Source organism: Mytilus edulis, chromosome 8, assembly GCF_963676685.1.
Source record: "Mytilus edulis chromosome 8, xbMytEdul2.2, whole genome shotgun sequence".
Taxonomy (NCBI): Eukaryota; Metazoa; Mollusca; class Bivalvia; order Mytilida; family Mytilidae; genus Mytilus; species Mytilus edulis.
This window is the reverse complement of record NC_092351.1, coordinates 66321419-66465597: the sequence shown is the minus strand read 5'-3', so window position 1 is coordinate 66465597 and position 144179 is coordinate 66321419. Positions and strand designations below refer to the sequence as shown.

General features: G+C 32.2%; 1 protein-coding gene across 2 annotated transcripts; it reads left to right on the top strand.

Annotated features, from left to right (window-relative positions):
- The first annotated feature begins 31038 nt into the window (after window positions 1-31038).
- On the top strand, window positions 31039-92386 carry LOC139486823 (circadian locomoter output cycles protein kaput-like). Of its 2 annotated transcripts, XM_071271817.1 has the most exons (15): window positions 31039-31268; window positions 43396-43449; window positions 59244-59395; window positions 60209-60300; window positions 61972-62061; window positions 65333-65435; window positions 72370-72477; window positions 73679-73865; window positions 74964-75070; window positions 76155-76302; window positions 76771-76934; window positions 78101-78273; window positions 80909-80974; window positions 81857-82040; window positions 84883-92386. In XM_071271817.1, the coding sequence occupies exons 1-15, from the start codon at window positions 31207-31209 to the stop codon at window positions 85056-85058; spliced, it is 1866 nt and encodes a 621-aa protein (XP_071127918.1). In that variant the 5' UTR covers window positions 31039-31206; the 3' UTR covers window positions 85059-92386. The 2 variants fall into 2 exon arrangements, with proteins under 2 accessions (XP_071127918.1, XP_071127919.1); XM_071271818.1 differs by lacking the exons at window positions 31039-31268; window positions 43396-43449; window positions 59244-59395; ... (1 more) ...; window positions 61972-62061; window positions 65333-65435 and adding an exon at window positions 65836-66122.
- The last annotated feature ends 51793 nt before the right edge of the window (window positions 92387-144179 follow it).

The following is a 144179-nucleotide window of genomic DNA, read 5'->3' as shown; positions in this document are numbered from 1 at the left end:
GATATTTTGTTGATATCAAAGCTTTACAGGCTTACAAATATACAAAATGACTTACTTATCAAACATTATTAAATATATGCCATTAATTCCGTTCATAAGTCGTCGTTGCGTCCCGCTATTCGACTTTGTACGAAAAGGTTTTTTTCACCCATATTATCCTAAATACATTCATATATCGTTATACTATAACGACTGTTGTCTTATTTGTTGTTAGAGTGCAATTTTGTAAGTTCAATAAAATAAACCGCCCATTCATCTTTTGTTGGTGCTAGTTTTTTTGTTTTTTTTATAGATAAAACCAGGCAGTGGAGATGTGGTATGATAGCAAATAAGATAACTATCCATCAGGATCAAATAAAGTGTATGTAAGCAATTATATGCTATCGTACGACCTTCAAAAACGAAAACTCGTACCTTATAGTCGGCTTTAAAAAGCACCGACCGAAAAATGTGGAAGGATTCAACAAGAAAACTAACGTCATAACAAAACAATTTATGAAAAACAACAAATTTGATAAAGATGAACCAACGACAACGTGCACCGAACCACAGGATCGATAATTTGGACAGACACATAAAGTATGTGCTGGGTTAAATACACTGTTTGATTATTTAATTTCTGAAATGATTCATTTGTAAAAGTAAGGATCGAGAAATAAATCGTGAATTGCATTCGAATTAATTTTCTTGTCAGTTTCTTTTTGAAAATATATAATGTGTATACATCTTAAATGCTGTCAAGCGAATGGTATTTCTATCTTATGCATAATTATATTGGGGGGAGGGGGGGTGGGGCGCAATAGGGGGTCCGTTAACATGTTAACAACACCTCGATTTTGGTAAAAACAGTTAACAACAAATTTTAAATACTGATAACAGTTAACAGCAACTTTAATTTACCCTTTTTTCCAAACGAACCCAAAAGCAATGAAAAGGGGAAGTTCACTAGCGGATCCAGAAATGTTCATAAGTGAGGGCCCACTGACTGCCTAAGAGGGGGGCCCGCTCCAGTCACGCTTCAGTGATTCGCTATATAAGCAACCCGGGCCCCCTGCCCCCTCCCCCCTAAATCCGCCTCTGAAGTGCATATCTTCAATGTATTCAAAAGTTTGAATACCACTGTACAAAGTCGCAGAAATGCCAAGCTTTATAAGGAATCTTTGACTAATTTTCAGAATACACACGCAAGTACCATATTTTTTTATTGACATATGGACAGACAATTGAACGGATGGAAAAGCAGACGGAGTGATTGACTCCAAGAAAAATGACTTTATCATGAATAATCGAAAATGCTTCAAACAGCCAAAGGCCCGGGAGGCTTCTTCTGGTTATGTGTATTGTTGAGTAAATGTTTTATGTCAATCAGTCGTAGCAAACTTGGGTTATCGTCATGACGTAGGAAAGTGTAACAAACAAAAAGAATGAGTGAATACTATAGAGCGCGAACATTATTTTTTTTATGGCTGGGGCTCTCATAAATTATGGTAACATCTCAGGGTATTCATACGACTCTTTGCTTACATGATTTTATTGAAAGGAATTACGAAAGTTTACTGATTTTTAATTTAAATCATCAAAACCAGTGTATAAATCAGAAAGTAACATGTAAGGTGTCACAAGTTGAAGCACTCTTTCATCTCCAAGTCCCCATTATGAACTCTGAGGTGATATAAAAAAAGCCTTGGTCCATCTTTACATTTTCGAAGTCTTAGACTAGCAAATTTGACATCAATTTGAGAACCAAGTCCTCATTTTTCGGCCTCTTCTACCAGGCCACACTGTTCAGTTATTTTACGGATTGCAAATTGAAAAGGTACTTCATTTTTCACCATTCCATATACATCTGAATTATTTTCATCATAGGGCTGACCAGGGTTTTAGCTGGGTAAGAAGTGACCCTTCCTTTTAAAGTTTTGGATACATTACAAATAGAAACCAGAAATAATTTCATTGGTTAGACGTATAGGGGGGGGGGGGGGGCTTGAGATATCCCAAAACATGTTTAACACTGCCGCATTTGTTGCACCTGTCCCAACTTGAGTCCGTAACCTCTGCTATATAGTCTTGTTTGTATTTAATTTTTAAATTTTGGTTCATTTATATGTTTCAGGAAACAAACATTGAACTTCTACCCCCTTTTTGTAGTTAAATGATTGCTCACTTAGGAGACAGCTTCATGCATACCAATACACAGTTACAAGTTAAGTTTCGTATTATGGCCATGGTGAATTTTCTAAATATGAAAGTTTTTGTACAATTAAATTGATTTTTAGATAGTTGAACTTAGTATAATATAGACTTCCTAGTGGGTTTATATGATATTTGGTTTGTTTGTAGCATGTTTTATAAGCCATTTTTCAGTTTGACAGACCATATTTTCCAATCCGTACAGCCATAGATTTAGAAATTTTGTATTGTTTTTCAACAAAGATTTGACGCTCGATCTTTTTAATTTAATTTTATGAAAAACCAGCGGAAATGCATATGATCTTTTTTTACCTCTTGATAGATATACATGTCTATGGTTTCAGGAAAGGTATCACTCTAATTGATTGAAATTTTCCTTTGGACCAAATTTTTGAGACCTTTGTGTGACATGTTCAACCCCCTATTTTGCAATATTTGGTATTAAATAATGCTGATTGTTGCCATGGTTACACGAAAACAAAGAGATTATATTTCACCATTATAACTATTGGAAATCAAATCTATAGACGATTCTCTTTCCATAAATATACACATGCATAACTCAAATATTAAGCATTATTTGTTAGGAAAGAAGGGAAAGAGGGTGTTTAAAAATTATGAGTTTCAATTTTTAGTTTTTTTCCTACATGTATTGCCACCCCACCCTAGTGCACAATTTTCTCTCTGCGTTGGGTTGTTTTCTTCTATTTGGTCGGGCTTCTGATTCTTTAACATTTTCCTCATTTCTATTCTCAATTTTATCAAGGATTTACTATACTCAAAGACTTTTAAAGACAGTTACATATATGCTGTTTATGTCTTTCCTTTGCGGTAGCAACGTAAAGAAAGAGATGGACAGCAAATTTTAATGTGATTCTTGTAAATAACAGTTAAGATCAGTTTACAGAGAAAATGATGTCAAAAACAGTGAACACTTTAAGCATGTTAAGTATTAAGTAACAGATAACAGAAATCCCAATTTCAAATAAACAGTTAACAACATTGCAAATTTTAACAGAACAGATTACAGACAGTGGGTCGAAAACAGTCTCAAATAACAGTTTTAAACAAAACCTTGAAAAGGACAAAAACAGTTTAACATAAAAAGGTAAATCCCCTCACCTTAGATATTTGAACTTAATACTTTATTTTCTTTGAAAGGACGGTAAATGAATATTCTAAAATTAGCAAGTTGCCATACAGTTGAAAACAAGTTGCCATACAGTAAATTTGTCAACACGAGCAAGTTGCCGTACCCTAGACTTTATTTTTTATGGTCTATATTCTTTAAAATACGCCTTTTTGACAACAAATTTCAGTAAATATGATGCCACACTATAATAATCTAAAAACGTGTCTAGAAAAATAATGAAAAACAGTTCAATATCTTGAGAATGGGGCGATAGAGGACGATCGAACTCGAAATTTTCCGGTACTAAGTGGCAAGTTTTGGAGTATTACACAAAATCTTGTATTAATTTTGTACTTATCGGCCTAATAATTTAAAGAATTATATATTCGAAAACCATTTCTTAAGCGGCACCCTCATCAAATGAGTGGAAATGCTTTAAATTGAATAAATTCTTAACTTGTTTACTTTTTTTTCTATTTCTCTCCGCTTCGTTAGTACCCAATTTCCGGTGGCGATGATACACAGTGGTATTATGTCCCTTTAAAATGGACTGTTGTAAAATTAACATTTAATTACTATTGTTAATATGAATTATTGATAAACAATGTTGTTTAACATGTCAATATATTTAGTTACGTTATTGTGCTATAATTCATTGAATTTATTCTCAGATTTTGTTGAATTTGCAACTTATAATTTAGTTATAGAGTGTTTATATTTGAATAGTATTTGTTAAATGATTGCTGATTTAATAATTTACCCTAAGCTGCAATCCAATCCAATTCAGTCACGTCTCAGTCAAACAATAAAGATAAAAAAAAAAAACACGTCTCAGTCATTGCAATAAAGATTAAAAAAAAAAAAAAAAAAAAAAAAAAACAACGTCTCAGTCATTACAGCTGAACGGATGTGCTCAGCTCTCCTTTACCCGCTATAATCATGAGGGTTTACAGTTAGATGATTAACGAATTACTACTTAAGATGACAGAAACCAATCCAAGCCGTACAGTAGACGTAGTAGTTGGCGTACCCGCGTTAACATGCACTCCAAAACCATTGTATCACGATGGGGTGTGTTATGCCGATTAACGTCCGAGGGCTGTATCCTAGGTGTTAGGTGATTGACCTTCATTTCACTGCCTCGCGGCTTTGGTCCTGATAACGCTTCTTATCGGACCACAGATGAATTACACGTTGTGATTGGTTAAACGCCGTCACGTGGTGACCCCTATGAGACCGTATATATGGGGTTAGTAAGTTTCTCATGACGCGTTAATGGCGACGTCATCTTTTAATGTTGTTGTGTTTCATTCAGTCGGACAACCGGAAGTCCCTTTTAGGGCAAAATGTGATCCGTCTCTAATCAGTGACCTTCCGCCGTTTCAGATCTATTTCGTGCACTTTGTAAGGAAAAGAAGGTAGCCGCGAAAAGTAACCTTTTATCTTTTTGTTACGACTGGAGGCTACTCATGTCGTTATTTGCAGAGAAAATTAAAATGACCAATATTTATATTCTCAATAATCTCCTCGTTGCACAAAAGCATAAACAAAATAAAATAAATTATTTTCCAGAGCATTTTTTTGCCGAGGATATGAAATAAAAATGTGACTATAGGCGGTTCCATGTTCAATGCGCGAAATAGGTACAAAAAAATGTTATCTTATGAAACTCTATGACAATACACATATAGAAACTACAGAATCTGGTAGTCCAAATAATTATGACGTCTTGAAAGGCTATTATAATTTTTTTCTTTGACGCCTTACATCGGTTTGGACTACAGAATCTGGGCGATAATTTAAGATATGTTTCTATGTGTCTCTTGCATGAACAAAAAAGTGTACCTGTTTTTTTATTGGGGGTGAAATATGTGTTGACATTTTACGCAGATGACTCGCATCTTTTCCGATTTTATTTCCTTCGTTATTTTCTTATTTGAAAACTTTTTGTTGTGAATTTTTAATGCCTATTAAATCTTGATTTACAGATTGGGATTTTATAACGTTTTATCAAAATATTTTGAAAAAAAATAACAAAAAAACATATTTTCTGAAGACGATGACCATCAGCCATTGCGTTCTTTTCTTCCGGGGCGGGCTCAGCGTACAGACGTACATCCCATTTCTGCAGTGAAATCAAGAAAATTTGAAGGAAATATAAGTTTAAATAGTACAGAATTGTATAAAAATTGAATAACTTGTCACATTTTCAAATATCTTCTACTTTTTAGGGCTATTTTGTCGATTATTTCCCCGGGTATTAAATTTTGATCGAAGAAGATTCCAGAAAAATATAACTGCTTCACTTTATAAATAATTCATAATGTCAGTGTTCAAGTATGAAGAAGAATTTCCACTGCTATCAAGCCCAAGGGGGGGCCTTGAAATAAAACAGTTGTTGAGTAGGCCGTCGCTTCAACAACATCTAAACATTTCAGGTTTGAAAAAGCCATCTGACATGTCTGAGCAAGTGAGTAGTGAGGCCTCTCAAGTGTCTCATTGCAGACCCCTGGGTAATACATACAAGGACAAAAGTTCACACAAAAAGGATTCTACACCTCTTACAAGCCCCTTGGTACATAATGGTAGCATCTCCTGCAAGAAATCAGTGTATACAGGCAAACAAGTCTCAAATAACATGGCACACCTCAGTACAAACATGTTTTCAGTATTGGCTAACTTGGACAAGACATCTTGTAGAAAAAAACACAATAAAAAGCAAGACACAGCTATGCCATCAAACAAAGGTTTACAAGAAGAATGCACAAGTAAACAATGTAAAAATGATGAGATTTTACCACTCCTAAAAGTTCATATACATGTTTTTGGTAAGTCATTTACTTTTATTTCTAAAACAATGCAGGTTAAAGTAAAAGAACTAAAACAGTTTATTGAAAAGGTTTCAGGTATTAAACAGAATATGCAGTATTTACAGACCAGAGCTGGAACATGTTTGTCAACCAATGATGTGATAGAATGTACAGATAATGATATCCTGAAATTGTACCAACCAGGCCTAGGAGGTGTAAGAGAAAGCCCAGTTCATCCTGGTGATTATTGTGGACCATGTTCTCTCTGCAAAAAAGGACAGTAATTATGGTTACTTACACCTAGGTTCTAAATCTTATCAATTAGAATTTGTTGACTTTGTTAAATCTAAACACAAAATAAGTGAAAAAGACTGCATATGCAAGTCATGTATGTTAAAACTCAATAGGAATTTTTCACATAAAGCTCTGGCAGAGGAAAGCTTACAGACTGCCAAAAAACCAAAACTGGAATGTGCACTTGCTCTGTGCAACTCCTGTACAAATACATCTGTAACAAGAAATTCACCATTAGATACTGATGAATTAAACACTTGCTTTTCAGTCAGTCTTCAGGAAGCTCAAATTGAATCCATATTTCTTTGTGATGGCCATTACTTAAAAGCATACAATTATTATAAAAGTTGTAAAGCTAAATGTAAAATGTGCAATTTATCATTATTTAAGAAATATTATGCTAATTTTGACCAAATTTATTTGCAGCAATATATGTATGAACAAGGCACAACTGACAAAATATTGACAAGAGGTGATGTAATATGCAAAAAATGTCATTCAATTCTTTACAGATATACAGGCCAACAGCAACATGATAAAAAGGTAGAATGTGTTAGTCCTAGAGAGTATGTATCATTAATTTTGAAGCAAGCAGTAAGTGGTACTTTAGATATTGATATACCAGCTATCAATAAACTTGCTTTAAATGAACTTATCAAATTTGTGTGTACTGAATTATTGCAGGACAAAGCTTTGCTTCTTTCAGAAATTGTTGACATGTTTCAAAAGTTTGGAGGTTGTTTTTCATCAAATCTGAGACAAAACCAGACCAGATTTATACTTGACAAACTACAGTTAATTTTCAGTTCGAACATTGACACAGACAAAATCGATAAAATTGGTACTATGGTGAAACTGCATGGAGTTGAGGACCGCAGATGCTTAGTCTTGGCACTTCAAGGGCACCAAAAAGAGAAGTTATGTAATACAAAGTCAGAAGTTGTCAGTTATCAGTCTAAACAGGGAAATGATAATACACTTGAAAAAGCCTGTGTAATTCTTAAACAAATGATTAAAGACTGCATAAAAAATTTGAATTTTGACTTTAAAACTGTAGATGATGCTAAATTGGTTGACATTGTTAAAAATAGTTGTCCTCCTGATCTTTGGGAATTTATTACATCTCTTACATCATCTAATAAATTTAAATCTGCTGCAGAAGTAGATAAAACTTTTGAAAATATTGATTTTAAACTAATTAACATATTGTTTTCATTACTGTTCAAGTTTGATACAAAATGCAATACTTTCCAATTAATCATTTCAGATATAATTGATAAGTTCACCACATCTTCCAGTGATTGCATTAATATTCTTAACAAATTTGGTATCTGTGTTTCAAAACAAACTTTGGAACGCAATCAAACAATGGTAGTTGAAAATAAGGTAAATAAGCCTGTTGACAAAATACCATCAACACTTACAATTGCTTCAATTGATAATGTCAATAAAAGATCTAGTTATGCTGCAGTAAAGTCTACTGATGTGCACCGTGGATTTGATGGGACATCAGTTCAGCTAGTAGAGCCGAAACCACAAAGTATTTCCTTAAATCTAGACGAAAGACTTGTTGTCCTACCAGGTGAGACTTTTACTTATGGTAATACTGACTATACATGTATAAACCATAAAACATCACAAAAAGTTACATCTTTTTTCCAGTCTTTTGTAATTTCTTCTAACTTAAACTTACTAAACGCTCCCAGGGATACCTCTGGAAAGTGCTGTGATGAGATCAAAGATAGCCTTGAGACTGACTTCACTCAAAATGTAATTCATGAATGTTTTACAGCAGTTTTAAATGACTCACAGTTTCTTGAAGAAAAGAGATTTTCACAAATGACAGACTATAACATTGATGAACATGTCAACCATGAGCTTTACTTATATGATTTAAATCGTGTAGTAAATTACTTAGATATGACTGCTTTGGTTTATGTCACTGGAAGTGCAGTTAATATTTTTGAGGAACATGACAACTCTATAAAACCTATTGTTCAATTAAGAGCAAATCCTGATAGCAACCATTCGATAAATCTGTTAAATAAAAATGGACTTTACTTTCCTCTTATTTCTCGCCAAGATTATTTTGATGGTGTTTTGTTTCAAGAATCAATTGATATAAAGGATACAATAACATTGAGATCTGTTAATAACTTCAACCAAAAGCTTTCTAGCATTGTAGATATATACAGCTCATTAAACAGTGGTCAGGCATCTGTAAAATACCGTAGAAGGACAACAAAATTGCCACACTATGCTATACACAACAGTAAGATTTGTACAGATTTAGTTGATGACATGATAAAAGACAGTGCTGCATGTTTGTCAAAGAATGTTGAAAAGGTATCTTTTGATTTGATTGATTTTGAAAGCACAGTGCCAGAAAAAAGGGCTGCAGATTCTGTAAGTACAGTATTATTTGAATTCTGTTATAACAATTTACTCAGCTTGAATGGTTCAAACAATTTAGGCAAGACCAATTTGCAAACATTTATAAGCGAAAAAAATAGTAACATACCCGTAGAAACAGCCAATGTGAAATATCACTCTTTACTTAATGAACAAGCTGACAGTAAAGAAACATTGAAAACTATTTTAGATACACTACACCAGGACTTTAAAATTGGTAGAGAATTAAAGCATTTGGTGGTGGTGGGTGATGGGAAGACTTATGATCTTTTGGTTAAATTGAAGCTTGAGTTGAAGGATGATTTAAGTTGGGTTTTACCTTTTCCTGGGGATTGGCATATCCTTAAAAATTATCAACGTATGATAATGAAATTATATTTAGATGCAGGACTAAAGGAACTTATTGAACTCTTTCATCATGGTGCAGTTGGTGCTTCTGTGATGCAGGCAACAAACTTTGACAAAACTCATCACTTTTTGATGCAGGTGTGGGAAGCATTTTATTTACAACAAATTACTGCTATTCTTAAATATGCAGAAGAAAATGACTTAAATGATCAATCAGAAGAAAATTACATTAAAAAGGTTTCTTTCATTTTACAAAATCAAGAACTAAGTCAGGATGAGAAGATTCAGCAGCATCTTGCTTTAATGTCGCATTTTTCATTGCAGTTTAAAAATTTATGTTGCAGATTGAGTGAACAGAATGAAAATTGGAAATTTTGGCATGACTTCATTCACTACCACGGATTCATTTATGTCTCTTACTTTTTATCCATTAGAAGTGGTAACTGGCATTTAAGGAACTACTGTTTAAAACATGTTGCAAAAACCACTCAAATAACAGATTGTAAATTTTATTCAAGACTTCTACCATTTCATATTGCAGATTTAAAATCTTTTCCTAAATCAACAATTGAACATTTTGAGAAAGGTGGATGGGTTGTTAATATTTTGGGAAGAAACATCATAGATGCCAACCATTACGATTTTTCCGTAGTTTTTCCGATTTTGCGATAAAAACTACGCTATTACGGTTAAAGTCGAATAGTTACGGATTCCCAATCATCGACGTTCAATTTTGTAAAACGCGGATTTTTATCATTACTTTTCCGTCCTGGCCCAGTATTTAGGAAACGCCAATGTAATGCTTCCGGTTTCTCGGGAGTTATCAACCTATTGTTGGGTAACTAACTGACTTCCGAAGAGGCAAACTTGCATTTTATTAAGTAGCTTTCCCGCTTTCTCTACTTCTCCTTGACAAAACAAAAATGTTTGAGTCGAGAACATCTGAACAATTAATGAATGGAATACATACTACAGACAACATGTTAAATGACAAATTTTAGTGTACATCACTTTGCAACCACTCGTCAGTAATTTTTATTGGTAAATGCACGTTTATGAATGATTACTGAAAACTTTTCAAAAATACGGAAAATTTGATAGTTTGTTACTGATTGTGTCAAAAGGGGGTTGGCATCTATGAAACATGCATTCTCAGGGCTTAGACGAGGCTCATGAAAGTTGTATTAACAGAGAAGTTAAAAATGCAATGTCTAATTTTTTCACCTTATCTGCTTTGACAAAGTTAGTTCATTACATTCCATTTCGAGCAAAAGTGTTGGGTAACATAAAAGATCAATTAGAATGTAAGCGAAAAGATTTCAATAATTCTGTAAACCGTCCATCTTTTGAAATACAAAATATTACATCATATAGAGAAAGCATTGAATCTGGATTATTTTTTAGATATGAAAATGGACAACTGAAGCATGCATTCAACAGCAAAGTTGTATTGACAGATATGCAGAGATCAGACTTATTAAATCTGCAGAAAATTGCTTGGGAACATCTAGGAAAATATATCAAGATTTGTCAGTCAGATGGTATTTTTAGATATAATAAGACCAGAAAAATAGCAACTTTCTCTACAAAAACACATAGCATATCAAAAGTAAAAAGAGAACTGAAAGATCAAAGGACTGAGAATTCACTTTTAAGAAAACAAATAGCATGGTCTAAAGAACAAAACACACCAATATCAGATTTGCAACAATTTATTTCATTGCCACGTGCAATTGTTGACCATGACGGCTTACCATACAAAGGTGATAAATCAAAAACTTTAGGCATATACCATTCTCGTTACCCTGAGGCATTTGAAAACAAACTACATTTTAAACCAGACTGTGTCATCATAGATGGCATGTTTATTCTGAACTCTAAACCCCTAAAATCTTCAAATTGCTTATTTGCTCATTTCTTAGTTTCATTATTCAATCGCTGGATAATTCCTTACATCCAACTCAACACAAAAGAAATACACATTGTATTTGATGATCAATCACCTCAGTTATCACCGAAAGACATTGAGCGTAAACGAAGAGATGAAAAAGCAGAAACATCAGCTAAAATATTAATTTCAGAGACCACAAAAATACCATCAGATTGGCAAGCATTTTTACATAACAGAGAAAACAAGAAGCAGCTTGTCCAATTAGTCAGTGAAAATTTTTTGCATTTCGCAAAAATAGCTTTGAATTCTGGTCAGAGCTTTGTAATTGGTGGTGGCTTTGAAAATGCTTCCATAACAAAAGTTGTTGAAGAAAATACTGAAAAGATTGCCACAAACTTGCAGACAAATATTTCTGAAGGTGATAGTCGAGTATGGTTTCATGCTTATAATTCACAATGTAAAAATATTTTAATTTATTCTCTAGATAATGATACATACCACATTGGATTACCCATTATGCAAAAATGCAGTGACAAAAATATAGCAGTTCAGTTGTCTTATAAAAATGACTTAATATTTTTTAGCATGAACAGATTTATCAGGTGCCTTGAATCTGATCCAGATCTTCACAGCATTGAAAAAGATGACCTTCCTCTCATCATACAAAATTTATTTATATTAACTGGTTGCGATTATGTTTCATTTTTCAAAGATCATGGTAAAACATCATTTTTTAAAACATTCTTCAAATACACAGAATTTATTATAAGTTCAGTTGAAAATAATGTGATAGGCAAATTATCTCTCACAAACTCTGATGACATTTCTAGTTTTCTATCATTTATTCGTTTAATTGGATGTGAATACTGGAGGAAGTGTTCTTCAGCTTTTCTAAGAGAAAAATTAGAGACCCCAGAGCAGTTATATAGAACAGTTTATAGTTCTAACCTATCACCTCAAGAGAATCATATTGCTTGGATTTCAAAAATAAGAGAGGCCCTTTATAGTAGAGTTCCATCAGAAGAATTTTATTTGCCATCTTTTGATGCATTATTTCTTCATTGGAAAAGATCTTATTGGGTGAGTAGGGTATGGATCCAAGCATACCGTGAGAATGTTCAGTATCCATCATTGACAGACTTTGGTTGGAAATTAGAAATTGATGGACAGTTGGATGTCATTTGGGATTCTCCGGAAAATTTGCAAAAAGTAATCAATAATATAAAGCTTTGGACTGCAGGCTGCAACTGTTTAAAATCAGACTGTAATAGCAAAATATGTGGTTGTAAGAAAATTAATATGACATGTGGTCCAGGTTGTAAGTGTGGTGGTTCCTGTAAAAATAAGAATGTTAATTCACAGGTGTGCAATACAGAGGAAACAGAAGAAAATACTGCTGAGGCTGTTGCCTCTACTCAAGTGCTTTACAATTCAGAATCTGATGGGAGTGACTTTGGTGATGATACAATGGATGGTTCGGTTTTCTTTGAGTTGCAAAATGTAAACGATGATGATCTCGAAAATATTATATTTAATTTTCAGTATCAACAATTAGCATAAATATTTTTCTGATTTCAATTTTTTTTTGTATTATTTGAATCAAATGAAACATTTTTATATATTTTATTTCTAAGTATTTCAAATAATTGATATTTTATTTATTTTGCAATTTTGTACTTGTGCTGTAATACTGTTGAAAATTAAATGGCTCATTTTAGAAAGAAATCCTACAAACAATATCATGATAGGTTGTCCATAGGGTTGGTCATGTGATCTACTATGATATTGGTAGTTTATTAATTTATTTTCAAATTCAAAATTCTTTACTTTTAATCTGCACACAGTATCCTGATATGTTGTCCATAGGGTTGGACATTTGACTGTTCATGATATCTGTAGCATCATTTAAGCAACAGACAAGTAATTAATTATTTCAAACACAAATTTTTCAGGCAATTGTTAATTAGAAAGATCAATAAAAAAATAAATTAAAAGTACTATTTTTTAAATATTTGATGTCTCCAGGAAGATTTATTATTTTTAAACTTAATTTACAAAGATAATCTGTTTTGAAATTTATTTTTATCATTTTTGAAAGTAGTTATATGATCTTTTATGAAATTGAGTTTTTCCTAATTCCTTTAATACTACAAAACACATTTTAGAAAGTAGTGTTTAAGAACAAGTACATGTCGTCAAAACATTTATTGCATATATTATAAGGTTAACCGCATATGAAGATTTTAATATTTTTAATTTGTCAACTTTTTGGTTAGTTTTTTAACACTTTAAAAAAAAAAAACTTTGAACTAATTAAGATTTCAAACAATGTACCTTTTTAAGAGCTAAAATTTCACTTTATATAGGTAATGTGCATGATTTTGTTTCTTAAGTTTATTTAAGTGCTCTTCCTAGTCTGGCTTTTTGGGTAGATTGTACTTTTGAAGCTTGTTTATATTTTTATTTTTAAGCCAGGGGCAAAACTCTGTGAAAGTCCAGTGCACACATTTAAAATGCTTATACAGTGTATGTATATCTCCATGTACAAACAAATACTAAAATAAGATAAATTACCCCTAAATTTATTTGAAAGGGAAAAAAAATTTCATGGCAATGTATGAAAAAATTCAAAAGTAACATGTATTTGCCAAATCAGGATATAGCATAAGGTTGTTGCATGATTTACTCTAATTTATTTAATAAGTAATATATTTTGTAAAAACAAAACATTTAAATGTACTGGTTTAATATTTTAAGAACCAATAAATAAAAAAACATAAAAAAACTTCCCAATATCCAAGCTAAATTTCTAAAATAGAATTTTTGTGAAAAGAAACTTGTTTTCTTCCTCTTTTATTGGGGGGGGGGGGGGGGGGGGGAGGGGGTCTAACACTGGGTAACACGAGTTCTGCTCAAGAGTCATTACGAGTATGGAAAATAATTACAACAGAGCTTTTGATAAATTGAATATATTTGATCATGAAGTTTTAAATTATATGCTCGTGGTGGGTCGCTAGAGGGCGCTGTACATGAATGTTCAGTGAATTCACCAATAAAACCGGTGGACGTGTTTCATTTAAAATCCCAAAAAGAGGTTTTAATGCAGACACATTAACAATAATAGAAGTTATTCAATTTAAAACTTCATAGTTTTTAATTCTAACTCATAAACCACATAATCCAAATACTGGAAAAATAGCTTGAAATTGTAATAAAAAAATCTTAGTGACAGCATTTACAAAAGTTACAGCATTTACAAAAGTTTTACTGAAATGCTAATAAACCCTTTATAGGAGTTGTTGCCCTTTAAATGATAAATTAGAATAGTTGATGTAAAGGAGAGGTAAAAGACTGAAACCATCTATAATTATGATGTATTTACTATTCTTTTTTTACCTAAAAATGTAAAAGTGCACAAATCCATTTTACTTCTGTACTGTAGAATTTATTTTCCTTTAAATGTTTTTTTCTCTCACAAATTTGGGCATTTTTTTTAGATTAAAGTATTAAAATTGATTGAAATTTTAAGCATGAAAAAAAATCACCCGAACAATAATTGATGTAAAATATTGTAAAATATTATTATTTCCTCTAAATCAACACAGAAAAACATTTTTCTCAAGATGAGTTTAATATACAGAATGCTTTTTAGTTCATAAGAAGGACAAACTTTTGGCTTGTACATTTTCAAACAATTTCTTCTCAAAGTAAAGCTTCTGTTTGGAAGATCACACACTTTATTTTAAAATCAAATTAAATTGTTTAGATTCAGAAAATCAATATAAAATTTTACGGCCTATAAATAAGTTGTTGGTGTATCAGGGTTCGATTCCCTGCCTAGGCTTAAATTGTGCGGCTGGTTGCCAAAGTGGGTAAATTGCCTAGTGGCCCCGCACCAACTCTTATTTGTAAGTCAACAGAATTTTTTATCATTAATAAAATTTGTGAAAATCTTCCAATGGATAAAATAAAAAAGTAAAATCTTATATTTTAAGGCCTATAAATAAGTTGTTTAATTCTTGAAATTATTTTTTTTAAATTGACAGATATTGATACACTTGACAAAATAAAGATTTATTAATTGTACTGAGCTCAGTCTGTTCTCAGTCCTGAGTCCTACATCTTCAGAAATATATGAATAAATATACTTGTACATATTTGTGTAGTACTAGTTAGAACCCCCAGTGTCCAGAGTGCTTGGAGGGACTGGTTAGAGATCCATATGTTATAAAGCACTGTACAACATCCACCATGCAGTTATGTTATAAACTAACTAGCATACTACAGGGGGTGGTTAAGGATCAGAAGGTGCATATACTAAAGAAAAGCATAATAAATATATTGCAGATTTAGGAAAGCAAGCTAATGTGTAAACATCAAAATAGAATGCAGAATTAGTAAAGCAAGCTAATGTGTAAATGTCAAAATAGAATGCAGATTTAGGAAAGCAAGCTAATGTGTAAATATCAGAATATAATGCAGATTTAGGAAAGTAAATAATGTATAAATATCAAAATAAAATGCAGATTTAGGAAAGCAAATAATGTATAAATATCAAAATAGATTGCAGATTTAGGAAAGCAAGCTAATGTGTAAATATCAGAATAGAATGCAGATTTAGAAAAGCAAATAATGTATAAATATCAGAATAGAATGCAGAATTAGTAAAGCAAATAATGTGTAAATATCAAAATAGAATGCAGAATTAGTAAAGCAAATAATGTGTAAATATCAAAATAAAATGCAGATTTAGGAAAGCAAGCTAATGTGTAAATATCAGAATAGAATGCAGATTTAGGAAAGCAAATAATGTATAAATATCAGAATAGAATGCAGAATTAGTAAAGCAAATAATGTGTAAATATCAAAATAGAATGCAGATTTAGGAAAGCAAGCAAATGTGTAAATATCAAAATAAAATGCAGAATAAGGAAAGTAAGTTAATGTGTATATGTCAAAATAGAATGCAGAATTAGTAAAGCAAGCAAATGTGTAAATATCAAAATAAAATGCAGAATAAGGAAAGTAAGTTATTGTGTATATGTCAAAATAGAATGCAGATTTAGGAAAGCAAGCTATTGTGTACATGTATGTCAAAAATGGAATACAGATTAATGAAAGCAAGCTATTGTGTATATGTCAAAAATTGAATACAGATTTAGGTAAAGCAAGCTTATTAATTACTGCTGCAAAGAAAAAAATATATTAAATGCATACATGCATGCTGTATCAGATAAATGCATTATTAAAATGTGCTGGTTAATGTATAGAAGTTTAGCAAAACAAATGAGATAAGTACATAATACAAACATAGATTGAAGTTGAGAAATAACAGTCTTGTCAGGATACCCGTTGAATATTTGTTAAAACTTGAAAGATTGGTATTTATCATGTGTTGATTGAAGACTTGGAAAGGGCAAATCAATAATATTTGTAAGCAGGCAACAACATAGCTTCATTATTTTTATACATGCATGTGCAGATGTATTTTTGATAACAATTTAATTGTTAATGGTTAAAACTTCATGTTTATGGTCATAACTATCATGACTTTATTGGCACTCATACTACATCTTCTTATTTATAGAACTATAAACTAGAATTTTGTCCATATTAAATTTTCAAACTCTACTTAATGCAAACTTTCGGTAAATTTATTTCAGTTGCATATTTTGAAATGAGTTACAATGAGTCAACAAAGCTATAATGCTCTCCATTTAAGCAATTATAGGTTACATTACAGCCTTCCACATGGAACATAGTCATATCAGATAGCTAGCTATAAAAGTTCTTAAACCGACTGGTTTAAATTTGAATTTATTATGGAGTTGATGAAAAATGTAAAATGTCTGTTATAAATGAGCTTTTTACTTAAAAAAAGACTTCTGACAGATTTATATGGCAACAATCAACATATTCATGATATTAGGCTAAATGAAAAAATATGTGTGTTTTCTATTTCTCTCATTATAGCTTAGAAATAGCCTACCTTAAAGTGTTTATTTTTTTTGTCATTTTTCAATAAGCACTGTTAAAGTCAGAATTTCTTTCTCATAGACTCAATGTAAAAGAAAAGGTAAAAGAAAAAAGATATGATAGGAAACACATATTATTTTATTTGGCCTTATTCTACACCCATATAACCCTCCTGTTGCAGAGAGTACCACGTCCTGTGCATGTTTAAGATCCCTCTCAACAAGCTTAATTTGAGTGGTCCATATAAAGTGGTCGGTTTTTATATTATCATACTACATGTATGTTGTATTGTTACCCCAATGTCTCGGGCTTGGATGAAGGTTAGCACCAGTTAAAGCAGCAAACCAACTGCATTTATTACATGCACCTGAGCCTGTTGTTCAGTGGTTGTCATTTGTTGGTTTCTTGCTCAGATTTTTCTAGTTTAGCAAATAGATTAAACCGTTGATTTTCCTGTTTAAATTGTGTATGTTTACAATGGTAATTTTGGGGCCATTTATAGCTTACTGTTCGGTGTGAGCTAATGCTCCGTGTTGAAGGCCGTACTTTTTTATACATTGTGATTTGGATGGAGAGTTTGTCTCATTGACACTCATACCACATCTTCTTATTTATGTGTAGGCGAGTTTTGTTTTGTCAGGAACCGATGACTACTCTTATATGAATGAAGAAGCAGTGAAGAAGAGGTGGCATTTTCTAAATATGTTCGTTCTACATGTTCTAAGTATTTTTAGCATCTTACTTGCTCATGGGTCAATTTATGATGACTTTTAAATATCAGTTTATCTGGCTGCTGGTTTCATTTTGTGTTAATTTTTTTGCATTGAAAATCATCAAAGTTTATAACCATGCAGGGACCTTACACTAGGTCCTTACTGATATCGTGATAGTTATATATAGTGTTAAGCCAACAATCTGCCAAGTTAGTGCATATATTTGTTTGACCACAGCCACAGGGTTTAAGCTTGTTATTGTTTGCCTTGAAGTTGTTTACTATCGATATGAAGCCCATGGTTTGACAGACTATTCATGTATTACAAATCAAATTATGCGAGTAATTTAATAGTAACACGTTCGGGTGATACTCTAGTCCACTCTGTTTAGTATCACCGACACGTTTAACATTAAATTTTTTCTACTAGTGACGAGTTTAAGAGTTGAAACCACTTAGTGATGCTATGTAAACTTGAATTGTCCGGTGAAAAAACAAGGGACATAATAAAGGAAACGATGAATTATGTGTAAGCAAAAAACGCTTTCAGGGTAAAAATCCGGGTTTCCGAGCAAATAACCCGATCTTCAAAATAGGTACAAAAAAATGTTCATTTACCGATTTTCACAAATGAGGGCACATTTTAAAGCGGAAACATTCAGTTTTAAGAATATAGCAATCTTAAGGTGTCTCTCGTAACTTTCTCGCTTCGATTTTTCACATAAAGGAAAAAATGACAATTTTTGAGCTTGAAAATTTACACTGAAAAAGTTGATTATTGTCGTATTATTCAATCGATCTGCCCTTTTTTATCAAATAAATTAAAGAACAGCAATAACTTGTATTGAATACCATCTGAAAACTTAAATAAATTTGAAATTTATCATTGAAATTTAATGAAAACGGTCTTTCAAAAATAACACCAAAATTGGCGGCCATTACAACTTGTCTGACGGACACTTATGATTAAGATATTCCTACTCAGAGGCTTCCGGTTGTCCGACTGATTGTTTATTTTTCAACAAAACGCCGCAGAAAAAGTCCAGCGTCCGATAAATTCGTTATACGGTTAACTATAGACCCCTACGGATCCATAGAGGGTGAATAAAATTCATAGGGGACTCGGCCTCCGGCCTCACCCCCTATGGATTTTACTAACCCTCTATGGATCCGTATGGGGTCAGTAGCGAACCATATAACTTATACTGTCATCTTTAGAACTACGTCCACGACTCATCTACCAGTACTCAGTCATCATCGAGGTTAGCGGGCTGCCAAGCTGACCAAACTGGCCCTGAAAGCAGCCGTTGTGAAGTAAACCAACATCAAAATAGTTAACAAAAAACCCACGGCATCAAAATATGATAAAGCTCACCAAACGCCTTCTGGCACTGAGCCGACCGTGCGAGGGCTGTATATAGCCAGTCAAGGTCGTTAACACTTCCATATATATACTGGGCTTGTTTTCATAAGCCACTTTGGTTTATATATCAACTTCTTACTTTAATTAACTTTTTTTAAGAGCTTTACTGGTCTTGCAGACCTCACTGTCTAACTGGTTTTGCACAGACCACAGTCACTGTCTACACGAAAGGTCTAGCACAGAGTTCACTGTCTAGCTGGTCTTGCACATACCTCAGTCACTGTCTACACGAAAGGTCTAACACAGACTTCACTGTCTAACTGGTCTTGCACAGACCTCAGTCACTGTCTACACGAAAGGTCTAGCACATACTTCACTGACTAACTGGTCTTGCACAGACCTCACGCACAGACCTCACTCACAGTCTACACGAAAGGTGTAATGCATTTCACTGCATCTAGACACAATGTCGCTATTGTGTTTAGCATTATAATTAGTGTTGTCAAATCGTACACTTTTGTGTAACCGGTTACTCGGATAATCGTTCGACCGATAAACCGGTTAACCGGTAGTTTATGTTTATGTTTGAAGGCCTTATTTATAGTACCCTACACATCTATATAAAAGATGTGGTATGAGTGTTAATGTGTCAACCTTCCATAAAATTAAAGTAATACACTTACGTTTTAATAATACGCTGAATTAAAGTTCATTGTCTTTTGGTATTATAAGGCTTGTTTGTGAAGATTCCTGGCGAAGTTTGACTTTTAATAATCAAATACACCGTATCAACTATTGCGTTTGTACTAAATTCAGGTTGAAAATTAAAAAAAAAACCTTCTTGATCTCGTAGAATTTGATATGTCTGAAACCGATGATTTTTTTCATTTTCTCTTGTTGTCTCCGAAAATAATGTGGAGTGTTTCAATTTGAAATGATTAAGCCAAAGCTTGTAACTCGTACTATCAAGTATACACTGATTACATTCACATAGGTTTGCAATTCACCATTTTTTAGTTTGCATTTCGTTTAAAGTATGACAAAGCCTTGTACGACGGAGATTGCACCTTCAGATGTGATGTACGTAAAATAAATTATTATTATTATTATTTATTGTTAACAAAACATAAATTATATACTAATTATGTTTCCTTAAGATCTTGCCCCGAGCTGAGAGACAAGTTCTAATTAATTATATAATTTTTGATTAACAATAGCAATCAATTTACTGGATAATTGATCTGTCAAATTAATTACCACGTCGACATTTAAAAAAAAACCACAGAACTATTTAATGAATACAATACAAATTTATATCAAATTTATCAAAATTGAAAAAAAAGTCCGGTTAACCGGTTAGCGTTTTTGGTATTCGGTATTCGGTCCGGTCCAAACGGTTAACCGTTGACAACACTAATTATAATGCATCTAGACAAAGGTTAAAATAACAGATGGAACTATGTCAATTTTATGTGAATTTTAATTAGCTTTTCATATTCATGTTTCATGTTTTTATCTTTACAAATTGTTGATATTTGTTGAATTATGTAATTTGCTAATAAACTATGAAAACTTGCTAGTGTTAAGTTTTGCAAAGCCAAATATGAAGGATCACAGACTCAGGATTCCGATACATACTCTTTACACGGTCTGGGGTAAACATGCAGTTGGTTAAAATGTGTCTACAATGACACGGGAAATACACATTGTAGAAACCCCTCCGGTTACAGCTGACTATGCAGTATGAGCTTTACTCCGCCGCATTGTTGATGGCCGTACGGTGATGATTTTTAAGTGTTAACTTTTGTGATATTTTTGACTTATTTTTATAATAAATTGTTCAAATAAGGCTTTAAAAATCATAGTGGAATTAATTACTTTTGGAGTGTCAAAAATTCGTTGGAAGTACTTGATAAATTACATGTTTATTTTGGTGACTTCGAATCTGTTTAAACTTAAAAGTTTTTCTTTTTCTATCCTATATACCACCTTGCCACATAATCTTATTAAAGACAAATCCTTCTATTCAGGTCTACCAATAACATCATGGCTCCTTTAAATTCTATCTACACTTTGGCCTATATAAAAGTTTCATATTGAAATAAACGAACAACAAAAATGAGGTCACCGACTTCGTTTTCGATTTAGAACGCCATCTTTTTTGAAGAACTTGAAGGAAATCGTGACTTGTAGTTCCTTGTGCCATGTAAAATTTTATAAAAAGTCCGAATCACTTGAAAATTGCTTCTTTTGTTAACCTTATTGTTTGCAGAAACTACATTATTCGTATTCTTATTTTCTGAAGGACAAGAGATATCGATAATTTGCTATAACAATTTTCCCGCCTTTTTATGATGCAATGTTGAGGTTAAATATAGTAATCTAAAAAAAAATGACCAATGTTCTTTTCATAAAAATTCAACACAATATTCATTTTTATCTATTAAACAAAATAAAAAAATAAAAAAGTAGGGTCACCGTACTCTAAAAAAAGATATTCAGAAATATTGTAAAAGAAAATTGAAATGGCGGGAACAATTGCGCCAATTCTGAAAGCAGTGTTGTTTTAACAGTTATTTGTTGTTATTGATATGGTTTTACACACAGCATTAAGTTTTCTCCACAGAAGTGTTTAAAAGATATATATTATGTGATGAACTAATACCTCAATGACAGTTTTTTTTCTGTATTTTTTTGGGTGTTTTGTGCTGATCTGAAGAGTCGTCTTTTTCAACAGACTGATTTTCCAGTTTGATATTTTTGTGTACTTTGACTTTGACATCACTTTCTACGTGAATGGGATGACCACAGCTTGTATGTGCCTGTCGTAATTGTTGCCGGTTGTTATTTTGTAATATATGTGATGAACTAATATATCATGACTGGAGGTTTATTTTTTTGGTAATAATTATTTTGTTGCTTTGTGCCGATCTTAAAGTCGTCTTTTTTAACTGATTTTTCCAGTTATTTTTTGGGGTGTGCTACAACACTACTTTGTCTAAAATTATAGTTTACTGTACGGTATGGGTGTTTGCTCATTGTTGAATGCTGTATGCATGGTATGGTGACCTCAAATTATAACACTTCAGTAAATTATCAGAAATGTATTTATCTCATCGGTAATCATATACCGCATCTTCTTATTTTATATCAGTCATGTGCATTTTGAGGTGCTGTAAATAACCACTACAATTTGGGTGCGTTTATCCTTCAGCTGTCAAAACCACAAGGAGGTGATACAACTTGAATTAGATGGAAGTCAGTTAAGGAAGTCATACAGCACAGATGAAAATCTAGTATTACAACAACCAGAAAGACCATATAAAATATACTAGTACCAACGCTCAGGAGTCATTTAATTTTTGTTAACGATCGGCCTTGATCATGAAAAAAGTAAACAAATAAGTAATTTTGAATGAATGAAAGAAATGCTGCCTTTTTTTAGTGAAACAGACAAAATTTGAAAGATAATGAATAGTTTTATTAATTCAGATAATCTGAAATCTTTGTAGCTACTCTTTTGCAAGTAGTAACACGAGGTTATCCGTGTGTATTCTTCTCAGCCAGCACTAGTCTAATACCATTGTCCGTATCTCTCCTTTTAGCCAATTGCAGTTGAAATAAATCCAGACCACTATCCGATATATTTTTTGCCATTGCTGTCGAGATCACGCTTCTCTCTGTTAAAGGCTTTAAGGTAACCAGTCTTGCCTTTGATACCATGTTTTGTTTTAAGCATAGAGCACACGAAGTGGTGGTCAATGAGTATGGACTCAGTGATGCTACATTTGGTAAATTGAACTAATTCTTTCAGCATTTGCACATCAGCGGATGCATTATGGGCACTGTAATTCTTTTTTAAGAAGGCAGAAACAAGCACTTCTTGTTTATGCGATTTCAATTCTGGATACTGATTTTCGGAAAAAAGGGTGTGTGTCAATGAACCCAAGAACTTTTTCCTCAAACAATGAGTAGAGTTGAAATTTCTGTAAACAGAGAACTTATCAGGTCATTTTTTAGTAACAACAAACAAAAGAAATATGTCAATTGGACCTGCTTTAATATACTATAACTGCCCCTTGAATTTTTACTAGATAACACTTTTGTCCGCTTTTGAGATTCCGTATATCTTCAGGTTGTCGGAATTCCCATGGGGACTAACTGTGCACCACTTATTGCGAACCTTTTTCTGTACTGTTATGCGTTACAATTTATGACTAACATCAGCAAAGATCCATCGAAACAACATCTTATCCAAAAATTTAATAACACTTTTTGATATTTGGATGATATCAATGACGACTTGTACACTATGTATACACTAAAGAGATTTATCCTGCCAAACTGACATTAAATAAAGCTAATAGTAACAATGAACACGGCCCTTTCCTGGATCTTGATATTTATATCTTTAATGGGAAGCTTTACACCAAATTTATGATAAAAGAGATAATTTTTCGTTTCCTATGGTTAATTATCAATTTTTAGATGGTGACATTCCTTTGACGCCATCTTATGGTACATATGTATGACATATATCTAAACTTGTTCGATTCGCTCGTGTATGTAACAAACGTTAACGTAATTGATTTCAGAGAAAGAAATCTCCGTATTACTGACAAATTATTACACCAGGGTTTTTCGATATCAGAAACATTTATTATCATCGGCACAAGGACATCATTCGTAAATATAAATCAACATGCAGACATCTTATACGTTCAGGTATTTCACATCCAATATGTTATGGTAATATTCTTTACAAAGCACACACATGTCGGCATTCACCTCGAAATCTAAAAAGACTTATTCGGAAGTGATATAGTTACAATACTGTTTTCAGGTCATGAAGAATTGCATATTTTGGTATTAATAATATTGATTCACTCATAGGGTCTTTGCATCGGAAATAAACACATTTCAGTATTCTAAAACCAGTTGCTGGCATGAAACGGGTTATGTTCTTCTCATAATTTTTATGATGATTTGATACTAAACCCGTAACGAGATGGATTGTACTTGATTTTCATATGATGAAGACACAATCTTTCAATCAGTTTAGTTAAGGACTTGAGCTGGCATGTCAGTAACTGCTAGTAGTCCTTTGTTAATTTATGTATCATTATCATGATTTTACTAAGTTTCTTTTGTTACCTATTCTGACATCTATATTGGATTTGATTTGACATCGGACTCGAATTTCTTTTAAACTGAGTTTAGTTGTGCGTATGCATGGCTATGTGTTTCTTTATTCTTCATTGGCTCGAGGCATTTCCCAAGTCGGGAGCCTGTAATTCAGAGGTTGTCGTTTGTTGATGTGTGACATATTTGTTTTTTCGTTAATTTTTTTTTCATAATTTAGGTCGTTAGTTTTCTCGTTTGAATTGTTTTACATTGTTATTGTGGTCTTTTATAACTGACTATGCGGTATGGGCTTATTAAGAAGGGATATAGTTACGATACTGTTGTCAGGTCATTAAAGATTGCATATTTTGGCTTTAATATTGATTCACTTATAGGGTATTTGCATCCGAACTAAACACATTTATCTAGAAACCAGTTGTTGACATGACACGGGTTGTGTTCTTCTCATATGTTATGTGGTATGATACTAAACCCCTAACGCGGGGGGATTGTGCCTGATATTCATATGATGAATGCTATACTCTTTCAATCAGTTTAATTGAGGTCTGGAGCTGGCATGTCAGTTAACTGCTAGTAGTCTGTTGTTATTTATGTATTATTGTCATTTTATTTATTTTCTTTTGTTACATCTTTTGACATCTATCGGACTCGGACTTCTGTTGAACTGAATTTTAATGTGCGTTTTGTTATGCGTTTACTTTTCTACATTGGCTAGAGGTATAGGGGAAGGGTTGAGATCTCATAAACATGTTTAACCCCGCCGCAATTTTGCGCCTGTCCCAAGTCAGGAGCCTCTGGCCTTTGTTAGTCTTGTATATTTTTAATTTCAGTTTCTTGTGTATAATTCGGAGTTTAGTATGACGTCCATTATCACTGTACTAGTATATATATACATATGTTTAGGGGCCAGCTGAAGGACACCTACGGGTGCGGGAATTCTCGCTTCATTGAAGACCCGTTGGTGGCCTTCGGCTGTTGTCTGCTCTATGGTCGGGTTGTTGTCGCTTTAGCACATTCCCCATTTCCTTTCTCAATTTTACTATTTACTTATTGTCGAAGGCCGTACGATGACATATAGTTGTTAATTTCTGTGTCATTTGGTCTCTTGTGGAGATTTGTTTCATTGACAATTATACCACATCTTTTTTATATGTCATTTTGGAGGAAGTGATAATTACAAATTTGAAATAATTTTCCAAGAAACAATATCGACATTTGTAGTACCGTCAATAAATTACAATTATTTACTAATAATACTTCTGCTCGACGAAATAGAAGTCATGGTCACAGAAAATATATACCACCTGCTGTACACACCGTGACAATTGATAGTCTTTAAAACGTCTGTTCAAAAACCTTTAGGAATTCATCATATTAGAACTAAATTATACTCCATTCCATTGTCATAACTTTCTTTACGATTTCAAGAAGCACAAAATACTTCCGTTACTGATACTCGTTCTGTATTGTATAGATTAGTTGCAATAATCATGGACATTGCTAACCATAGACTATTCAAACCCGTATCGACTACATCCAATAGTGAGGAAAAACGTTATTTTTTTAAGGTAGAATTTGCCAATAAAGGTTTAGATGCTGTAAATATTAGCAATATTTTCCATCAAAAATCTGTACAAAAAACTATACCCGATTACTTCAAAAATAAAGCTACACCTATTATTTCCTATACATACACCAAGTCTATAGCATCCAAGATTTTCAACCACAACAGAGTTTTAGAGGCTTTTAACCTCAAAGATACAAAATCCAAGCCTCCGGATTGCTCATGTGAATCGTCACAATACAATTATAGTCCAACTGGTCATGTAATTACTGGTGACCTTGGCATCGTTACCAATGAACAACTAAGAGAGTTGTTAGCAAAGGGACCAAAATATAGAATCCCCCAGCCCATCAACTGGAAAAAGTTGGATGCAGTTGAGGACTATGCAAGAAAATGGATAAAGCACGAACCAGACGAACCAGAACTGGACACTTTGTCTGAATGGATCAAAGCTATTCGATCATGCATTCAGAGGCGCATACAAAAACTACGATGTAAGATGAGTACAAGAGTTACTAACCCTTTCCAGAATCCGGATGTTGTGGATGCTTTATCCTCTTTGCATGACAAATATGTCGTTGGTCCAGATAAAGCCTCCAATAATATTGTCTTCATATGTAAAAAAACATTTCAATGTCTCACAACAGAGCTTGGAATAAATCAAACTACTGGTAACCCTACATATTCTTTAACATCATTTACCAAGGACGAAATTTTACAAAATCATAAATCTGTCCTTCTTTCTTTTGGTATCAACATCAAAGAAAACGAAGAAAACTTACCTTCATTATACTGGATACCTAAATTACACAAAACTCCATATAAAGAACGATACATAGCTGGGTCTTCAAAATGTTCGACTAAACATCTTTCTAAAGTACTGACTACTATTCTTTCTACAGTTAAAGATAGGCTTAAAAAATATTGTGATGAGATATATTCTACCAGAGGGATAACCAGATGTGGGTTCTCAAAAATTCGAAAGATCTACTGCTTAATCTTCGATCACAAGCAGCAACATAAAAACTTTTGATTTTTCTACGCTATATACTACTATTCCCCATGCTCAGTTGAAAGATCGACTTCACCATCTCATAAAACAGAGCTTTTTCTATAAAAATGGGAATCGTAGATACAAATTTCTTGTTTTGGGTTACAATAATTCATATTTTGTGAAGAATCACACTGAATCTACTAGAAAATATACTGAAGATGATATTATCAAAATGCTGGACTTTTTGATCGACAATATATTTGTTGAGTTTGGAGGATTTATATTTCAACAGACATGCAGTCGGTATTCCAATGGGTACTAATTGTGCACCCCTGCTGGCCGATTTGTTTTTGTACTCGTATAAAGCAGAATTCAATCTGAACCTTCTAAAAGACAAAAAGAAAAAGCACCTTGCGAAATTTTACTTTCCGATATATTGATGATGTTATATAAATAACCCATATTTCAGCCAATACTTGCATCTCATATATCCCGGTGAACTTGAAATTAAGAATACTACTGATACTAGAAGATCTGCTTCATACCTTGATCTTTTCCTCAATATTGACACAGATGGACGACTTCACACGAAAATCTATGATAAACGGGACGATTTCAACTTCCCGATTATCAATTTCCCATTTCTCAGCGGTAACATACCCTCTGTCCCTTCGTATGGTGTTTACATATATCACAATTGATACGGTATTCTCGTGCTTGTTCACACTATACGGACTTCATATACAGAAGTGTGCTCCTTATGCAGAAACTACTCTAGCAAAGTTATGAGGAGGACAGATTAAAATTGACACTCCGTAAATTTTATGGACACCATCACGAATTGGTGGATCCATACGATGTGTCTTTGACCAAACTAGCTAGGGACATTTTTACCACATGGTAGATTGTGGTTTGTCATTACGTCGTCTAATCTTTTAATTACCAAACGCGACTTATTACCGATTGTGACTGTTTTGCTGAGTGTGAATTCGCATAACTATAAGACGTGTTACGGTACTTATCTATCCCAAAATCATGTATTTAGTTTAAATGTTTAATGTTATATTTGTAATTCTCATCGGATTTTGTCAAATGTGTTCACGTCTTTTTTATTATATTCATGTGTTATGGTAAAGAAAATTAATCACCGCCTTCATTAATTAGATTTCATTTTGTTCAACGTAATCTGTACGATGGTTTACGTTTGAAGTTAGATTCAAAACAAACCGAACATATATTATAGTTAATTGCTACCTTAGTTTGCTATTAATAAGTATTGAAATGTGCATTGTTATTAAATGTAATATCAGTATTTATAGTTCAAATATAATCTTAAATTAATCCTTATTCTATCTTACTCATTCAAATGTGACGTCATTTTTCATTTTTTGATGATCTCTTTTACAAATTCAAATGTGTGACGTAATTTTTTTTGTCATTTTTTACAATTTCAAATATGACGTCACTTGGCGTTGAGGTTTAAACTTATTCGGATGTGCTGCATTTCGTCGGGTTATGTAGTGTATTTCGGTTGTTTCCTGAAATTAGTTAATACTTCAGTTTTATCATATATCTTTTGTATAACGTTAGTCATTTTATAAAATTTACTGTTTGGCATAGGGATGTTCTGGTACCTAACAGAAAACCCTGGCCGTTTTTGGTACAACTTTTTTGAACTTTTGGTCCTCGATGCTGTTGCACTTGTTTCGGCTTTCAAACTTTTGTATCTGGGCGTCACTAGTAAGTCTTGTGTGGACAAAATGCACTTCTGGCGTATTAAAATTTTAAACTTGTTACCTTTTGTTAGCTATTATTCGTGTGTTTCTTTGTCAATTATGTTCTCCTATTTATTTATATTGTAGTCCTGTAATGTTGTGTTGTCATTTTAATGTTATATTTCACATGGCCATAAAAGAGAGTGGTTTGGAATGCCACAAAACCAGGTTCAACCCACCATTTTTTCCTTTAAAAATGTCCTGTACCAAGTCAGGAATATGGCCATTGTTATATTATAGTTCGTTTCTGTGTATGTTACATTTCAACGTTGAGTTTCCGTTGTGTCGTTTGTTTTCTCTTATTTTTTAGTGTGAATTCACATCACTATAAGACGTGTCACGGTACTTATCTATCCCAAATTCATGTATTTGGTTTTGATGTTATATTTGTTATTCTCATAGGATTTTGTCTATTAATGCTTAGTCCGTTTCTGTGTGTGTTACATTTCAATGTTGTGTTGTTGTTCTCCTCTTATATTTAATGCGTTTCCCTCAGTTTCAGTTTGTTACCCCGATTTTGTTTTATGTCCATGGATTTATGAGTTTTGAATAGCGGTATACTACTGTTGCCTTTATTTATTAAACAAAATCGATTACTAATGATACCAAGGATTTGTATAGTTTTACTACACAAATCCTTGATGATACTGGGAAGATCCTTAGATAATTCACAATTATTATGGACAAACCCAAGCTGCACATGATCATCACAAAGGAACATAATGTGTATGTGCCTGTCCCAAGTCAGCAGCCTTTAATTCAGTGGTTGCCGTTTGTTTATGTCTTAGGTCGTTAGTTTTATCGTTTGAATTGTTTTACATTGTTGTTTCGGGATCTGTTATAGCTGACTTTGTGGTACGGGATTTGCTCGTTGTTGACCTTTAGTTGTTAATTTCTGTTTCATTTGGTCTCTTGTGGAAAGTTGTCTTATTAGCAATCTTGCCAAATCTTTTCAGTTGTTTATAAATAGAACCATACAAATAATGCATGCATGCAGATTCTCAAATAACATCTTGCATATTAAAATAACTTCTTAAAAAATGCACATAATGTGTAGCTGTCATGATTTTGAGTTTTTGCTGGTATCCCGGCAAAATCAAAGTTATGGAAGATATTTTATAATCCTATGTTCCAAGCAATTCAGTAGTGCCTCTTCCATGACAGACCTGAGTGGTGAATCCAAGAAAAAGGGTGGGGGCTCGGGGGGGGGGGGGGTGCACTTCAAACTTTTTTTGGTAGGGGTGAGCAGCTGATACATCAAGGCCCTCATCAAGTACCCCACCCTTTTCATATATTTTGTTTATCAAAAATATATACCTGGTCATATATCATTTAACAAAAAAACAAACCTATTGATATATTTAGATATTTACAAAAAAAAAAAACACTTTTAATTTCAAAAGACAGTTAAATATTTTTGGTCAGATAAGTGTAGTAACACTCCAGGTAGAAACAATTAAAAACTGATCAAAAGTTACACTGCCGTTCCCTCTCATAGGTGACACTTTATATGTAATTTCTTTAAATAATTGTTATCATGTTTCATGTAAACAAACCTTTGAATTTTAATTAGGTGCAAATGTCAAAATGATGAGATTTATAGCACCTATAACAGCATCAGTGGAAATAGAGTTTAATTGGTTTGACAAATAGCTGATGCCGATTTACGACTGTGGTTTAACCCCATCACAAGAAAATAAGGACATCTGATTAGTTTCAGGTTCTTATGATATAATCAAGCAAGTAAAAATATCAACCTATTGATATATTTAATCTGAATTTCTCACCCTTTTCATATATCATGGACTGCATGAAAAAGTTACCTATTCCAGAGACATATATACACATATGTGTATATATGTCTCTGCCTATTCCAGCGGCTCATCCCTACAATTTATTACATAGTAAGTGGCTCGGTGGGGTGGGGTGGAGGAGTTCCAGTTTTTGACGATCAATGCATTTGAACTTGACTGGACATTTGGCCGATGAAACCTCCCATCCCCCATTATACTGAGTATAACGACTCCCTTTTGAAATTGGCTCGATCCGCTCCTTGTCGGCATTAATCATTAAATAAACAACGCTTAAGACAGTGTTTGGTACTGTGCAAATAGTTAAATATCGAAAAAAATGGAGAACTATTTTGTCAGAAAACATTAGCAGAAAACACTGTCAACCATTCAAACATACTATCCACACTGATCTGTGTCCACACTTGTTGCAAATTTGAAAAAAAAACACCCATTTAATCAATTAAGTTACCAGTGATTATGTATAATCCCTAATTTTACACATTTACTGTTGAGATTTCACTTAATTCGTTTGCGCAATTTCATTGGTTGAACCTGTTTGATTATATACAGTCGTTATTTACCTCATTGACGAGAATGACCGAGCAGGTACGATTGTGCTTAATTAATGTACTGGTTCCCTGTATAGAGACATAGACGCTTCTACTTCAGATATACCACCAAAGGTTCAGGTTATTTACTACCGAATGTCGATATGTGATCCCAAAACAGTGTGAAAATGACCACTATGAGTAACCTGACATCATGTAGATCACCCTTAAAGAAGACTTTCGTGTATAATTCATCACCATGAGTTTTGGAAAACGTATATGTACAACATCATCGAGAGGATCCCGTCTAACTCTTGATAGGTACGTAACGTTATAATGAAAACCACTTAAGGTTCATCATAACAAATGGACAAATATGGCCGTATTTTCACCTCAAAAACTACTCTGTGTACAGACTTACCTGTGCTGTTTGGAAAGTTTTAATGCCTAGCATCCACTAGATATATAAAAGTTAAATGGATTTAATGATGGTGTTAAAGAAAGATAAAATCTATTTTGGTTTTTGCTGGGCATTTTTTTTCCCTTTCTGCAGAAGGTGTAAAAATAAACAAACGCCTGAATTATTTTGATACTGTCCACTCACTGACTCAGATGAACTCTTGAACTCACCTGTAGTTGGGAAGATACCTCTTGTCCATGTCAATTAAGGACAATCAAAACAACACAGACCGTTTTTTTTACCTGAGGGAGCATCTCATTGTTGTACCACAACTTAGTTAATTTTCAGACCTTTTGCATGAAGGGAAAAAAATGCCCATCAAAATCCAAAAGAGATTTTATCTTTCTGAAACACAAAATGCATTTAACTTTATTATATCTAGTGGATGCCAGGCATTAAAACTTTTCCAACTCCACAGGTAGGTCTGTACTCAGAGTAATTTTTGGCATATAAATACAGCCATATTTGTCCGTTCACACGGTTTGTTATGATGATTTTTGACCTGCACCTGTCATGTCAACATATTTTGACCCATGTTTAGGATAGATCGTTATCATGTCTTCTACCTTTCCAGAAGAATTGGATATTTCTAGAATTATTTCCGTACAGTATTCATTTTAGTGTTGTCAGACACTGTTTTACAGTAAATATTATGAATTTATGTGAAACCTGTAATTGTAAATGAAAATATAGATTAAAAACTTAAATGATGTACATGTAGGAGGGTGTTTATGGGGGACTTTCATGACCAATCATGGTAAAAATTCTTGTCAAATGAGATAACAGTAATTTTTGGTGCATGATGATCAAATGACCTCCGACAAATCACGATAAGGATATTTTGACGGATCATGGTAAAATTTTAATCAATGATGCTTACAGTAGCTGATAATGGCCGTTTGAGGCTGGCGGTAAAGGGCATTTCTACCCTCATGTACATTGTTGTAGGACACATATTGATAACATTACCATGATTACATTTTGCCACCAAAACTTTTCTTCACATAGTTCATTTCGGTATCATGACAAAGTAACACCTGAATTTTATAGATGCTGTTTTGGTTTGATATATAAATCCATTATTCCAACGCATAGATGAGGTTGGAAAGTAGAAATCTGGCCAGTATCACAGTAGTACTTGTTCCTAACATTCCCTAAAAATGACAAAAAATGCAGAATGCTAGACATACATTTGGATGTTTGGGCTGTGCAGTATACACAGTTGAACTATTTGTACAAAGTTTTATATATAACAGGCTTTAATTATATAAACTTTGTATACAGATGGGTTTATCGGGTTATGTTATTATGTATACAAAGTTTCTGTCTGTCATATGTCCATTGTCCTTGACCTCATTTCATGATATTAAGACTGCCATATAAATTCACCAAATTCCGCCACTATTATATCATCTATCATGTCTATAATCATGATAATCCATTCAAATTATTTTATATGTTTCAACATAAATATATCATAATATTAAAATTGAGAATGGAAATGGGGAATGTGTCAAAGAGACAACAACCCGACCAAATAAAAAAACAACAGCAGAGGGTCACCAACTGGTCTTCAATGTAGCGAGAAATTCCCGCACCCGGAGGCGTCCTTCAGCTGGCCCCTAAACAAATATATACTAGTCCAGTGATAATGAACGCCATACTAATTTCCAAATTACATGGTTGGACAGAAGTTTAATTGAAAAGGTTTTTATTTAACAAAAAGTACTTTTGTCATTTAATGTGCATCTGCATTGAAACATGAGGACACAAGATGATACGAATACATGTTAGTTTGATATCATCCCTGATTTGTACAAAATGTACTTCATGTACACATACACCATTGGACACAAATAGTAGACGAAACGTGCGTCTGGCGTATATACAAAATTTAGTCCTGGTACAATGTATCTATGATGAGTTTAATTATACACAACTAGAACACACCCGTGATATCGCGGATCCGTGACTGAATTAAAGTATATAACTATGTGTAAGCCTTATTTTAGTATTGGTTTTGTCATCTGCTAAAGTCATGCCGATTATAAGATGCACAGTTTTCTCTGCTTTCAAACTCTGTGTGAACCCGTCGAAATGAAACTTATTGGTAATATTAATTATTTGGAAAACAAAAGGTCCTGGAATGGAGTACTTTTTAATCAACAGCATTGTCCTATATTAGTTATAATATAGTTGAATTCTTTGATCCACTGTTTTACGTCATGCCCGCTAACAAATTGAAAACAGTACCTATGATACGCCTTATTTTAAGTCCAGATTTTTAGTATTCGTATTGTTAACTTAGACAGTCTTACTGATTAAAATACTACAATAGGGAACAATTTGACAATGATTGAATTTAGTAGTGTCAACCCTGTAATTATGACCCGTGCATACACCAAAATCCTAAATACACCGTTTGGTGGTGCGCCTGTCAGATGCGGAACGTATAGATAAGATAATAGGTAACAGGTGAATAAACTATTAGTATCGGTATCGGATTCGACCTGAAACTTGTTAATTATTGGCAATATTAATTATGTGGAAAACAAAAGGGTCTGGAGTGGTCTAATTTTTAATCTACACCATTGTCCTAATTAGCTATATATAACGTTGAATTCCTTGATTTGTTGTTTTTACCTGATGACGGCTGACAAATTGGACCTCGTTATTTTAGTATTATAGATTAGCTAGATTTTTAACTAGGTAGTTAGCAAGATAAAAGTCGGCAGGAAAACATATTACCTTACCCAGCACATTATTCTGACTTATCTTTGCTGTTACTCAACTATTCTAACTATCATTTTGCCACAATAAGGATAATTTTTACATCACAATTTTAAATGTTTTTCATCTCCAAATGTGATGATGGCGACTGCCAGCTGAAACCTGCTTATTTTTCAATGGTTTGTAAATATTCTTATCTATTTTTTTCAACAATTTTAAAATGCACACAGTGTTCTCCCCGTGATTTGGGCTAGCACTGTGGTCAACGCATTATTTTCGACAATTCTCAGTAAGGGAGCTACCATTTGATTTTTATGGGGGGGCTAGGATGAAAAATTTTGTCCTGCATTTTTTTTTAGTTGTAATCTCTGTCCTGCCTTTTTATTTTTCACTCTATTCAGTCCTGCCTTTTTTTTTATTAGTTTATCCTGACTTTTTTTACCTAAATTGTCATCCTGCCTTTTTTTTTTGCAAAGTGTCTCATCCTGCCTTTTTTTTTTACTCAAAACTCCTGTCCTGCCTATTTTTTTCAAATTTCATCCTACCCCCCATAAAAATCAAATGGTAGCTCCCTAACTTTGTCGCGGTGCACGGTTTGTTTGTATTTGATTTGATATGTGTTTTTCTTATATTATGCTATTGATGTTTTCTCTTGTAATGATGTCCTCATCAAAATCATGGAAGTTACCCTTTTGTTTGTTAATGTTATTGTCTGGATTTAGAAGAAGAGTCTTTTTTTCTCTATTGTAAATTCATATTTAATCCTCATATTATCTGTGTATATAACCGAAGGAGTAGTCTTTTTGATGGGTCTATACCAGACTGCCTATATGTGAAGATTTCTTAGCACTAAGTTCTAACAGGTGATATTGTAGAACATGCGGAACCAACAATAAAGTCATTGTCAGCTTCTGTGTTTGGTTTTGTAATTACCTAGTGTAGCAGTGTACTGTTATCATTAAGACATTTGACAGGAATTGACATTTTTTAGTATAATGATTTCTCATTTTCCTGACCTTAACGTTTTATATTGTATTCAAATGGCTTCATCCAAGCTGGACATCGAGAAAGTGAATTTCTCAAGTCTTATCAGCCTGGGGTTTGTTTTTCTAATCATATCCTCTCAATTGTTTTCAAATGGTAAAGTTCATTACTGTAGAAATGCTGACTAAACAATAATATTAGCTCCAATAAGTGATAATTGATACTTCAAAGACTTGCTTATTTTTAGAAAAAATATAGCAATGCTCTTGTGTTGGATAGCCCTGCGGTCAGTGCAATAGAACAGCGGGAAATTGTGATAGTGATGAAAAGCGTAGCTCTAAAACGGCCTGGGGGAGAACACTGGCCACAATAAGAAATTTCATGTGCTATTAAGATAGCTTTTTCTTTTTATACAATCCCTTCTTTTTATCAAATCCTCACTGAAACACTGAAAATGGTATAATATATATATGGCTGTTATTTATCGGTTATTTATTTTAGTATAGAAGCATGATCAAATATACTAGTTATTAGTTAGTTGTTATTATCTCTAGTAATGACACATACATGTACCTGTAGCTATTAAGAGGCATCTAATTTAACTGTCTAACATCCGTTATTTACTCTATTGATGCCACATTACAAAGAGGCATCTAATTTACATGTACCTGTCTAACATCAGTTATTTACTCGAGTGATGCCACATAGCAAAGAGGCATCTAATCTACCTGTCAGCTATAACCTCAGTTGTTATTAACAATATAAGTATGCCACATTTAAATTTGTAACAAAGAGCGGTGTTTTACGTTTCCGCATTTTGGCACTACGTTTCTGCATTAAAATTCCTACGTTTCCGCATTTTCATAGAATTTCTTTTCCGCAATGTTTTTACATTGATTTTGTTAATGTTATTTACGTTTCTGCATTATAATTTGTAATGTATGCCAGGTAAACCTGTTGCTCCCTGATCACTAACGCGAAGGTGAAAATAGGACTTCAAGCAGGATAAGTCTTTATGATTAAAATGAATCTATCAACTTAAAATGATTAAGAAATAATTCATTGGGGATGGAATATATCGGGATTTTACCATGGGTTGGCCCTTTATGACAAATATTTTACCCTGAACGATAGCTAGGGGTAAAATATTGGCATAAAGGGATTCTAATAGGACAAATATGGCTATTGTTTTGGATTGAATCGCTTTAGATGGAGGCAAATATTTCCCGTTCCCATAAATAAACGCACTATTAAATTGGCATAAAATAACAGAGCAAACTGAATTAGTGACATGCTTAAAGTTTTTACAATAACATACATTTTTGTATTTAGATAGTTTTTGGTGAATTTAAATTATAATTTACTTGTAATGTCCTATATGTTATCGGCTTATACAAAATGTACCACATTTAGCATCCTTTGTTTACGTTTCCCTGTTGTGATGATTTTTGTTTTGGCAAGAATGCTCATATTCTTACGTCATCTTTCTATGACTTCGGGTATCTCATTCATAAAACAGCATATGATGTGGGAGTACGATTGGAACAGCCCTGACAATATATTTATATTTTACCACGGGTGTGCACTCAAAGCGTTTGAAGGACGTCATGTTAGAATGAAATATAATTCATGGGTACTTGAATATATCGTGATATTACCACGAGTTGGAACCTAATATGCAAATCACTTTACCCCTGAGCAATAGAGAGGGGTAAAATATCGGCATAAAGGGACAACCAATGGTAAAATCACGATATATTCCAGCCCCCATGAATTATTACGATTCTAATAGGACAAATACGGCAATTCTTTTGGATCGAAGTGCTCAATGTGACAGCATTATTTGCCGTTCCCATAAATAAACGCACTAATAATTTGACGTAAAAGAACCGAGCAAACTGAATGAGTGACATGCTTAAACTATTTACAATAAAGTATTTAGATTATGACATGGGAGTACAATCGGAACAGCCCAAGCAATATATATTCATATTTTACCACAGGTGTGTACTCAAAGCGTTTGAAGGAATTCATGTTAGAATAAAAATTATACATGGTCATATATCAATTAAAAGGGTACGTACTGAAACCCGGACCGGACCGGACTCCGGACCCGGACTTTGGTATGAAACCCGGACCCGGACTGGCCGCTGGACCCGGACTGAATGCCGGACCCGGACTGGGTAATAATTATGAATTTTCTTAGAATCACCTTTTCTTTTTTTAATCAGGAGAAGGAAGATATTTTTTCAAATGTCCCGTCAATATACTTTACGACAATAAACAGTTTACATACAGTTAGTCGTCGTAATGCAATACACGCAGGTATAGTAAACTTCAAGCTAGTCCGGGGTCATGTCAGGTCACAGTCCGGACTCACCTGTTCAAGAATGTGTATTACATTGTTGAACGCCGCTTAAGTGTCGTTTATTGATTTTTCCGATGACAATCGAATAACTAAAGAAATAGAGAAATGAATGAAGGAAAAGTAAAAAGCAAAAAGGGAAAAAAAATCTTTCAATTAAACAAATAATTTAGTATATTTATATACAATCCGTATACTCCTGGTCCGGGGTTATATCAGGTCACAGTCCGGACTCGCCTAATTTTAATTTGTTGATTCTCGGGTACACGTCTTTTATTAATTTTTCCGCCGACAATCCAATAAGGAAAAAGTTGAATGAATAAAAAGGAATAAGTTCGTCTCATCAAATAATTTGTGAAGTTTTTATATCTCTATCGATGTCTATAGTTTGCGAATACACCTAGTCCGGGGTTACTTCAGGTCACCATCCGGACTCGCCTATTACAATTATATTTTTCGTTAAATGTCGGATAAATATCTTATAAATTTCTTATGTATTACATGCTTGATCAAATGTCCCGTCAATATACTTTACGACAATAAACAGTTTACATACAGTTAGTCGTCGTAATGCAATACACGCAGGTATAGTAAACTTCAAGCTAGTCCGGGGTCATGTCAGGTCACAGTCCGGACTCACCTGTTCAAGAATGTGTATTACATTGTTGAACGCCGCTTAAGTGTCGTTTATTGATTTTTCCGATGACAATCGAATAACTAAAGAAATAGAGAAATGAATGAAGGAAAAGTAAAAAGCAAAAAGGGAAAAAAAATCTTTCAATTAAACAAATAATTTAGTATATTTATATACAATCCGTATACTCCTGGTCCGGGGTTATATCAGGTCACAGTCCGGACTCGCCTAATTTTAATTTGTTGATTCTCGGGTACACGTCTTTTATTAATTTTTCCGCCGACAATCCAATAAGGAAAAAGTTGAATGAATAAAAAGGAATAAGTTCGTCTCATCAAATAATTTGTGAAGTTTTTATATCTCTATCGATGTCTATAGTTTGCGAATACACCTAGTCCGGGGTTACTTCAGGTCACCATCCGGACTCGCCTATTACAATTATATTTTTCGTTAAATGTCGGATAAATATCTTATAAATTTCTTATGTATTACATGCTTGATCAAATGTCCCGTCAATATACTTTACGACAATAAACAGTTTACATACAGTTAGTCGTCGTAATGCAATACACGCAGGTATAGTAAACTTCAAGCTAGTCCGGGGTCATGTCAGGTCACAGTCCGGACTCACCTGTTCAAGAATGTGTATTACATTGTTGAACGCCGCTTAAGTGTCGTTTATTGATTTTTCCGATGACAATCGAATAACTAAAGAAATAGAGAAATGAATGAAGGAAAAGTAAAAAGCAAAAAGGGAAAAAAAATCTTTCAATTAAACAAATAATTTAGTATATTTATATACAATCCGTATACTCCTGGTCCGGGGTTATATCAGGTCACAGTCCGGACTCGCCTAATTTTAATTTGTTGATTCTCGGGTACACGTCTTTTATTAATTTTTCCGCCGACAATCCAATAAGGAAAAAGTTGAATGAATAAAAAGGAATAAGTTCGTCTCATCAAATAATTTGTGAAGTTTTTATATCTCTATCGATGTCTATAGTTTGCGAATACACCTAGTCCGGGGTTACTTCAGGTCACCATCCGGACTCGCCTATTACAATTATATTTTTCGTTAAATGTCAGATAAATATCTTATAAATTTCTTATGTATTACATGCTTGATCAAATGTCCCGTCAATATACTTTACGACAATAAACAGTTTACATACAGTTAGTCGTCGTAATGCAATACACGCAGGTATAGTAAACTTCAAGCTAGTCCGGGGTCATGTCAGGTCACAGTCCGGACTCACCTGTTCAAGAATGTGTATTACATTGTTGAACGCCGCTTAAGTGTCGTTTATTGATTTTTCCGATGACAATCGAATAACTAAAGAAATAGAGAAATGAATGAAGGAAAAGTAAAAAGCAAAAAGGGAAAAAAAATCTTTCAATTAAACAAATAATTTAGTATATTTATATACAATCCGTATACTCCTGGTCCGGGGTTATATCAGGTCACAGTCCGGACTCGCCTAATTTTAATTTGTTGATTCTCGGGTACACGTCTTTTATTAATTTTTCCGCCGACAATCCAATAAGGAAAAAGTTGAATGAATAAAAAGGAATAAGTTCGTCTCATCAAATAATTTGTGAAGTTTTTATATCTCTATCGATGTCTATAGTTTGCGAATACACCTAGTCCGGGGTTACTTCAGGTCACCATCCGGACTCGCCTATTACAATTATATTTTTCGTTAAATGTCGGATAAATATCTTATAAATTTCTTATGTATTACATGCTTGATCAAATGTCCCGTCAATATACTTTACGACAATAAACAGTTTACATACAGTTAGTCGTCGTAATGCAATACACGCAGGTATAGTAAACTTCAAGCTAGTCCGGGGTCATGTCAGGTCACAGTCCGGACTCACCTGTTCAAGAATGTGTATTACATTGTTGAACGCCGCTTAAGTGTCGTTTATTGATTTTTCCGATGACAATCGAATAACTAAAGAAATAGAGAAATGAATGAAGGAAAAGTAAAAAGCAAAAAGGGAAAAAAAATCTTTCAATTAAACAAATAATTTAGTATATTTATATACAATCCGTATACTCCTGGTCCGGGGTTATATCAGGTCACAGTCCGGACTCGCCTAATTTTAATTTGTTGATTCTCGGGTACACGTCTTTTATTAATTTTTCCGCCGACAATCCAATAAGGAAAAAGTTGAATGAATAAAAAGGAATAAGTTCGTCTCATCAAATAATTTGTGAAGTTTTTATATCTCTATCGATGTCTATAGTTTGCGAATACACCTAGTCCGGGGTTACTTCAGGTCACCATCCGGACTCGCCTATTACAATTATATTTTTCGTTAAATGTCGGATAAATATCTTATAAATTTCTTATGTATTACATGCTTGATCAAATGTCCCGTCAATATACTTTACGACAATAAACAGTTTACATACAGTTAGTCGTCGTAATGCAATACACGCAGGTATAGTAAACTTCAAGCTAGTCCGGGGTCATGTCAGGTCACAGTCCGGACTCACCTGTTCAAGATTGTGTATTACATGGATGATCGATCGCTGCTTAAATTTTATTTGAGCAATTCCAACTTTGTATCATCCAATCAGAAGCCGCAGAAGATTTTATTCAGAGTACCATCTTGGGGTAAAAAATATCCCGGTTAACGTGTAACACAAGATTATTTCTGTATTTCTTACCAAAGGAATACTACTGATACGGAGATTACGAGTGAATAATTCATAAGCGATGTATCTTAGTTTATTTTGACAATGGCTGCTAAAATAAAATTATTTCACTATATTGAACATTTTTATTTATTATTTCATTATATCTCGGAGCTAATGCCCCTTTAAATCTGACTTCTATACATGCTTGATTATGATTGATAGTGTAGTCTTTGACACCTTTTGCGTGAAACATTGGATTGTTGAATTATTTTAATAGACTTTGTGATGACAATCAAATAAGAAAGTAAATCTTTTTTTTATTATTTTATTTATAAATACCATGTTATCGACAAGTGACGCGTTATTTGCGATGTTGATATAAGAATAAGAATGATGTGATGTGATGTGATTGCCAATGAGACAGCTGACAAAGAAGACCAAATGACACAGACATTTACAACTATAGGTCACCGTGCGACACCGACTACAGATAGGAGAATACTCGCAGTTACTGATCACAGCTAGTACAAAAAAGCAATCCATCATAGTTTTTACTTTGGTTATTAAAACACTGAATTACCAATAGCCTTAATGTATTTTGTAAGTAATTTCTGGTTGTGTCTTCTTTTTTCTTTTTCTTTCAATTAAACCAATATCCTAAAGCGAGTGTAAACCTTTGTCAATAATTCATTCTGAGGAACAGTATTAGAGAAAAATTTAGAGAAACAATTAAAACTCATAAGAATTCGGAGAAACCATATAAGTCTTAGAAATTATAATAACTCGGAGGAACAATAAAAAGTCATAAGGCTTCTGAGGAACAGCAAGAGATCATAAGAATTCGGAGGAACAATTAAAAGGCATAAGAATTCGGAGGAACAATACAAGAGTAAGAGCAAAATTTGATTATCTTATTATTATAATGTACTGTGATACAGTTCATAAAAAATTATCTTCCTTCTCCTGAGTAAAAAAAGAAAAGGTGATTCTAAGAAAATTCATAATTATTACCCAGTCCGGGTCCGGCATTCAGTCCAGGTCCGGCGGCCAGTCCGGGTCCGGGTCCGGGTTTCATACCAAAGTCCGGGTCCGGAGTCCGGTCCGGTCCGGGTTTCAGTGCGTACCAATTAAAAGTCAATGTTCAGCACTAAATTTTATATATAAGACAGTAAACGTCAGTATACTATTAAACAGTACATGTAGCACAGTTTACATATTTGTCAAAGCAGAAAACTTGTAGCCAACTGACTTTATGAAGTCTAACCTCGTAATCTCTTTTCTACCATACTTGACAAACTGTTTGGATACTAATTCCAATTGTTCGCGGTCATTTTTACGAACTGGTGCTATTACCGATAAAGACCGAATTTTGATATAAGTTGTTGTTTGGATCTTCGGCAAAACGTCCATAAAAATATGGTTCCGGCCCATGTGTGATTCATTTGGCTTCTGGGTCAGGAGGAGATGCCCATAATAACATAATAAAATACATATTAAGAAAAAATACTATAATAAAATCAAGTCTTATATATCCTTATTACCATGTTTTACAGGTGAAATACAGGTAAAAATTTCCGAAATGTAATGCACTAAAATGCAGAAAGGTGAAAATGGATTTTTGCGAAAAATACGGAAACGTAATACGCCCACAAAGAGGCATCTAATCTACCTGTCAGTTATAAACTCAGTTGATTTTTGTCGAGCCTTCGACTTAAGTCGAAAAAGCGAGACTAAGCGATCCTACATTCCGTCGGCGTCGTCGGCGGCGTCAACAAATATTCACTCTGTGGTTAAAGTTTTTGAAATTTTAATAACTTTCTTAAACTATACTGTATTTCTACCAAACTTTGACAGAAGCTTGTTTATGATCATAAGATAGTATCCAGAAGTAAATTTTGTAAAAATAAAATTCCATTTTTTCCGTATTTTACTATAAATGGACTTAGTTTTTTCTGCGGGGAAACAAAACATTCACTCTGTGGTTAAAGTTTTTAGAATTTTAATAACTTTCTTAAACTATCCTGGGTTTGTACCAAACTTGGACAGAAGCTTGTTTATGGTCATAAGATAGTATCCAGAAGTAAATTTTGTAAATAATTAAATCCATTTTTTCCATATTTTACTTTTAAATGGACTTAGTTTTTCTGCCGAGAACCATTACATTCACTCTGCGGTTAAAGTTTTTAAAATTTTAATAACTTTCTTAAACTATTCTGGGTTTGTACCAAACTTGGACAGAAGCTTATTTATGATCATTAGATTGTATCCAGAAGTAAATTTTGTAAAAAGATTACTCCGTTTTTTCTGTAATTTACTTCTAAATGGACTTAGATTTTCTTACAATCATAAAATAGTAACAAGAGGAATATTTTGATTTTTTTCCTCATTGTTGTTGAGCCTGCGATTTACAGCAAAAATAGGCGAGACACTGGGTTCCGCGGAACCCTTACAAATTTTTACAATAGTGATGCCACATAGAAAGGAGGCATCTAATCTACCGTACTCCTATTATTTATTAGTTATTTACTCAAGTGATGCCACATCACTTATTAAAGAGCCATCTAATTTACATGTCAATTTTTTAATTTCACTGATCTTTTAATTATCAATTGTTATTTATTTCAGTGATGCCACATCACAAGGTGATGAATGTGAAGATGGAAAAAGTAACCACAAGAGGTAAACTTTAATATTTAAAGGGAGATAACTTCTATTTTCTCAACAACAAAAAACATATTTTAACCTTTTATTTAAAAGGAAAAGAGTCACTTGTTATGATTCTCCAGTATAATGTAAATACATGTATATGAGGTTGTAGATGATGTTTTGATTCTCCAGTATAATGTAAATACATGTATATGAGGTTGTGGATGATGTTTTCAGAATAGAGAATTTATATAATGGCCAAAAAATTAAAGAATAGAAAATAGTAGGGTTCTAAATCACAAAGAAAACTGCAAAAATTTAAGAATTTGGTAAAAAAAATTACTAATTACAGAAAAGAGCAATGTACAGAATGCAGTTGAATAGCCATAAACACAAAAGGAAGGTTGGGATTGATTTTGGGTGTTGAGGTCCCAACAGTTTAGAAATTAGGGGCCAAGAAAGGGCCCAAATAAGCATTATTCTTGGTTTTCGCACAATAACTTAAGTATAAGTAAATAGAAATCAATGAAATTTAAACACAAGGTTTATGAACACAAAAGGAAGGTTGGGATTGATTTTGGGAGTTTTGGTCCCAACAGTTTATGAATTAGGGGCCAAAAAGGGCCCAAATAAGCATTATTCTTGGTTTTAGCACTATAACTTAAGTATAAGTAAATAGAAATCTATGAAATTTAAACACAAGGTCTATGACCAGAAAAGGAAGGTTGGGATTGATTTTGGGAGTTTTGGTCTCAACAGTATCGGAATAAGGGGCCAAAAAGGAGCCCAAATAAGCATTTTTCTTGGTTTTCGCACCATAACTTTAGTATAAGTATATAGAAATCTATGAAATTTTGACACAAGGTTTATGAACACAAAAGGAAGGTTGGGATTGATTTTTGGACTTTTGGTCCTAACAGTTTAGGAATTAGGGGCCAAAAAGGGCCCAAATAAGCATTTTCTTGGTTTTCACACTATAACTTAAGTATAAGTAAATAGAAATCAATGAAATTTAAACACAAGGTTTATGAACACAAAAAAAAAGTTGGGATTGATTTTGGGTGTTGAGGTCCCAACAGTTTAGGAATAAGGGGCCAAAAAGGAGCCCAAATAAGCATTTTTCTTTGTTTTCGCACCATAACTTTAGTATTAGTAAATAGAAATCTATGAAATTTTGACACAAGGTTTATGAACACAAAAGGAAGGTTGGGATTGATTTTGGGAGTTTTGGTCCCAACAGTTTAGGAATTAGGGGCCAAAAAGGGCCCAAATAAGCATTATTCTTGGTTTTAGCACTATAACTTAAGTATAAGTAAATAGAAATCAATGAAATTTAAACACAAGGTCTATGACCAGAAAAGGAAGGTTGGGATTGATTTTGGGAGTTTTGGTCTCAACAGTATAGGAATAAGGGGCCAAAAAGGAGCCCAAATAAGCATTTTTCTTGGTTTTCGCACCATAACTTTAGTATAAGTATATAGAAATCTATGAAATTTTGACACAAGGTTTATGAACACAAAAGGAAGGTTGGGATTGATTTTTGGACTTTTGGTCCTAACAGTTTAGGAATTAGGGGCCAAAAAGGGCCCAAATAAGCATTTTCTTGGTTTTCACACTATAACTTAAGTATAAGTAAATAGAAATCAATGAAATTTAAACACAAGGTTTATGAACACAAAAGAAAAGTTGGGATTGATTTTGGGTGTTGAGGTCCCAACAGTTTAGGAATAAGGGGCCAAAAAGGAGCCCAAATAAGCATTTTTCTTTGTTTTCGCACCATAACTTTAGTATTAGTAAATAGAAATCTATGAAATTTTGACACAAGGTTTATGAACACAAAAGGAAGGTTGGGATTGATTTTGGGAGTTTTGGTCCCAACAGTTTAGGAATTAGGGGCCAAAAAGGGCCCAAATAAGCATTATTCTTGGTTTTAGCACTATAACTTAAGTATAAGTAAATAGAAATCAATGAAATTTAAACACAAGGTCTATGACCAGAGAAGGAAGGTTGGGATTGATTTTGGGAGTTTTGGTCTCAACAGTATAGGAATAAGGGGCCAAAAAGGAGCCCAAATAAGCATTTTTCTTGGTTTTCGCACCATAACTTTAGTATAAGTATATAGAAATCTATGAAATTTTGACACAAGGTTTATGAACACAAAAGGAAGGTTGGGATTGATTTTTGGACTTTTGGTCCTAACAGTTTAGGAATTAGGGGCCAAAAAGGGCCCAAATAAGCATTTTCTTGGTTTTCACACTATAACTTAAGTATAAGTAAATAGAAATCAATGAAATTTAAACACAAGGTTTATGAACACAAAAGAAAAGTTGGGATTGATTTTGGGTGTTGAGGTCCCAACAGTTTAGGAATAAGGGGCCAAAAAGGAGCCCAAATAAGCATTTTTCTTTGTTTTCGCACCATAACTTTAGTATTAGTAAATAGAAATCTATGAAATTTTGACACAAGGTTTATGAACACAAAAGGAAGGTTGGGATTGATTTTGGGAGTTTTGGTCCCAACAGTTTAGGAATTAGGGGCCAAAAAGGGCCCAAATAAGCATTATTCTTGGTTTTAGCACTATAACTTAAGTATAAGTAAATAGAAATCAATGAAATTTAAACACAAGGTCTATGACCAGAAAAGGAAGGTTGGGATTGATTTTGGGAGTTTTGGTCTCAACAGTATAGGAATAAGGGGCCAAAAAGGAGCCCAAATAAGCATTTTTCTTGGTTTTCGCACCATAACTTTAGTATAAGTATATAGAAATCTATGAAATTTTGACACAAGGTTTATGAACACAAAAGGAAGGTTGGGATTGATTTTTTGACTTTTGGTCTTAACAGTTTAGGAATTAGGGGCCAAAAAGGGCCCAAATAAGCATTTTCTTGGTTTTCACACTATAACTTAAGTATAAGTAAATAGAAATCAATGAAATTTAAACACAAGGTTTATGAACACAAAAGAAAAGTTGGGATTGATTTTGGGTGTTGAGGTCCCAACAGTTTAGGAATAAGGGGCCAAAAAGGAGCCCAAATAAGCATTTTTCTTTGTTTTCGCACCATAACTTTAGTATTAGTAAATAGAAATCTATGAAATTTTGACACAAGGTTTATGAACACAAAAGGAAGGTTGGGATTGATTTTGGGAGTTTTGGTCCCAACAGTTTAGGAATTAGGGGCCAAAAAGGGCCCAAATAAGCATTATTCTTGGTTTTAGCACTATAACTTAAGTATAAGTAAATAGAAATCAATGAAATTTAAACACAAGGTCTATGACCAGAGAAGGAAGGTTGGGATTGATTTTGGGAGTTTTGGTCTCAACAGTATAGGAATAAGGGGCCAAAAAGGAGCCCAAATAAGCATTTTTCTTGGTTTTCGCACCATAACTTTAGTATAAGTATATAGAAATCTATGAAATTTTGACACAAGGTTTATGAACACAAAAGGAAGGTTGTGATTGATTTTTGGACTTTTGGTCCTAACAGTTTAGGAATTAGGGGCCAAAAAGGGCCCAAATAAGCATTTTCTTGGTTTTCACACTATAACTTAAGTATAAGTAAATAGAAATCAATGAAATTTAAACACAAGGTTTATGAACACAAAAGAAAAGTTGGGATTGATTTTGGGTGTTGAGGTCCCAACAGTTTAGGAATAAGGGGCCAAAAAGGAGCCCAAATAAGCATTTTTCTTTGTTTTCGCACCATAACTTTAGTATTAGTAAATAGAAATCTATGAAATTTTGACACAAGGTTTATGAACACAAAAGGAAGGTTGGGATTGATTTTGGGAGTTTTGGTCCCAACAGTTTAGGAATTAGGGGCCAAAAAGGGCCCAAATAAGCATTATTCTTGGTTTTAGCACTATAACTTAAGTATAAGTAAATAGAAATCAATGAAATTTAAACACAAGGTCTATGACCAGAAAAGGAAGGTTGGGATTGATTTTGGGAGTTTTGGTCTCAACAGTATAGGAATAAGGGGCCAAAAAGGAGCCCAAATAAGCATTTTTCTTGGTTTTCGCACCATAACTTTAGTATAAGTATATAGAAATCTATGAAATTTTGACACAAGGTTTATGAACACAAAAGGAAGGTTGGGATTGATTTTTGGACTTTTGGTCCTAACAGTTTAGGAATTAGGGGCCAAAAAGGGCCCAAATAAGCATTTTCTTGGTTTTCACACTATAACTTAAGTATAAGTAAATAGAAATCAATGAAATTTAAACACAAGGTTTATGAACACAAAAGGAAGGTTGGGATTGATTTTGGGTGTTGAGGTCCCAACAGGTTAGGAATAAGGGGCCAAAAAGGAGCCCAAATAAGCATTTTTCTTGGTTTTCGCACCATAATTTTAGTTTAAGTGAATAGAAATCTATGAAATTTTGACACAAGGTTTATGAACACAAAAGGAAGGTTGGGATTGATTTTGGGAGTTTTGGTTCCAACAGTTTAGGAGTAAGCTTAAGGGGCCCAAAGGGTCCAAAATTAAACTTTGTTTGATTTCATCAAAAATTGAATATATGGGGTTCTTTGATATGCCGAATCTAACTGTGTATGTAGATTCTTAATTTTTGGTTTTTAACAAAAATCGGTTCCTTGGGATTATTTGATATGCTTAATCTAAACATGTACTGAGATTTTTGATTATGAGCCCAGTTTTCAAGTTGGTCCAAATCGGGGTCCAAAATTAAACTTTGTTTGATATCAACAAAAATTGAATCCTTGGGGTTCTTTGATATGCTGAATCTAAACATGTATTTAGATTTTTGATTATAGGCCCAGTTTTCAAGTTGGTCCAAATTAGGGTCAAAAATTAAACTTTGTTTGATTTCAACAAAAATTGTATATATGGGGTTCTTTGATATATGCTTAATCTAACCATGTATTTAGATTTTTGATGTTTTGGCCCGGTTATCAAATTGGTCCACATTGAGGTCTAAAGGGTCCAAAATTGAACTTTATTGATTTCATTAAAAATTGAATTCTTCGGGTTCTTTGATATGCTGAATCTAACCATGTATTTAGATTTTGGATATTGGACCATAATAAGTAATGTCCAATTTAAAATTTAAAGTTTTTAAGTTTAAGTTCTTAGACCACATTCATAATGTGTGACTGTGTCAGAAACCTGTGTTGTGTCAACTATTTAATCACAATCCAAATTCAGAGCTGTATCAAGCTTGAATGTTGTGTCCATACTTGCCCCAATGTTCAGGGTTCGAACTCTGCGGTTGTATAAAGCTGCGCCCTGCGCCAGAGCATCTGGTTAATTCTTTCTTTTTTTTAAATTTAGAAATAGAGTCGATACTGCGAACTTTTGGATCAAGTTTGTTCCGTTCACGTATTGTAGATGGAACAAACGATTCAGTAGTAAGGGAAAGTCTACAAAATGGAACAATAATATCATGACCATTTCTACATTGTTTGTTATATTTCATTGTATTTCATGAGAGCCTCAGGGAAGATTAGCTTTATAGATAACTGTGTAACCCTCTTTAAATAAAGAATTATTATTATTATGATTATTACATCAGTTGCATATAAACAAAAATATTGATAATTTTAATGAAATCAAGACAAAATGGATATGGGGTATCCATCCATGACACAAAATCAGTATATGCACAGCAAAAAACACACTTAAAAAAACAGGTTAAAACTTTTACTTAGTCTATCACATGAATAAGATTGTAATGAATGGGAGTCACAATAGTGGCAGGACAATGACATTTGGTATGCTGAGTTGTATTAGCATTGATACATCTTACTTCCATGGAGATAGTTTTGCCATGATCTTCAGTCATGGTTCATTGACTATGAATATCGTGCATAACTTAATTGTTAATGTTTTAATATTTTGTTTTCAACATTTGGATTTTACTATCAAAATAAGGAAAAGGTTAGACATATCTCTGAGTTAACAGTTTATTATAGTTTGTTCTTGTCTTGTGTGGGTTGGGGAAGGTGGGTGCTTAGAAAAATATGTTTAGCTAGCCACATTCTGTGTGTGCCTATCCCAAGTCAAGAGCCTATAGGTTAATGGTTGTTGTTTCATACTGTGCGTCATATTCGATTATGTTTGTTGTTTTTTGAACTTGGTTTCAATTTCTGCAACTTTACTTTACTGTCATTCCCATTTGTACCAGGACTGTCATCTACTGTAAATTTAGAAATTATTGCAATGTTTTTATTATTGCTAAAAATGCGACAGGGTTGAATCGCAAAAATTTAGACTCATATTTTGAACTATTTTTATATGAATTAAACAGGATTTTGTTTCATGTCGCAAAAAATTAAATCGCATTATAGTCTAAAATGATAAAATCTTTTGAATTTACAGTCTATCAATGAAATAAATTCATGTTAAAATAGATTACCAAATTTGGGGTTCTTAGGGGTTGAATGATGCATCTAAACAGGTTATCATGAGTCCAGAACTCATGTACTTCCTGTAATGAAAACCCTGAAAATGTTTTGGAATAAAATTTAAGGTCAAGTAACAGACCTTAAATGAACGCCGTCTAGCGGATTTCGCAAAATGTTGCGACGTTTTGTACGAGTTACGTCCCTTTGACTAGATTTAGCATTGTTGCAACCGGCGACTTTCTGACGGGACAACGGCACATTTGATGAGAGTATTTAACTTCTAGGAGAACTAAATTGTTTGCTAAAATTTAAGAATTTACAGGATTTTTTAAAATGAATATGAAAAAAGTCATGAAGACGATCTATAGTATATAATGAAAATCGGGAAGTTGACTGCTTATGCACAGGCATCAAGGACATGGAGTGGTAGAGCTTAGATATCTCGGCGACCAGTCAAAAGAGTGTAAAAACTGTAGCTAACCACTATTTGATTTTCTACATAATTTTGATGAGGAAAAACAATGCTATCTTTTAAGTATTCTCTATGTTGTTCTATCTAATCAACATGGTTGTAAAATCAGAACTTTGCATCCAATTATGATCAATTATCAGTCCAGTGAGTTTGAAACACCTGTAGAGTTTTGTCAATTGTCACTTCATATTATAAGATAATAAAAATTTCACACATAGCGGGATGCATAGCGGGTATGATAAACGCATGGCGGCCGAAATTTTATGCGTAGCGGTACCACAATGCATATTAAAATTGCCTAGGGAAAACACTGCACAGTAGTTTGTCAAAACTGTCCCTACAAAAACCCGGCCTATATTGATCCGGCTATATTCACTGGGAAAAGACATCGTCCAGCAGAAAATAAAAATTAATACTATTAAACTTAGTCTTGTTAAAACATCCCCTATTTTGAAAATTACCACACCAGTCGAAACAGGAAAAAAATGTTTTCAAATTTAAGAAATGGAAGTCACATAGAAATCTCAGCTGCGTCAGTCAGTCTCAAGTTGAAACAGATGACACAATGTTTTTATATGCACATTAACCTTCTTCATGGTTGCAAAAATCATTTAAAATGTATTGGATGGAGGGTTGTCTCATTGGCACTCACACCACATCTTCCTATTTCTACATCATAAGTTTTTAAACTATAACAAATAAATCATTAACAAAAATGATGTTTACAATCATTCAGATCTATCGCTCGCTTACAGTAACAGTTTGTTTTCTAACGTTTTTGTAATGATGCTTTCTTTCACGTCCGCAATTTTGTTGAAAAATTTCGATGCTAAAAATAAAACAAAAATTTTTATATAGATGTTTGTATAAATAGTATAGGCCTTTGGTTTAAAGAGTATGGTATAATCTCCTAATACAAGAACATTCAGTGGATCCTTAAAATAATTTTCTTAGTATTAATTTGTATGGTTGTCGCCTCAAATGAAATTGCTATACATACGGTTAAAAAATTAAACGAATAAAAAAGAAAATGTGTTCACTGGCACTTGCATATCAAAAATAGAATAGAACTGATCTCAATTATAATTTACTTATATATAACACTTGAAGGTTGAGAACGAGATTCAATCAATCATGCCGATATCATACTAATACTATATATCTACTAAAATAAAATATGTACACATACTTTCAGTGCATAAAGTAGAATGAAAATCCCGTAGGTAGTCAGAACTTCATAAGACAGCAACCAGACAACAACACAAGGCCACACAAAGTGGTAAAAGAAACAATATCTGATGATAAGCATTTGTGCAGATGGACTTCGACAAAAGTCAAAATTTCCAGTCTTGTCTCTTCCTGTGTGTGTTTGTTTTTTGTTGTTGTTTTTTTTTTTGGATGGGGGATTATCTCTAGTAGGCATATTAAACATATTTATGTACATCTGGTTTATGTCATGTCTCAACCTCCGTATGTTAACTAATAGCTCTAAAATGATATGAGAAAAAGAAGTGGCAATGAGCAAGAACGTAAAATATATCATTATGAATTAATGTTACACAATCTACAAAACGAAATATAACACTGATGCTAATAAAAAGCAATCGCTCACACATAAGGGATAATAGTTATAATCTAAAAGCATATTTTCAAACGTTTTACAAAGTAAAGTGGTCAGATGCATATCCAGCCATTATTAAAGTGGATGCCCCGACCCAGGATAAAAAGAGGGTGTTCCAACTATATGTCCCCATTCAAAATGCATTTATTGTCCAAAAATAGGGATTACAATCCACAGAACCCTTCTGGATCAGCCACTGATAATGATTACATGATTTACAAAATATGTACTTTTACAAAATGGATGGGGTGAACACTTGCATATAGGGCATTTGAGCAGGGAATGCAAAAAGGGGAACTTGAGCGCCTCAATCACTGGACATTTGAGCGCTGCAGTATTAGCCGCACCTGGATTTTCAAATACTAGTAGGACATTTTGACGAAATTTTCTGTGTTACAACCGAGAAATTAGACCTGCACTAATATAGTAGTAATTGTTGTGTAGTCCTGGGTTGATCTCTTCCTACCAATCTGAGTAAGCGCAAAACGTAAAGCCATTGATTGAATAGCTCAACGTCCTTCGAAAATTAATCCATAAAGAAATTGATGTGGCAAACATAAAAAAAAATTAAAGGCATTAGCAGCGTTTTAACACCTATGTATAGAAAAAGACATAAATCTCACCCTTCACTTGGAAAATCTTAAGGGGAAACACACGAATCGGTAACAGTAGGAATTTGCGAGGGACTGATATGTAAATAATGCCATTGCCCAGTTTTAATTTTATGACTTTGTTTTTTTATTACAAAACAGAAGATGTGATATGATAGACAATGAGATATACAAGAGACCAAATGATACAGATATAAACAACTAAAGGTAACCGTACGACCTTCAACAATTAGCAAAACCCATACCACATAGTCAGCTCATTTTTATATTCGCTCAAATGTCCTTAATATCGGCGCTGACCAATTTCATGGTCCACTGAACATAATGGGGCGTCTGTGTTCTATGGACACATTATTATTAATTTTTTTTAATTTTTTTTTTTTTATCTAAATTGCAGCAGCATATTCACAGAACACGTTTTGTCTTTATTAGTACCAACACAAGCTATTACATTTTCCTCTGCTAAAGTTACCGGTTTTTCAAAAAGTGGCCAAATCTTATATCGGAACGGAGAAATAATGCAAACAGATGACCTGCAAGTTAGTCTAAGAGAGTTTATAAATTGATTACCTGACAACTGTATATTACATGCGCATAAAGCTAAGCTTTTTGGTTCAAGAGTTATATAGCATATGACCGTGAGGGGTCGGATGGGTTTGCCAATCTCCTATCAGAACATTTCTTTTGAAAAACCAGAGTCACAAAAGAGAGAAAAATTAAAGCTTCATTTACATCTTATATTGAGTCAAGAAATTAGGTCAATTTCTATTTTGATGTTATTATCATTTTTGCGTTCATGTATTTACAAAGTATTTTCGTCTGAATTAGGAATTGTTTAGAACATGTATACTTTTAATGAAAATATCGTATTTTTTACAACTTCTAATTTCATTTTAAATACTTGTCCATAAAAGAGAGTCTAATTGTGGTTTGAGGAATATAAAATAATGGACAAAAAATTGCGGAACGAAAGGCAAAAAAAATATAGAGAATAATGTGGTGCTAAAATATAAATAATAAAGAATACTGGTAATACAAAATAAAAATTTATAAATGATGGATCTTTTATCCAGTAAGTAAGTAAGTAAGTAAATTTTATTTATAGTCTGGCATGATATGTACAATTCAACAAGGTAAACATGAGCTCATTAGAGCTCTTAACCCACTTGATATTTAAAACAAATAACAAATTATCAGCACATTTGACAGACAACAGATACAAATAAAACACATGCATAATAAAATAGCTAAGCAAACATGCATAAATCAGACGCTAATTATGATAAAAAGAAACTATCAATACAAACACATAATCATCATGCAAATAGAACGTTGGAAATTCATTGCATGACAACTTGACGTTACAAGTAATAAAATGACTAAAATGACGACGTCAAGATTTTTTATGTTTTTTTTTGCCAAATTGTTGAGGTTGTGTTGCTTTTACAGGGAAAACATAGTCCATGACCATATCTTTTTTTTACATCATCTAATTCGTAAGAAAATAAGGAAACAAAATATTAATTTAAAAAAAAATTCTATGGAGTGGTTCACATGATTTATACAGGAAACCGAAAATTGTAGAAGAAAATTAAGGATTTTCCCTATATATTCAATGTAACTCGGACCATTAAAAAAATGGCTTTTTCTCGAAAACGAAGTCGGTGACCTATACATTTTTTTACATTTTCCAATGTATATTTTCAATATCTAATTAAGTTCTCAATTTAAAAGAAATCTATGGACTAGTTCATTTACTGATCCTTGACCTTAAAATAAACAAAAACGAAATTGAAACAAAACAAATTTATAGAACAATTTATGTAGGTTCCTTTCTATAAAAAGTATAATTGAATTTCTTAAACAACAATTCACTAATATCAGCTGCTAATGGCTATTTTTAGCCCACAGCCTCGGCAGTGGATGTGTTATAATATCTGTTTACAAATCAATGATATTTATCACATATTTGTTATGAATACCTTAGGTTTTGCATATGCAATAACCACAAAATTGCCCGGGGCAAAAAAGAGATATTGATATTGTGCCCTGTTCCTAATAGTCCAGTCAAACTAAGATTTAACCTCAAACTAATTGCAACAGAAAATGTTTCAGTTCTAATCTATAGTATTATGCCCTTTATAAACACAGAAAAAAGTCCCTTAAAATTTAACTTGAGGAAAACTCAAAATCAGCATTTTAGATTTTCAATGGAAATTAACATTGGGAAGGGAGATAACTCTTGCAAAAATTAGTCTTTTTTTGGTCAGTTTTTGGTTGTTTTTCTTGAAATTTATGTATAGTATGATACTTTGATGGGGTTATAAGTTTGTTTTTGACTAAATTACATAATCTTCATCTCATGAAATGTACAAAACCGAAGTGTTATGGGTAGTTTTATTTTTTTCGCACATTTTTCTTTCAAGAAATTGCAAATTTGAAGCTTTGTAACCATTTTGAAAAAATAATGTGAAAATTTGGTATTGTTTATATCTGTATATTATATTTTTTCAGCAACTTACTTATCTTAAGAAACTTTAAACCACAAAAAGAAGAATACATGCTTAATCATTTTTATTAAATTTGAGATTCTTCACCTTGACATGTTGAAAAATTCAATAAATGGTCAACTAACAAATTACGAAATCTAGATTATAGCTTGATAAAATATATGAAAACACCTTTAGAGTTGTTTGTTATACTCTAAAGACCGCTAAAAAAAACAAGAATCAATACATTCTGATGAATAGAAGCGGTAAAGTTTTAATTTTATATCAATTTTTATTGATATTTCTGCCTTTTTTGCAAGAGTTATTTCCCTTTTCAATGCAAATCTCCATAGGAATTTTAAATGGTGATTTTTTTAGTCTTCCTCAAGTTAGATTTTATGGGACTTTTTTCTGTGTATATTTGGGGTATAATGCTAAAGATTAAAACTCAAAAATCTTCTGTTGCAATTACTTTCAGGTTAGGGTCAAATTTATGCTAGATTGACTGGACTATAATGACGTGATGTCATTCAGGGCCGTTACTAGCCTCTTTTAATAGTGAGGCAAAATATATTTGCGAGGGGTCTGAAGCTCTGAGAAAAATAACGCAAAATCGTGCATTCTGAGCGTTTCCCGGCCTTTTTTTTTTTTACATTGAAACGCAATTAATTTTTAGCTATTTTTTCAACAATATTCTGGTCTCAAAGCTAAAACATAGATTAATTGTAATTTAAGACTTTTAGGTTTCTCAGGGACAACATTAAAAGTAGACCGATATGTAGGATAAAGCAAAAATCGTAAATCTCATAATCTCATAATCATTAAAACCGGATCTGTCTGTCGATCTGTTGTTGTCTTGTATAGTGCTTAGACTTTTTTTATTATTTTTTTTACTAGATTTTTAAAATATAGTGACAGTGCAGTATTATAATTATACTAGTACCGAAAAGTCGTCACTAAGGACCATCTTGACCTTGTTTTACAGTATTAATGATTCTTTTATTGTTGAAGACCCTCCAGTAACTATCAAGATGAAGAACAAGAATAAAAACTTTGACCATTGATCATTGTATTTGTTTCTATGCATTGACTTTGTGTGAGATTAGGTTCCGTGCACGTTTACTCCATGTTCCTTTATTTTCTGTTAAAGGGTCTGAACTTAATGCAAGTTTAACCCTTCAATGTAAAAGGTCATATTGCAATGCATTGATGTTTTTATAATTTATATAGATGACTTGATACGGGGAAATCAGAGGTATTACTTTAATTTAATCCATGTCAGCTATCTTTCTACAAAAAAGAGCCAGTTTTCTTTGATATCAAGTTCAATTCTCCATGCTGTGTCCAGTATAGCATTGTATATTCTTAAAATATTTTCTCACACAATGTCTGGACATCGGTGGACATGCACTTTTGCAAAACCAAACGCTTACAAATGAAAATCAACACTCAGACTATAGTCATTAAGTAGGACAATAAATGAACAAAAGACAAACCCGAGACACGGAAGTACAAACAAAAGAAAAACCCGGGACACAGAAGTACAAACAATAGACTATCTACTCTGAAAACTAAAAGTAAAATAGAAACATGGATCACGAAAACATGCAGGGGCAACAACAGATAGTAAAGAAAACGTGCTTTTTGCAAGAGACTTTCAGTGAACACAATTTGATATGAAGACAATGTTGTTTTTTTTAAATTTCCAACATGAGGCATTTGCCTCATTTGCCTCAATGTAGTTACGGCCCTGTCATTGCATCCACGTTTGTGATAAATTGCTTAAGATTTTACCTGTTATGTATCATTAAATTGTTATAATTGACCTTTTTTTCTCTTTTCTGCAGCATTTAAACATGTGATAAAAATATTATAACATGTCTTTTCCATATTGGCCCGGGTATCATCCCTCGACCCATATCGGCCCTCGGCTAAAGCCTCGAGGCCGATATGGGAGTCTCGGGATGATACCAGGGCCAATATGGAAAAGGGCATGTTATAATCTATACATATTTGACAGACAACACATACAAATAAAACACATGCATAATTAATTAGCTAAGCAAACATGCATAAATCAGACACTTATGATAAAAAGAAACTATCAATACAAACACATAATCATCATGCAAATAGAACGTTGGAAATTCATAGCATGACAACTTGAGGTTGCATCGTTTCTACAGGGAAAACATACTCGGTGACCATATCTTTTTTTTACATCATCTAATTCGTAAGAAAATAAGGAACAAATTATTAATTTTTAAAAAAATTCTATGGAGTGGTTCACGTGATTTATACCGGAAACCTAAAATTGTAGAAGAAAATTAAGGATTTTCCCTATATATTCAAATTAAATTGGTACACACTCGGACCATTAAAAAAATGGCTTTTTCCCGAAAAACGAAGTCGGGGACCTATACTTTTTGTTACATTTTCCAATGTATATTTTCAATATCTAATTAAGTTCTTAGTTTAAAAAAAATCTATGGACTAGTTCATTTACTGATCCTTGACCTTAAAATAAACTAAGACAAAATTAAAACAAAACAATTTTTTATAGAACAATTTACGTAGGTTCCTTTCTATAAAGTATAATTGAATTTCTTAAACAACAATTCACTAATATCAGCTGCTAATGGCCTGGGCAGTTGATGTGTTATAATATCTGTTTACAAATAAATGATATATATGGTTTGAAGGTTAACACTTATATGTTAGGAAAGTTTTCATTTAAATTTGAGGGATGATATATTTAGAAGTTTAGCGAGAACAAAAAAGGCAGGAAATTTTTATGCCCCACCTACGATATTATGCCCGACCTACGATAGTAGAGGGGCATTATGTTTTCTGGTCTGTGGCTCCATTCGTTCGTCTGTCTGTGCGTCCGTTCAGGTTAAAGTTTTTGGTCAAGGTAGTTTTTGATGAAGCTGAAGTCCAATTAACTTGAAACTTAGTACACTTGTTGCTTATGATATGATCTTTCTAATTTTAAAGCCAAATTAGATAATGTTTTCTTGTCTGTGGCTCCGTTCGTTCGTCTGTTCAGGTTAAAGTTTTTGGTCAAGGTAGTTTTTGATGAAGCTGAAGTCCAATCAACTTGACACTTAGTACACCTGTTGCTTGTGATATGATCTTTCTAATTTTAAAGCCAAATTAGACTTTTGACCCCAATTTCACGGTCCACTGAACATAGAAAATGAAGTGGGAGTTTCAGGTTTAAGTTTTTGGTCAAGGTAGTTTTTGATGAAATTGAAGTCCAATCATCTTGAAACTTAGTACATATGTTCCCTATAGTATAATCTTTTTAATTTTAATGCCAAATTAGATTATTACCCAATTTCACGGTCCATGGAACATGGAAAAGGATAGTGCGAGTGGGGCATCCATGTTTCTTTGGACACATTCTTGTTATTTTTACTCTAAAAATCAGATTTGTGTTTGCATATCTATGTCCATGATGTACATGTATATGTATATGTAAAAAGTAAAATCACCAAAATACTGAACTCTGAGGAAATTGAAAACGAAAAGTTCCTAATCAAATGTAAATATTAAAAGCTGCATGACAAATGCATCAAACGAATGGATAACAACTGCCATATTCCTGTCTTGGTACAGGCATTTTCTTATGTAGAAAATGGCGGATTGAACCTGATTTTATAGTAACCAACAAATGGAGTCAAAAAGCGAGACATAGTTATGCTGTTTCCAGCGGTGGCAGCGGCGACAGCGTCAACAATGTATTAGTTTGTGATTAGGTCTAGTTTATGGTGAACCACAAGTGGTAGGTCAATCATATTTGGTATGCAGTTGCATAAGTATTGGCACATCTTATTTCCATGGAGATTTTTCGGCCCTGCCCCCTCAGTCATGGTCTATTGACTTTGAAACTTTTGCTTATTATACATGTATTAGTTTGTGATTAGGTCAGTTTATGGGGAACCACAAGTGGAAGGTCAATGATATTTGGTATGCAGTTGAATAAGCATTGGCATATCTTATTTCCATGGAGATAATTTGGCTACGCCCCCTTAGTCATGGTCTATTAACTTTAATAATTTTTCTTAGTTATCATGTATTAGTTTGTGATTAGGTCATTTCAAGGGGACCCATTAGTGGTAGGCCAATGTTGATTGGAGATTGTTTAGCAATTATGAAAATTACAAAAAGGTGAGACATATCTCTGTGATAACAGTTTATTCTTGTAACATTCTTATTTCTAATGATACATGAGATTATATTGACAGATTTTCTGTTATTTGTTTTAGGGTTAACCGTAATCTCAGTGAGAAGAAGAGGAGAGACCAGTTCAATATGTTGGTCCATGAACTTTGTTCAATGGTATCAGCAACTAATTCTAAGAAAATGGACAAGTCTACGGTTCTTAAATCAACGATATCATATCTCAGGAACTATCAAGGTATTGCAAAGATATATTTTTGCATTGTTCTAGAATTATTTTTCAATCTCAGAGCTAGTTAAATATGATTTTGAGACTTTCTAGTGTTGCATTATGGGATAGGACAACACATTTCTGCTGTTGCCAAGGAAATAATCAATAACATGACATCATAAAGTATAAGCCACTAATCAGATAAATTGAATTTAAGGAAAAGTTGAAAACCCTTATTTTATTTATTTAGATTATTCAAAATATTGACTGTGATAGAACAATATTGATGCTAATGACTCTGACCATCAACCTAGAAGTGGCAGCAGAGGTTATCCAATCAAAAGTAACTTTACAGACCATATTACAATATAATCATTAGTTTACTGCATTAGTTAATTAAGGTGGTACCCAACACTTTCTCTAAAATTAATTTGGCTCGTTTTATTTTCATAAAATTTTGGCAAAGTATTTACTTTATACCTTTAACAAAAATATAAAAATTTCAAAAATTTTGAACCAACCATTTTAGCAGAAAAATCACACCGGTTATATAGCAGTTTGACAAACACCAATTTTGATCACTGAGAAGCTTGATATTCCATTTACAACACAACGTAATTAAAACGTTTAGCTGACTTTACAGAGTTATTTCCCTGTAGTGTTAGGTACCACCTTAAGCCAAGTGTTACTAAGATTATTTTATACCCATGATACCACCTTGCTGAGCATTGTACAAAAAAAGCCATCAAGATTTTAAAATGTCTTCAACACTATAGTATGTATAGAATGAAAGGAAATTCAAAGAATTAGTATTAAAACAGCCATTGTATTACTTTGTAGAGACGGCAGTACAGGCTAAGACCCATGAAATCAAAGAGAATTGGAAACCATCATTTCTATCTAATGATGAATTCATGCACCTTATGCTAGAGGTAATATATTAAGACCTATTAATATTAAAGGAAATGGTCCAATATGAATAGTATTTCTTACTGTCAGGGGCGGATCCAGACAACAAGAGGGGGGTTCAAACCCAGGATCAAAGGGGGGAGGGGTCCCAAACTTGAATCTGCCTCTGTTCTTGTTTATGTAGTTGTTTGCTTTATTTGCTGTAGACTTTTTTTAAATTATGACATGCACAACCATTGGACTGTCCTTTCATATGTAGTGATGTATTGTTTAAGGATGCAAGCACAAGCAAGGAACAAACCACATATTTAAATGCTCAGTCTTCAAGCTCAAACTAATGACTACATCTGATGCCAGAACAACTTGATTAATGAAAATAAATTTTAAAGATAACATATATACTCTCTACTTCCCCAAGTTACTGCTTTGATTTCTGCCTGTTTTTAATTTTGTAAGAAAAACATGTTTTATTTAAATTTGTAAGTTGTGACTGTTTACAAGTTATCCAGATCTAGGTACATGAAGGTAAAAGTAGATATTTGTGTGCACTTCAAACTTCACATAATTGTGTAGTCAGGCTCTAGATCCATTTGAAGTAGATATAGATGTGGAAAGGGGGAATTTGTAACCTCGTTAAACTGCTTAAATCTCATCACATTTCATGCCTGTACAAATCAGATTATCTGGACCCTGTGTTGTGTGTTATTTTGCCCACACCATGGCAAGTTTCTGTTCTCTAACTTAAGTTTGCCTCATCCAAATATCATAAAACTTATACACAATGCATTATATTACCACAAAACACAGATGAAGTACACATTTGGATAGCATCACTTTAACTGTTCTCTAGTTTGGTCCCTTTATAAGCTATATGCAAGCGGGGGCATTATCTGTGTCCAATGGACATATTCCCAATTTATTTATATATTTGTTTGCATATGGTCACATGGTTAATATGAAAGGTTTTTTTCTGTGATTACCTTTGTGAACTTTTATATTTTTTCCAATTGTGTTATGTTCGGAATTCTTTTTTACTTTCCATTTTTATTTGGCTAATTGAAAAGTAGAAATTCCCTTTTACAAGGAATATTTAGACATTATTGAATAACTGACTTACAAATGTCTTACATGTTTGATTTCCTCCCTGATTGACATTTAATCTATTAACACACTATGCATTTCCTAACTTGAACTATCTATGAAGAATATATATAAGAATATAATGTAAATCTTGACAGGTGTTTCTATCAAAGACTGTCCAGGAAATGCATAGTGTGCTAATGGGAAAAAATGTTTTTTAAAAGAGCACTTTAGCATGAAAACTGTACTATATAAAAAAGAAGATATGGTACGATTGCCAATGAGACAACTGTCCACAAGAGTATATATATATGTGTTTAGGGGCCAGCTGAAGGACACCTCCGGATGCGAGAATTTCTCGTTACATTGAAGACCTGTTGGTGACCTTCTGCTGTTGTCTTTTCTATGGCCGGGTTGTTGTCTTTTTGACACATTCCCCATTTCCATTCTCAATTTTATTTATTTGGAAAAAGGGAATTTATCATTGATTGAATGTGAAAGGTAGTTGCTCCTGGTTACTTTGGTATCTTTTTTACAACTTAATTTAACTAATTAATGCAAGCTAAGTGAAAGATTAAGAAATAGGTTTTGCTTTCATATGTAATTTTTTTCAGGCACAAGACAGTTGTCTGTTAGTATTTAATCAGCAAGGAAACATTGTTTATGCATCAGAAAGTATAACATCTTTACTGGGACATCTACCTGTAAGTATATTATTTATACCACCTGACAAAGTCATAAAAAAACAATTGAGACCACCTGACAAAATCATGACAAAACATTTGAGACCACCTGACAAAGTCACGAAAAAACATTTGTAACCACCTGACAAAGTCATGAAAAAAACATTTGAGACCACCTGAAAAAGTCATGAAAAAACATTTAAGACCACCTGACAAAGTCATGAAAAAATATTTAGAACTCCTGACAAAGTCATGAAAAAATATTAAGAACACCTGACAAAGTCATGAAAAAATATTTTAGACCACCTGATGACAAAGTCATGAAAACACATTTAAGATCACCTGACAAAGTCATGAAAAAATTTATATCAAATGTCAAGTGCCTAAAAAACCATTTTGACCACCTGAAAAGTTCCTAAAAAATTATTTAGACCACTCCATAAAGTCATGGAGAAAACATTTAAGACCACCTGACAAGTGCCTTAAAAAACAATAGGTAGACCACCGTACAAAGTAATGAAAAAATTTGAATACCACCAAAAGCAGTGCATTATGTTAGTGTGAATTAGCATTACATTTGCGGGGTAAATCATTACTTTTGCACTCATTCATATGACAGGTACACTCAGGTAAACTCATGTAAATGCATGTAATAACACTTATTTATTTATTTATTATTAAACAATATTCAGACCGCATAACAAATTTCTAGAAAAACATTTAGACCACCCGACAAGTTCCTAAAATAAAAACAATATTTAGACCACCTAACAAGTTCTTTGTTAAACATTTAGACCACCTGGAAATTTCCTAATATAAAAATTATTTGCAGACCAACTGAAAAGTTCCTAAAATAAATCAATTTATTCCATATTACTCAAACTTTAGTAGGTTTTTCTATATGAATGGGATTTTGAAAAAATAAGCATATTCACCACAAAAACATTGCATGCTTTTATGTGTATAATTTGGTAAAAAAACGTTTGATGTACAATTGCTTTTGATAAATATTTTCCATTACATACATTTCTCTCGGAATATGCAACAAAACAATTACTGTCTTTTGATGAAGTAAATGTGTGGTTTTATTGACTTTTGAAAAACTGATATTCACTGAGGCCAATGTATAATATAACAACCTAACAAGTTCCTTGAATAAATCACCATACAAGGTCGTAAAATAAAATAATATTAAGACCACTTAACAAGTTCCTGAAATAAAAACTATTTAAACCACCTGGATAATATAAAAAAGAAGATGTGACAAGTTCCTTGATTAACATTTAGTAGACCAACTGACAATTTCCTAAAATAAAACAATATTAACACCATCTAACAAGTTCCTACATAAATCCTAAAATAGTCAGATTGAATTACTATAAAAGGCCAACAATTCAATGTTAATTAAGTGTTTAAAGAGTTTTAATCAAATTTACATCTGCTAAATTGATATATAAGTTTCTGATATGAAAGAGACAATAACAATTTGATTCATTCAATTTATCTTGTTTTGCAAAAAAAATATTTTATAAAATTTGATTGTATTTCTTATTTAAATTTATTTGAAGAAAAGTTAAATTTTATTAAGAAAATTAGTATTGGAGCTGATTATGGATTTATGTTTAGATATATCAGTAAACTATGATGAAATTTTCTTTTATTATCCAGGTTTGCTCACCTCTATAAATTCTTAAAAGTGCTTTTTGAAAAATAACTAAAATTGAAAATAAAAGTAGAAATTCAAAGCTTTAAAAAAAAAGAATTGTCTAGAGGTTTGATTAGTATTGAAAATTAAGGACAAATTGCTTACTGAATTTCAAAAAGCACTTTCACAATTTCATTATTTTGATCGATCATCATGCAAACATTAATGTCAATATAGCAGATGAAAATTTGATTTAAAATCTTTTAACACTTAATTAACATTTTATAAAAAAATTGACCTACTGTTTATTAGATTATTTTCATGTCTGGTTTTTGGTTCACAGTTTAGGCGAGTGACATTTTCAGAGAAGACCCTTAGTTAGTGACTTTAATGCACCAACCTAACACACAGCTGAATTTTTTATATGTTATAGTATAATATCTAAACTTCCTTTTTTGGTCAGTCATAAAAAAATCGTACGGTGCAAATTTTGTAAAAATTGAATTAAAATCGAGAAATAATTTCAAATTGAAAAATGACCAACAGTGTTAAAGCGTGAAAAATTAACATGTAGCTTTATTTTCTGTTGTCAAATGCAAAAATTGTGTACGTTTAACATGTCAATGTATAAAAAAATACTTTTCAAAAATATAAGAAGTAATTTTTGCAAAAAAAAAAAATTTTTTGTTACACTACCTTTGCCTTGACCATTATCCTAGCTTCTTTGACTGCTACATTACCTTTGCCTTGACCATTATCCTAGCTTCTTTGACTGCTACACTACCTTTGCCTTGACCATTAACCTAGCTTCTTTGACTGCTACACTACCTTTGCCTTGACCATTAACCTAGCTTCTTTGACTGCTACGCTACCTTTGCCTTGACCATTAACCTAGCTTCTTTGACTGCTACACTACCTTTGCCTTGACCATTAACTTAGCTTTTTTGACTGCTACACTACCTTTGCCTTGACCATTATCCTAGCTTCTTTGACTGTTACACTACCTTTGCCTTGACCATTAACTTAGCTTTTTTGACTGCTACACTACCTTTGCCTTGACCATTATCCTAGCTTCTTTGACTGCTACACTACCTTTGCCTTGACCATTAACCTAGCTTCTTTGACTGTTACACTATCTTTGCCTTGACCATTAACTTAGCTTTTTTGACTGCTACACTACCTTTGCCTTGACCATTATCCTAGCTTCTTTGACTGCTACATTACCTTTGCCTTGACCATTAACCTAGCTTCTTTGACTGCTACACTACCTTTGCCTTGACCATTAACTTAGCTTTTTTGACTGCTACACTACCTTTGCCTTGACCATTAACCTAGCTTCTTTGACTGCTACACTACCTTTGCCTTGAACATTAACTTAGCTTTTTTGACTGCTACACTACCTTTGCCTTGACCATTAACCTAGCTTCTTTGACTGCTACACTACCTTTGCCTTGACCATTAAGCCAGCTAAGATATCTTACCATTATTTAGTTTGAAAGTTAGCACCAGGGTTGACTGATATCAAAATCAACCTATAAAAAAACTAAAAATGTTGAATGAAAATTTTTTTTTTATGTGGACACATCCCATTACTTATGAACCACCCCTAACCTCACCTACCTACAAGTATATCTTATATTTTGACAGACTGATCTGGTTAATCAACAAGTGTACGACTTCATAGAGGACAAGGAAAGATCACAACTGTATAATCTCATATGTCATGTCAGTATGACACCAGAAAACCTCAGTAAGTCACAACTGTATAATCTCATATGCCACGTCAGTATTACACCAGAATACCTTAGTAAGTCACAACTTTATAATCTCATATGCCACGTCAGTATTACACCAGAATACCTCAGTAAGTCACAACGTTATAATCTCATATGTCACCTCAGTATGACACCAGAAAACCTCAGTAAGTCACAACTTTATAATCTCATATGCCACGTCAGTATGACACCAGAATACCTCAGTAAGTCACAACTTTATAATCTCATATGTCACCTCAGTATGACACCAGAAAACCTCAGTAAGTCACAGCTTTATAATAAAGCTGTGACTTACTGAGGTTTCTTGTGTCATACTGACATGGCATATGAGATTATAAAGCCTTTATAATCTTAAATGCCGTGTCAGTATGACACCAGAAAACCTCACCTTTATAATCTGATATGCCACGTCAGTGTGACACCAGAAAACCTCAGTAAGTTACAACTGTATAATTTCATATGCCATGTCAGTATGACACCAGAAAACCTCAGTAAATCACAACTGTATAATTTCATATGCCATGTCAGTATGACACCAGAAAACCTCAGTAAATCACAGCTTTATAATCTCTTATGCCATGTCAGTATGACACCAGAAAACCTCAGTAAGTCACAGCTTTATAATCTCTTATGCCATGTCAGTATGACACCAGAAAACCTCAGTAAGTCACAACTTTGTAATCTCATATGTCTTGTAACATGTGTAAGCATATAATCTATATTTCATGTCAGAATGACACCAGAAAACCTTAGTAAGCCACTACTGTATAATTTCCTATGCCATGTCACTATGATACCAGAAAACACAAGTAAGTCACAACTGTATAATTTCATATGCCAAGTTCGCATGACACAAGAAAACGCAAGTAATTCACAATTGTATAATTTCAAATTGCCAAGTTCGCATGACACCAGAAACCTCAGTAAGTCACAACCTTTCAATCCCTTTTGTGGTGTCACATATAATCTCATATGTGATGTCACAATGACACCAGAAAACCTCAGGAAGTAAAAACTGTAAAATAAGAGTTATAAACTTTCCATGGCGAGAGCGACAAGATCTGCGTGCGGACTTTATTAGTAAAGTGAAAAGGGACATGAATGTTGAACTTAAAAAGAGATGTTGTCGCCATCCATAGAATTCCATCTGACAAATTTGGACCAAAACCTCTTATTGTGAGACTATTTAGTAGTGATGTCAAACGAAGAGTGATGCGAGAAAAGAAGAATTTACAAGACCATGTAAGATTCTATGATGACATTTCCAAAAGGAACATTGAACTGATGAAAAGACTAAATGAGACTGAATGGTTCAGCGACGTATGGTACTTCATCTGTGGTGAATATGGAAGGATATCTGATGGTCTACAGCTGAAGTTCAATATATTTGATGACATTTTTCTTAGATTGAGACAAAGGAAATAAGTAGTTAACTTAGTACTTGACTCTCATTGTTACATGTACATTATGTCTTGATGAACTTTGATTCAATTTTTAAACATGTTAAAAGTGCTATTCTTATTTTCATGGGACAAATCTTAATACTATAAAAGTTGTCTCCACTTTGTAAAATAGTTGACTATGTCATAACTGATAAATCATATACAGGATGTAAAAAATTGAAAGAACAATTATACTGCAAAAAACTAGAATTTTTTTTTGACATTAATTCAATCAAAAATGTCTGCCATTTTGATGCTAAATTCTTGTTTTTATCTCTTTCTTTTTCTTTCCAGTCCTTTATTCTTTTTATTAATTATTGCATTTCTGCAATATCATTCCATTACATTTTGTTTTGGTTTAGTTTATGGTGAGTTATCCTGTTTATCATTTTTATGCATCTTTATGTTGGTGAAATGTTTTTCTTTAGTATTTTTACACACATTGAGAATAATCAGATATTACTGTTAGATTTTTTTAAGGTCATATTATGTGCTAGTGTATTTACTGACATTATATCATGTGTGCCCTGAAGGTATTAACTGTTAATTGTCAAGGTTTAGGAGATAGTGTTAAAAGAAGAGATGTTTTTAACTATTTAAGAACAAAGAATTACAATATTTACTGTTTACAAGATACTCATTTCTTATGTGAAAATGAAAATAATATAAGAGCTATGTGGGGATATGATAGTTATTTTTCATCTTATAGCTCAAATTCAAGAGGTGTAGCAGTTATGTTTAATAACAACTTTGAGTTTAAGGTCCTAAAAGAAAAAAAAGATGTTGGTGGTAATTATTTAGTATTAGACTTAGTTGTTGATACTTTACATTTTACATTTGTAACTATTTATGGACCAAATATAGATACTCCTATATTTTATGATCAAATTATGTCAATTATAGATGATTTTGGTAATGATAGCTTTATGATATGTGGTGATTTTAATCTTGTTCTCAACCCTGATATAGACTATTATAATTATTTACATGTAAATAACCCAAATGCTCGGGAGAAAGTTTTAGAAATCATTCAGGAAAGGTGTCTCATTGACCCTTTCCGTGAACTTTACCCAGATTTGAAGTGTTTCACATGGAGAAAAAGAACCCCCTTTAAACAAGCAAGGCTAGATTTTTTTCTTTTATCTGAAGATTTACTATGCTGTTTGAAAAATTGTAATATCGAGCCTAGCTATCGCTCTGATCATTCTATGGTTGTATTAAATCTAGAATTTAATCCTTTTGATCGAGGTAGAGGATTGTGGAAATTTAATAATTCATTATTGTATGATCCAGAATATATAAAGATTGTTAAAGAAAAAATAGTACAAGTTAAAAAACAATATGTAATTTATGATATAGATAGAATTGAAGACATGAATAATGAAGATCTCCATTTTAATATTAATAGTCACTTATTTCTTGAGACAATGTTGATGGAAATTAGAGGTAAAACTATATCTTATTCAAGTTATAAGAAAAAGGTAAAAGAAAAACAAGAGAAAGATCTTAGAAATGAAATTCTTATTTTGGAAGAAAAGGTAGATGAAGGTTCAATACAGATTTTGGAAAATAAAAAATGTGAATTAGAAAATATAAGAAAAGAAAAAATTAAAGGGAAGATAATTCGATCAAGAATACAATGGGTAGAAGAGGGTGAAAAACCTACTAGCTATTTTTGTGGGCTAGAATCAAAAAATTTTACAAATAAGATAATACCAAAAGTAGAAAAAGAAAATGGAGATGTAATTTCAAAACAAAAAGATATTTTAAAAGAAGTAAAATCTTTTTATGAAAATTTGTACAAGAATAAAGACAAGTCAAAGGGAGATAAATTCAGTAAACTTAAAGAAGGATTGAAAGATATAAAATTAAAAAAACTAACTGATGATGAGAAAAAAAATCTTGAAGGTGAAATAACAATTGAGGAAGCTGGTTTGATATTGAAAAATATGAAAAATAATAAAACACCAGGATCTGATGGTTTCTCCACAGAGTTCTTTAATTTTTTTTGGAAAGATTTGAAAATTTTTGTTGTAAACTCCTTGAACTACAGTACTGAGATTGGTGAACTATCTGTTACGCAAAAACAAGGAATCATTACATGCCTGCCGAAGGGAAATAAGCCTAGACATTTCTTAAAAAATTGGTGACCTATATCTTTATTAAATACAGTATATAAAATTGGCTCTGGAGTTATAGCAAAACGCTTTAAAACAGTTTTAGATAAACTGATAGATTTCGATCAAACTGGATTTATTAGTGGGAGATATATTGGAGAAAATCTTCGTTTAATTTATGATATTATGCAATTTACTGAGGAAAAAGATATTCCAGGACTTTTGCTGCTCATAGATTTCGAAAAGGCATTTGATTCGATTTCTTGGGAATTTTTAACCAGTGTCTTGAAGTTGTTCAATTTTGGAGAATCAATAATTAATTGGGTTAAAGTTTTTTATAACAATATCAAATCAGCTGTAAACCAGGGAGGACATCTATCAGAATTTTTTTCTATAGAACAAGGCTGTAGACAAGGGGATCCCTTGTCGCCTTATATTTTTATTCTCTGTGCTGAGATATTAGCATTAAAAATACGAAATAATGATAAGATAAATGGTATTACAATTACGCAAGTTGAGCACAAACTTTCACAATTTGCTGATGACACATCTCTTATTTTAGATGGTAAAGAAGAATCTTTGAATGAAGCATTAAATGAATTAGATTGGTTTGGAAATATATCTGGTTTAAATATTAATTTTTCTAAAACACAAGTTATTTGGATAGGAAATAAAAAGTATAGTAATGAGGTATTATGCCAAAATAGAAACCTTACATGGGGAGAAACATGTTTTAAGGTACTAGGTATAAGCTTTGATGTTAATCTTGATAGAATTGTAAAAATTAATTATGATGAAAAAATTGTACAAATTAAATGTGTAATAAGACAATGGTCAAAACGAAATCTTACTGTTATTGGTAGAATTACTGTAGTTAAGACATTGATATTGCCTATTTTAAATCATTTGTTTATATCCTTACCAAATCCAAGTGATGATATTTTAAAAAATGTTATTCAACTTATGTACAATTTTATATGGAGTTCACCAATTGATAGAATTAAGAGAGATGTTTTACAAAATGATATTGAAGATGGTGGACTCAAAATGATAAATCTTAGTGCATTTATTTTAGCACTGAAGTGTACATGGATAAGGAGATTATTTAAAACAGACTCCAAATGGCAGAATGTTTTTTTGTCAAATGTTCATGTAGAACTTGAAAAATTTTATGGTTGTGGAAGTGTTTATATCCAAAAATTACAGCAACATATCAAAAATAAATTTTGGCAAGATGTTCTGAAAGCATGGCAACTTCTTAGAGAAAAAGATGAATATGACAGTTGGGAATGCTTTCTTGCTAGTCCAATCTGGCTTAACAATAATATAAAGGTAGCAAATAAACCTATATTTTATAAAGATTGGTTTGAAAATGGTATAAGATTTATAAATGATATTGTAAATGAAGATGGGACCTTTTTCTCTCATCAAAAGATAGAAGAAATGTATCAGATAAATGTGAATTTCATGAGATATAATAGTATTATATCTGCTATACATCAAGCATCAAAATCATTTGTGGGAAAAAATCACAAATTAGAACTACCTTTAATTCCATCTGCTATTAAAAGACTTGTTAAAAGTTCAAAAGGATCTAAAGATATGTATATTGTTTTGAATAAAAATGGAAGTGTTCCCACTAGTCAGTTAAGATGGACTGAAATTTTTGGCTTTGATCAAAATAATTGGAAATTTTTTTATAAACTGCCATTTGTTGTCACAAATAATACTAAGTTACAGTGGCTACAGTTTAGATTCAATCATCGAATCTTAGCTACAAACAAATTTCTTCATAAAATTAAGATTTATGATAATCCAAATTGTACATTTTGTAATAGAGAAATTGAAACATTAGAACATTTATTTTGGGAATGTGAACATACACAATTATTATTAGAACAGATTGAAAATTGGTTTCTAACCAATGGAATTAGTGTACTTTTTACAAAAGAAGTTTTTTTGTTTGGTAACACTGCAAAAATATCAAAAGGCAATGCAGAAAATACTCTTTTTCTTACCATAAAGCAATATATTTATAATTCCAGTTGTTTTAAAAAAAAACTGACAATAAACTCAGTAAAAGAAAAGATAAAATATGTGTATGCAATGGACAAAAATATTGCTATGAAAAACAAATGTGAACATCAGTTTCTCAGAGAATGGAATGCTTTTGATATATTACTTAGCATGCTTAGTTAAGTACAATAATGTATATACATGTTATAAATGAAAATGCTGTATTTACTATACTAAAATAGAATTCAATTTCTAGATGAATTATATTGAAAACTCACCACACTATTCTCTCTCACTCTCTTTCTCTTTCTACCTCTCTCTCTCCGGTGTTCAAACTGCTTTACTCTTTATCTAACATTTGTATATTTTAAAAAAAAAAAAAAAAATTACTTCCTAATAGAAAGATGTATTGATTAGATAATATCTATAGATTTATATATTATATATTGCTATTATAATTGTGTATATTATGTTGTAAATTGGAAGTTATAAATAATAAAAATAAAAAAATAAAAAACTGTAAAATCTCATATAACATGTCAGGATGACACCAAAAATCTTTAGTATGTCACAACTGTATATGCTCATGTCGCGATTTTGACAAAAGAAAACCTCAATAAATGAAAACTTTATAATCCCATATGATGTGTCAACATGACACCAGAAAACTTCCGTAAGTCACAACTGTATAATCTCATATGCAATGTTAATATGACAACAGAAAACCTCAGTAACTTATTTACAACTGTTTAATCTCATATGGTAGAAAGCCTCTAAGTTACAAATGTATAATCTCAAATGCCACATCAGCATGACACCAGAAAATCTCATCAAGACTTAAAGTCTAACTGCATGAACTGTATGACCGCATATTCCAAGTCAGCATTATGCCTGAAAACGTAAGCAAGTCATAGCTATATAATCTCATATGTCATGTCAGTATAACACAAGAAAGCCTAAGTAATCACAACAGTAAACCTCATATGATATGTCTGGCATACAGATTTATAATCCTCTTATCTTTGATGTTTTTTACACCTAAAGGCATTATGCTCATTAATGTCCAATTTTGTACACAGCTCTTAAATTAAAACTTTAAGTTAAAATTGAGAATGGAAATGAGGAATGTGTTAAAGAGACAAGAAACCAACCAAAGAGTGGAAAAGAGCCAAAAGCTTCCGGTGGGTCTTCAATATAGCCAAAAAACCAGGACCCGGAGGCGTTCTTCAGCTGGCCCCTTAACAAAACTGTGTATAATGGACATCATAGATGGTTATACTTTGTTTATTTTACAACGAACATTCTTGATTAATTTGTGTTATTTATTTTTACAGATGACAACCAGGTATCATTCTCTTGTCACTTCAAGAGAGGATCCCTGGGACCAGACAAGCCTCCTGTTTATGAAACGGTCAAATTTACAGGTTTTAAACATTGGAACAGTAAGTCATATTTAGCATGTTCAAAAGTAATTAGTCAATACATGTAATAACAATTTATCAGAAACAACTGACTTTACTTTAACAGATAGTTAATTGCAAATCAAACATCTGACTAAAACAATATAAACTTCAAATTTGAAGACTAAACTTCAATATGAAGTAAATTGTAAAATTCACTGACAACTTAAACAGATCTAGAAGTACGGTGCAGTCCGGTGTATCTGCGCACCTAAGGCTTATGACTTCACTTCATTCAACTGATAAAACCAATAATTGGATAATGTTGTTTTAACACATGTATAACATACTTGTATTTCATAAAATCTTCTGTTTGTATGGTTTCACCCTCAAGATTTAAATTTGTGTAATGTGTGTTCAAAATTAAGGAAACCCTGTTCCGAGAGTTCCTCCAATGTTAGGTGATTTGGTGAATGCCTTCCAAAAATAGCTTATTTTGAATAAAGGAAAGATTTGATTCTCTGAAATATAGCTGGAGTTGAACCAGGCACACTGCCAAGGATGCAGAGCAAAAATTATTTCAATCTGATATAAATTTAACTAAAAATAACAAATTTTATCTGATGATGTAATTTTTTTAATGGAAATTGGCCAAATATTGTAAATCACGGAATTGCAGTTATTATTTAACTCTAGAACTTATCAATAATATTCTTTTTATCCCTTCAGAAGGCTAAAACAATAACATGAACGATTTTATTTGTGTTACTTTGTTGATATGACGAAATTAACTAATGCATGATATCACTGGCCACGTGAACACCAGGGACTCAACTGTAAACAACTCAACTGACTTAACTACAATAAATTGAACTCTAAAATTCACTCACGATTAAAACAAAACAGGAAGTTAATAGTAAAATTCACTGACAACTAAAACAGAAGTCAACAACTCCACTGACTTAACTACAACATATTGCAACTCTTAATTTCACTCACATGACTAAAACATAGCAGGAAGTTAATAGTAAAATTCACTAACAACTATAACAGAAGTATACAACTCCACTGACTTAACTACAACATATTGCAACTCTTAAATTCACTCACATAACAAAACAGAGGGTAAGTTATAAAATTCACAGACTTGACTTAAACAAAACAGGAAGAAAACGGTAGAATTCACAGAATTGACTAAAACAGAGTGTTAATTTCTGACATTTTTTGCTTGTTTATATTTTAGATTTTAATGACGATGACGATTGGAATTATGGAATGATGGCACAAGTAAAGGATGACATGTCATTCTGTTGTACGGTACAGATAGAGAACGCTCAGTTTATACGGGAAATGTCCATTATTGATGAAGCTAAAGCAGAATTCACATCAAGGCACAGTCTAGAGTGGAAGTTCTTATATCTTGACCATAGGTAAGTCTAGAGTGGAAGTTTCTTTCTTTATCTTGACCATTGGTATTAATATTATTTTACCCCCAGTGTTAGGGATGTTGTAATGATACCCTGACATCTATGTCTGATGGCATCACCATTTAGTATAGAGCTTTTTATATGATTTATTAAAATGCAATTTCAATTCAATGGTTTCACCTTTAATAAAATAGTTGCTATTTAAAAGTATTTATATTTTATACAACATTGATATGTATTTCTACTTCATATCTTCGCTAGCCAAGGGTTACGATCCATTTCATTTTCTCCACCCATGGCAGATTGAGCCAACATTTGTGATAACAATGTTGCGCCATCTATCGGTAGGTTAAAGTCACCCCCATTCCGAATACATTATTCTTGACCAATGGTAGCACTTGAACTCTTCAATTTGGAGGTAAAAACATGGTAGTGTCTAGATTCTACACACCTGAAAACGGGAAACAAAAACATACGTTGAAATTCATGCATTTGCACAAGAAATAATACACAGGAACTTCTGTTAGTTGATTAAAAACATTCAAATTGTCACTACATATAGTCATAGGTTTAGGGATGTAAAGACTTGTTGCACAATAAGGACGTGGTAATTGTTTACATTAACTTTCTACATTTACACGTGAACATGTTATAGGCGCTTTTTGATTGGATGCAGCGAATTACGACTGCAACCAATGAGAATCATGACCTTGTGTCTCCGAAATTTTAACTCAATCCGCCAAGGTAGAGAGAATGAAGTGGATCGTAACCCTTAGCTAGCGAAGATGCTACTTCAAGGCATCAGCTAAAATTATATCTGTATATACTGTTCATATGAGGGCTATTCCAGAAAAAAATGTATGGGGGGGTTGGAAGGCACATTATATTAATAATACATGGGTGATGGGTATCAGAGCAACTTTTCACACTATAATGCACTATAATTCTCAATTGCAATTGTCTGGGTGGCGGGTGCTGACAAAAACTGCCTTCCAACCCCCCCATACATTTTTTTTTGGAATAGCCCTGACTGACGTTTGTATGTTACCTACTATTGTATATATATTCTGTGTATATGATGTTGGTGAGTATGTATTTCAGGGCATCCCCTATAATTGGATATCTACCCTTTGAAGTACTAGGGACGTCTGGGTATGACTATTACCATCCTGATGACCTTGAGAATTTGAGTAAATGTCATGAACAGTGTAAGTTGATGTTTACAAAAGTTCTAATTTTAAACATTAACAGGATCACACTGTATGAAAACTTAGTTTTTTTTTTATCATATGACATTTTATTGGATGTTATGAAGACAACTTCAAATCAGTTAATAGGATGTGAGCCAACAGTTATAATTATTCATTTGATTTTGCATGTTTATAAGTATTCCTTAGTACTTATCAGAAATATTCATTTAAATTTTGCCACTAAAAGTAATGCTTAAAATCAGTTGATCAATCTTTTCCAAAAGTAAAACCAATATATCAGTTTGTATGGACTTAGTTTGAATATTCAAGTCTAAATGAAATTTTTTAGAACATTTTGGCTGTTCACAACCTTTTACACAAAAAAAGCATGATTTTTGAGTGAACAGAAAGTGCTACTCTCCTAATATGGAGGAAGAAAAGTTCTCCTTAGTTGTATCTTTTTGTATTTCTGAAAATCTGGGATAATCTCTTTAAAATAAATTCAGACAAGCAACTTACATTGTCTCAAAACTTAAATGTTGTTTTTATGCCCCATTTATGCGCATTATGTGTTCTGGTCTGTGCGTCCATTCGTTTGTCCGTTCGTACCTCTTCAGGTTAAAGTTTTTGGTCGAGGTAGTTTTTGATGAAGTTGAAGTCCAATCAACTTGAAACTTAGTACACATGTTCCTTATGATATGGTCTTTCTAGTTGTAATGCCAGATTAGAGATTTTACTTCATTTTCACGGTCCACTGAACATAGAAAATGATACTGCAGGTGGTGCATCTGTGTACTTAGGATACATTCTTGTTATTTGTTGGAAAAAGAATAGATGATGATTTTATTTTTTTAAACAACCTTGACTACCCTTGAGCAGATGAGGGTCTTGCACCGTCGGATTCAAATATGATAGAAATACTCAGCACTGCCTTGAAATCAATCTTAATTCTAAGCCTTGTACAAATAAATGTTATATTTTAAGTTAATGTTTAGTTATTCTATATTGTTATATTGAAATAAATATCTGTAATAATATGAATAAAATATTATCAATTATAAAATTAATAGTTTATTGTAATCACCATATTTATTTTAAACAGTGATGCAGAAAGGGGAGGAAACCTCAAGGTATTACAGATTTCTGACCAAAGGTCAACAATGGATATGGTTAAGGACACGGTATTACATCACATATCATCAGTGGAACTCTAAGCCAGAGTTTGTAGTGTGTACAAATGTTGTAGTTAAGTAAGTGCATATGATTACTCCTGGTACAGGTTTTAACAAGTTTTAAAAGTATCAATTTGAAATAAGGAGATGTGGTATGATTGACAATGATAAAACTATCCACCCAATGATTTAAACAAGTATAGGTCTTCAACAATAAGCATAACAGGGGCCTATGTAGCAAAGTAACGGTCCATGATAAAGCAGTAAAAAAAGAGTGATTCACAGCTTGCAAATGTTTAATTCTGTTTTTAACTAACTGTTGGGTACACATTATTTTACTGTCTCAACCAAATGTTGTAAAAGTTATACATAATGCATATTACCATAAAACAGTTCGAATTTGGGCAGTGTCACTTCTACAGATTTCTAATAATGTCCTTATATAAAGTTATATACAAGCAGGGGCATCATCTCTGTTCATTCTCTATTTCTTTCAGTGTTGCATTTGTGAAAACTGTTTAATGAAAACATTTCTGTTTTGTATAGTTATTCTGATGTTAGAGAAAATCTATGGAAAGATATGGGATATAATACAGCTAATGGTCACACTGCAAACAAAAGGGAAAGAAGTCCATCTGTGTGTTCTGTTACATCAGGGCCTAATATGTCTTCCTGTCACAGTGTGGGGTCTGCCTCATCAGACAGAGCAGGTATGTAGTCCATATGTTTGTTATGTTATGTGAGGGCCTAATATGTCTTCCTGTCACAGTGTGGGGTCTGCCTCATCAGACAGAGCAGGTATGTAGTCCATATGTTTGTTATGTTATGTGAGGGCCTAATATGTCTTCCTGTCACAGTATGGGGTCTGCCTCATCAGACAGAGCAGGTATGTAGTCCATCTGTGTGTTCTGTTACCTCAGGGCCTAATATGTCCTCCTGTCACAGTGTGGGGTCTGCCTCATCAGACAGAGCAGGTATGTAGTCCATCTGTGTGTTCTGTTACCTCAGGGCCTAATATGTCTTCCTGTCACAGTGTGGGGTCTGCCTCATCAGACAGAGCAGGTATGTAATACATTTGTGTGTTCTGTTACCTCAGGGCCTAATATGTCTTCCTGTCACAGTGTGGGGTCTGCCTCATCAGACAGAGCAGGTATGTAGTCCATATGTTTGTTATGTAATGTGAGGGCCTAAATATGTTTTCCATATGTAAACATGTGCATGTACTAGACTTTGATTGATTTTGGTACATTAGAATACAAAATAAAAGATAAATTTGGTCGGTTTTGTAGAAATTCTTATAACAGTTCAATTTTCATCTTGTTACAGACCATTCATAGAGACCTTTGGCTCATACACAGCTTATATGACATTAGAGAATCGTTGTGGCTCCTACACAGCTTATATGACATTAGAGAACCGTTGTGGCTCCTACACAGCTTATATGACATTAGAGAATCGTTGTGGCTCCTACACAGCTTATATGACATTAGAGAATCGTTGTGGCTCCTACACAGCTTATATGACATTAGAGAACTGTTGACAACTCCTACACAGCTTATATGACATTAGAGAATCGTTGTGGCTCCTACACAGCTTATATGACATTAGAGAACCGTTGTGGCTCCTACACAGCTTATATGACATTAGAGAACCGTTGTGGCTCCTACACAGCTTATATGACATTAGAGAACCGTTGACAATGATCCTCACTGGGAAAGTCACACAAACATGAAGCAAAGATAACAATTTTTTTTAAATCTTAAATCTCTAAATTAATTGAAAAATGGCAACAAGTTTTATCTGTTTGCACAATTTACATGTTTTGATATTTATAATTCTATGTATTTTTCATGCTATAATATAAATTATTTTGTAGGATCATCAAAATTAGGAGACAATGACAACTCACCATCATCTAGTGTCCCTACCAGTAAATACATTCCACAGACAGTCTCACAACATCTACAGCTTCTGTTACAACATAGACTATTACATCAGCCATTGAGTCAAAGTCAGCCTCCTACTGGTCTGGTTACCATGGAGAGTCAGGTAAGGTCACTATGGTCACATATACTTCTGTTACAACATAGACTATTACATCAGCCATTGAGTCAAAGTCAGCCTCCTACTGGTCTGGTTACCATGGAGAGTCAGGTAAGGTTACTATGGTGACATATACTTCTGTTACAACATAGACTATTACATCAGCCATTGAGTCAAAGTCAGCCTCCAACTGGTCTGGTTACCATGGAGAGTCCGGTAAGGTTGCTATGGTGACATACACTTCTGTTACAACATAGACTATAACATCAGCAATAGAGTCAACGTCAGCCTCCTACTGGTCTGGTTACCATGGAGAGTCAAGTAAGGTTACTATGGTAACATATACTTCTGTTACAACATAGACTATTACATCAGCAATTGAGTCAAAGTCAGCCTCCAACTGATCTGGTTACCATGGAGAGTCAGGTAAGGTTGCTATGGTGACATACACTTCTGTTACAACATAGACTATTACATCAGCCATTGAGTCAAAGTCAGCCTCCAACTGGTCTGGTTACCATGGAAAGGCCGGTAAGGTTGCTATGGTGACATACACTTCTGTTACAACATAGACTATTACATCAGCCATTGAGTCAAAGTCAGCCTCCAACTGATCTGGTTACCATGGAGAGTCAGGTAAGGTTGCTATGGTGACATACACTTCTGTTACAACATAGACTATTACATCAGCCATTGAGTCAAAGTCAGCCTCCAACTGGTCTGGTTACCATGGAGAGGCCGGTAAGGTTGCTATGGTGACATACACTTCTGTTACAACATAGACTATTACATCAGCCATTGAGTCAGTCAGCCTCCAACTGGTCTGGTTACCATGGAGAGTCCGGTAAGGTGGCTATGGTGACATACACTTCTGTTACAACATAGACTATTACATCAGCCATTGAGTCAAAGTCAGCCTCCTACTGGTATGGTTACCATGGAGAGTCAGGTAAGGTTGCTATGGTGACATACACTTCTGTTACAGCATAGACTAAAACATCAGCCACTTAAACCAGGCAAGGTTTTTGGGATACGATTGCTTTCAAGCAATCTGTAGACTTATACCATTGATTCAGGGCCATTCCCTCACGTCAATCGTTTTATTCTAAACATTAAGGAACATCTCAGATTCTTAAGATTGTCTTGCTTTATAAGGTAAAAACAAACAAAAGTATTGAATTTAAACAACTGTCCTATAATGTTCTTCTCATAGTCTTCATGTTTCGATATTTCCCTAGACTTATATGCGTGTTTTTAACAACACGGAAAATCAGAATTGAGCAGTACTTATATTTAGAGTTTTCTATAAATTTAGAAACACGTCAGAGGGAATTCCCCAGGTTTGATAAAATGCGAGAGTTCTCTGAATTCCGATAAATCTATTTCTGTCATATAAGAACTGAAGTGGAGTTTTTCTTATATTTCACTGTTATGAAACTGATATTTGATATTGTACTTCCATAAAGAAATGGAGAACTATATAGATCGTTTAATTAACATTTAATATATGTTGTTGCTCCAAATCACAAGTCTAGGGTTTGTTTAGGTAATTATGCCCATGTGTATAGGTTTCTTGACTTCAAGGGGTTTCAGATTGAATGGTTGCTCTAGACTCCCCACTCCATTGATTAATTTGAAACTCATGGGATCCTTTCTATGTCTGTCTGCTATTTAAAGTTATTGTTGTTGCATAATTTTAAATTGTATGCATAATTTAAATTAAAATAAATGTAGTCCACATCGTAAAGGTGTAATTACAACACCCTTGAACCGAAATCAAGTCTTCCATATTATTGTTTCGAGTTGTCTCCCATCCCTAAGTAACTTCTGTCAATTCTGAATCAAAATACGATACGACAGGTCGAGAATTATTAACTCGTTCTGTCGATAGACGTCGTATTATATTAAAAACAATCGCAATTTAAACAGAGGAATGTGTACGGAAAGGAGTCATGCCCACTGATCCAAAGGAAATTAAATATTTATAGAATTAGGAATGGGGTTCCTCCTAGAATTAACGTAGGAAAATAGGTGATAAGATACGAAGTGAAATACCTTCTCTCACTCTCAGTGACTGCTGTGGAAAGTAAACTTGGAATTGATAGTACAAAACTAAAACACAATAAGTACATTGTTCATACACTTGTATCGAGGATTGGCTATTTTTAAAGTTGAGTAACTATTCAGATTACGTAAATTACATTTTACATGTGCCGTTGAATTAGTTTTGAAAATTATACTATCCAGCTATACATGACAGTGTCAATGAAAACAATGGCAATCGTATCCCTCAGAGCAATCTGCTCTTTGATTATAGTCTGATTCTCATGGAGGGTCCATTAAGTTTTTTTATGGCAACTTTTAAAACAGTTACAGCATAGACTATTTCATCAGCTACTAATATTCAATTGTCTGATTACAGAGGGTCATGTTAGGTTAAACTACTGTACCATATCAGCAAACTCTGACAGATGCATTGATCCTTATTTTCTGCGTTCATAATTCCATTTTTTGGTTTGGCTATAAAAAATCTGCCATTCCAATAAAGCACATATAGTAAGCACATAAATAAAGACAAATAGTTGCTGCTCATATAATGTGTTATACTACAAAATGGAATATATTTTATTCTTTTTTACAGCAAGGACCAACACCATCCACAAGTACTACACAAATGACACCAGTGGTCGAGCCTACATCTCCACAGGTTGGTTAATATATACATAAAATTGAGAATGGAAATGGGGAATGTGTCAAAGGTTCAACAACCAGACCATGCACAGACAACAGCAGAAGGTCACCAACAGGTTGTCAATGCAGCGAGAAACTCCAGCACCAGGAAGCATCCTTCAGCTGGCCCCTAAACAAATATATATATTATGTATAATTAAAGATAATGGGCACTTTTCTTTTTACCATTTTATTCAAAAGAACATTTCATATAACAATTTTATGTAACCAAATTTTATTTTCTCATAGCAGATTAAAGAAAAAACCATATTTAGCCATGTATACCAGACTTTGAATTTCAGGTCTACTATTTAGGAGATAACTGTATTGTATTTTAAGCTCCGACGGCATCAATTGGGGATTTGATGGTCGCAAATTAAGTTTACTGGCAACGCCTTAGCGGAGACAGTAAACAGGTATTTGCGACCATCAAATCCCCAATTGATGCCGTCGGAGCTTAAAATACAATATTGTTATCTCCATTCTAAAGAAACTGACAGAAAACAACGTTAAAACAGTATTTTAAATCTGTCATATGTCGTCTGCGCTTGCGCGTACGTCCCATAGCATCAATTGTCAATTGATGCCATGTAAACAAGTGACGTTATCCAATCAAAATGAACGTTACAAACGTTGTTGCATTAGAATCATCAATATTAATGTACGATTATCCTACTCAAACTTAGAAATCAGTCAATCAAGTTACTTGATTCAGTGTTTCAAGGACTAATTTTGTATTCCAAGTACAATGTGTGCTAAGTAAAGTTTTATTACCAAAAAGCTTCTAAATATTTAAAATCTTTATTTTCTAAAACTTATTAATTTTGATTTTTCAATTAGATTTTTTTTATCTTTCCAGTTGTTCCTTACACCAGTACAACAACAGTTGTATAGACAGCTTCAGGACAAAGCTCAGCAGTTGCAGTCAGCCATTGTACGGCAGCAGACGGAACTACAACAGATAACACAGCAGTTGAGTTTCGCTAAACAAGGAGGACTTACTGTTCCTGTTATGTCTTCATGCCAGCCTATTGTCGCATCAGGTACTGTTAATTTTCTTGATATGTGGCTACACGTCTTTCTATTTAATATAAACCAGGGATACTATTTATTTTTGTTACCTTTTCATGTCAGCCTAGTCACATTAGGTACTGGTTATTCCTCTTTGTATGTGATGACACATTTTTGTCAAGCCCCTGACTTTAGTCGAAAAAGCAAGACATAGCGATCCTACATTCCGTTGGCGGTGGCAGCGTCCACAAAAATTCACTTTGTGGTTAAAGTTTTTGAAATTTTAATAACTTTCTTAAACTATCCTGGATTTATACCAAACTTGGACAGAAGCTTGTTTATGATCACAAGATAGTATCTATCCAGAAGTAAATTTTGTAAAAATAAAATTCCTGTTTTTCCGTATTTTACTTGTAAATGGACTTAGTTTTTCTGCCTGGGAAACATTACATTCACTCTCATGTTAAAGTTTTAAAAGTTTATTAACTTTTTTAAACTATCCTGGATTTGTACCAAACTTGGACAGAAGCCTGTTTATGATTATAAGATATCCAGAAGTAAATTTGTTAAAAAAAAAATCCATTTTTTCTATATTTTACTTAAAAATTGACTTAGTTTATCTGCCTGCAAACATAAAAATCACTCTGTGGTGAAAAGTTTTTAAAATTCTAACAATATCTTAAACTATCCAGGATTTGTACCAGACTAGGACAGAAGCTTATTTATGATTAAAAGAAAGAAATTTTGTTAAAATTTTGTACCTGTTTATCCGTATTTTACTTATAAATGGACTTAGTTTTTCTTCCAGTTAACATTACATACAGTCTGCAGTTAAAAGTTTTTAAAACATTTATTAGTTTCATAAGCTATCCAAAATTTTTACCAAAATTTGGACAGAAGCTTCTTACAATCAAAAGATAGTATCAAGAGGAATATTTTTATTGATTTTTTTCCTCATTTTTGTTGAGCCTGCGATTAACAACAAAAGTAGGTGAGACACTGGATTCCACCGAACCCTTACAATTTTTTATAGATAAACAAGGGACTGTATCTATTTCTGTTATATGTTCATGTCAGCCATGTCACATTAGGTACTGGTTATTCCCCTTTGTATGTGGCAATCATTCTGCTATGTAGACATCCTATGACCCTTTAATTTGGAATTTTCTTTTTCTTTGTAAGCTTTTAGATTTAAATATGGCTGGCACACAGTTATACTATTTTCTACAATTATTTTTAGAAACATGATGGTTTTACTGTTTGTAGGTTCTACTAAAATAAAGAATTCTATGTTTCAGTACAATTAAATACGTGTAATAATTAGTAAGGATCTTATCTTAGTGAATATATGAATAAGAAGATGTGATATGATTTTGAATGAGACAAGTCTTCACAAGAGACCAAATGACAGAAATTAACCACTATAGGTCACTTGCCTTCAACAATCAGCAAAACCCATAGTACATTGTACATAGTCTGCTATAAAAGGCTCCAAAATGTAAAACAATTCAAATAAGAAAACTAATTGCCTAATTTATATTACAAAACAGTTTATGAAAAACAATTATCACAAACATCAACCAACATCAACCACTGAACTACAGGCTCCTGACTTAAGATAGGCACATAAAAAATGTTATTATACCTTTGTGACTCTTGTAACCCAAAAAATCTTAGAATAATAAGATAGATTTAAGTTCTAATAAAATTAATTTTTACAAAATAAAATTTGTTTACACATTCCCAGATATACATTTTGAAAGGATATTTTAAAAGGAGTCAAAATATACATAAATATAAATGTACATAAAGAAGTTTAATATACTTTTTTCATGGTCACTTAAAGGAGTAGGTCTGGTAAGGACCGATTTTGGCCTCAAATTTCAGGTTCATCTGACAAAAGATTTTGACCACTTTTTAAACACTTTAGTGTCTATTTTATTTGAATTAATTAGTTTATGGGAAAGATTTTAACTGATTTAAACATTTAAAACGATCCGATTCAAGCTCAAATATGAAAAATCTACCAAATATGCCGAAAAATGTCACTTTTCAGATGGTTTTTGGAAAAAATGGAAGTGGCTGCATCCCTGTTCATCCTCAACCTTTATATATGTTATGTATTATCATCAAATACAACTTACGTTTCAATATTAAGGATGAGCACGAATGCGGCCACTTTCGTTTTACACGAAAACCGTCTAAAATTAACTAAAATGCTAGAATTGTGAAGATTTCAGTAATTTAGCATGACTTGATGGTGCTAGTACCGGATATATGTGCATTGTATTGTCAAAAACAGCCCATATTTATGTAGCAGAAGCATTCTACTGTCCAATAAATTACTAAAAGTTTACATTTTAACATTTTTGTAAAACTGCTATATTTTAGGGCCAAAAAGGGGTCTTACTGAACCTACTCCTTTGAAAATTAAATATCCCACAATATTGATTATCAAAGCTATTGATATGTCTTGCCTAGGATAGTAGGGAACTTTGAGTTTTGTTGGCTGTACATGCATTCATCTGTTAGTCTGTCTATCATGTATCAGGTTAAAGTTTGGTTTTAAGTTAGTTTACCATTAAGTTGAGGTTACACCAATTTGAAAATCAGTACACATATTTATTACAAAGTTAACTTTTTAAAAATATACAAAATTAGGATTTTGACCCAGATTTTTTCAGTTCACTGGACATTGAAGTTTGGTATTGTTTCTTGTTGGCACACATTCTCACTAAAAATCTTTGTTGGACATGCTTATTATTTTTTTTAGATAGACCAATTTGTTTTGTTATAATATTTTGTTTATGATTTTATTTTACAGTTAGACCAATTTGTTTTGTTATAATAATTTTTTATGATTTTATTTTACAGTTTCAGTTAGCCCTATCATGTTTGCTACAACATGTGGCATGCTGCCGACAAGTCCACTTCCTCCATCAGTCTCAGTCCAGCCAATTTTACCGCTTCAGCCAGTTATGATGGACCATACCATTCCATTTCATCAGTTTATCTCTAAAGACAATTCAGATGACCCATCATTATCATAAACTTAAGTGTTGAAGAAATCAAAAAAATATTGTCAACATTCATTGTTGTAACTGTAAGATGAAAGAATTAATTATTCATGGACATGAAGAGGAATTAAATTCTTTCATTTAGAATAAAAGAAAAGAGCAGTGAAATTTGATTGGACCCTCCAAATTTATCTCAAGAAATGATTTTTATCCTTGTGAATGGAATTCATGAAGTGTAATGACACACAGACAGAATATCATGAATGGCAGAAACAATTGGGCAGCTCAAAGAGTTATCTCCCTTGTTCTTGTGAAGAGTTGATGCTAGTATAATGTTAACTATTTCATTGTTGTCAGTGTTTTGTATAATTTGTTTTAAGATGCAATATTTGCAGTAGGGGAAATTTTGTAATGATGGTGTTTTAGATATTGTTGCTAACAAAGAGAAACATGGATTTGTTTCTGCTTTTGTTTCTAGATCACTGTAGTTCAGAAAAATTGAGGTTGAACTTTTTTAGAATATTTTTATGATTTATATTGGCTGAATAATTGATAGAAATAGATAAAATTTGTGATAAAAAAAAATCTGAAAGGATGAAAATGGGAAATAATTTGGACCTAAAAAAAAGACATCTAAAATGAAGATCTGTTTGTTCAAATTTTACCCAAGAACTTTTATTAATTAGAAAATATGTTTTCATTGAAATTCAAAATAAGTGTTAAAGTCTTGAGCCTTCAAGATTTCTTGTGAATTTAACTTAAAATTTCTTACATAAACTCAATTCTATTGAATTGAACTTGGCTGGAACCCAATTGAAATGAGTAACCTTTTCTTAGACGAAGTTAAGTTAACATAAACTATAAAGTTTTTATTGAGCTCAATCATCATTTATGGTAATTTTTTATGATACATGTTATATAGGTTTGTGAGGGGTCATCCATAATTGTCAACCATTTTCTAAAGTGTAAAAATTTACACTTGAGGGAAGGGGTTTAAAAAATCAACATTTTTACCGTAAACATTTTTTTTAATTTCCAGAATTTTTTAGTTTCTGCAGGGTTATTTTTTTAATTTATACTGTGATGAAGCCATTTATCTATCATCTATGTGTTTGAAAATAACGGGAAATTGTACATTAAAAGAAGCATGTTTCAAAATGTATGTGATACAGATTATGATGGCTCGCCAAACAAATCTCACAGAGAGATGTACATGTCATCAAATAAAACAGCCAGATATGTTTCAGTTTATTTTCAATGCAAATTTCTTTATTAAAATAAACTATCACAGACAGGATCTTCTTTTTATTGAGAATGATTGATTCTTGTCTTTAAATCTGAAATTGGTCGATGTACACTTTTTGAGGGAGGGTGGGGGATCTGAAAAAGTGTATGTTTTGTACACTTTGGAAAATGTTTGACAATTATGGATGACCCCTTAATAATTATGTAGTTTACACAAATTAGTGCTAGACATTTTTATCTTGTGACAGAATGTGTTTTAACATTGATCATTCCATTAAATGTTCCATATGTCCGTAAATCCAGTGTGTAAGAACATTCCTAATGTGATGGGCCCTTTCATGATGGACGCTGTACTTCTACAGAACTATATGTATTTAACCTTAGTGTCGGACACATGGTCATAATTCAGGATCCCTTTCAGTTCATGTCTTTTATCATATCAAAATTCTAATTGTTTAACCTTGATGGCATATATTTGACAGCATTAATTTTGAAAATTTTGTAATGGGAGATAATCCATTTTTTTTTTTAATTTTATAATATTTTGTTGTATAACAGTAAGAAGTTATTAAAATATTTTATAAGAGCTATTTTCTCATATTTTATTTTAAAATTCTGTCATTTAATTTTTCTTGTTTCATATGATAATGCTATTTTCTTGTACAATGAACAGTTTCAAATTTAACATCCTGTAGCTTGAAAATATGCTAATATATATTATATTCTAATATGACGTGCTTCTTTCGCTTTGTAAACAACACCGTGATAAAATTCTCGATATATCTATACTAAGCGCAGACTCCAAGATGTACACAAATGGCTGTTTAAATATGCCTCCTACGTAAATCCACATGTATCGTAACCTATGTGTAAACGGTTGTGGATTTCGCTGTGTTAACAATTACAATTGAATAAAACCCTACAGAACATTTATTCTGATTCTGACGCATAACAAAAAGAATTTACACATTAGAGAACAGAAAAATGGACAAAAACAAAATAAATTAAAATTCCGCGAAATTCCAGTAATGATTTTGGCGCATTAAAGTCATTTCAAAACATGATGTCATACGAATGAAAACGTCAAAGCTGAATGTTTTTCTATTGCGTTTACCTTCTAAACTCGGATAAAATTGCATCAATAAATTATTGAGGTAGGTGTTGCTTGTTTTCTGTTCTATTGCATTATTCGCACATTTACTGATTTCAGCAAGTCAACATGGTGGCTCCTTGGTTACAACATGTCAACAGTGAATTTGACGGTAGCTTACGATAAAAAATGTAAATTTAAAATTGCAAATGTTGGGTTTACTGAGAAGTAACAAAAGTAATCACATTTTTTTTCTAGCGGTTAGTTAAGAAATCATTCATGCAGGTTTATTAAATTTGTTTTACATTTATCGAACAGTGGGTAAAATAGAACAGCCACACACACGGTATACCCAACATCGCTTCAGTTTTTTAATGATCGTATTTTGTCCTATTAGAATCGAAATAATTCATGGAAGCCATAGATTTGTTGTAAATTTACACATGGCCTGGGCCGTGATATTCGTTAATTTTATCCCTCGCTAACGCTCAGGATAAAATTCGAATATCACGGCCCAGGCCATGTGTAAATTTCCAACAAATCTATGGCTTCCATGAATTATTTCTTAATTGAAATACACAGTATCAGAACATTTTGGCTATGCATGAATGAACTCTGTTATTTTTTGTGATACCCTGAAATAAATATCTGAAGAGAATGGTATTACACCTCGATTTTGTTTGAAGTTGTTATGTTGTCATATGATCCATAAATTCATACAGTTAAGGATTTTAGATGACAGATTTATCATGGAAGGGTACATAACTTACAATATTGTTATTTTAATGTAAAACATATAAAAAAAAACTTTGTATTGTATGTGTATTGATTATTTTACTTGTACTTAAAAAGAAATATACTTTAAAAGCACCATTGTTAATATAATTTAATGCAAAAGTATGGTCTTAACCTAACGCCTATAGAAATTTAGAAATTGGTGCCTTCAAAGCCTCATGATGTTAAATCTTTTTCTAGTACAATCCGAATGAATTTGTATATATTATTGATGTTAAAGAAATTCTTTTAATTTAATATACTGGTATATGCTTCATATTAAACAGAAATAATTTTTGACTTCATGACAGTGGTTTACGGATAATTTTGGTGACTAAATTTTTTTTAGGTTTATGCTTTTTATAATTTTATATATTTTAATGAACATTGATTTCAAATTTTGTTGTCTATCCCTTTTTATGTCACTCTGAAAGGAAGAAGCAGGGATGTGTATAGGAATCTCTGTCTGTCCATCTGTCAGTCTGTCTATCTGTCAGTCTTTCAATCTATGTACCATGTAATCCAAACGTCTCATAAACATCTAAACACATATTGATAAAGACCACTACCTCAGAATATCATCCCAGTTCAACATGATTAAAAGAAGAAAATCAAATTTTCTTACTTTGATATACAAATGTGTTGTGAGGCAAAGGTATTCTTTTGCCAGTTTTACCTACAGATCCAATCTAATTAAAATTAAATCTCTCACTCGCCCATTTTTAATGCTTCGCTGCGTGGGAGATCTAACAACATCACATTCAAGTTCACGTCAGAGGTCAAAATCGATTATCCAATGAAAATCGCCCATGCAGCGACCAAGCATTAAAAAATGAGCGAGTGAGAGATTTAATTTTAATTAGATTGCTACAGATCTAGTTATCATTGATGTATTTTAAAGAAAACACACTGCATTATTTTGGACACAGACATGTTAATCAATGTATGTGACACAGTGTTTAGGAATGTTGTGACTTAAATTGATGCATGTTCTGATTAAGAACTAAACTCATAGGGGATAGGAGACACTTTTAAGACCCCAACCACCCATATTTTTTTTTTTCATTTTGCTTGCAATTCATACAAAATCCCAAGAAAAATACCACCACCTACCAGATAAATTTTTGAAGCACCCTTTTCCCCAATTTTTGTTTTGTATATATAATAGCTTACTTTAATCCATTAGTAAGATTTTCAAGTTTTCTAATTCTTAGAGAAGCCTCTCTTTGCAAGAGGAAGACATTATGTCTCTCTATATATAAAAACAATAGAACAGTCTTATTGTCCTTAACTAAAATCCTCAGTATTTTTCTCAAAATTTTTGAGGATTTATGCCTTATTTTTATGATTTGTTTTATATTCTTGAACACATGTTTTTACGGGTGGAACAAACTTGAAGACAAATTTATTTTGTTGAACTCTAAAATTCATGGTAAGCCTTTTACTCATGAAATTCAAGAAAATTAGAATCTTGTAAACAATTATCAATCTACATTCAGGAGTTGTGTTCATAGTTGTGTATTTAATGTAGTGAAGTCCCTATATATGTATTGTTGTCTGGATCATTATTGTCGTGCCTTCGACTTTAATAGTTGAAAAAGTGAGACTTAGTAACCCTACATTCCGTTGTCGGCGGCGGCGTCCACAAATATTCACTCTGTGGTTAAAGTTTTTAAATTTTAATAACTTTCTTAAACCATACTGGATTTCTACCAAACTTGGACAGAAGCTTATGTGTGATCATAAGATAGTATTCAGAAGTAAATTTTGTAAAAATAAAATTCCATTTCTTCCATATTTTACTTATAAATGGACTTAGTTTTTCTGCGGGAAAACATTACATGCACTCTGTAGTTAAAGTTTTTGAAATTTTAATAACTTTCTTAAACTATCCTTGGTTTGTACCAAACTTAGACAGAAGCTTGTTTATGATCATAAGATAATATCCAGAAGTAAATTTTGTAAAACGATAAATCCATTTTTTACATATTTTACTTTAAATGGACTTGGATTTTTTGCCAGGAAACAACATTCACTCTGGTTAAATTTTTAAAAATTTTGATAACTTTCTTATACTATTTTTAATTTGTATCAAACTTGATCAGAAGCTTGTTTATGATCAAAAGCTAGTATCTAGAAGAAAATTTTGTTAATATTTTGTACCTGTGTATCTGTATTTTACTTATGAATGGACTTATCTTTTCTTCAAGTTAACATTTCATCCCGTCTGCAGTTAAAGTTTTTAAAACATTTATTAGATTCATAAACTATCCTGGATTTTTACCAAACTTGGACAGAAGCTTCTTACAATCAAAAGATAATATCAAGCGGAATATTTTTATTGATTTTTTCCCTCATTTTTGTTGAGCCATCAATTTACAGCAAAAGTAGGCGAGACACTGGGTTCTGGGGAACCCTTACGAATTTTAATAGAATTTATAAACTGGTATCACTCTGTATCATCACCACAGGATATAGGTACCCTAGGTCTTTACAATAAGAGCTTCCTGGGTTATTGGAACTGCTATAATTTTTTTTTAATTTTTTTTTTTCTCAGTTATATGTACTCAATTCTATCTCAAGATGCCATGCCAGAGCCTGTTGAGACATGTTTTAAAAGTATCTTGTCACAATTGTTTTGATGGATTGAATAACATTATTATTGATGGTCATTTAGTGGTCCAAATTTCAAAATTTCAAAACCTTTCCAGCAGAATCCATATAATTCAAGAGCATTTGTTGAGCTTAGATATTTTTTACATACAGATGTGTGTTCAATCTTGCTGAAATGTTAGTAAACAGTAAGTGCCAGATCCTATATAAAAATGAAACCTTTAAAGATAAAACCATATTTGCTTTATTCCTTTGAAATTTTTCAGCCTTATTTGTAATAAGTTGATAAGTTCAATTTTGATGGCTCATGTGAAACTTTCATTTGACTGTAAAATGGTAGTTGTGAAAAATGTCATCCCTGTTAAATGTTGATATGGCTGTTGTGGATCCAGGATTTTGAAAAAAAGATGGGGGATGGTGGCCATGAAGATGATGTTATTAGTGGGACTGACTTGTTAAATTTCTACTCATCAACCTCATATCTAGCTCTATAAGGGAAGGGCCTGCTTTTTGTTGGTCCAAGTATTGTTATCATTGTTGTCAAGAATTGGGTTGTTTATGAGTAAATTTAACATAAAAAAATTTGTCAAACCTTAACATATTTTTTACAAAACTTTTTTCTTTATTATCTAGAAACAAGCAGAATTGTACACAACTTGAAAACACAAGAAACTTTTGCAGGACATTTATTGTGTGAAGTATTTTCAATTTGTTATGTCTTTATTACATTGATTCCATAGTCAATTGAAGCCACAGAATTTTTTATTATTTGCTGTTTTGCACAAATGAGTACTGCAATTTTCAGAAAAACTGCATACAGATATATGTATGAGATATCAAAAGTTATTGTGATTCCCATCCAGTCACATTATTGGCATTAGAACCTCACAATGTGTTTTTTTTTTCAATTTACAGTAAAATGTGCTGTAAACCCTAACTTAATCACTGTAAAATCATGTGTTTTATACATACCTACCGTTTTTTTACAGGTTCAGGAATTGTTATTGGTTGTTCAATTGTTAATATAAATTCCTGCCATTTACAAGTAATAATATTTTTGTACTTTAAATACTGGAGATACATTTATGCTTTGAGAAAGTGAAAGTTATTTTATTTTATTCATCTATTTCTTGTGATTTAAAAAAAAATAAGAATAAATCACAATTCAGACCTTTCCTGAAATTTGGTATTAAGTTTCATTGCAGCATGCTATTGTGTGGTGCCTTTTCACATCACTTGCTCTACAGACTTTCTATTTACAGAAATACTTATGGCCGGGGTCTATTAAGTGAGCAATAGCTCAAAGTACTTCTTACTAGTTTTGATTGACCATAAATTCCAACTTAACTAGTAACAAATGAATGTAATTACTGTCATTGAGATGGAATCTTTTTAAGCAAATCCTGATTAACTGTTATTTATATTCTTTTAATTATGTGCAATCAAGTTTTAAATTTGTATATAAGATATACAAGATGTACTGGTTATAGTAAAATGTTAATATATTTGTTAAAGAGTAATGTATCCTTAATATATTTGTTAAAGAGTAATGTATCTATCATGTAAATAATGTATACAATGTGAACACAACGAAAAAAAAATAACAACTTGAAGGCAGAATAAAAGGTGTGCTCAATTTTGTATTTGTTCTTTGTGTTTTGAAATTATGACTGGATGTGTCCTCAATGGGAAGTTTAAAAAAATATTGCATTGATATTTAAAAGCAAACTAATACAATGAAACTGTCCCAAGTCAGGAGCCTGTAAATCAGTGGTTGTTGTTTATTTATGTGTTACATATTTGGTTTTTTTTTGTTCATTTTTTTATATAAATAAGGCCGTTAGTTTTCTCGTTTGAATTGTTTTACATTGTCATATCGGGGCCTTTTATAGGTGACTATGCGGTATGGGCTTTGCTCATTGTTGAAGGCCGTACGGTGACTTATAGTTGTTAATGTCTGTGTCATTTTGGTCTCTTGTGGACAGTTATACCACATCTTTTTTAATATATAATAGACAATTTTCGAGTTCAATGCATTTCCGTCACAAGCTTTGGTTTTAGTGAAATTCATTTGTGCTTTTTGCTTGTTTGGCAAATTAAACTCTCATTAATTGACAATCAGGACTGCTGCCATTAGCGAATTGTGATTAAGTACCTACAGAACAGACATTATTTCTAGTTTATCCTGCACAATGAAGATCACTAAGATGCTTGATGAATGTTAATAGTGCAGGGATACAGGCAATCCCCTCTATCTGGTAATGACGTCATAAAGGTGTGCATGAGTGCCGAGTTTTTTCTGATAAAATACATACTGAAAAGTGGTCTAGTATCATTGTATTATTGTAAGCAGGTTGTGACTCAGTGTTATCATCAGACTTTATCTGGTTATCCACTTGTCTTGCCTAAAAATAGAAAATTTGTTCATAAAGAAGAAGAGAGATCCCCAATGAGACAACTAAAGTCTCCACCAGAGACCACATGCCATAGACAGTTAGCATCTATAGGTCTCCATGCAGCCTTCAACAATGAGCAAAACTCGTACCGTGTAGCAAGCTACAAAAGTCCTGTATACTTACCTTTTAATATATATGAACTTACTATTTCCTACAAAAGTTAAAAAATACTAATGAGGCATTCATAATTAGAAGCCAAAAATTGGACAATAAACACCTTTGCCAAAAGTGAAAAAAAAACTAGTACCAATACCATCCAGAAAATGCTATGCTTAAAAACAACATTGAACAATATGATTTCTCACTTTTATCTTTGTATGAACTTGATATGGCAGTAGTTCTTGGTCTTTTAGCATTGTTCATAATGCAAATAAGAAGATATTTTATCCTTTAATTGAGCGGATATGTGAAGTCATAAGTTTTTGCCTGGATGATCATCAAAATAAAATTGTAACAGGAACACTGACTAGTGATGTTCAGTAGGAAAGCTAAACAAATGAAATGTAATTATACATTTTGAATTTGTTTTATTATATGTAAAAGAAGGTCACAGATAGAACAGTCATGGCATTGGCATATCATCTGCTGTGAACTTATATGCGTATAGATAGAACATGCCATTGACATATCATCTGCTGTGAACACATATCCGTATTGATAGAACATGGCATTGACATATCATCTGCTGGGAACACATATGTGTATAGATAGAACACGACATTGACATATCATCTGCTGGGAACACATATGCGTATAGATAGAACATGACATTGACATATCATCTGCTGTGAACACATATCCGTATTGATAGAACATGGCATTGACATATCATCTGCTGGGAACACATATGTGTATAGATAGAACACGACATTGACATATCATCTGCTGGGAACACATATGCGTATAGATAGAACATGACATTGACATATCATCTGCTGGGAACACATATGCGTATAGATAGAACACGACATTGACATATCATCTGCTGTGAACTTATATGCGTATAAATAGAACATGATGTTGACATATCATCTGCTGTGAACACATATGCGTATAGATAGAACATGACATTGACATATCATCTGCTGTGAATACATATGCGTGTGGATACAACATGGCATTGACATATCATCTGCGGTGAACTCATATACGTATAGAAAGAACATGACATTGACATCATCTCCTGTGAAATTATATGTGTATAAATAGAACATGACGTTGACATATCATCTGCTGTGAACACATGCGTATACATAGAACAGGGCATTGACATATCATCTGATGTAAACACATATGCTTATTCATAGAACATGACATTGACAATCATCTGCTGTGAACTTATATGCGTATAAATTGATCCTGTCATTGACACATCGTCTGCTGTGAACACATATGCGTATAGATAGAACACGACATTGACATATCATCTGCTGTGAACTTATATGCGTATAAATAGAACATGATGTTGACATATCATCTGCTGTGAACACATATGCGTATAGATAGAACATGACATTGACATATCATCTACTGTGAATACATATGCATATGGATACTACATGGCATTGACATATCATCTGCGGTGAACTCATATACGTATAGAAAGAACATGACATTGACATCATCTCCTGTGAACTTATATGTGTATAAATAGAACATGACGTTGACATATCATCTGCTGTGAACATATGCGTATACATAGAACAGGGCATTGACATATCATCTGCTGTAAACACATATGCTTATTCATAGAACATGACATTGACAATCATCTGCTGTGAACTTGTATGCATATAAATTGATCCTGTCATTGACACATCATCTGCTGTGAACACATATGCGTACAAATAAAACATGACATTAACATATAATCTGCCGTGAACACATATGCGTATAGATAGAATATGGCATTGACAAATTATCTGAAGTGAACATATAAACGAATAGATAGAACATGACATTTTCTGTGAACACATTTGCGTATAGAAAGAACCTGTTTTGACATATCATATGTGAACACATATGTGTATAGATAGAACATGTAAGATTTATTTCTGAAATAAAACTGTGCCAAAGATTGTCCATATGTTTTAAAAGCAGTTACTTTACTGGTCAATAAATGTCGAGAAATGGAGAAATGTTTTTTTTTATATAATATATTAAAGATTTCATTGTGAATTTCAAAAAGTTTCTGAACTATGGCTAGTATTCTATTTTTCACAATTGAACTTCTTCAATCTAACCACATGTAACCTTGATCATCATAGGGTTAGAATCGAAGGCATTGAAAACAAATTAGGAACCACATCAAACAAGTTTATATCATCTGAAAGTCATTAATACATTTCAAAATTCCAGATGAAGGAAACTTTGGCGTGAAACAGTGCATTTAAAAATACCGTCGAAAGATTATTATCTGGTAAACGAACAACAACACTACAAATAAGTTTTATGCAACTTATTACCGAATGTGAATTAACCATGAGCAATCGGGTATGGAATAATTTACAATTCACATAAAAGAATTGTGACCTTTAACAATAAATGCTTACATCCTCGCCATTTGAGCTCTGGTGGATAGTTATCTACTGGGCAATCATACTACATGTCCTTATTTTTACATCGAAACGCGGTTTGGTCAATATAGTATGTCCTTAATCGAAGGTAAATTACCCTCGTAACAAGTAGCAAAAGTTGCAATCATACACAATTTTCGATTGTATTTTTCAACGGGTTGTATACGAAAACAAATAGGAATTATTACCGCTGTTAATACCCTTTCAAGTGCATCAAGTGATATTTGAAGTTGGTTGTTAGACGTTATTCCATCATATAAAATACGTTAAAAGCACTAGGTGCTTATCTTAATAAAACAAAAAAAATCAAATAAAAACAAACAGATCGTATATCCACGTTTTCCAGAAGTGTTTACAAAAACAATATATTTGTAAATCAATATTCCCTAAAAAATGCACATCTTCAAAAACCTAAACTTTTCATGGTCAAACGTTTGAGTTATTCTATAGAATAACAAAGCGTTGAGATTATCAATGAAATGTCTTTATCGTTATAACTTTTGCCTAGCTTGCTACTTCTGATGAAGAAAGTTCAGCATAGGATCCGACGGCGATTTAACTAACAACTTTAAGTTAAAGCTTTATAATTTGAAAGACGAAATAGAATACCTTATCATGAATATCATAGTCTGACCTCGACCTCATTTCATTGATCAGAGAACAATTTATTAAGTCCATATCTCATTTCATACTATAAGTATGAGCAATAAGTCTACTGTATTTGGTGTATGGAATGATTTTAAGGTGTACATGTCAAACTGATAAGTGTCATCTAACCTTGACCTCATTTTCATGGTTCAGTGAATTAAGTAAAGGTTTTGTGTTTTGGTTCTTCAATCTAATACTCTATACAATAGGCCAACTATATTTGTTGGTTAGAAACATTTGACGATTTACATGTTATTATGGCAGGTTTCATTTGATCTTGACCTCATTATTACAGTTCATTGCTCAGTGTAAGGTTTTTATGGTGAAGTTTTAGATACTACAATTTATAAGTAATACATCAACTATACGTAATGCATAGATTGATTGTAAAGTGTATACGTCTGTCTGGCATTGTTCATCTGACCTTGACCCCATTTTCATGGTTCATTCGTCAATGTTAAGTTTACTGATTAAGTTCGTTTCTAAGAACCTAATATAAGCAATATACCAACTATATTTGGTGTATGGAATGATTGTAAGTTGTACATGTATTTCCAGATTGGTTTATTCGACCTTGACCCCATTTTCTTTGATCATATACGTTTATGTTGTACTTGTTGTAAAGCTTTATATTTAGGTCTATCAGCATAAAATCAATGGTCAGTAAAGCAGGCGAGAAATTTCAGCGTGTTCACTCTTGTTCTTTGTAGGAAGGCAGGGAATGGGGTTGATGAACGTGAGAGACAACTGTAAGAGGCGAAAGATGCTAAAACCATAACTCGAAAACGAACTGACAGTCATGGCAACCAAGAGACAAACAACCGCATATATACAAAACACAACACAGAAAACTTAATATTGAGCGATATGAACCCCACTAAAAGCTGGGGATATATTTTATGCTATGGAAGGTAAGCACGCCCTACTCCTCAAGTTGCAGCCGCCATGTAGCTTATGTTAGTGATATGTATTATTCGGTATGCCACATTCCCAAGACACAATAATCCTTTGCGTCTTATTTGATATCTGACAAGAACACATACCTCACACCTCCTCTGATCTCGATACATCTATTTCAAACGGATATTTACTTTCTATTTGGTGTATGTATGCCCCGCCTACGATAGTTTGTTCGCTCGTCCGTCTCGTATGAGTTGAAGTTAAGTTTTTGGTTTAAGGTAGTTTAATATGAAGTTGTAGTTACATAACTTGTATAACTACGTATATATATATATATGGATAAGGAGGTGCGGTATGATTGTGAATGAGACAAAGTTCAAACGAAAAGGATGTAAGCACCTTTTAAAATATATGCCAAATTAGGATTTTGACACACATTTCATTGTCCAGTTTAGTAAACTTATACATGTAGTAGTGCTAGCGGGGCATAGCATTTGCATAATATTCTCGCTGCTTGATTTTACATTGGTATGTATTAATCCTTTACATAGACTGGTTCTCTGTCTTTTATCTGTTTGGCTTTGACAGACAACAAAGGTATCTGCATACCCGTATGTTGCAAGGGAGAGGACCAGCCTATCCTTTATAATGCTTTTACGGAATATTATTACACTGCGGATACGTTTTTTTTTTTTAAATTTTAATGTTCTAAAGAAATTTGTTTTGTTTTCCTTTAAATTATTTTGATGATGAAGGCTTTTGATGCTAACTAGATTACAAATTTCAGAACAAAAAATCTTTATTTAACGGAACAAGAATCGTCTAACTTCCTTTGGAATAGGACAAAGTCGATTAACGTATAATTAACTTTCTTAAACAGATACTAAAGGAGCGTTCATTTGTCTTTATGCGGTTTAAATTTTTTTAGATTAGGCTCGACGTCCGAAGAGCGTGGGAATGTTATATCCGATGCCTCGTGTTGTGATGTGTAACGCACTGTATGCATGTTTTTCTTCTTCCGCTGACGGCCTGTAGCAGTGCAAGATTTCTCCCCCAATCCAATATATACCCTCTTTTATAATTGTTAGCCCAATATCCCCGCCCCTCTTTTCATTCATATAACTTTGCAAAACCTACTCGACAGACGAATTGTTCAATATTTTTGTATAAATGAAATATTTCCCATTGGAAGTAACGTACAAATCAATGAATCAATCGGCATTTAGTTTCAAAAAAGTATACATAAACATTTCATAAGAATGAATATTATTTGATGTGATAAGAATGAAGTTTGTCCAACGAAAGACATCCAGTTAAACACTTCTATCCTCAGCTTCCTAATATACGTAACAATTATACATTACAATCATTTATTAAACACGTTTAAAGTTATTCTCGGCACTGCTATGAATTATTCTGGAATACAAGCAGATATATAAGAAAAACTCGTACCCCTAGGGACATACTTAATCACAAAATTTTCAATGGAGAAGTGATAAGAACGTTAATGTTGATATTATATATGATGTAAGAAAGATTTGTGGTAACTAAAATAAAAACTTCTGTATAATTGACTTAACTGTCCTTTGTAAATTTAATTAATTTATCGGTATTCCATTATTTAGTTTCCTTGATACAAATTCGACGAAATGTGAAATATGATGACTCTTTATATCTCAAAAATTAGCGGTACACACCTGCAAAATAGACTAAGCGTTTTAAGGACTATTCATTTTCAATCTGTGGAAACAATAGGGCATAGTAAAACCACTGAACATTTGGAAAAATGATATTCTCTTTGGGAAAGGTTAACTGATATCTCAGGAGTTTTATTGTGCTAGTGTGTTGCTAAAGTTGCCTGTTTGCCAATACAATGTTTACTTATTTGTTATGTTTGTTATGTTATATCATCAACTTCACATCTAACATCAATAATATTTGTTGCTTTGTAGGAGAATAAAATAATAATCATGGATAATGAATAACATCCCATTTAAAAAAAAATTATATGACTAAAACAATCCTTCTTCAAATCAAACATGAGTTAACGGAAAGTTATCTTTTTTTTAGATTTTCAATATGAAAATAAGAAATAAACAATGAAAAATAGTTCGCCTGATCGTTTCAAAGATTAAAAAAAAAAAAAAAACTAGTTCGAAGTAACTGAGATTTTTTTTCTATTATCATGAAGTTTCCGGATATCACATCGAAACAAAGTAACCGAAAGGGGATGTTACCAAGGAAACAATCAAAAATCGTAAGTCGTAGAAAGTTACATTTGTCATTGATAAAAAAAAACTCTTTTAGCACCTGGAACGTTACGCATGCTGTTCCTACAAACCCTAGGATTTAAAACAGAATCTTCTAAATTTCCCCCTAAAACCAAAAAAATGTGAGTAAACACTAATCACTTTAAAAACAAATTAAGTATATGTTTTCAATTAATTTCCTATAGTTCGTGGTCGTATGCTTAGTAATTATATCTAGTGTATTTGAGGATTAAGACAACATAGCTATGTGCAAAAAACGGATGTCCAACGTTACATTTTTGAACAACTGTTTTAACTCTTATGTATAGTGATCCTTTTTTTAAATTTTTTTTTTTATCTCTGATCTACCTGAAACCTGGCGGAAACAACGACATGTGTCGATGTTTTGTGACATTGAAGTAGTTATTTTGTCAAATGCCATTTGACTCGTTAGCTGCATATTAAGCTGGAATAAGAAAAATGTCCAACGTTTTTCGTTCACTCAACAACTTAAAGTGATTTTATAAGTAGATATAGCAGAAAGTGTCTTAAAAAGTAAGAGAATAATAACATCTACTAAAAGTACAAACATTTGCGTCATTGTTCGTGCGTTCAAAAAAAGTAGATTCTTTAAAATCTTCTCTTTACAATCGTTTAACAAGCGGTAGCCATTATGTCCAAGTTGATATTTCCTTTGTAAAAGCAATTAATACGAGTTTTTGATCATAAACAAGCTTCTGTCTTAGTTTAGTACAAATAAAAAATAGTATAAGAAAGTTATCAAAATTTAAAAAAAATTAACCACAGAGTGAATGTGCTGTTTCCTGGCAGAAAAAAAGTCCATTTAAAGTAAAATATGGAAAAAATTAATTTGTCATTTTACAAAATTTACTGCTGGATACTATCTTATGATTATAAACAAGCTTCTGTCCAAGTTTGGTAGAAATCCAGTATGGTTTAAGAAAGTTATTAAAATTTCAAAAACTTTAACCACAGAGTGAATATTTGTGGACGCCGCCGCCGCCGACGACGACACCGACGACGACGGAATGTAGGATCGCTTAGTCTCGCTTTTTCGACTAAAGTCGAAGGCTCGACAAAAACACGTGAAAAATGAACCTTTTATGTGTTGCTCTCCTAGCTACAAAATGTATCCAAAGTCAAAGATGTAGAACATATTCTATCATAACCATTTGGTAACTAATGTAATTACTGTCTCCTCCATGCCTGTCTTGAAAAAAATATTAAATAGATAACACTCCTAATTCTCAGATCGGTTGTCACCCTGCAACACAGTTAATAACACCATATAGGTAAAACATAGAACTCCTTTTGTCATAAGACACTGTCAAACACCCAAACATACTATCCACACTCATCTGTGTCCACACTTGTTCAATAAGTAATATATAATTTACCAAAACAAAATTTGGATAGACGGAAAAGTACAAAATGACTAGATTTTTTTTATTAACTACATATGTGTGTTTTAAAGGACTAAAATTGTACTAAACATTACAAAACGGTAGCAATTTTGTCCAACGTCTGAAAACGTCGAAACATACGTATTTCCGACGTTACGCGTGCTGAATTTGTTTCAATAAATGTTTCTAATAATCAAAACAAATCGTATGATTAAATATTAAAATAGATATTGATGGCTGTCGAAAAAAATGGTGCATGTTGCTAGACTCTGAACATAGATTCGACACTGATTAAATTTTTATATTTTTATAAATAATTTTTTTTTTAGCTTTTAGCGATTTATTGAAAAGAACCATGAAAGAAATATCTTGTGACATGAACTACATCTGTTTTCGTTTTGTTTTTTTATATACATATGGAACAGGGAAGGTTGCGTATCATAGAGAGATAAAGCGACAAAAAGAAAAAAGAAAGACAACTAACAAAATTTGATAAAAAATAAAGCACTCAGGCTATGGAACGAGAAAAGACAACTGAATCGACGCTATTTACTTGCAAAGTGTCAGATATATTTGTATTGGGGTTGAATCAAGACATGGAAAGTTTATAATGTCAATGACAGATGATAAGTACCATGAATTTTTAGCAGCCCTTGATAAATGTTTTGTACATCTAAAATTTTGTTTTAATTTATTTATGGAAAACCGTATATACTTCCGTTCCATTTTCCCTTCCTCCATTTTTGACAACGGGGCCCCGTTTACGACACTACAATATTTTAAGATGAATTAAGGGTTAAAAATTGTTAAATCGATTCCCACACCTTGAGGTAATTGATGGTAAAAAGACACAACAAGAAGAACAGAGACCAAATCAACATAAGAAAACTGAAAGAATATTACATATTTAATTAATCGACGTCAAGTTTTCATTTTTGGTGTGACGTCGGGTTGTAGGAACATTGTGCGCAACGTGAACATGGTCCCAGAAAACCAATGAAACTAAGACTTTACACAAATCAAAATTTACTTGAAACCATTGAAACACCTTGCGTGTATCATGCATGTTTCGAAAGTATGTTGTTATGAAGTAAAGTATTATAAATGATAGCTTATTAACCCTAGAACCAAAGTCATGTTTATAATGAAAATAACATCAAATCCAATAAGAATAGCAATAGACCAGCTGGTGAAACATATATCTGGATTTACATTTCTGTTATTATTGGCAATAGTTTCAATAGCCGATGGACAGAGGTACAACTAGTTATCATGGCAATTAAAATTCCTCTGACCACTATTAATAGAAGGTTTTGAGTTAGAGTAATATAAAAATGAAAATAACACTTACAAATTTTATGAATCAAAAGTGCTTTTCTGAAACTTTCTCCATTATAAACGCTCAAGGCCAGCATGCATAATTTCAAAACACGCGTCACCTTCACAACCAAGGTTGATTCTGACTATTTTTCAACACTACTATTTTTTTCTATTATTTTAGGGCAACATAACTATCAAACATACCATTATTTTCCAAATCTATCACCTTTCATTTCTGTCGTCCCTCCTGTCAGACGCTACTTATTGTATTTAAAATAGTTATCGATCTAAATATATATTGAAATATTTGCTACTGGACTCTAGTCAATCAATTGCACGAACACAGTCATTTTTAGACTATAGTAGGTACAAATGTAATAGAAGCGAACCAATTAATGATATTGGGAGACAATTAATTTCACTTTCAAGAATTCATCGACTTCTGTGATATTGGTTGGTTGTACGGTACCAAACATATTTAGTTCGTTCAGCGTCTTTGAACGGGATGGTGTAAAACTGAGTTTTAATTCTCGACATGCTCTACGCAATAGCAAATGCCATTCGATTTTATCTTAAAAATATGCAGTTTTAATTTGAAAATTGCATTTGACGCTTTTATTTTGATTTGTACACAAAGCAAAGCTATGAAATCTACGAGTTTCCTTCCCCCCGGAATGCTCACATCAAAAAGAGTGAAAGCTAAAGGCGTATACATTGGCCTGGGTGGTAACTCGTATATAGCATATAGCATTAATACTAGTCTACATCAAATGATTAGAATATCTTAACAATTTTACACAATTATTCAAATTCTTAAATTGAACCACATGGTAAACTTTACCTTGTACAAGATTTGTTTCAATTAGTACCTTTATACAAACAAGACTTTTCTCTAAGGTTAATGGTGAGTTAATTGGGACAGCTGGCCATATATTTCTATGGCTATTGGCATAAACAAGTGGTCAAACAGATTAAATGTAAATGAAAAATCAGACAATCTTCTAAAATTAGAAATTTTCACGTTTTAAGTTAGTTGTGATATCTTCAGTTTGATAGTGATTCAAATTATTTTTGGGGAAAATCCGAGAAAGAATATTTCAGGTAGGGATTGTTTTAACCTATTACTTTAGCTAACTTTTAATTTTGTTTCAGGAAAGTTTTATTTAAAAGAATCTATAGGATTTCCGAGGTAACTATTGGCTGGTTGTAGTTTTGTTTACCTCCAGTGGCAAATATTTCATGAAAAATTCGTTGGGAATAAAATATCAATTAATCCAAAGAAAGTCTTATTTAAAACTTATCAACCAGAATGAAGGAAGAGTAAATTTGAATTGTCATTGGCAGTCTTGGTTTTTACTTTTTTGCCATGTGATGAAAATTGATAAAAAGAAATTAAAATATTTTACTCACATCAGACTGATTGAGAGCTGTAAAAACTGTTAAATGTTTAATATCTAAACTGTTTTGTCAGTTAAATATATATGTGTAGTCAGTTAAATATATATGTGGAAAGTGTTTAATGTATAGAAATTTCATTTCAACATTGAATTCTAATTACTAGTATGTCTAAGTAATATAATACAACAATCTCATCCGGTTTATATTGAGTTTATTGAATATAATGCACATTTGTACCCATATGGGTTGAAGGCATACATAAATCAACATAGTAATTTTACAATACATCATACAGAAAAAAACCAACAAAAGAACCAAACATTATATACATATATGTATCTATCATGCAGTTGTTGAGTCCACCCTCCTCAGTGACCATGACTTTTTAACAAATGAAGCAGCATACTGCATAATTGACGGACAAGAAAGACATAAAACCAATTTATCCAAATTATCCATATTATCTATATCTGAATAGATATTTTTAACTTTCTGCAAAAATTCAAATCTCAAATCTTTCTTTTTTGTACATGTAAATAAAAAATGCTCTTCGTCATCTATTTTATTTAGACAACAATGTTGACATAAACGTTCTTCTCTTTTTATATTTTTGTATCTACCCCTTTCAATTTCCAAAATATGGTCACTCACCCTTAATTTAGTGAATTTTTTCCTTATTTCAAAGTTATTCTCTTTAAGTAAATAAGGCTCAGTTTCATATTTCTTTTTGAATTTACTATAGATAAATAATTTATTATTTTCTGTTAAAGAATTTAATTTTTTTGAGAACAGCTTTTTATAGTTTTCTTGCACAATCTCTTTCATGTGTTTATTCATTTTATATTTTTCTTTTATAAAGTCAATATTTTGTATATCAGATATATTTAAATTATTTTCATGAGTTATATTTTTTACCAAGGTATACCAAGAATAGGTTCTTGTTTCATCCAACAGTTTAACTGTGCAATATGCATCATATAACAACGGATTAATTTCTGTGTTAGATACTCTTGCCATATATTTTAGTGCTTGAACCTTTACATATACGTCTATTGGATATTGTCCTAACTCTGCCCTTGATGCAATGTTTACTGCTTTTTTACTTAAACCTAGAATTAATTTGCAAAATTTTAAATTCACCTTTTCAATAAAGCTATTATCAATTGATGTTAGTAAATCAAAATCTTTATGATTATTTATTGGTCTATTCTGAGATCTTAATATTTTTTCATAGTAGTCCATATACCAATTTCTGAGTTATACATTAAAATAGGTTTTATTAAAGATTCAAACAGTTTTTTATGTATATTTATAGGTATATTTTCTATATTATTCAAATATTTAAACAAACTGAATAGAACTTTTGTGCCTTTTTTTTATAGTTCCATATGTGATGTATGGAATTTACCAGAAGCCTCTATAATATTACCTAAATATTTATATTTTAATACTTTTTCTAATTTATAACCATCCAAAGTAAACTCTGCTTTAGTGTATGGTATGTTTTTTTGTTGAAATACTATCACTTTAGTTTTATTTATGTTGATTGACAACTGCCATTTTTTACAATAGTTACTTAATTTCTCTAATGACTTCTGTAAACCCTCTGCACTTTCAGACAATAAAAGTAAATCATCGGCAAACATAAGACAACTTAATGACATGTTATTGAGATTTACTGGTTCACAGTCACTATCAAAAATTTCAGGAAGGTCATTTATATAAATATTAAAAAGATTTGGGCTGAGGCTGTCACCCTGTTTCAAGCCTCTATCTATAAATACTGAATACACCAGACATAGATACATTTTGACCAATTTCACACATGCGAATTAAGCTCGTCGAGCATTAAATGTATATGGATAAAGTAGTTCTCAAATGATTAAGAGAAATAATGGATTTGGCAGCAAATCAAGCGATAATTTCTGACTCCTTTTGGTATGCATTGATTGAGCGATGTTTTACGAATTCTGCTCCGTTAATAGCTCGACACGCTATATCGTGACGAGAGTTAAGATGATTATTCTAATTGTTACCATGCAAATAATATCATACAATTATATCTGAATGAGCAACCGAAGCTTTGTTATGCAATTGAACCACTTGAATAAGAAAAGTCAGTTGCAGCATTTTCTATATTGGAAGTATATGTTTTTCCATTGATGTAAATAAAGGCAACAGTAGTATACCGCCGTTCAAGTAAGCGACACAAAGATTATTGCAAACTTTATGAATCAATGCAGACAAAAAAAAACGCAGAATTACACAATAATTTCCCAGAATTATCAGACAGGAAACTGTTTACTTGACACTATCATTTCGAATTTGTAGTTTGTCAATAATCCGTTTCCTTCAGTTTATGACATTTCCATTTTCTCAGAACAAATTATGCCTTCAATGTAAACAGGGTATTATGGCAATATTGAGTGATTATTGTGTCGGCTGCCATTACAATTTCAAATCAGCAATCGGCAAACTAAGATAACCAGGTACAGGTGTTTGGTGCATGGACCCCACTTTTTCTTCATAGTTTTATCTAAATGTTAACTTATATGTTACTATTATTTATTCAATCTTACAATAATCGTAAGTTTTTCGTGTTTATATAGGCAGCACGTGTAAACCACACGTATATGTAGTAATAATCTATGGATAAGAGATAAGTTAAAATTAGTCGAAATATCATGCTAATGTCAGAAGACCGACAACACCGTCATCAGCATGTACATCATATCAGGTGATTTAGCAAATCAAATATCGGTCTTACAAATTGAAACAAGCTTCGATACACTCTGATGGTACAATTCCTCTATCAGACTTTCTAATAGCATGAACACTGGTAGTATATTCAGCGGAGTAACGAATTAATCTTATATAGCAGGGGTCTAAGGCCCAATTCCCGAGACCATGCATACAAATCCCTATTTCCTTTTGCGAATTCCAGTTGATTCCACAATTCCCGCATTTCAATCCTGAAAAAAACCTTTCGCACCTCGTTAGTAGCTCTGTTTCCATGGTTTCCTTAATTGAATAAATCTAGACGCAACTTATTCGACTTCAATGCTTTTATTCCTTATTTTCTTAATACACAGTAAGTCCAATTGTTGTTAAATTGTTAAAAAAATTACTTACCGTAAATTACAAAATATTGTACCGTTAATTTTTAGATGTGGACAAACCCTGCAGTGTCTTCATATGTATCATCATGATTTGTTTTGGTATATGCAAACATAAACGAATCTGCAACCCACCCTCTAACGTGCCTATAGGAAGAAAAAACACAACAGACAATATCGTGTTTTGGACACCTTTGCCTGACGGTACGGGGCGCCGAATGGGACTCTTGTGGTTTTGTACAAAATTCAATTCTGTCATAACAAAATCATTTTTGTCTTACAAAACTATGTGATACAGACTTGTTTTATGAGAACTTCAATTTTGTCAAAAAGGTATGCAAATATAAACTTATTTGCATACAACATTGACTTTTGTTACCTGATATGGAAATTAACACAAAAGTCAATTGTGTGAGACAAGATTCAATTTTGTGAGACAAAATTCAATTTTGTCAATTTTGTCTCACAAAAGTCAATTTTGTCTCACAAAAGTCAATTTTATGTCACAAAGGTCGATTTTGTATGCAAATTAGTTCACAGAATCCAAACTAAACTGATTTGCATACAAAATTGACTTATGTAGCCCAATTTCAAATCAGGTAACAAAAGTCAAGTCTGTGATACAAAAATGAATTTTGTCATGACAAAAGTAACTTTTTTCCACTGAAAGATAATTTTGTATGACAAAATTTAAATTTGTAGTATACTACAAATTTGTTTAACTGAACTCATTTTTGTTGAACAAAACTCACTTTTTTCCGTACAAAATTAAATTTCGAGTACAAAACCACAAGAGTCCCATTCGGCGCCCCGTAGACGGGGGACATACGATTTTTTTGGTTATTTGATTTATTCATTTTACATTGTATTAGCTATTATTACGTGAATGCAATAAAATTAATGGTGACTATTTTACTGCACCATGCATTTCGACAATTAAGATCTCTTCGTTTTTTATCGAGGCCAACATATTTGCATAATTTACAGTTTAATATCCCTAGCCATTGCACATATCTTATATATAAACACAAGTACCTCACATTATTGAGATATTTATCTTTTATCAATTACTCATTTAATCAATTTGCAAACATCTTCAATACAACTGATTGACACAGACAGTCAATGAAAGCCGGCTCAGCCTTTTTTTTTGTTATCGTACAGCAACAAGTTATTATATTAATGTTTTGTTTTTTTATTGATGCGGTATAATTCATACAAAGACACTCTTCTCAAATTCAGCAGTTGTAGTTGTTTGCTGTCTGGTTTTCACATTTGAAATTTTAAAAATTTTCTCATGTAGATAATTTCCGCTTTACTGACTACATGGGTTTTATTCCACCTAGAAAGCAGAAAGATTTAGCAAATTTTAGAACGAACATATTTCCATGCATGCTGCAGAAAGATGTGGTACGATACACATATCAATTTATGATACAAACTCCACACGCGTACACGCGTAAACGCGTGATAGGAAATACTCAAGGACCAGTTTTCAGTATTGTTGTTTGTAATCTCGAAGAAGTCGTTTTATACCTTATTGGCTAACATTATAATTAAAAGTACCACAAAGTAAAAATTAATATCATGAAACTTTCGAATGGTCCTCACGCTAGGATTAAATGAGAATCCGTTGTCCAAAATGTTCGGTCCATTTTTCAATAGAGGCCCACACAAGCATTGTTTTCAATTTAGACGTTTATATAAAGGACAACTGGTAGTTGGAACAAGATCTATCCGTATAACATAACCTTCATGACTTGAAAGATCATGAAGTTGTTACAAAATTCCATTGTACCTTATTTTTCAAACGCATGTATGTTTAACATACATGTGTAATTCACTTATGAACTTGAAAACATACAGTTGTGAAATACAATATAATTGCATTTAATATGAATATTCTTAATACGAATCCATTAATAAACTGATAAAGCCAAGAACAAATTTTTTTGACGGAATACATCAGACAGGAAACAGTTTATACATTTTATATTGACGTTCATTTCATTTCTATATTTATCTATAGTTACTTGTTTCCTGTTTATTGCATATCTTGCATCAGTTACATATTTCTGCAATATTAAGTACTGTCAATTACAATCCGATAAATGCACATGGTCGGGAAATATTACTTTTTTTTAGAAACAGGACGAAAAACGAGGATCGCCGATCTTTATATTGTTCCGTAGCGAGTCAGAACATATATATCATATATTTACCGAAAATGAAAACATGTTGTTTTCATTCTGCAGTTTAAACCCAGGCTATTGTGAATCTTAACTTAGTGCAATATGTAGAGAAGAAAACGCTAGAGAAAATATAAAATAGTAATATGTTAGTTAACAAGCTAAGATTGATTGATTGATCAGTGTTTGTTTTACGTCCAGTGACAAACACATTAAGAACACGTGCATTACCTCCTATAAAGCAGAAGATAAAAGTAAGAAAACAAAAGATAACAGTAATTGATTTACAATGGTAACCAGTGTGAAGGGACTGAACATATACATAGTTGATAACTTCAAATTATTGATTAATGATGCTTCAATCATCGATATCTTGAAAGACACCCGCGAAATCGAAATCACTTAACTTAGACATGTCTATTTTTGAAATATGACCTGCCAAATGATAAAGCGAGTAAATTGCGGATTATATGTTTATTGTTTTTTTTCAAATGGAAGTGTTTTGTATTCCGTTTGACGTAGAGTTCTTATGTTGTATAACCGACTTTAAATAAATCTTTTATGCTTATGCTTATGTTCTACTATATTTCTTGCCATACTTTTTGAATTCTGACCTGGCCTTTACAGTGATCCACCCGAATGTGAGAGTGAAGTCTACGCTCAGGAGGGATAATGTTACTTATTCGGATTTTTCGTTGATTATATTTTGTCATATATAACACCTTAGTTTCTGCGATATTGTTCGAGTATGCTGTTGTGCGTCTTTGCTTTGAACTTTGTTTTGTAGTTCTGTTATTTTTCTCTTCGTTGATGTTAGTTTCAGTATATTACGCTGGTTTGTTTTAGTGTTATCTGTCTGTATTTTATAACTTGTAAAGTATTTTGTTGTCTTCATAGCAGTCGCGTCTCTTAAAAACCTCAATCAAGTATAGTTAAAGTTTGATTTACGCTTCCACATGACTACATTTCAGTTTTTGATAGCAATCATTTTTATTTGAAAAAGGCAATGATATTTATTGATTATCGTTGATCATCAAAACGGGATTGATTTTCTCGCTTGAGCCGGTACGAAGAAGAAGAAGAAGATAAACACCATATTTGGCAAACTTTTTTTTTCAATCCTAAAATAGTTGCTTCTCAGCTTTTCAAAAGCTAAGGGTCAATATAAGGAGGTGGAAGATGGAGGACAAAGTACCAATGGCATGGCAATTTACAAAACATAGAAAACCAAAGAATGAACAAAACAAACCCAAACGAATAATCTGAAAAAATAAATAAATAAAAGTGTTTATACATTGATAAATATGTATATTATGTTACACATATTGTGCTTTTGTCCCAAGCGTCAATTATATTTAAGTTCAATGGTAAGAAAGATTATTGTTTGATTTGATTTTTTTATTTCGTTCGAATGAGTGTTCCATTCATTTAAGGGCAACTAACTATCTATTCAATTACCAACCTCTGTAATCAAGATGAAAGACAAAAGTAATTTGTAGAGTTTTGCCAATAAACTTTCATATCACTTCTGACTTTTGGTTTCTAATCAGTGCACAAATAACAAGTGGTTTCCATGATTTATCAGTAGTATCCCATCACAGTATATTACGCTAATGGTTATAGTTTGATCGATATTTGGATTTTTTCAAGGCGATAAAACACATTTATATATCAGCATGGCCTTCTCCAAAATAGATAAATTTGAGCTGGATAAGGCTGTCTTATTTGTTAACTGTTCGGTAATATGCGACTATTGCAACTTTGAAGTGAGGAAAATACAGTAACTACACAGCTCCCTTTTATTAAATGCCACAAGGGTTGACTGTAACATAGAAATATGGTTTAATCTGAGAAGTTTTCTCGCCCAACAGCAATATATGTTACTGGACGCTAGCAAGCAACAATAAACCCTTTTATGACAGTAATTATGGAAAGAAAATGTCACAGATATTTCTCATTTCTCCTGAATTAATGAACAATATATATGCTATTTAAAAATATGGAAGACGCCTTTATCGATTTTGGAGTCATAATCCTTATGTCAAAATTCAAGGTTTTTCTTGAAACGATTTAAAAAGAAAATACGCTGTACTTCAGTCATAGAAGATTTCAAACATCAATACCATACACGTTTAATCACAAAAGATAAAAGTAAAATGTTGGTATCGATAAAGACAATATCTTAAAAAAAAATAATTGCATCCCTGTAAAATTGATAACCTTTTTAGAATAATTTTACCCAAAGGTCCAATACTTAGGTTAACATAGATTATATATTAATTTACAAAGTTGGTGCATTTCCCATATAGATTATATCTTAATATACGAGCTCTATAAAGTTGTTTCATGTCCCATATGTTGTCATATCGTTTTCGCGTCGTGTTGTAAGAAAAATTAAGCTATTGATGTCCATGGAATATAAAAAAGTAAAATAACATAAACACCGAACTCCGAGGAAAATACAAAACGAAAAATTCCTAATCCATACCAACATAAAAAGATGTGGTACGATTGACAACTCCCAACGAGACCAAATGACAAAGAGGTTAGCAACTATAAGTCACCGTCGTACGACCTTCAACAATGAGCAAAACCCACACCGCATAGTCAGCCATAAAAGGCCCCGAAATGACAAATGTAAAACCATTTAAAACGAGAAAACTTATGGCCTGATCTATGATAAAACGCATTATTTCAAACTGTACACGTAATTATAGTTAAACTTATTTCACCTAATTATTAATGATTCTTTTAATCTGAGATTCAGGTTTCAAAGAGCTATTATCACAGATGTTAAATATAAACAATGGAAAAAATAACCTTAGACGCCGTTCTCCTCCTACGTCAGTACACACCTGAAGGAAATTAGTAAAACACAAATTTCTGTTTTTGTCTGTGTGCATTAAGTTAAAAAATATCATCAAACATAAAAAAAATCTTGAGACTAAACTAGTTTATCAATTAGACAACATCTGAAGGCATGCTTACAATAAACAAAAAAACCTTGGGAATGTAATTTTGCAGATAGCCTTGTTCTTGCATATGGCATGCCGTTTAACTATTTATTTAAACTTCAAGATATCTCATAAAATTTAAAAGATATCTTATAAAGTATTAAAGATACAATGTTTCTTGTAAACTATGTAGTATATCTTTTTTTTAAGAAATAAGATATAAGATAACTTATATGATGAATAAAATATATCATATCATATAACAGATATCTTATAAAAATTAAATTATATAAGATATCTTATAAAAAATAAATTATATAAGATATATTATATATCAAATGATACATACTATATATTATACAAGATATTTTGAAATTCGAATAAATAGTAAAACGATTTGCCATACGTGCATGTCTGTGTCCGCATTTTCGATTTTGATAAATATTCTCAATTTTTATATTTCTATACTCGGCGTTGGTAGTAATATATATAAGCAATTAATCAGTTTCGTGCTTCATTTTGTGCTCATTTGTAATCCATTGTCTCTGAATAAAATTGAACATCTAAAGCAAAGTACTAGACTGCGAGCAGATTTGAATTTAAATCACGTTTCAAGTGGTATAAGGAAGATTTTAAGTGTATGCCCCCAAAATCCTGTAGGGGATATAGCCAATAAGACTTATTTGATGTAAAGAAATGATGAAAAAAATAGTGTCCATGATCAGTCAAACCTTATTCAGAAAGAAGAAAAATACATGCGCCTAAAATTTCATTTTACAAAACTTTCTGTATAAATGAATGCAACACCGAATAAGAGGAAAGAAAGCTTGAAATCGTACATAATACCTAATTTCATTAAAGTTTTGATTTGTACAAATTCTTTATACTAAATCAAATTTATTCACCCGAATGACATTTCACGTGCATGCACTCTTATCATGTCTTATCCTAACAAAATTAAACAATTCAAAGTATTGTCTGTTCGTAATCTTGGCATGCATCTCTTTAATGAAAATCACAGTTGGTTATCATGGCTTTGTGATACCACTGCTATCGCCCAATTACAACTTTTTTGAAATCTTTGTTTATTAACTATATTACATTGATTTTAACAAGAATTAGTCATTAGGTGTAAATCAATTAGAAAGCAATTTATAAAAACACATGTACTTTGCACGTGAGCATGAATTATGAAAAAAAGGCAATTGGGTATGAAATTTATATTGTAACGCAACATCGTTTGTAACGTATACAAATTCGTTAACCACTGCAGTTAGATGCGACTATTCTTCAATGGATGGAGGTTTAATTTTAGATTAATCCAAATTCTGGCACCACCTCAACACCCTCCTTCATCCAAATGAATTGAAATTAAACATCCTTTAAGACTTTCGACAAAACACCTGCTTGTATCATAGCAAAAACATAACGTGACAGGACGCGGACATTCGCACTTTTGCCTTTGATATCATCGAAAGCTATAACGGATCTTTTGGCAATATTTATCAAAGGTACCAGGATTAAAGTTGAGTACGCAAGACGCGCGATACAATCCTTTTCGCGTTTTCGTTTTCTGTTTGCATTTTAGTGCACACGATGGCAATACACGCGATATGGCCGCAAATGACTACTAGTACCATACAAATTTTAAAACGACAAAACACATGTTGACCCAATTCAAATAAAAAACTACATTTCCATTAAATTTGTTTATATGAAAATACATATTGTTATATATAAAACGATACACTTTATGACATAGCTTAAATCTATAATAATTGAAGAACATTACTTAAGCATCTTTTAATTATCCCCATTTTAAGGGAACTCATGTCTGTTCTGGTGGTCGACTTGTAAGTTAATACACGTTTTCCTCTTTAGAATTATTTATAACAGTATAAAATTAAATAACAATTTCAAATTGCAATTGAAAAAATACCGTATGACAATAATTCGCATGTGTGGTTTTAAAATGTCGGACCCTTTTTCGATAAACAAGAAATAAGTATAAATCCTCAACCTAGTTATCAGTCCTCTTAATTAATTCAAAATTAACGACAAAAGGGTCTGATTTAAAACCGTCAACATATTCAGTGATATATTGCATTATCATTGAAAATAACTTTGATAATAATAATAACAAATATTATAAGTTCATGTAAAATTCTACAACGAACGAGTTGTTAACGCAGTAGCAAAATACTCTTAGTCTGTTTTAGAAGGAGTATTGTACGTAAAAGGCTCTCATTCATTTCTTATGATTTTACTTAATATTTGCCAATTCAAAAAAAAAATTAAAATAGTAGTCTGATTTTTGTAAAAAAAAAGTAAAACTAAAAGCAAATATGATAAACAACAACAAACGACAACCACACAACGACAGACTATATCACCTTTTGTCTTCTTCCAACTTTGCCAAAGTGACACGTCCGTTTGATTTGTGTGGGATGTATAAACACACAGACACGTCCGGTCAGAATGTGAACGTAAAACTCGATGCCACATGATTATAAAGTTTTAAAGAACTCATTCAAAAACTCTTTGAACGGCCATTTCTCGCATGTTACCCATAATGGAATTGAAACATTACAATTCCTTCATAGTTAAATCATTCAAACAATCTGACATAGTTGTAAACTATACTTTTCTCAGGACAGAAAATGTCTGGATAATAAATACCTTGACATCAAAGTACATCTTCCAAACTATATTTATAAAGCAGTATTTAGAATAACTTAGACCTTATAAATTTGTGTGCATTCACACTGTTTAGGGCGATGTTTTTGTTGTGTATTTGTTTCTTTTTCATCTAAGATAAGAGTATACATGTATATTATGTTCATTTCGTCACAAAAATGTTGCCTTGGGAATAGAAATATGTTTTTCTACCGACTGACAGTAAAACTCTAGCCAAGGTATAGCGTCCGTTTTGGTTGTGTAGGAGGTACAAGTACGCAGCCACGTCCGGTAGGATTGGGGACGTTAAACCAGATGCATCGTTTTAAGAGAATGCCACGCTATTTTAAAATTCAGAACTTTTGCAAAAACCCTTATGTAGGTGACCTGTTGCAAGGCAATGTTTTCTGTCCCTATCCAATATACTTTTCTTGTCGAATTCCAAATTCCACTGACCTTCATCAAAGATGGCATCAACTATAGGACATACGTATTGCATGTATTGTTAATTTCAGTTTGTTCTTGTCTTAAACATTCATGGAATAATTGACATTGCTTGGACGGTAAGCAACTACCAATCAGTCATTTTGTCTTAAGATTCTTACGACTTATATGATAATAAGATTTTTTTGCCATATTTTAAGAAACGGAATGTATATAACAAGACAGTATACCTAGCACTTAGGATAATTGAGGATGACTAAAGGAGTTGAAAAATCACCGGATAAATATTATTTTGACTTGAAAAATTAACGAAAGTAACCATGAACCAGTACATATAGTCAAAACATTTGAGCGATTTTACACGTCCCAAGCTAACTTTTAAAACGCATAATGTTTTAGTTCTTTGCGTCCATCACGTTCAAGCACGTACACCATTGAAAACAAGCTTTATTTCACTGGATTTGCATCAGCGATGTTCATTAGATAACGTCGTTTCAAAACGGAAAAGATTGTGTCATAATTGCAATAAACCAAATCAAATGACGCCAACATGGGTGGCAAAGATATCGAATGGTAATATATATATATATAGAATGCCATTCCAGCTTATGTATGAATATCTAAAAGTAGCCTTGTTGATTACGAGTGTTTTAACGTCTGCTTTAGCGGAAACATAAATCTTTCAAAATATTAAACTATCTAGAAATATACTCTTCTATAAAACAACTTATGACATAACTTTCGATAAATATTGAAGATTAAACGGATAAAAGACAAAATGTATTAGAGATCTTAAAAGACCTCTTGGTAAAAGTAATTTTGACACTTATATTGCAGACGCCTACACGCAGTACTAGATGTACTGTAGAACTGCACTTTACTAAATGAATTCCAATAATTGTCTTTAGTAGAGTTTCCTGTAGAATGTGCATTGTTTCTCTAGTATTCACAAGATGATTTAACATCATATAGTTTCGATTTCAAATTCAGAGAAATCATTACTTCCGGTATAGATATTACAACACAAAGCTTTAAGGATAAACAATATTAATTAAAAAACAATAATATTACACTACTCTAATATTTTGTTACAATTGCACTCAAGTCGTTATTCATGATCTTCGTGTGGAATTGGATAATATTTACATTTTCCAATATTGTCGTTTAAAATATGAGAATTATATGTCTCTGATGAGAATTAACAAATAATAAACAAAACATTATATCAGTTTAAATAACTAACGTATCAACATTTCTTAGATTCTTATTCTCATCAATGCATATTAATGCTGCAAATTAACAGTTTGTTATTCTGCAGAGAATGCACATGTTGACAGGTAAATCATATTTTATTAGAAATATCTGATAGATTAATATGTTTCTTTATTCTAAATGCCCACACGCAATCAGTATGAAGGAGTTCACAAAAGTAAACATTTACTCTCTAGATATACATAGGTGGTTTCTAAAAGTATATGTCCACATTTGAACCTCGTGTTGTCGATGGTGTTTGTTTTTGTTTGAACATTTTTAACATAGAAGCTGGATGTGGTGTGGTCTCTTGAACTGTCGGGTAGTTTTTGGCGAAAAGTAGAATGTATTCACCAAGATTTTCACACTTCTAAAAGCATCATAGCCAATAAGATTAGAAGATAATGATGTGACAGAAAAATGAACAATGGCTGGTTATCATATTGGTTGCGAAATCATTTGCAAATCTTTCCTTGAAAGGAATTATGAATAGAGTTTCAAAAATTTGTCTTTAATTTTATTATTAAGGACAGGGTATTTTTTTTAATCGAAATTTCGTGGAGTTTTCTGCAAAATCTCTAGGTATGGCAAAATTAAAAAAGAAAAGCTATGGGACCCTATATATTTCGAAACGGTAAAATGATAAATAGATAGTGCGCTTATATTAGACAACATCAGATTTTCTATAAACAGATTATTAACAACGTCATTTAAGAAAATAATTGGTAAAAATAGCAAAGTCGACAATAGGGCAATCAGTTAGTACTTTTCTTTCAGAAAGATTCGTTTTATATGCACTGAAGTTATTGTTTCAAATTATGCACATGCCATGAATCATATATAGTTTTTACTGTACTTTTATAGCGTATTAAAACCTGAAAATTGCATTTAATTGTCTGTTGTATTTCTTGCATTTTTAAGACAAATTCTTGTAATTCTGTACGGAAGTATAAATCAAATATTCTTTGGTCATGGAATCAATTCTTAATCACAAAGTGAAAGGAATACAACTTATTAAAAGTTAAACCAAATGCTATATGTAAGTATTATCAATGATGTATTTTCAATGTTATACCAGTATATTAACTGTATATATCAATAGGCGCATTTCTATTCACTTTTAGCTTGATATGATTATATTATCGTTTGAATGTTTGCGGTTTGAAAACTATTATCGGCTTAGTTGTAAGTTTTCGTCGGATTGAATATAAAAACGTCATCGGTTTGATCCAAATTTCCTTCGCTTTGAACTTTATTATAGTCTTATTGTATCCCCCCTAATTATGCAATGAAAACTTGCCACTTATCGTTAAACCAAGGCCCAAAATATTAAACTGTCAATATAATATTTTCCTGGTTAAAGAAACAGCAATCAATCATTTGCTTAATCTAAAAAAATAAAAATATTTACGATTGTGAACCAGAACAAGTGTTTCTAAAGCACCAACTTCTGCAAATGTTTGACGCTTGATTTTTAATAACGTGAACGTGCTACTATCATCAGAATTATTCATATAATCTGTACAATTGTATCTAATTCTCCAGTTAAATGTAATCAGTCAAGATAAACCACAGAACAGTTGAATGAATAACAATAATCCATCAGTCATTTCTATATATTGCTCATATCTCATTAGGTGATAGATTGATCACACACTGACACAACTTATTACAGAATATGATTTATGTTGTTACTGTTGTGTTAATCTCGGGTCAGAAAAATAAGCTATTCTTTCTAAGAATAACTGTTACTACGGTTATATGTAATATTAAAACCTTGTAGGATTTTCCCCCCCAATTTAAACATTACATTGTTTGAAATAGTGTGAAAAATATCACAAAACAAGTTTGCGAAGAATGCCAAGCCTTAGTACGCAAAAGACGGTCGACCTACACTTCAGAATTGTCCTTGAATGACTTGTTCTGAGAAGTTTATATCTCCAAAATGCTGTAAACCAATATATTTTCACGATTTTAACAAATAGAAAAAGTAACGTTTATAAATCGTTGCGAATATGTCAAGCATTAGGCGTCTTTAAAAGGAATACACAAACAACAAAAAAATAATCGCCAAAAATTCCACAAAATTTGCTGTAAAAATTAGGCACAAAAATATGATCTTGCTTTATTCCATGGACAGTCCAGATTTGTTTTTCTTTATCACCCAAGTTTCAGATCCGTTAACAACCTGAATTGCAAAGTTTTTGACTATTTTAGGAGTCTTATTAAGTGAACGCTATTGAACGTTGATTGTGTAATTGACTTTCAAAGAAAGCTTACAGAAACAGTTTGGATTAAAAACTCTAACACAGTGCCGTATTGTTATCACTGGTTATTTACATTTATTTATCAGTTTTTCATGGAACTTTTATGTCTTATTGTTACAAATCTACCCCGAATAATGTCGATCTAACTTTAAAGTAAACGAATTATTTTTCGCAATTCATTTTTGAAAAAGATGTCAAGTTTAAAATACAAAGTGTCAAGATTTTCATTTCTCTTACTCAGTATTCAATACAATACTTCCGTCTGAATCTAACAAAACACATCAGTCAATACAATTACCCGCTAAATATTTTTTTCAGTGACACTTGCTGTGTTGGTTCGTATATTGCAATAAATTTTCAGAAATATCATTTGATTAAAGCGATTGGTTGACAGATTCACCATCTTAGTGGTCAAAGTTAATTGGTATCTACTGCTTTGGAATCGTCAGAGATTTTCTTATATATAATGTATAAACATTGATTTTTCCTCTTCATTTACAGAATGTGATATTACATGGTTAATGGGATTAAATTGAGAAAGAATTTAATCAGGTAAGTCTGAAATTTATATTGTGTTACTTAGAATGGCGGTGCTGCTTTCTTTAAGATTTTAATTAAAAAAAAAGATATTTTAAGATTAGAGTTCTAGAATCCATTAGTTATTTATGATCACATTTGATATTAATTAAATATATTTGATTAAACTAATATGTTTTTGTAATTAGTCATGAATTTATATATCAATAAAACTAAAATTATGCAAGAAGAGAAAAAAAGGTGAGACATGAAAGAAGAATAAAAGAGACGAAAAAACCCACCAAAAGTTATAGCCATTGCATGTCACTGTTGCTATGAATTCCAATATTTGTTTTTCAATCTTGTTAAAAATGTTACTACTCTAAGAAGGTTTGTGAAATGCTGTTTAGTAAGTTTAATTTTGAAAAACGATATTTGTTTGATGAACTGAGTTACTGCATTGATAGTTTTATGTAGAAAAATATAAACTTACCTAATATAATAATGTTTAAAATATGGTCACATGTGATAAGTGTCTTTACTTACAGGTGGTAATTTAAACAAGAACTATCTTTAAAAAAGATATCCGACGTATTTAAATTTGAGTATATGTTTAAAACTATCATTTCAATAACCTTCAGAAGCACAAAGATACCATTTAAATAACGTTTTCTCTGTTTGTGTTCAGTATTCTCGGTCCTCGTATCTTTCTGTTTACATTCACCAAAACCCCGCGGAAATCTCACATGCGTAGGTGCGTTCTAAAAGTCATGTACGTTCGTACAACAAAGTTTACATTAAAAATTATATAATTGTCCCGAATAAACAGCTGTCACGGATGCAAAGAGTTATTGGAGCTAATTTAATAAAAATATAAATCTTTGTAAGATCTAGTTCAAATATTTATAGTTTTTCACTTGCTTTCCATCACGATATAATTAACGAGACGTTTTTTCAAACACAACCAAAATCACCCACCATGACAGCATTTTGTCCAATCACAGAAAGGATTTTCGAGTATGCGTATTCTGTTGCCATAGTTAAGCGTCCTTAAGTTCAAAGGGCACAAACCGAAATTAATACCAACTATGTCGGAAAAAACTACTTTTTAAATATGCTGTCCATTCGCTTGAGATATTTATAGTTTACATAATATATGGGAAGTCAATGTGGCCATTAAATCAGACTTGGGAACTTATTCGGTAGATATTAGATATAACACAAAGCAAACGTATGGTTTGCTATGCTTATGGGTTAGTGCATAAAACGGCTTATAAATAATAGTTATCAAAGGTACTAAACTTATAACTTGTTACACCAGACACGCGTTACTTCTTCATAATCTTCATCAGTGACGCTGAGATTAAAATAGTTAACGTAACGGTACCTAAATTGCACCGAGTACCCAAATTGCACCGTTTTAGCAAAACTAGCAGCGAAAATCTTACAAGATTTCATAGAGACTAAACAATTTGTATTTTTATGATTTGATACTAAGCACATCTTTCAACATAGGTAAAACTATTTAGATATGCACAAAACGTTCACAGTATTTATCAACAGATGAAGTATTTGCTGAAAAAGCAAAATGTACTGAAACGTCGCCATGCGACGTCATCAAAACGTCATCTTTTTAAAATGAGCAAATACAATATGTTACAAGTATCCATTTAAAAAATAATGAAGAGTAAGCATGGACTAATATCCAATTGTTCAAAATATTTGAAGAAATTAATCAAAAGCTCTGTTAATCGACTTTTGACGATTTGAATTTGGGTACTCCTCATTACAGAATCATTGATAGTTTGGAGGTCAGTTTAGACCAATTTTTCTATGATTCCATATGGAATAAAAATCAAATTGGTGTACCTTTATAATAAAGAAGGATACGGCTATAAAATAAACACATTTTTGTCTTTATCATAAAAAAACGTAAATGAAAAAACTGTCAAAATAAGTGCAATTTGGGTACCGTCACGTTAGAAAGCCAAACAAGTATAAAGTTGATGAGCATTGATTTTTGATAAACCCCTTTATTCAAAGTTTGAACCCTAAGATTTTCAAAACACGATAAAATATATTGACAGGGCTTTTACGTTTGAAAAAAAAACATGACTATAGTATTTTATCCTGCAACCAGCCAACTCATGTCCAATGAAAGGTACATGAGTTTTGCTTTATATAAGTACAAATAAAGTTTCCTGTTTCCCCTCTTCATGTTGAGAAAGTGGTAAGGTGCATATTGCGTTGTGCGTAACAGTTCATTTTCGGTTCATATTCGAGGTCCGCGTTAAAACATGTCGATTTCTGTGAAAAAATCAGAGGCAATGATTTGTATTAAAACAACTAAAGCTTCAAATGTCGGATGTATATGCATCGCTTTACGTCCTGTTTGTCTAAATAAATCATAAATTCTTCGATAATGCAAATACACAATGTTTATCTACAAAAAGGACATTAATTTTCAAATATATTTGTTAGATAGAAATGTCGAGCTCATGCAATTACTGACTACACAATTGTTTACATGAAAGGTGATGTTATGGACGGACATCGTGGTAAATGTTTACGTTTGCTTTAGCACGTGCTCTTTATTCGCGTGTCAAAGAAATATCATAAAATTAACCAAAATTTCGATCTCTCTTGAAGTTGTAGTATTAGTGACAAATTTATATGTCTACAAAAACGGTTCGTAAAGCCAAAACTGCATTTAATGTGACTCCAGTGATCATAAACTACATGTTTTTAATTTTATCTTACCTCAGCCATGAATTCAATATGGATAGGTGGAAATTTGATCTATGCAAATAAATACTGCCATTATTAATGTCAAAGGCATTGCACTCAAATTATGACAACATTACTTACATCCTCTCCTCTCCAAAAAATATTTATATACAAAAACACTTGATAATAACGAAAACGAATACATAAACAAAATATACGAAAAAAACCCCAATGTAACCATAAAAAGAAGGCGATTAGACTGGACAGAAAAAAGATACAAGTGTAAGTTGTGTATGTTCTGAATCTTCGTGTACTTGTAGAGAATACAAAATCTATATTAGGTAGGAAACACATTAGATGTACTTTAAAGGACTCATTGATTCTAAATGGTGTTGATTTGCTTAAATTATTGAAAGGACGAGGTGCCATTGCAGCCTCTAATACTTGACAAAATGAATCTTTCTAAATCCGTAGGGATGTCATTCTACTGAGTTCGTTGTAGTTCCTTCAATAAAGAACTTGCATGATATCTCAAGAGTGCAAGACTCCTCCTTTATATATATTCTTGAACTTTTTGGCATGCATGTTAATTAATTTGACATATGCCTTCAGATTTAGCTTTTTGATTTTTCTAATTCCGTGCCAGTTTTGCAGTAATCCGTTAATTATAAGAATGACCTTTGACTTGATTATTTTGTTTCACCAATGAACCATTGTTCGTTTTTGGCATGTCTTATGATAGAATTGCATGTTTCTAAATTTCGACTACGAAATGTCAGAATGGTATTTATTTCGAGGATACTATCGTATATATGTTAGCGTTTTATCCTGTTCTCCTTGGGTGGTTGCCATCTCATTACAAACACTCCGTAATTTATATGCAAAAGTACATACACGTAGCAGAAAGCTCATTTCCTTTGTTAAATTAGATTACTCTGTAACTCCAACCTGATCTCGATTTTTTTTTCTAGATTTTGAATCTAGTTTAATTGTTAAAATAGACTTAGATTTATTATACTTCCGATCAAATTCCTTTTCCTTGTTGGTTGACAATAGTATACATTTTTCAACTTAATTTATACACAGAGACTGCGTTTTGTGTACTTAATGAGAAGCTTGGTACCTTTGATGATTTTTTTTCAATATCACTTCTCCGTTGATATAACATAACAGAATTAAAGAAAAAATATAAAACAACACGTTTAATAATTTATTGCGTCCGAAGCGCTTTTCTGGATTTACCTTCATTAAAGAAGGTGCATTTCATTCATTCTTGAAAAGATTTAAAATGTCAGTTTTTCCCTGCAGCTTATTGTGTTTTAAGCACAATTTTCGAAATCTTTACTCCACACGCCAATGAGCTTGCAGTTTGAGAATGTTTCATATGTATCTGTAAAACGTATTTCCATATATATATATATATATATATATATATGAGTCTGAAAGATTGTGTAACAATACCGATAAATAGATGGAAAACAAAACACTAAAAAGTGTTGAATATCATTGCACAAAGATGGAAAAACTGAACAGATGATATAAATTATACAATAATTGCAAATATTTCGGCTCAACAAATGGCCTTCTTCGGTGACAAAAGTTTTAACAATAATGAGATATAATGTATAAGGTGTAAACATAGATCACTAATAATACAGGTAAGTTTTGGTCGATTGATTTTAATCCAAAATCCTGAATATAATAATATAAACACTAGACTGTAAATTTAATTATTGCTTTCTATTGATTCCATCTGGATGGAGGACACCCAGTGTTTTTATCCAAAACCTCTCCCGATTTTCTCTTTGCCTATGTTGCCATGTACAATCCTGTTCGATCACAAGGATCTTCATGTGATCAAAATCTTTCAGATTGTGATCTGGTAACCTGAAATGTTGGCTGACAGGAATATACGGTTTTTTTGTGAGGTCACTCCTGTGGCCATTGAGGCGTTTGTGAAATGGCTGCATAGATTCACCAACATATTGGAGACCACATCTATGACACTCAAGAACGTAAATCACGTTTGAGCTTTTGCAGTTGACATTGCAGAAGATCTTGTATGTCTTTTCTGTGGTCTTACTGTGAAATGTTGATGAATGCTGCAATTGGTTGCAACATTTGCAGCGCTTATCCCCACAAGGCTGACAATTACCTACAGTATGGTTAGGTTTGGCAAGGTCAGCACGGACAAGTATATTACTACTCCAATACCTATTAAGTTTACTGGTTGGTAGATTCGTATAGACTCTATATATATATATATATATATATATATATATATATATATATAAAACCCATTGGAAAAACCTTTCTAGTTTAATAGAATCAGGCGTTTTACATATAAAACAAACATTTTAAATATTTTTTATTTCATTTGTAAATCTTTTATCATGCAATCAAAATTAGTTTGATTGAAGATTTTTATTTATCAAATTATACATTTAAATAACATTAAAAACTCGTCCAATATATTTGAGCTATAGCCATGACACAGCTCATCACATAAATGCAAACTTTTAGTGTGCAATGCGAATGTTTAATGCATTTTAAAGTGTTATCATATGTAAATTCATGTATTTGATATTATAAATTAATAAATTTATTTTAACAATTAAACTAGATTCAATAATTTATAATATCAAATTCATTTTAAAGTGTTATCATATGTAAATTCATGTATTTGGTTTTGATGTTATATTTGTTATTCTCGTGGGATTTTGTCTGATGCTTGGTCCGTTTCTGTGTGTGTTAGTTACATTGTAGTGTTGTGTCGTTGTTCTCCTCTTTTATTTATGCGTTTCCCTCAGTTTTAGTTTGTTACCCCGATTTTGTTTTTTGTCCATGGATTTATGAGTTTGAACAGCGGTATACTACTGTTGCCTTTATATATGCCTTATCACGGACATTTTGCATCCGTGGTAAGAATCTGGCGTTTTACAACATAGAAACATGAAACAAGTGTTTCTATCAGATCCGTATAACCTTCTTTAGAAACGAAATCACAATAGAAAAATATGATATTAGGGCTAACCGGAAGCCTGTAGTCCATGATTAGTAAACTGATCATAGATACCACTATTGCAATGCGTTAATTTATAATATCAAATGACTGAGCGGGTGACAATTGTTTTTAATGTTACACTCTCGTCGAGACCAATCAAAAATCGATAATTTAGAAGACAATGAATTGAATTTACATCAAATAATTAAAAACATTGCTTAAGTTCTACGTTTTAGCTCATATTTTATTATTTGACTGTCAAAATAAAAAATAAAACGTCTTGCTTATGTTTTTTTTAATACCCGTAACGTTGTTATAGAAGCGACGTCATAGAAAATACTTTAAAAAATTTTATTCTGTAAACGACAACATTCAGTATAATAAATTAAATAACACATAGCTGAGAGGATGATAGAGTAGATTGGTACCCCCTGCTTCGCCACGGTTGACAATGTTTTCTCGGGGTAACAGTCTGCTATATCACCCTCCCAGCTACAACAACAAATGGAAGTTTTTAACGACCTTGACTGGCTATACAGCCCTTGCACGGTCCCAGCTATGTGTTATTTATATAGTGTTAGATATATAAATAATCGACCATACATTGTTGGAATTGGGAAGTCATGCCTTGTGCTTGGAAATTGTACTATAAATCGTATGCGACTGTCATACAAGTGACAGTTTTAACTAGCTATAAAACCAGGTCAGGAATATGACAGTTGTTATCCATGCGTTTGATATGTTAAAGCTTTGATTTTGTCATTTTCGTATGAATTTCATGTCTATAAATTTTCTCGGAGTTCGGTATTTTTGTTCTTTAACGTTTTGAAACTTTTAAGGTATAACAAAGAAAACGTTCTGTTAATTTCAAAATATGTACTTTTTCTAGCAGAGTCTATGTCGTTTGTCCCTTATTATCTTTTTTACAATACCTTAATGCTTCATCTTTTAGTTGTATTGAAGTTATTCATCGTGCCGTTATGCATGAAATTTTTGTCTATTAATGTTAAGCTATCTACAATCAATTAATATTTTATAAATGGGCATGGGTAACTTTAAGTGAGAGATTTAGCGCTATAAACCCAGGTTCAATCCACCATTTTCTACATTTAAAAATGCCAGTACCAAGTCAGGAATATGACAGTTGTCCATTCGCTTGACGTGTTTATCATTTGATTTTGCCGTTTGATTAGGAACTTTCCCTTTCGAATTTTCCTCGGATTTAGTATTTTTTTTATTTTACTTTTTTTAAAGTTAAATTTGTTAAAATAATATCATTACAACGATACTAGATTGTTTTATTCTTCAACATTTTAAGTCTGTAAATCGGAATTGAGTGCAGTTACATATAGTTGGCGACTAACATTTCATAAAATCAAAAGATAGCACTTTAAAATGCACGAAACATCACCAGCCCAGTAGTAAGCACTTCGGTGTTGACATGAATATCAATTATATGGTAATTTTTATAAATTTTCTGTTTACAAAACTTTTGAATTTTTCGAAAAAAATAGGATTTTCTTATCACAGGAATAGATTACATTAGCCGTATTTGGCACAACTTTTGGGAATTTTGGGTCCTCAATGCTCTTCAACTTTGTATTTGTTTGGCTTTTTAACTATTTTGATCTGAGTGTCACTGATGAGTCTTATGTAGACGAAACGCGCGTCTGGGGTATAAAATTATAATCATGGTACTTTTGATAACTATTTTGTTTAGAATAAACACATGTGACAGAAATACAAAAAGCGTTCAGCGAAGAATAATAGCATCAACTCAGTGCATATTTGACTTTTCAGGCGAACTTAATTTGGTTTTATGGTTAATAACCGTTAAAACTGTTTCCTTCCAAAAGGGCATTTATCAGAAAATTGATGTTAATCGCCTGTTTTATAGACCAATTTTACGTAAAGACCAATTAAAATTGATTCATTTAAAGAGCAGTATAGGGATTACATTACGAAACGTTCGATCTTCATGATTTTCTCCTGGTCTCCGTTTGTAAAATTGTAAAACATGACCAAGTTGTCCAATTATAACAGGTAACATCTGTTTACATGGGCAATACGCGTAAACTTTAACTGTATATAGTAGGTATATTTTGTATGCTAAAAGCGAACTATAACATTGAGCTAACAGAAGCAATGCAATTTTTTAAATACAGACAAATCATCACAAAACAGCTAACTTACGTAGATGCACATCATTTTGTTTCTTAAAGATGCATATTCATAAATTCCTTTGAAAACAAAAAAAATGCTTGGTGGTCTATGTTTATGAACCAAGCTTTTGTCATATACAAAATGTGGATAGTTAGCTTCACCTTTTAAGTCTCGAGTGTGTTTGAATTTAAGCCACACACAATTGAAATATATTCCTGTTTCAAATTTTCTGTCTGAAATAATTACATTATTTTTACAGCGAACTAATTTTTATAAGGAATTTATCGTAAAGCAATAAAACTGACTTCCTTATTTCTTGAAAAATGTTTTATTATCCAGGGTATAAAAGTGGGTCAAATTTTTAGCAGACGTAAAATTTGGCTCTGTGCATAACAAATAATTTCTTGATATTAAAAATATATAGAGTATAGAGAATTAGTCATTTACTTCAATGTAATGGATATTATTATACTACTGAACTGTTCATTGTCTCAGCTCTGATGATGTTTTCCGTCAATTGCATTGTCTGATGATGTTTTCCGTCAATTGCATTGTCTGAGGATGTTTTCCGTCAATTGCATTGTCTGAGGATGTTTTCCGTCAATTGCATTGTCTGATGATGTTTTCTGTCAATTGCATTGTCTGAGGATGTTATCTGTCAATTGCATAATCTGAAGATGTTTTCTGTCAATTGCATTATCTGAGGATGTTTCCCGTCAATTGCATTGTCTGATGATGTTTTCTGTCAATTGCATTGTCTGAGGATGTTTTCCGTCAATTGCATTGTCTGATGATGTTTTCTGTCAATTGCATTGTCTGATGATGTTTTCTGTCAATTGCATAATCTGAGGATGTTTTCTGTCAATTGCATTATCTGAGGATGTTTCCCGTCAATTGCATTGTCTGATGATGTTTTCTGTCAATTGCATTGTCTGAGGATGTTTCCCGTCAATTGCATTGTCTGAGGATGTTTTCCGTCAATTGCATTGTCTGATGATGTTTTCTGTCAATTGCATTGTCTGAGGATGTTTCCCGTCAATTGCATTATCTGAGGATGTTTTCCGTCAATTGCATTGTCTGATGATGTTTTCTGTCAATTGCATTGTCTGAGTATGTTTTCCGTCAATTGCATTGTCTGAAGATGTTTTCTGTCAATTGCATTGTCTGAGGATGTTTCCCTCAATTGCATTGTCTGACGATGTTTTCCGTCAATTGCATTGTCTAACGATGTTTTCCGTCAATTGCATTGTCTGACGATGTTTTCTGTCAATTGCATTGTCTGACGATGTATTCCGTCAATTGCATTGTCTGAGGATGTTTTCTGTCAATTGCTTTATCTGAGGATGTTTTCCGTCAATTGCATTGTCTGACGATGTTTTCCGTCAATTGCATTGTCTGAGGATGTTTTCTGTCAATTGCATTGTCTGAAGATGTTTTCTGTCAATTGCATTGTATGAGGATTTTTTCCGACAATTGCATTGTATGAGGATGTTTTCTGTCAATTGCATTGTCTGAGGGTGTTTTCCGTCAATTGCATTGTCTGAGGATTTTTTCCGACAATTGCATTGTCTGAGGATGTTTTCCGTCAATTGCATTGTCTGAGGATGTTTTCTGTCAATCGCATTGTCTGAGGATGTTTCCCGTCAATTGCATTGTCTGAGGGTGTTTTCTGTCACTTACATGGCCACTATTTAACACTTAAAATTGGTTATTTATCTGAATGCACGTAGATAAAGTTTCATTGAAGGTATGTTGTTTTTAAATAAGAATGAAGGAATCAAACGAAGCCTGGTTGTGCAATTTCTAGAATCCAATATCTATATTTGGTGTCTTCAACCTATGCCAACATTTGATAAAAATATATTCAACCTATGCCTACAAACAAAATACAATAGGTGTTGTTATAGCAATTATTAATTAATAAAAGGTAAAATACAGTCAGTATATTAAAGCATTAAAATATTACTCTGAAAATTCAGAAACAAAAGTAAAGTATAATTTGCAAAATTGTGTTGTAGTAAAAATGGATTAATTAAAAAAATGTCTATAAGGACAAAAATTGTAAAATAGAACCCTTGATACTTACAAAATTTTGTTGACAAAATATAAATTAATAATAAAAAATAGACTAAGTAAAACTAAGATTATAATTTTTTTCTGGTGGTAGATTACCCAAAAATATAAACTTTCTATATGATGGAAATGCATTGGAGATAGTCAACGAATTGACATACCTTGGGTTGAATTTTCAAGAACCAGGTAGCTTTATGAGTGCTTAGAAAATTTTAGTTAGAAAAGCAAATAAAGCAATGTATGAATTATTGAAAAAGGGGAGGTTGCCCAACTTGTCAGTGAAATCACAATATGATATATTTGATAAAATTGTGAAGCTTATCCTCCTGTATGGGTGTGAGATTTGGGGTTTCAGTAATACTGATATTATAGAAAAAGTGCACTTAAAGTTTTGTAAACTATTATTAAATCTTAAGAAGTTTACACTTAATTTTATTATCTATGGTGAACTTAGTATTTATCCCATGTCCTTATTTATCCAGCTGCGTATGCTTAATTTTTGATCAAAAATGGTAAATGGGGATGATAACAGGATTGCTAAAATATTATACAAATACATCTTGAAGAATTCTGACAACCAATTTAGGTCAGATTGTTTGAAATACGTTAAAGATAAATTAGAGATATGTGGATATAGCAATAATTGGTTTTCACAAGAAAATTTTAATTCAAGTGGTTGGGTATTAGTCTAAAACAAAAGTTCTTTGATCAGTTTCAACAGAAATGGACAGCTGATATTGACTGTTCATCAAAAGGTTTGGCCTACAAATTGTTTAAACAAAATTTTGAATTTGAGGAATATCTGAACATTTTAAGTGATAAAGATAGAATAACATATTGTAGATTTTGAACGGATAACCATAAGATACCCATCGAAACTGGTAGATGGAATAAAATTGAGAGTAACCTTAGATATTGTAACTTATGTCATTGTAACGAGATTGGTGATGAATTTCATTACACTTTGCAGTGTAGTTCTTTGGCAAATGTTCGTGCACAATATTTGGATATTTTTTTTGGACAGATGTAACATACTAAAATTTTAAAAACTATTTCAGTTAAAAATTAAAAAATAAGTTGAAAAAGCTGTGCAAATTTATCAGGGTTATAACTTTTCAAGTGAGTCTTCCTGGTTAATCACCACTCTTCGCTACTATACTGTTTATTTTATTTTATTTCATATTTTCATCTCATCTTCATGAGTGTTTGTGTTATGTTACATAACTTTTGATGAACTTTTTTGTACCATTGTAACTTTAAGGTGTTTGAGAAATAAAGAATATTGAATCTAGAAATTCAACACTTAAATATAACAATGCTTGAGAGAAAAAAAGAGTTAAAAAGCTATTTCATTGATGCAATTTTTTACGATATTTTTTGTTCTTTATTCTATTGTATTTAATATGAAACATATTTCAACAAGCAACAAAATATACAAATATGTATACCATACTGCAACAGATTTTTCTTTTATAAATTAAATTAATTTTGCAATATGAAATTTAAAATAAATATCAAATAGAATGATTTTTGGTTATTTATAGACAGAGACTTACCTGTTGGACAGTGCACCCTATATTTACTTTGTTTTAGTTAAAAAAAGTAAAGTACTCTGTGTATGTTTTTATTTGTTATATTTAGTTATGAGATTTATGGTTACATTTTGTGTCTCTAATTTGGAACTCCATCATCCGAAATAGAGATCCTCAACACACACAATTTTACCTACATTTTCACTTGTACTTGTATTAAAAGACTAAATGTATATTGAGTTTAAGCTTGTTGTAAATTGATTAGCCCCTAATTAATTTATGTTTTAGTAACACTTAATCTGTAATAAATTATTCAACCTATGCCAACATTTTTTCATACAATTTTATACCTTAATTTCAAAATGTTGGCATAGGTTGAATGAACCCTATATTTGCGGCATCTATTTATGCAAGTTGTTCTTTAATAATTTGTGTTAAGAATTTCTTTGTAATGAACTTTTATTTTTAACCTTTTTTGCTATCGCTGCACACAATTATTTAAGACTTAATTTTTCCATAGCGACGGATCGTCTTTTTAGACGGCTGAGCTAAATATTGTAGGAACTAGAATTAGTGGAGTACCAATAACTGTTCCTGACTTGCGTCTGACATATGTTGTCTACGGTTGTACTGGTGGTGGGATCAGATATTCCAAATCATAAACCAGGTATTATTCACCACTTTCTGCATAAAGAGATACCATAACCAAGTTAGAAATATGACAGTTGTGTTCAATTCGTTTGATGTGTTTGAGCTTTTTATTTTGCCATTTAATAGGAGACTTTCCATTTTGAATTTTCCCTGTAGTTCGGTATTCTTTTTTTTATCTTTTATATAGAAGCCTGGTACCTTTGATAAGCGTTTTTCTGATTCATTGTGCTTTATTTTTTGGCTATACTAACGACAGTTATTAAAAGAGTCTGGTTAAAAAGAATGCATAGAAACACGCCGGCAAGTCAAAATTTATATCCATATATATTTTAAGTTTTCTTCGTATGCTAAGTAAGGATCACGATAACGTCTTGGTTTTACCTTGTAAGTCTCGAGCATGTTTGATCATAATTTATACACATACATAATTGAAAATAATGCCCGTTTTAAATTTGACGTCTGTGATAATTCAATATAATCCATTTACATTATCTTTACAGCAAAATAAAACTTAGATCTTCATTTCAACGTAAAGCAGTAAAATCAGATCAACATTAATTTTGCATAAACGCAGCTTAAAAATCGTTATATTTATCAGAGCTTGTAAGCGAGAAGCGTTTAAATCTACTTCATTGCATGAAAATCCAATTTCTTGATATTAGACTCTTTAAAGATTCTACGATTTACTTCCACTAGATTCAACCACTGCTAGATTCTTTATTGCTCGATTATATATCACCCTAACAGTGACCATTTTTTTGCAACGCAATCCATGATTTATTTACTAATACATTTGATACATTATCAGATGACAATGTGTTTATTACATATTTTTATATTTCTTTAAACCACTTTTCATAATTGCTCCCATCAATATTTATACATCGTTGGCTTTAATTTTAACCTTCATTTTTAACGTGGTTGAATATCCTTTACAATTGACAAAATCCTGAAAGCCAAATGATGGATGATCTTACGTACGGTATATAACTGAACCAAGGACGGCGCGGATCCAGAAGGGGGGGGGGGGGTTCCGGGGGTTGGAACCCCCCTTTTTTGGACGATCAATGCATTTGAATGGGGACATGTAATTGGAACCCCCCTTTGTCCTGGGTTAGGAACCCCCCCTTTTTAAAATGGCTGGATCCGCCCCTGCAAGGACGGCGCAGGAGGCATCCGACGTTATTGAAATATACTGTATGAAGTTTGAATGTCCTATTAGTATCTTCCGCCTCTTTTTCTTCCTTTAAAATACAGTAAGCTCAATGCTAAAAACACCCCTTATACACATAAAAATAATGATAATAATGATAATAATTAAATATGTAGCATATAGATATGGAGGACGATAAAAAGCTTTTACAAAATTTGATCACATTCCTATACTCATCTAAAACTGAGACTATTATAGTTATTGAAGTTTAAATTGAGAATCGAAGAGTACTACAGTTATAATAGTCTCAGTTGATAGATACGTTCGCACAACTGATGCACAACTAACTTGATTATTCGTGACTGTATTTGATGTAAATAAATTATTGATGACTTCAGATCTCATGACCCAACCATGATATAATCTAATAATATTGTGTAATAACATTATAATTTGTAATTCTATTTTAATAAACATCAAAGGATTCTTTTTATCATTGAAAACTGTTTTTAATTGCTTGTTATTTATAAGATATACTTTAAATTGCTTTTACCAATTCTTAGCCAATTTTACACAAGGTTAGTTTTTATAAAGTAAGTGGTTAATAAATCTCTGTTTTGATTGGCGTATTTAAAAACAATTGAAACATAAGTTCTGATGAGCTTTCGTTGAATATGGAAATATATACAATAACAAGTAAAACAAAGCATGCAACATGCATTATCAATACAACATCACACCGTTTACTGCATGTTTACGCTAAAACCATACATTGAAGAACTAATTTAGACTATAAAAATATAATTATAAAAAATTAGCAATAAAATATATGGTCCGTTAGTTGTATAAAGCTAAACAGTATGTCATTCCGAATATTGCTGTTACACAGATTTTTACATGATAAATATGTTGTGTACCAGGTGTAAGTTTGTACAAATTAGAATTTGTTCAGGGTTTATGTACAAATTATAAGTTTTTTGACACATTCCTTTGCACCAGGTGATAAAGGTTTATCCCTTAAAATGTATCAGTTAATATCTTAAATTCAAATGTATATACTTAGACCTAAAATTTAGTTTAATTCTTTTTGTCCTCATACTGCAAATCAGGACACCTGAATGGTTTAAATTATGATTTTTATAATTTTCTCTTTCATACTAAAATCATACCCATAAAAAGTCTTTTTGTGTTCTTATGTTTTTTTTTGTTTTAATGCTCAGTATTAGACTGTATCATGTAGTCACGAAAATATGATATGAAAATATGAAACAAAAGACTGTGTGCTTGCATCATCCATTTGTGTTAAGTGGTTCATAAAACACTGATAACTTGTACTAAAAAGCTTGTACACAACATATAGATGTATTTCTTTGTTTTACGTTCCCTCTAGTCAAACACAGGTTTACATTTGAAGGATTAAATTGTATAATCCAAACCTCCCAAAGTATTTGATACCCAGATACACTGTTTTAAATTGCCCAAATAGAATTATTTATCTGCAAAGCGAGTGCCAATGATTAAGAAAAACTGACCAAATTTGGAAAGTAAGAAAATAACCGTGTTATTGAACTAAATGTGAAATCAATTTTACGGTAAGACTTAATATGTTTATGTTTCAAGGTTCAAGTTAAAATACGTGCTGAGTGCAATAAAACATTTCGTGTTTCCTACTTTGCATCAATGGCTTTGATGAGAAAAAATCACTGTGTAAACAATAGACAAATTGGGTGACCTTTCTGCTTTGTATCTTGTATCCAATTTCCTCGCGTATGGAAGTAACATAGCCTTGTATAGTTTCCTTTGTTGACTAGTACATCTTGTCGAACTCCATTTGAAGATATAACGATTCCGATGTGTTCACTAAACAAATAAGAAGATGTAGTATGATTGTCAATGAAGCACATAGCAAGCCATAAAAAGCATAGGAATAACAAATGTGAAAAACTTAAAGAGATCACCAAAGACACATTTTAAATTAATGACATTAAACAAATACAATCATGACAGACAACAACCAATGAGGCCACTGAACTACAGATTCAAGCTTAAGACAAAGCACAACCAGAACGTGGCGGGGTTAAGCATGTTTACAGCCGTCACTCTATCGATAGGATGTGCTTGTTTGAAGTTCTGTTTACGGCGTTCATACCTTTTTATGTATACTACACTATGTGGTTTTGTAGTCAGATCGTTTTTAAATCTAATATTTACATAAACTTTAATTTTATTTGATTAAAAATCCACTGGCAGGTGTTCTATCCTTTCGTTGCAAATTAATAGATATTGCTAAGGCTTATAGTTGTCGTAATGAAAATCTAAGGAATAATTCAATGATTGGACTACTAAATTTATCCTATTCTATCTCTGAAAATACGTCAAATAATAAAACTTGTTAAGCATACAATTAAGTCTCATCAAATCTGTGAACAGATATGTAAGATTATGCGCTATAGTGATTGAATCAAATTTTTAGTAGTTAAAATTTATGTCAGAAGATGCAAACGGTTTTCAGGTAAGTGTTTAATATTTTCAACTTTTATTTATGTTACGCTTAATTACGAAGCATATGTATGAAGATTTCAAATAGGTTTACTTTAGGGTGGTTTATTTTCATTGAGTTTTACTTTAGCCGTTTCGTTAAAAACACCTGTGTTCGAGGTTATATTTTCGTCATCTCTTGATCTTGATTTTGATCTTTTTTTCACAAGTTTAAGATGACCTTTACATGGAGGAATCTTCAATTCAAAATCACAAATTTAAAGAAAAATATATCTGAAAATCGCACTTACGGGGACAGCACCATGTGGATATAAAAAACCTTACATTGTTGACACATATATTTAATATCTTCAATGTTTTTACCGTGTTATTTCTTTTTTTTAGTAATAATTCATGTGTAGCATTTTTGATATATTTTAAACTTCAAAAGACTAATTGATATTATTTTGAAGTATCTATTCGTCCACCTTTAAACCATAACCCTTTCCAAGACTAGATTTCGACACTACCCCATGTAAGAAATAAAGTATCTGTTAATCTCAATTTTAATTGCCAATGAAACATCTGCTTCACCACCCTTTTAGTTTATATACGCAGATGTAGAACATAAACAAAATCTTAATTTAAAGAAACTTCAAATAGAATGTGTCGTCATTCTTTATATTTTGTCTTGCCAAGTATTTTTACAAATAACATGTATAGAAATTATGTGTTTTACCTTTTGGCGTAAATTATACACATTTATAAGTCATGTAAATTTCTATAAAAAGCACATCTTCGCTAGCCAAAGGTTACGATACATATTTAGAAAAATTATATAAAATTACATTATTGGAAAATATTAAGTGTATTTGTACTTGTTACATATCCGAATTGTCGACGCTTTTCTCTCCATTTCTTAAGCTTTAACATTTATTCACATGCAAGCAACTGAACTATATACCATGGAATCTAAGCAGTACATCGATTACCAGATGCCTGAGTTATCATGTTTTTAATATTGGTTTGTAATGGTCAATGAATTACTCTTATGAGACAAATGAAGCACAAAAGGACTGAATAAAATTGGTATTCTTCCATATATGTTTTTGACAAGTTATGCCTCAACTGGGAACAGTATATCGATATATATGTTCCATGCCTTAACGACCATCCTGGCAAAGCAACCCATGCTCTGATATCTTCAAATTTGATACAAGTCCCTTCTTTTGATCTACGAGATGATATCACCGAGGGTAACTGTAGCTTGACCCTATACACTGATATCGATTGTTTAGATGCGTGCTTTTCGGAATAGATCGAAGTCATGACGTAATTTGTAAGCTACATCCGGGTCGTTTTTCGGTCATATATATATGTTAAGGTTTGTTATGGAAACATGCCAAACATGTTAGCCAATGAATTGTTACAGTAGTAACGATATGAGTAGGTTTTTTTCACGTCTTTTTTTTTACAGACAGTCAGACACCAATATATAGTTCATGTTTATTTTTCATAAATCATTACACTATATGCCATAGCTGTTATATGAATGTCGAATATTCGTCCATTTCCCTGACACGCGTGGGATTAACTATATGCCATAGAGGTCAAATGTATATGAATGTCCGTCCGTTTCACTGTCATAGGAGGGATTTAAACTTTGCACAAGACATTTGTTTATTTACTCCGTATTTCTAAATGTCTATAAACTTAAAATGTGTATCTTACTGCCGCGTGATTAGGAATCATGTGAAATAACAATATATGATTGAGAATACAGTTTCCGCACTGAATACTATTTCAATAGACTGTATGCAAAGCTCATCTGATTAACATTTATATTGATTATTGTTTACTTTATCTTTTATGCATACTCTTTTTCATGCTTTAATACTCTGCATCTGGTGCACTGGCTTATACTTAGTCTGACGTCCGAGATTTTACATTTTGCCAAACGATCATCAGAGTTTTATTGATGTGTATACCTGTCCTGGCATCATATCATTCGATGCATTTCCCTCCCCTTACTTAATTATCGTCTTTTTATTCAATTCATTTTGTTGTATCAGGTGGTGAATATTTAATGTTTATTTTTATTTCTAATTCTTGGTCGGTTTAGAATATATATAAAAAAAACACCGTGTGATTCTCTTATTCGTATTTTTTCATTGGTCCAAATTTTATGCTTTTCTCTGATTTTGCTATCATGACGTTAGAAAATAGACTATTGTGGAGAGTTCTATGGAAATAACACGACACTGTAAAAGAAGAGAATACATACCTTATTCTCGTCATTTGCTGCTATAAAACGTTATTCGAAAAGTTTGGCCTAAACATTTGCGGTAATACATGTAATATATATTGTTATGCCCCATTTATGTGCATATATGTTTTTTGGTCTGTGCGTCCGTTCGTTCGTCTGTCCCGCTTCAGGTTTAACGCTTCAGGTTTAAGTTTTTAATCAAGGTAGTTTTTGATGACGTCGAAGTCAAACCAACTTGAAACTTAGTAAACATGTTTTTCTATGATATGATCTTTCTAATTTTAATGCCAAATTAGAGTTTTGACCCCAATTTCACGGTCCACTGAACATAGAAAATGATAGTACGATTGGGACATCTGTGTACTCTGGACACATTCTTGTTATTTGTTACTATAGAAATAAGTGTATCTTCTGTAATGAACTTTTATTGGTGTTCTTGTATTCACCTTTTATTATTCCACTGATCAAAATTAAAAAAAACGTGGAGAGTTGAGATATTTAAAAACAAAGCGAACCCTGCAACACATTCATGTGTCATTCACAAGCCATGAACCTTATCAATGGCTGCCTTACATCATACAATAATCCTTATGTTTTGTTATTTGGAGAAGTTAAGTTGAAGGTAGACGTTTGATCAGTTTATTCTCAACTTTTAGTCTATGGCGATTGAGTATTTTAGAGCTTGCCATATATATCATATTGAATACTATAGTCACTTATTCCATGTTAAAGACTATTGTTGACCTCAAGATGTCTTGAAACTCTTCGTGCCAATACGTTGCTACTTCGTTATATGACGTATATCACATTTCTCCTCTCTAGCTGTATGATATTTAGAGCTTCTGGTAATATCATATGCTAAACTTTTGATTTGTTTTTATTCGTTGGAAAAGGAATCCGAGGAATGAACTAGAATTAAGGAAATGACAAAATTATATCATCTTCATAGACCATATTGGCTCCTGATTTTCCATTTCACCTCTTCGATAGAAATTATTCTACACTTGCATGCTAAGTGTGATATTTCAGAGAACACTTCCTTCTTTGATCTGATTTATCCTCGGATTTATCGAAACTTAAGTTTTCTGTCAGGGATAACAATTAGATAATACAAATTTATTTTCTCTTAAGTTTTCTTATCTGTTTGAATTCATCTGAAGGCGGTTATACGTCTCTTCTTTATGAATGTTTATGCCCATAGAAGGAATCAGTAATGATTATTTATTAAACATTTCATGATTTTTAAATGAAGTTAACGGGAATAAAGTGATGCACTTCAATTTCATTTCAAAATTAAGAAATGAAATTAAAAACTACATAAATCACCTGTCAAAGTCCGTCACCTGATGCAAGATCGAGTCTTATGAGGCATAACTCCGATGTACTTAATTTCAATCAAATTGTAGAAAAGGAAATCGAATTTAAAAACGTCAATCAAATTTACGATCTAATTACAGATTACTTGAAATAACTGATATGTACATGCCTGTAAACTCTGATTTTGTGAAATCGAGCTTCGCTCAAATCCAATTTTAATGAACATAAGGTTCTTGCCAAAGGTCGATGGTTCTCCCGAAATAATCCTGCTTCGGCACCATAAAAAAAAAGGCACCAAAACAAACCACCGTGAAACAGACAGATCCTTGAATTTTTTCGGTTAAATCTTTTCGCAATTTTGTATGAATTCATGACGAATTAGAACTTTATAAACACTAACAAACAACAAACAAGCAAACTTTGGTTGGTGTTTTAAATTTGATAACTTTGTCGATATTCATGCTTTCTCCTAAATTGATAAATTATTCTGAGAATTGTGTTTTAATGGCAGATCTTTGCATTTTTTCTTTTAAATTTGTTCACAGTTTTATATAAAGTCATGACGATTTATAACTTGGCCTATTGTTTAGATACCTGATTATTGGTGAACCTTATACATTGCCATGTAGATGTCACGGCATTGTGTTTGTCATGTGATTGCTGTCTTATCGACCAAGACTAATATCTGCGGTTTTATATATAAGAACATGTTGTATGAGTGCCAAAAAGACAAATCTCTAGGTTACAATTTGTAAAAATAAACCATTTTAGGTCATATTACGTTCTTCAACACGGAGACTTGGCTCACAATGCAACTAACAGCAAGCTTAGTTCATTAAAAATCCTTGATCCACCCCTTAAGGTAAGAGTACATTTGAACTTTGCAGTATATTTGATGTAGTTGATGCATATCTTAGCTGTGCATTAACCAGATCATAGCACAGTTAGAACGATGATATTGTCTCGATCAGTCGTGTGTTATAGTCGTATGTACGCGCTATTGTTATTAGAAGTACCAAGAAGTTAAGTACAGTTTTAATTCACCATTCTTCTCATCTGGCAACACTTGAGTAGAGATAAAACGAGAATAATACTTAAAATGTTCGATTAACATGTAATAATCACTTAGAAGGTGAAGAAAATCGACAATTACTTCATCTTTTGATCTCAATGACATCAGTTTATCGTGACCAACAAAGTCCTAATGATTTTCGTATTGAGTTGTGTAATTGAATTATAAAAGTACAACACCTTTGATAAAGCGATTCAATTGAAAGACAGGGCGGGGTATACTTAAATGACGCAGCAATCCAACGACACAAACAGTTTGTTTGTGCCTTGAGCATAAAGTTTCCTGATTATATCAATGGATTTTGAATTTGTTATGGCCTTATACTATTTGTGTTGTTTTTATTTTTGCTTTTTATTTACAATACATTTTATTGCGAAGTACTTTATAAAGAATGATAATAAAGAATACTACATTGATTATTAAATCCAATAAAATTGTGTTTTCAAAGACACATTTTAAACATCAGGTATATATAGTTGTAATTCAGACACAAGAAAAGCTTCAATTCAGATCGAAATGTTTGTAAACATCATGTTTATCACAGTATGAACCTTTTGTTTTAACCTTTGGATAATTCATCCTAGTTATTTTGAATAATGCCATCTCTTTATAATCCTAAATACATGTACGATGGTGGTGTAATTAACATATCCTTTCATCCTTTTACGTCAAATTTAATATAGTATTGTTCTGAGAGAGCATTTCTCCTGAAAGTAATTAAAATGAAATGGATTGTTGACAGAGATCAATATGTTATGTCATTAATGAAGTACGTCAAATAATCTGGGTGTGATTATCTCAGCTTTCAATTAATCCCAACGATTCTTTAATCAAAAGTACAATCTCTTGAGCTAGTGGATATACTCAATTGTTACTAACTTTATCCTGGTAAGCGCCTTATCATGTTTATCTAATACTCACATTTTATTTAAGGAATGACTGTAATATTTGTCTGTCTATGAAGAAATAACATAAAAAAAATTGGTGCACACTGAATAACGCGCGTAGTAGGTTATTTGACAGTGTGCACCACATTTTTTATGCTATTTCGAATAGACAGAAAAAATATTACAGTCATTTCTTATAATTTAATTCTAAATTCCATTTTAAACCGTAGAAAACCATGAAAAAACGTTGGTGACGTCACGGTCACATGACTAAATTATGTCTATGGGCTCATAACAAAATAACGTCAGCCAATCAGAAGACGCGTTACATCCAAAATTAAATTATTATCATATAGCATAGTTATATAACAAAGACAAGCATGTTATATTATACACTTATTGTCTTCATCAAAATCTTAGGCTAAAAAAAGTAAATCAAGACAAGTTTTTTTATTTTATTTTCTTTTACCGAGGTCCACAATAGCATGTACAGCCGGAACAAAGTGAATCGAAGGTATTTCCATCAGTTAATTTTTTTATTAGACTACAGAAAGGTTCTTTCTTCCTTGTTGAAGTTTTGTCATTATTTTCTTATGAAAAATTAACATGCTAAGCACATGTGTAACCTAACTCCAGCTTAAGGTCGCATGAAAATGAATTAAAATGAGGTTAAATAATTGACTTTAAAGGTGCATTAGGTATTATAATATTTTAGCACTTGCACTAGCATTTTGCACTCAAGCCGCCAACAAATGCAGACTTTTATTAGGAAGGATATTTACCAATATTGGTGGGTGTAATGACAGTATCATTTTCCATTATTTAATAAGAGAATTAAGTATTTTCATTCATGTAAATTTAATATAATATTAAAAGAGATAACATTACAACAGCGCACCATCTTTTCGAAAGTTTTAGTATTTAATTTTTACAACCAGGGTAATCGATCATCTTACGACGTGGCATGCTATTTAATTGAAATTCTGTGTTTTACAAATGTTCCTCTTCTTTCCTACGCAGTCAAGTTTTGTAATGTTTATATTTCTTCAGTAACGTTCCTTTTAACAAAAAATGAGATTGTTTATCTTGTTTAAATTGTTTATCTATATTTTAATTACAGGATAAATTGACATAGGTTTCCTTTCACATTCATTGATTATATAACTAAATAATTATTGCTGAATAAACTTAGTTGAAATTACCATAATCTTCAAATGAATATTTGTTGTCTGATACAAGAGGTCGTACAAAGAATCTTCTATTGCGTCAAATTCCATACAATAGGAAACAATCGGTGATTTATGCTTTTCATAAGGTATTTACATAGAAATGAAGAAAAGTTCATTGAGATAATAGGATGGAACCGGAACTTTTTGTCGATTCGCACTTCGTCTACAATGTCAACTAAAAATTTACATATAAAAATCATGTCTGTGTTCTGCTTCTCTAAACTTATTTCCCCAATGTTTACATAATTTGATTGCAAACTTTTAACAGGAAAAGCTAAACATGCACTTAGCTCATACAATTGTTTTGTACATCGTTTATAGGATAGACATCTTGCATTTAATTATACGAAAAAAATATGAAAAGTATTTCATCATGCTTGGTTAAATATATAGGACTCCTATCCTCCTTACTTGTAAGCTGTCGTTTTATCCTGTCTCTGTACTTTCGTTGTCAAGTATTAAAAAAGATTTTCAATCATATGCTTTTGAGGGAATGTTTTTAATCTGCACATTAATCTTTACTTAACGTTTTGGTTTACTGTGTACATGTATATTGCTCTTTATACACAAAATTCTGAAACCACCCATCCATACTGTGGAACTATTTTCAAAAATACTGCGTACAGAACAACGAATTATTTTAGAAATGAAATTTTGCCGGTATTTGTCATTTTCGGTGTATCTAACTATTTTTTTATTATTGCTTTTGTGTCGGCTCTCGTGAATTTGCAGAAAGAAACATTAGAGTATATCGAGAATATACCTTTTGTCTTAAAAGTAACATTTTAGCGATCTAGAGTTTTTATTTCCAGCGTTTAAACCAACACTAACTGGCCCACCTTCCAACTACAATGAGGCTAGACTGAAATTTTCAATAGAATCGTCGTTTCGTCAAATACAAGGGCCGTAACTAAGGTTCGAATTCAGGGGAGGCAGGGGTTTGTGGGCTGCCGAATGAGGCCCCTAAAAGATTTTTTGCTCTCATTAAAATGGCTAAAAAGCAGTATTGCTTGAACCTGGAAGCAATTTTTATGCAAAAACAAGCTGAGATTGCTGTTCGGGGTGAGCCAATGCTCCGTCTTGAAGGCCGTACATTGACCTTTAATTATTAACATTCAATACATTGTGACCAAGGATGTTTTTCTCAATAAAATCTAGCTAAAATGACCCGTTTTCCTTCGATTTTCTTTCTTTAAGAAACATCAGTATTGCTGGATCCTGGGAGCAATTTTTATACAAACAATTATTATTTGTATTTAAAAATCTTTTTGTTAGAAATCAAACAGGTAAGATAAAAAAAAACATATAAAGTAAGACCATAGAACGCAAGATATATTTTTTTTATCGAGGACCTTGAATTTCAATATTTTTGAAAGCTGAACAAACATGTATATAACTACAACCAGGGACTTTCTATACTAAGTATATACTAGTATAGAAAGTCCCTGCTACAACGAAAGGGAGTGTTTAACTACTAAGGCATTGACCATAATGTTCTCGTACGATCAGGAAACGTTAAAAAAATGATCCAACTGCTGATTCAGCTGGTAACAAATTTCCGATATTATTAAAGATTCACAATACAAAGGGAACTTTCTATGCTTAATTGAGTCCCTAAATAAATGTGAACAGTTATATTTTATTCAAAATTATCGAAAAGCAAAGTTTAATATGTTTTCTCGTACGAATACTGAATAACAGACGGACGGCCACACGAACAAAACAAAAGCGGCAAACAAATGCTGAAACGTTTCACTATCGATCAAAAATCCGGAAAATGACATATATCACGTATCATGATAACACTGTCAAAACTATAAACTTGTGTTGTTTATACTATAAATTCAAATTCTTCGTGGACATATTGTCAATATTTCATTTTATTACTTCAAAAAAAATTTTGGTGTAGAAAATTCAGGGGAGGCAGTTGCCTCCCCTGCCTCATAGGTAGTTACGGCCCTGTATACCAATGGCAGCAATAACAGTGTAAATGTTTTATCCTGCAATCAGCTATCTATTGTAATAACAGGTATACAAATATATAGTTCCCTTTAATTATAGTGTATTTTTTCTTTATTTTTTTCTTTCCATTTTTTCGTTTATTTCTTAGCTTTTCTGGTGTGGAAATGAAAGAAGAGAGCTGAAATACAATTTTGGATGTTTTATTTTAACTGATTTTGATAAGGAAAGAGTGATTAGGCCAGGTGCAAAAAGGTAATATTTACACTTTTCGGAACATCTCTTGATTTGCATATAGGGGTATGATGTAAACATGCTATTTTTCGGAAAATTGCATATATTTTTGGACTTGTATTATACATTACACACACAAAAAAATAGACAAAAAGTTTAGGCAATTTTTTTTTAATGCGACAAAACGTTATAAAGAAATGATAGAGGAATTAATTGTGGTCTCGAGCCTCTCCTGTTACCTCGCTCCATGTTGAGCACGTGGTTATGGGGATTTTTCTTTCGTGAACCAGTTCATTTTGGGTC

What these genes read in the sequence shown, in the direction of transcription:
- LOC139486823 (XM_071271817.1), top strand. Translation starts at nt 31,207, where the DNA reads ATGAGTTTTGGAAAACGTATATGTACAACATCATCGAGAGGATCCCGT. An exon ending in ATATCTCAGGAACTATCAAG is followed by an intron (nt 59,396 to 60,208) that starts GTATTGCAAAGA and finishes ATTACTTTGTAG; the next exon opens with AGACGGCAGTACAGGCTAAG. An exon ending in CTTTACTGGGACATCTACCT is followed by an intron (nt 62,062 to 65,332) that starts GTAAGTATATTA and finishes ATATTTTGACAG; the next exon opens with ACTGATCTGGTTAATCAACA.